A 130,287-nucleotide genomic window follows, 5' to 3' on the forward strand; every position below is an offset into this window, starting at 1 on the left:
TCTGGGCTGGTGCTCCTGCCTCACACCGAACTCGTCTTCACGCTGTTGAAACCAAAGCGTTCAGAATCATTGGAATCTCCCACGATGAAGCTAACTCCAAGGGCCTTTCACTCACTCACCGCAGGCAGGTTGGTGGTCTTTCTGTCTTCTACCGACTCCTCTCTGGCCTTGCGCCCCCAGCTTTCTCTGGGCTCTGTCCCCCAAATATTCCTACAGGTCACACAAGATCTGCCTGCAACCCTCTTATGGTTAAACTGCCAAAATCAAGACTCTCTGCTGACCTTCACTCCTCTTTTCTCCCACCCCTGGAACAAACTCCCTCACTCTCTTCAATCCCACTCCACCCTCCAGGTCTTTAACACAGCTGTTCACCACCATCTCGTATCTTCCCCCATTCAAAACGTTGATCTTTTCTACCCCCGCTAATTTCACCCCAAATCCACTTTTTTGAAATGCCAACTTCTGTCCTGGAAGTCCTTGTGTTTTATACTTCTCCGCCCCCCCCCCTTCCCCCAAGCCCTCTCCCTCCCACACATCTCCCTGCTCTCAAATGTTGTTTGTGTGCTGCCCCTTCTCTCCCCATCTTGTCTTCCACTCCCTCTTTTTATATATGTTGTTTGCCTGGTTGATTTGTTTGTGAAATAAATGTTAGCTCTTTCACGAGCCTCGATTCAATATACAAAAAAAACAAAAAAAAATCCTTGAGTTACACAGCCAAAGCCCAGAATTGAAGATTGCTCTTCACCGACACTCCCCATCTAACTTCAGAGGTTGAGCAAATCTGCAAGGTAGAACAGGAGAAACTCCCCAAACCCAGATATGCAAAGCTGAGACAGACATAACCAAGAAGACTCGAAGCTGTAATCGCTGTTAAAGGCGCTTCTACGAAATATTGACTCAGGGGGCTGAATATATATGTAAATTAGATATTTCTGCATTTCATTTTCAATAAACTTGTAAAAATTCGAAAACATGTTTTCACTTCGTCATTATAGGTTATTTTGTTTATATCGGTCACAAAAAAAAAATCTCAATTCAATCCATTTTAAATTGATGCTGTGACAACAAAATGTGAAAAAGTCAAAGGGTGTGAATACTTTCTAAAGGCACAGTGTGGATTCCTAGCTTAATGCCCCTCACCTTCTGTACTATATTTAGTGACTGAAAAAGGCATAGCCAAACGCAGATGCATTCAATATATTCCGAATAAATGTTGTTTGTCACCCTCTGCAGAATCACCAACTGAATTTCCCCAGAACGTTTGCAATCCCAATAGGGAGCAAAGACTTGATCCTTAAGTTGCTGCACCCGTGTGCCATGCAGCGTCCCACCATTGCTGAAGTATTGTGTCATTCCTGGATCAGCAATGACTTGACATCTCAAAACGCCGATGAAAGACCAAGCACTTCTGCAAGCACCCCCAACACCGAAGGTCAGGATGAGGCAGAGACCGTGGAAGATGCAGATCAGTCGCAACAGCAGAATCCCACCCCATAAACAGGATTTCAAAATCACACCCAGCATATCAAACACCAAGAAAAACTTCGAGTGAAACCAAAAATGTACAGATGTGTGTTATAATGTGTTCAAATAAATTTTACATTTGGAGGTGACAAAAAAGTTCACGTGTGTTGTCGAGTTACTTACTTCAAAGCTCAGGTGTGTTGTCTTCAAGTTGCCCACTTCAAAGTTTGATACAGGGCAGACTCTTGATTGTAATGCCAAAAACTTTAGTTCATACCAAACCATATTACATATTCTTGAGAGTGATCTGAGAGCCACCTATTTACTAGGTACATAATCATGCCAGTCCATAAAAGCTCACCCTGCCGAAACCAATTTCCCTTTGCTCTCCCTCCTCCCATACCTCCTTCGTTTCCTCTCCCTCGCCCATCATGCTTCCTTTTCTGTTTTCATTTTCTCAATTTAGCTCTCCCTCACCCCACTCCAGTCCAGTGTTACCCCTAAGTCTACTGTCAGAGCTTCTTGAAAAGCTTGTCAAGTTTCATTGCAGTTAGGAACCTATTGGTGTGAATGTCATTAGCTGATGGTGCAAGGCATTTTCCTCTGAGGGGGTTCTTCATGGTGGAAGCACCCGGGTCTTCATCTAAGAATGTATAAGTAATGGTGAGTCCAATTAGCGAGTCAGGCAAAACAATGAATTCTTATTGCTCCACATCACAAATAGCTCATTCTGTTTGGAATGAAAGATGAATATTTCGATGGTTCTTGTCCAAACCACATCACACTGGTCACAGGAAGTAAAACAATAGCCCATGATAGTGTATATATATATATAGTAATACGTATAGATAGTAATCTCTAGTTACTGTGGTGTATTATGGAAGTTCAATCAGTCGAGGAAAAAAAAAAAACATGGTTGGGATGAGATGCCCTCATGAAGTTGGCTGACTTCGTCATTCAGGGTTAACTAACTAGACCACCACAGTTGTTGGTTTGGGTGCTGTAGTTATACATTACTAGGGCATGCCCGTACTATATGTATATCTAAAATTATATCCCCCCCCTCTATTTACATGAAATGGTTTGGTCCAAAGCGAACGGCTTGCGAGTACGGTGACAATCCCCCCCCTCTATTTACATGCAATGGTTTGGTCCAAAGCGAACGGCTTGCGAGTGGTGACAATCCCCCCCCCTCTATTTACATGCAATGGTTTGGTCCAAAGCGAACGGCTTCCGGAGTTTGGTAAAGAAATCGCCATCGCGTGCACAAACGCGCAGGAAAGCGAATGAATCGCAAATTCGGTTTTATTAGTTTTAAAACATAGTTTAACGCCAACATAGTTTGCAAACGTGAAATAAATGAATACGCTCTCAAATGTGCCATCCGAGGCAGAGTGTGTCCTCCACGTTCGGCACACGCGATCGTTCGCTGCTCTCTGATTGGTTGAATCGTTTTTTGGACATAGCTCGGTAAGTAATTGTCCGATTAATATGAAACCTTGAAAAGGCACATCCTCGGGTCCCCAGCAATATACCTGGCAAGTTTCAAGTATATCGGACCGGTAGTTGTCGAGAAACAGCGGTCACAGACAAACAAACAAACGTACAGACGTACAGAGATTACTGGAATTATAGATAGATGAAAACCTACAAAAACTCTTAGCTCTTATACGAGCCTCGACTTAGAATACAACAAAGGTCCTAAAACCCAGCAGAAGAGCTTCATACATAATGGAATAAAGGACAGACAAATATGATGCAGGGATACCACCTGTAGGAGAGAGGAGTACTCCATGAGCTATAGACAAAGACCTTCAGACTGAGTAGCTCTGATTTTCCATGGAAAGACTTGGATCGACAGAGCATGCTCAGTCTGCAGCTCGCCTTGGACGTCAGCTTTGCTACATGGATGGCCCAAGAGAGGTCATGGCAGACGGTAAGGACTAGACATTCAACAGACTGAACCTCTTACAGTGGTTGATCATGGAAATAGTTAGGTGGGTTAGTTTAACTATCCTTCAGGAACGACGAGGTGAGGGAGATTTTCTGGGATTGAAGGACTTTCATTTATCTGACCAATGTCTAATGAATTCCACATCAGCAGATAGCAGCACAGCTGTTGTCAGCCTATCAGTGGGTTGGGACACTGCAATTTGACATGGAAGCCTTCCCTACCAGATATCCTGCATGAAGGGCACACTTCCCTCATGACTGCCTGACATTTTATAGCATCACAAGCAGTGTATTCTCAGTGGTCCAATTGCTCTTCTGCATCTCCAAGCATACATTGCAGTGTCCCCCTCTGTTCCAGAAGATCTGATCGCCATTTGTGTGAACTGGCTGCGTATTTTTTTAGGATATGAACGGCCTTTTCCAATGTAGTTATTTCCCCTCTCGGATGAGCATTTTATCTGCTTTCATAGTCTTTGGACAAATGAGTGGAAGCCAAGTCGAAACTAGAAAGCATCTGAAAATGCAAAGCCCATCCGTGTCCTTTTGTATTCAGACGTCTTCTTCATCTTCCGTATGCTCAAAATAACGAAAACAGTTTTTAAAACTAGAACGGCACTCGGTAGAGAGCATAGCTCTGCCAGGTGAACAGTTTACGTTTTGCATCTCAATGATCGGCCAGATCTGTATTCGGACCTGAACCAAAATCTAATGGGCTTGTTGTTGTAACTTACCGAACTCATTCACCAAGTTTTGGCAGAAGTCATGTACAACTTTTTGAAATATCATGCTATATATCGTTTTTGGCCCTTTCACGCAATGCTCAAGAATCACTTATAAATTAAAAAAATATCGGATCCATGTCTGTATTCAGATCTTCACAAAAATCGAATCGATTTGTAGTTGTCGCGCACCAAACTCTTCGACCAAGTTTCGTCCGAATCAAACAAACAAACAGACAGAGGTGAAAACATAACCTCCATCCACCTTCGGTGGCGAGACCAGAAATGCAGAAATAGACCAGAAAATCACAATGCAGAATCACATTTAATCAAAATCATCCGTCCACAACTTTTTGAGATATCCTGCTTCATATCGATTTTGGCCAGACTTCTGGGCTGAATTGAGTTGAGTGGAGTCCACTGCCTTTTCTCGCACTGCTTAATTTTCCATAGCTGGAAAACTGTAACCCAGGCTATTTGGCCTAGACCCTGGTGTTGGGCTAGCGGCTAGGGTGCCAGCTTAGGATCCTAGGATTCTGGGTTCGAATCCCGGTCGATCGCTGAATTAGCTAGGGGCTAGGGTGCCAGCTTAGGATCCTAGGATTCTGGGTTCGAATCCCGGTCGATCGCTGAATTAACGCCAGGGGGGTTGACTCAGCCTGTCATCCTTCCGAGGTCGGCTAATTGAGTACCAGTTCACTGGTAATTCCCTGTTTGTCGTTAAAGGCGGCAAAAAGGGTTGGCGTCAGGAAGGGCATCCGGCCGTAAAACATTGCTTCAAAAAGGGGACCAAAAAACAACAACAACCACGGTTCCCGAAAAAGGCCAACCCCTGCTTTGCGGGGAAAAATGGCCTCTAAAGGTGGTTATTTTTTTATATCGATTTTGGCCCTATCTCCCAATGGTGAAGAATCACTTTAAAAAATCTACTAGCTGGATCTGGATCTTCACCAAAATCGAATAGATTCTTCCTTGTCATACACACAACCGGTCCACCAAGTTTTGTCCAAATCCATCCACAACTTTTTGAGATATCCTGCTTATGTTGGTTTTAGCCCTCTTAGTACAGCGGATAAGCTATCATATTTTAACAAATTGTGCATTTTTTGAGAAAAGCATGAAATTTCTAGCATAGTTAGTATATACCATAAGGTTTATTTTCAGATGTGGAGGGGTCAGATCTGACCTCTGAGGACCATGAGGTCAAATCCAAAATGGCCACCGGTCCACGTGTTCAAACGCACTTATAGGTGTCATTTCCAACTAAATTGGGGATGCCCATTCATTTGGGGATACTTTTGAGATCGCCAGAACTCAAGGAAATGCATTTAGGTCAAGGTCAAATTACGTTAAATATCTATTTTTATGATACTGCAGTTGGAACTGCTATTGGAAAAAGTTCATTTGAACTTTTAAAACTTGATTTTTTCAGGTACAGGGAGGGATAGGTACAGAACACCCAAAGACCAGAAATGATGAAAAAAAAAGTGTTTACACTGCAAGGAATGATGCAATAACCTCTGAAAAAATAACTGTAGTTAACCAAGTATGTCCACCAAAGCTTACATTAAATCAAGTGCAATGATGAAAATTGGTAATGATCGAAAGCTAACAGTCTCCAGAACAGAAGCACAGTGCAGTGCACCTGAATGCAGCCACAGTCGATCAATTCATGGCACGGTTTTGATGCTTCAGGAAGAGTGGTCCAAAGAGGCTGCCATCCAGTTGTCTCCTTTGTCCAGCCCCAGTCAGGTGGGTCTGGCATCTCTGGATCCATGACCAATGCCTGGTTACAACAGTTGGCCTGGTAGCAAGTGCACTTGATGTGCTGCTTGAGTGTTGCCTGGGTTGGAGGAATGTTCTCTAGAGTTCGACACTTCTGTGTGAAGAGCTGTTTCCTGGCATCATTCACTTCTGTGCTCTCACTGGTTATATCGTACATCAGCACCACAAATCGCTCTAGCAGTAATATTGAGCCTTCACTGACCTCACTTGGCATGCCTAGGAGTTCATTGAAAGCATCATTCACCTCTGGGCATCCCCAATTTAGTTGGAAATGACACCTACAATGTTTTTCTACACTATTTGGTTCCAAAATTAAGCGCGTTTGAACATTAGACTCGGTGGACTGGCGGCCATTTTGGATTTGACCTCACGGTTCTCAGAGGTCAAATCTGACTTCCCTCCACATCTGAAAATAAACCTTATGGTATGCACTATGTTAAAAATTTCCTGCTTTTCTCATAAAATGCACAATTTTTGTGTTTATCTGCTGCACTTTATCTCTCAATGGTGAAGAATCGCTTAAAAATGAAATAATTCTCATATCCGAATCCATATTAAGATCTTCACCAAAATCGAATCGATTAGTCCTTGTCAGACACACAATTCAGACCTTCTGAAAAATGAAGGAGATTGAATGAAAACTATGAAGGTTATAAAACTTTTTTTGGGGGTTTTGTCTCCACCCAACACCCTGTAATATACTCCGTATACATCTACACTCCGTATATGTAATATGTAGACACCGTGTGTCTTTGTATATTCCTCTTAAAAAAGGAATTGTGTGACATGCTATCTGCAATCTGCATTAAAAACAAGGTAATTATGATTATTTCTAAATTAATATTAAATTATTATTTTTAAATCCCAAATTTAATTATTTTTAAATCCCAAATTGCATCATCATTGAGCATTCTTCAAACGTGATAACCATGATGCCCTGAAACATGAGGATTTTGATACTCCGGTACGAGTTGAGACAAATGGTTGTGTGCGAGTCTGGTTGAACTGTATTATTAGAGTGTAAGTGTGAAGTTCCATTCAAAAGTTAAGGCCATCATTCTGATTCGCTCGAAACTCACAAAGTTTCCACTGATATGTTCCTTGAAAGCAAAATCGAAATTATTCTTGAAGTTTCTCGACACATACAACCCTTAGTTTTGGGTGTACCAGTACAGCAGTGCAGGTGCGATGATGCAACACCAGCTTTAGTGCTCTGAAGATGTGCTAATACAATTTTCTCATGCATGCATTAATTCAAGTGATCATGTTTGCATGTTGTATGTTCTCACATGAATTGTGTACAAACAATTCTCAGATAATCTGAATTCCAAACTGCTCACAAGGACCTATTCGAATGAAAGAATGATCTTCCCTTCCTGGACGGTTCGTGACAGGCATGCATTTGACAGACAGCCAAGCCATCAATCTGATCATCGCCTAAAGTAACAGTGAAGGAGCTGTGGCTCCCACGTCGATCGAAAGAATGGACGCGACAAAAAGCTTGAATTCATCTGAGCTGCTTTATTAGAATCAAACACTCAGGCACTCTGGGAAAAACGTTTTACGGTCGGCAATATATATCTATTCCGCCAGGGGGTTTGCCCAGGCCTGGCGCCAGGGGGCGTGGCCCCGCGGGCCGGCTGCGGCCTGGCAAGCCGAGGGCGAGCCTGCCCGGGCGTCCCGACCGAGGCCTGGCAAGTCGAGCGCGGGCCTGCCCGGGCGTCCTGGACGAGCCCGGCCTGGTGATCGCTCCGCGTCCTTGATAGGTGCAAGGCGATTGTGTAACCCCAGCGGCAGCCGCTACACACGTCCCCCCAGAATCGACTTGCACCGACAGGGTCAACTTGAGGGGGGTCCTGATGACCCGGCCGAAGCGACCCCTGGTGGGTCGTGGGAGGGGGTCCGGTGAGGTGGTGGGCGGTCGAGTGGGGGGCACCGTGGACGGGGGGCGGCCTCGCCGCGGCGGGAGGGCCACCCGTGGTGGGTGGTCGACGTCCACGTGCGCCGGCTTGAGGCGGTCCACTGCAATCCGGTCCGACCTGCCGCCGATGTCGATGACGAACGACTTGTCGTCCCGTCGCAGCACCCGGAAGGGCCCGTCGTACGGCGGCTGGAGTGGCCGCCGATGTGCGTCGTGACGCACAAAAACATACTCCGCGGTGCGGAGTGCTGGGGGGACGTAGGACTGGGGGTCACCGTGGTGGGATGTCGGCACGGGGGCAAACCGTCGGGCGGCCTCCTGGAGGTCCGAGCGCTGGCGAGCTGCGGACCAGGGGCTGGTAGCGTCGGGCACGAATTCGCCCGGGACGCGTAGCACCTGGCCATAGACCAGCTCGGCGGTGGATGCCTGGAGGTCCTCCTTGGGGGCCGTGCGAAGGCCCAAAAGGACCCACGGCAGCCGGTCGGCCCAACCGCCGTCTTGAAGGCCGGCCATGAGCGCGGCCTTCATGGAGCGGTGGAATCGCTCGCACAACCCGTTTGCTTGGGGGTGGTAGGCCGTAGTACGGTGGAGCTTGACCCCCAGGTTGCGGGCGACCGCGCCCCACAGCTCGGAGGTGAACTGTGGTCCGCGGTCTGACGAGATGTCCGCCGGTGCGCCGAAGCGGGCGACCCAGGTGGCGATGAAGGCCTGCGCCACGTCGGCGGTGGTGGTGGAGACGAGGGGAACGGCCTCCGGCCACCTGGTGGTCCTGTCCACCATGGTGAGCAGGTGTGTGAACCCTCGTGATGGGGGAAGGGGGCCCACCAGATCCACGTTGACGTGGTCGAAACGTCGTTCGGGCACGGTGAAAGGTGCCAGCGGGGCCTGGGTGTGTCGGTGGACCTTGGCCCGTTGGCAGGCGGTGCAGGCGCTGGTCCAATCGCGGACGTCCCGACGAAGGCCGTGCCAGACGAAACGCGCCGACACCAGCTTCTGGGAAGCTTTCCGGCCCGGGTGGGAAAGGCCGTGGAGGGAGGCGAAGATGCGGCGTTGCCAGGTGACGGGCACGATGGGGCGAGGCCGGCCTTGGGAGACGTCGCAGAGCAGGACAGTGTCCGCGCAGGGGATGTCGGCCAGGCGGAGGCCCGTGTCCGCCGCCCGGAGGGCTTGCACCGTGGTGTCGGTGGTTTGGTCCGCCGCCATGAGCGCAAAATCCACGCCCAGGTGGACCGCGTTCGCGCTGGCCCGGGAAAGACAGTCGGCCACGGCGTTGTTTTTGCCGGCGACGTGCCGGATGTCCGTGGTAAACTCCGACACGGCGGAGAGGTGGCGCTGTTGGCGGGCCGACCATGGCTCCGTGACCTTGGCCATGGCGTAAACCAACGGCTTGTGGTCGACGAACGCCGTGAAAGGTCGGCCCTCCAGGAGGTGGCGGAAATGGCGGACGGCCAGGTGTAGACCGAGGAGCTCCCGGTCAAACGTACTGTATTTGAGCTCGTTCGGCCGGAGCTGCCGGCTGAAAAAAGCGAGTGGCTGCCAAACCCCGTTCACCCATTGCTCATGTACGGCGCCCACCGCGTAGTCGGAGGCATCCGTGGTGAGGGCGATGGGAGCGTTGAGCACCGGGTGAGCGAGCAGTGTTGCGTCGGCGAGGGCCCGCTTTGAGCTTTGGAAGGCCGCATCCATTGCTGCGGACCAGGCGATGTCGTGCTTGGCCGGCTTGCCCCGGAGGGCTTCGTAGAGGGGCCGCATGAGTTGAGCAGCGCGGGGCACGAAGCGGTGATAAAAATTCACCATTCCCAGGAATTCCTGCAGGGCCTTTATGGTGCGGGGACGCGGGAAAGTGGTGATGGCCTCGACCTTGGTTGGCAGCGGCACAGCCCCGTTCTTGGTGATGTGGTGGCCCAAAAAATCAACGGCCGTCGTGCCGAAGTGGCATTTGGCCGGGTTGACGATGAGGCCGTGCTCGCTGAGGCGCCCGAACAGTGTTCGGAGGTGGAGGAGGTGCTCGGCCCGGGACGTGCTGGCGACGAGGATGTCGTCCAGGTAAACGAAAAGGAACGGCAGGTCACGCAGCACGCCGTCCATCAAGCGCTGGAACGCCTGAGCCGCGTTCTTGAGACCAAACGGCATCCGCAAGAACTCGAATAAGCCGAACGGCGTGATGACTGCCGTTTTAGGGACGTCGGCCGCCCTGACAGGTACCTGGTGATATCCCCGTATGAGATCAATTTTTGAAAAAATGACCCGTCCCGCCAGACGGGCGGAGAAGTCTTGGATATGCGGGATCGGGTACCTGTCGGGTGTTGTAGCGTCATTAAGACGGCGGTAGTCGCCACACGGGCGCCATCCACCCCCCGGCTTTGGCACGATGTGCAGTGGCGAGGCCCACGCGCTATCGGAGCGCCGCACGATGCCGAGGTGCTCCAACGCGTCGAATTCGGCCTTCGCAACGGCAAGCTTGGCTGGGTCGAGGCGGCGGGCCCTGGCGTAGACCGGCGGGCCCGTGGTTGGTATGTGGTGCTCGATCCCATGCCGTACTGCGACGGCCGAAAACGTCGGCCGCGTGAGGGCCGGGAACTCCGCGAGCAGGCGAGCAAACTCGTTCGCCGCCGGGACGGTGCATGCCAGCTCGGTCGGCGCGGAGCTGCTCAATGTGCATACCAGGGAGCTGAAGGTTTCAGCGTTGATTAAACGACGCCGTTGGACGTCCACCAGCAGTCCGTGTGCGCAGAGGAAGTCGGCGCCGAGCAGAGCCATGGGCACGTTGGCGGTTACAAACGTCCAAGCGAAGCGTTGGCCGCCGAAGCAGAGGGTGACGTTGCGCGGGCCGAAGGTGCGGATAGTCGATCCGTTGGCCGCAACCAAGGAGGGGCCGCAAACCGCGGATTGCCTGTCCTGGTCAGAGGCGGGCATGACGCTCACTTGGGCGCCGGTGTCGCACAGGAAGCGCCGTCCGGACGCTTTATCCGTGATGAACAGTAAGTTGCCCGTGTGACTGTGGCCGGCGTTCATGGCAGGTAATGAACGCCGGCCTGGCCGTTTCCCGACCCGCCGAAGGTGCACGGGGGTCGGCATGTCCGGGCCTTCTGTCCGAACCTGGCATGATAGGAACACCACGCTTGGTCGGGTGGAGGCTTCGGACGTCGTGCTGAACGTGGTCGGCTCGGTATAGCGGCCGCCAATTGCGTCGGCAGTTCGGCCGTCGAACGCGCCGGGTGCTCGGGCGCCATGGATGGTGCATCAGGCGGCGGCGGGTCCCATGTCGCCGCTGCGATGCGCTGTCCCGCGGCGGAGATTTTGTCGGCTTCTCTGGCAAGGGCCCGGGGATCTGTGATCGTCGTGCTTGCCAGGGCGAGGCGTACCGGGTTAGGCAGCTGACGGAGGAACAGCTCCCGGAACAGGAATGCCGGAGAGTGCTCGCCGAGCAGCGAAAGCATGTAGTCCATTCGCTCGGAAGGGCGCGTGTCGCCGAGCTCCGGCAAATCGAGCAGGCGCCGTGCGCGTTCCGCCGCTGGGAGGGCGAAAGCATCGAGGAGAAGCTTCTTAATCGCGCCGTATTTGTCCGCGGCTGGCGGTCTCTCGAGGAGGCTCAGGGCGCGGGCTGCGGTGGCTGAACCGAGCGCAGCGACCACGTGGTGGAAGCGGGTGTCGTCCGCCGTGATGCCTCGCAGGGCGAACAGGGACTCCGCTTGTGCGAACCAAACCGCCGCGTGAGCCTCCCAGAAGGTAGGCAGTTTAAGGGCGACTGCCATGTCCATGTCGATAGGTCACCAATGAAGGAGCTGTGGCTCCCACGTCGATCGAAAGAATGGACGCGACAAAAAGCTTGAATTCATCTGAGCTGCTTTATTAGAATCAAACACTCAGGCACTCTGGGAAAAACGTTTTACGGTCGGCAATATATATCTATTCCGCCAGGGGGTTTGCCCAGGCCTGGCGCCAGGGGGCGTGGCCCCGCGGGCCGGCTGCGGCCTGGCAAGCCGAGGGCGAGCCTGCCCGGGCGTCCCGACCGAGGCCTGGCAAGTCGAGCGCGGGCCTGCCCGGGCGTCCTGGACGAGCCCGGCCTGGTGATCGCTCCGCGTCCTTGATAGGTGCAAGGCGATTGTGTAACCCCAGCGGCAGCCGCTACAACAGCATCTTTAATGCGCAAGAGACGGGGTTTTGCAATCACTTCTGTGTGTGTGTGTCTGTCCGGGCTGTAACCTTTTTACCATTTGTTTTGTCATCAAATTTTCACCAAAGCTTTATTATGATAATATTGAGAAGGCAAATGAATAATTTAGTCAAAAGGTCAAGGTTGCGTAAAATTGCCAATTTTCACCCGAATGACCTGAAATGTCAAGAATTTGCATATTGGGTCACATAATTGGCTCACCAATCAAAAGCTAGTAGATGATTATTTTTTTTAGATCTAATGCTCCTGTCAAGGCTGCATAAAATCATCAATTTTCACTTTGTATTATTATCTCCACCACCAAAGGTGGATGGAGGTTGTTTTCACCCCTGTCTGTCTGTTTGTTTGTTTGTGAACAAGATATCTCAAAAGGTTGTGGACGAATTTGGACGAAATTTGGCAGAGATGTGGCGTATGTGACAAGGACGAAATGATTAGATTTTGGTGAAGATCCAGATTCGGATCTGGATACTAGAATTTTAAAAGTGATTCTTTACCATTGGAAGATAGGGCTAAAACCAACATATAGCAGGATATCTCAAAAGGTTTGTGGATGGATTTGGACAAAACTTGGTGGAGAGGTTGAGTTAAGGGAAAATGTATCTGCCAAGTTTCTTGAATCTGACATTCACACGCCGTGTCATGGACACCTGAAGAAAAATTAATTTCTGGAGAAAATTATCTGCGGACAAATTGCAAATTAGTTCTTACAGCGAAGGCGCCTGCTCTGAGCACATTTTGCAACACGGAAAGCTGCCAGCAAGTCTCAAGTTCAAAAGTTAATGAAAACATTTAGCCAGCAATGCATAGTCCTGATTATGAATCCACCCAACAGAGGCGGCAAGTCTGACCGACCAACATCAGGGAGGCCACCAGAGAATATTGCTGCCATTGCTGACAGTCGCTTGCAATCGTAAGAAATATTTTCAACACCGCTGTCAAGAGTTCAACATCAGCAAAGAAAGCTCTTGAGGAGAAATCAGTGCGTACGAATCATCAAGAACTTTGCTCGACCTGTGGCTCTCTGCATTGAGTGCAATGGTGCCCATTTAGAGCATATTAAACATCGACGTAACCAGTAATTCAATTGTAAAATTGTCAAATTTCTTTGTGGACAAGTGGAATTTTCAGTGCTACCTTAAATATCAGTGAGTTGTATGACCTGAAAATCTTGTTTTCTGGATAATATTAATTGGATAATATTAAAGTTATCCCAGGGCCCACTTTTTTGGAGTCATCCTGTAAATACTTATATATTCCCTGATCTAAGACCATTTTTATCAGTCTGTGGATCAAACTTATCTTAATACCTTATTCATTGATCGAAGGCTCAAAGAGGAGCTTGTACGTACATAAAAGCACATTCAGGACGCAGACATTAATATACATCAGTGCACTTTCAAGTGAATTACAAAGACATTCATAGACAATGGACAGACAAATATGGCATGTAGGATTTGAACCTGGACTCCCCACATCACAAGTCAAAAGGTGACACAGGAGCACAACCACGCAAATGCCATTTCTCTCCAAACTTTCAAAGTAGTGTCCTCCTCAAACGGCTGATTCCACACCAGATTCCTGCCATTTAACTGACTCCCCCATTAGCTCCTGAAGTCTATGCAATGTGGCCATTTTGAATCGGAACCCGTGATGGGAGGCTTGCCATGGCTTTCCTGCCGAGCGATTGAAGGAAAACACTCGATCTATCTGGTCAGGTTGACAAACCCAATGCACCAAAAACAATAGACATCGTACACTGCATTAGCAACGTCACCAGATTAAAACAACCGATCTGCAGCCTCCTGTTTTCTGCCAAAAGAAATAGCGCACATGATCAAACAATAAAATCAGTACCTTTTAAAAATAATAATAACCCCCTCCCACCCCCCCAAAAAAAAACTATTGTAAAGAAACAAAACAGAACGTGCATTGGAACACTGAAAAATCAAAATGAATTTATTTCAACAGAAAAAATGGTTTCCCTAATCCACAGCAACTACCCATGCCTGCGTGTGGTTATTACTTCTCTATCACATTATAAACAGCACATTTTCCATTCCCAAGATTCCCCCAGAACTACTCCCCTCAAAAGCTATATTCAAGTCAAATTTACAATCTTCAAAGGAAGCCAAAGAGGAATTCAAAACGACACAAGATAACGCACTAACTTGGCACCCACACCATCGTCAGATTGTGGATGTGCCATCTGCTTTAAAAGCAGTGGATATTTATTGAAAGCATTTACTCTCGGTGCCTAACAAGGAGCATAAAGCTATTTTACCAATTATCATGGTCAGAGGACAACAACAACAATGACAAGAATGAGGATGAATTTGTTTTCAAACAACAGCTTTCGAGCAACTCCAAATTAAACTTCATGCCCAAATCAAATGAAACAGATTGGCTGTGACAGATTTGGCTTCAAGTACAAGTTTGTGTTTAAATGCGGAATCCATGTTGCACCAGCACTTAACTGGCCCTGGCTCAACTGGCCTTAACTGGTACGCCCTTTCGATCAGCCGTGAAGCAAAATGATCCACAAATATGGCTCCCTCTTAGAAAACGGCAACTAAAACTGCTTTATTCTGCAACATTCATGGCAGCAGGCACAGCAGACCAAAATACAGATCCATTCTGCAAGTGCACATCAATCTAAGAAAATAAAATGGTCAGCAAAGAATCTCGACGGGCATTACAGTCGAAGGCTCCCATCCCAGCACACCCCACCATTTTATACAGGTGATGCAAATGCACGTCTCAAGAAACAGTTTGCACTCACCATGCGGGCCTCTAACATATTTCTAACATGCTTTCTGACCCCTAATGGGCTTCAGAGCATTGCAAGCGAATACAAAGGCAACGGAGAAAATATGAAGCGTTCACTGCCAAATGTCGAGGATAACGGCCACTCTGGAAACAAAATCAGAACAGCAAGTGCAGAATCAATTCACTGCCAAATGAGGTACTCTTCCCCATGACCACCAAAAGAAGAAAGAGAAAGAAAGATTGGGAAGAGATAAAAAGTTGGTTAGCAAGAGGACAAGGACTAGAAGCTGCTACTTGTTAGAACGGCGGGCTGGCTCAGAGGCAGTAGGAGGTGGTGGCGGCCCTCTGCGATCGAGGTCCTCGACATATGACACGACCATCTTGCGACGCTCTTCAGGAACGCAATCAAGCACGAGATAGCGCTTATCATTCTGCAAGATCTTTTCGATGTCACGCAGGTGTTGATCTGACTCTCGCAACAGTTTGTTTGATCTAGAAGGTGGCAGGGAAGAGGACATTGTCAAAACATCACTTTGCTCATCAGATATATTTGTGCTCGACAGAAAGAGTGCCTATGGAAAGACTACCCACTTTCAATTTTTTAACCTTTTGTTGCCTTATAGCCTGGAATTAAATTACACTAGGGCATGCCCGTACTATATATATGCCCGTACTATATATCTATCTAAAATTATATCCCCCCCCCTCTATTTACATGAAATGGTTTGGTCCATTCGCAACGCCAAAGCGAACGGCGAACGGCTTGCGAGTACAGTGACAATCCCCCCCCTCTATTTACATGAAATGGTTTCGTCCATTCGCAACGACCACAGAACCCCCCCCTCTATTTACATGGAATGGTTTGGTCCATTCGCAACGCCGGCACACGCGATCGTTCGCTGCTCTCTGATTGGTTGAATCGTTTTTTGGACATAGCTCGGTAAGTAATTGTCCGATTAATATGAAACCTTGAAAAGGCACATCCTCGGGTCCCCAGCAATATACCTGGCAAGTTAAAAGTATATCGGACCCGTGGTTGTCGAGAAACAGCGGTCACAGACAAACAAACGTACAGACAGACAGACAGAGATTACTGGAATTATAGATAGATTATATCAGACGTTTTCCACCTTTATTTACATATCGTAACCCACAACTTCCAAGTGACAAACAAATTCTACAAACTTCAGAAAATTAATACAAAATACAAAACTAGAATATCTTGGTTGGATAAGTGTCCACCCCCCTGAGTTAATACTTGGTGAAAGTACCTTTGCAGCAATTACAGCTGTGAGTCTGTTGGGATAGGTCTCTACCAACTTTGCACACCTTGACTGGGCAATATTGTACACTGCTCCTTTCCTATGCCATCTCCAGGCACTGCATAACGTCATTGCCGAGCACAGAAGGGGGCCCGGCAATGACACTCGCTGAAAGGGAGTACAGACTCTCCTCGAGTTACGACGTAGGCGACTTACGATGACTCGTACTTATGACCGTCGCAAAAATCTCAGTTGCTTCTTGTGCCTCGCACTGACAACTGATCAAAGGACTGATTTGTGTGTTTATATGTGTTTATGTTATAGGGTGCTTTATCACTTCTTATTTCAGTGCCACATTATTTGTGTACCTCATTATGTACCTGTATTTTTGTAAGCTTTTTTTTGTACAGTAAAACACATTGTAATGTCATAGTCTTTTATTTCAACCCTTTTATTTATTTTACTTATTGTACAGTGTATGGATTGGATTGGATTATGGGATTTAGGCTGTATGACTTTTAGCAAATGATGCTATGGTGGAATATGGACTTGGAAATATGTAATAAGTAATATATAATAAGTCCATGAGGGGTGATTCGACTTACGACTACTTCGACTTACGACCTGCTTGTCGGAACGCAACCCCATCGTAACTCGAGGAGAGTCTGTACTCAGTTTTCACTCCGGTTTCTTGTTGTACACCGCACCTTTCCTATGCCATCTCCAGGCGCTGCATAACGTCATTGCCAGGCACCGAAGGGGGCTCGGCAATGACGCATGCCTAAAGTGAGTACTCAGTTTTCACTCAGGTTGTTTGTTTGTTTTCTTTCTTTCTTGTTTGTCCGGGAGATATCTCAGCCATCCTTTGAGCTAGGAAGCTGAAATTTCGGCACAATAGTGAGCAAGTACTTTGTCAAAAACGGTGTTTTTCGTATTTTGATTAATCAATTAATTGATGAGTTATTTAATTATTAGCGATTAATTAAGTACTGATACATTTCCTTTCTCTTCTGGCCATTATCTCAGGCTCCTTTTGAGTTAGGAAGCTGATATTTGAGCATGCCAATGACCAAGTGATTTTGGCTGCAAAGGCTATTTTCGATTTATTGATTAATTAATTAATCAATTAATTATTTAATTATTCAATGAACGACTTAATTTTTTTTTTTTAAGTTACAGATTCGGATGAAATGGTGGTGGTTCATGTATTCTATTAGCCACTTGATTAACATTTTATTTTTTATGATTATTTATTTATTTTCATTATTAAGCATTTATTTATTTTCTTTCTCATCTGGGCAATATATCAGGCACATTTTGAGCAAGGAAGCTAATATTTGGACATGACAATGACCAAGTGATTTAGCTGTGAAGTGTATTTTTGATTTATTGATTAATTATTTAATCAATTAATTATTTAATTATTCAATGAACGACTTAATTAATTTTTTTTTTTAAAGTTACAGATTCGGATGAAATGGTGGTGGTTCATGTATTATATTAGCCACTTGATTAACATTTTATTTTTTATGATTATTATTTATTTATTTTCATTATTAATCATTTATTTATTTTCTTTCTCATCTGGGCAATATATCAGGCACATTTTGAGCTAGGAAGCTAATATTTGGACATGACAGTGACCAAGTGATGTGGCTATAAAGGCTATTTTTGATTTATTGATTAATCATTTAATCGATTAATTATTTATTGATTAATGAATTTATTATTCTTTTTTTTAAATTAATGACTTATTTAATTAAATTTCTAAAAGATACATCTTCGGATGAAGCACGAGTGGTTTAGTTATTGCTATTAGCCAATTGATTGAGAAAATATTTTATGATAATCTCATTGATTTTAATTATGCAATTAATCAATCAATTATTGTACACCTCTCCCTCCCAATACAGTCTCTATGAGATGTACGGCGGTATCGCTGGGTGCCAAAGGCGCCCCCCGGCAATGCCTGTGCTGGAGGATATTTATTTCTTTGGCATGGGGGCAGTGTACTTTGAATGTATCTGTACTTGTTTGCCCATTCTTCTGCACAAAACTGTTCAAGCTCAGTCAAGTTGCGTGGGGAGCGTTGATGGATAACAATCTTCAACTCATGCCACAGATTTTTAATTGGATTTAGGTCGGGGCTCTGACTGGGCCACTCAACGACCTTTATCTTTTTGTTCCTTAGCCACTTCAGTGTAGCTTTGGTTGTGTACTTCGGGTCATTCGTTGTCATGCAGAAAGGTGAACTTCTGTCCCAATTTCAGCTTTCTTGCAGAAGGCAGCAGGTTTTCCTCTATTTTGCAGGATTTTTCTGTATTTTGCTCCATCCATTTTCCCTTCTATCCTGACAAGTGCCCCAGTCCCTGCTGATGCGAAACATCCCCATAACATGATGCTGCCTCCGAGATATGGTTGCAGGTGCACGGAAGGACAGACAGAAGAAGCCCAATCCATAAGCCACCGTTTCAGACCAAGTCCAACGGGGGCTAAATAATCAGAATCACTACAAATTTAACACAGGTGGAGGCCAATTAACTTGGTGTGCGATTTTGAAGGCGATTGGTTACACCTGAGCAATATACTGTTGCGGTTTTTAGAACCTTCACTTTATCAAATTTAGTATTAAAATCCCTCATAACTCCCCGTGTACATTTCCCCTTAATTGGCTGTTAATTGTTTGCACCTTAGTTAGTCCATCGCATCACGTAGCAAATAATAGGCTTCGCTCAATAGTTATCTCATTATTATATGTCAGTATAAGGCTCTGTTTTTCCACTAGTTCATTGTGTTGCACCAAATCAAATAAGGTAGAATCCCCTTTCAATTGCCCCAAAACGACATTGCCAACCGCATTACCAACTGCATTCGCCGCCATGCCATGTGCTCTAACTCGGGGAAGAAGCGTGTGGCCCCACCTCGTCATCAGGAGGAGGAGTGAGCCAGCCCCCGATCAACCAACCAAGCATGAGGGGTTTGGCCTGAGAGGGCGGAGGAAAGAAACTTCGAGGAGGTTCAGGAAGATTCGAGGGTGTGGCCTATAAAACCCGTTGCATGAGCCCCCACCGCCAGAGATGATTGCGGGAGTCAGAGGAGCGAGGGAGCACGAAGGCAGTTTCTGCAAGGAAGGCGCTTGAGTTGGTGAAGATAGACGTGCAACCTGCGGGAGTACGAGTGAGGGAGACGCTGTTTCCAACCAGCCTTGCCACGTCAAGCTCTGACGCGCTGCTGCGAACATCCCCGGCGGTGTGGACTCGAGGGTGGAGAGTCGGCGGCTGCGCGCTCCTGGCCCGGCCGTTCTCCTGCATCCAGCTGAACCTTCCTCTCCTTCCAGCCATTCGTTCCTGCCTTCATTCCCCATTCGTGTAAGTCTGCCTGTCATCTGTCCTCTGTGTTGTCTGGGGTATAAGTTAAGCCTGTGTTGATAAGCTAGAAATTGCTCTGTGTCCTTCTGCTCCTTCCATTTTCCTGTATATTACTTTTATTTCTTCTCTTCTTGATTTTGGTTTGTGTAAATAATTAATAAATATCTGTTCTTCCTACCTTCATCTTTTTCTTCCTGCTCGTCCGATCGTCTTTGTGATTTCCTCCATTGAGTACCTGTGGCACGATTTGGCCAACGCTTTATGAATCGGGTTTAGTCTTTGTTAATGGCTCGAACTTCGGACTGCTAACCCGCTCAGCAGATAACATCTAGAACCGTGGTTCGAGCAGAAGTTATTCCCTCGTTCCCGGCTGGCGGTAGTAATTAGGTACGTAGCGAACCCCTAGGCCTAACAAACCCTACCTACCGTCGGTCCGGGAAGGACGTTGTAGCTTCAGGATCGGAGACGGCCAGTGCAAATAGAAGGGGGATTAACCCCCCCTTGCTAAGGGGGAGCGCTGTCCCCGTTTCCGTAACAATACAATTGCTATTATAAGGGGGGTGGACACTTATCCAACCAAGACATTGTTGTGGTTTTAGGAAACTGCCCAGAGGCAATGCCAACCACCATACAGGTCCCTTCAGTGTTGTTATTTCAGTTTAAGATTAGAATAGTTCCTTCCCCTTGTGTAGTGGGATGCCGGAGTGTCAATAAATGTATTGGTGACGGGTATGAAAGGGTTTTCCCACTTTTATCTCCATTTCATAGGGGCTGGGGGGGGGGGGGGGGGGATGAAATGAGATCTCGCCCGCCACAAAGCCTTTAAGGCCCCTCGAGGTGGGGCCTACACGAAGGAAAATACAGATACAAGTTAATAAAAATTTTTATGCTAAATTAAAAAGGCAATGTAGGGATGACAAACGACAGTCTAAAAAAGGTCGTAAACAAGATAGGGATGATGTTGGTTTAGAGAGTAGCTAATAGTATTGCCATCACATAACAATCCCGACATCACTGCCTCATTTACACGTCATCAATTATTGCTTCAAGCTTCTACAAACACTCCACTGGTTACAACAGGACTTGATTACTCTTGTAGTGTAGGCACATACTGAGACTGCACAAATTAGCAGCCCGAGTACAATGTTATAATATCAGTACATGATCATCAGCTTCTTACAAACTGCATGGACATCTCTAATAACAACATTCTATAATTATCTGCATTCGTGATTGGTTACTCTAAGTTGATAAAAAATAATAGGAAAGATAACTGAAGCTGCAAGAAGTGCATCTATATATATAAAGCAGTAAAGTATGTTTGTTTGTTTGTCCTCTTATAACTCGAGAACTACTCATCGCAGAGAAAAACCAAAGGCATATTCGGAATCAGTACGTCTCAGAGCAACTACAGCACACCTTAACTTTAAAAAAACTTCGGGTTTTAAAATTAGCGTATTAGCGCAGAAGCGCTAGTAGAAGAGGGAGGGAATCGAAGGGAGGGAGCGCAGCGCTCCCTCTAGCGCTTCGCAGCGCCAGCGCTTCTGTTAGCGTAATGGTGCACAGGCGGTTCTCACTCTTGTGCATGCACAAATGCGCTGTTCCGATGCTTCATGTTCCTGCAAAGACTTTGGCGCATGCGCAAATGACGACACATGGGCCACTGTATGTTCGTTTAATACGTACGCGCTTTGATGGGCGGGGCGTATGGCGTTCATGAAATGGTCGAATGCGGAAGTGCTTGAAGCCGTTGCGAGCGACTCGCACGATCTCTTGTCATGGTCCACAAGATTATCACAGAGACGTGCAGCTTCCAGCATTACGAGATATGATCGAGACCTAACTTTTGAGAACAGTCCCAGCCTTCTCGGCCCCGTGGTTGGTTCAGACGACCCCGAGAAAGGACGTGTTGGATTTTATCGCGAGCCGATTCGAGCGCCGACGTGCCGGCGAACAAAACCAGTCATATCTTTTTAACGCGTGGTTCGATTTTTACAAAATAAACTTTTTCTTGAAGGGCTGAACCATGCGCTCACAACGATACCGAGTTAGACCCTGGGAGAGCCGTTTTGCGCCGGCAAAGGCGCCTTGTTCTCCGTGATGACCATGTCGTGCTGCATAGATTACCATAAATTATAATATATTACCGGCGGCTCGTTCCGTGACGTCACGGCTCACTTAATTGCAATTATCTCTGGGATTCCTTGGCCAAATCGTGCCAACTTTTATATATACTAGGGCATGCCCGTACTATATCTATATCTAAAATTATATCCCCCCCCCTCTATTTACATGAAATGGTTTGGTCCAAAGCGAACGGCTTGCGAGTACGGTGACAATCCCCCCCCTCTATTTACATGAAATGGTTTGGTCCAAAGCGAACGGCTTCCGGAGTTTGGTAAAGAAATCGCCATAGCGTGCACAAACGCGCAGGAAAGCGAAAGAATCGCAAATTAGTTTTAAAACATAGTTTAACGCCAACATAGTTTGCCAACGTGAAATAAATGAATACGCTCTCAAATGTGCAGTCCGAGGCAGAGTCTGTTCGGCACGTTCGGCACACGTGATAGCTCGCTGCTCTCTGATTGGTTGAATCGTTTTTTGGACATAGCTCGGTAACTACTTGTCCGATTAATATGAAACCTTGAAAAGGCACATCCTCGGGTCCCCAGCAATATACCTGGCAAGTTTAAAGTATATCGGACCCGTGGTTGTCGAGAAACAGCGGTCACAGACATACAGACATACATACATACATACATACATACATACATACATACACACAGAGATTACTGGAATTATAGATAGATAAAGCAGTAAAGTATGTTTGTTTGTCCTCTTATAACTCGAAAACTACTCATTGCAGAGAAAAACCAAAGGCATATTCGGAATCAGTACGTCTCAGAGCAACTACAGCACACCTTAAATTTTAAAAAACTTCGGGTTTTAAAATTAGCGTATGAGCGCAAGCAGAAGAGGGAGGGAATCGAAGGGAGGGAGCGCAGCGCTCCCTCTAGCGCTTCGCAGCGCCAGCGCTTCTGTTAGCGTAATTAGCGTATTTCGGAACGTTATTTTTCAACTTCATTATTCGGAATCAGTACGTCCCAGAGAAACTTCATAATGTTAATTTTTCAACTTCATCCGATTGACATGGGACCAACGGCATGTGACAGAGAGTGAAACATACATGCTACATTTATTTGACGACAATGAGTTCCGACTTCCGGGTTCGTGCCGCCAACCCTGTTAGGCGCCTCTTGCGGCACACAGGAATTACCAGTGAACTGGTACTCAATTGCCGACCTCGGTAGGATGACAGGCTGAGTCAACCCCCCTGGGTGTTAAGGGGAGGAGGAGGGGAGGGGAAGAGGAGGGGAGGGGGAAGAGGAGGGGAGGGAATGGGGGGGGAGGGGGGAGGGGGAGAGGGGGAGGGGGAAGGGGGGGGAAGGGAGGGGGGGAGGGGAAGGGTGGGAGGGGGAAGGGGAGGGGAAGGGGGGAGGGGGGAGGGGGAAGGGGGGAGGGGGGAGGGGGAGGGGGAAGGGGGTGGGGGGAGGGGAAAGGGGGGGAGGGGGGGAGGGGGAGGTGAAGGGGGAGGGGAAGGGGGAGGGGGGAGGGGAAGGGGGAGGGGGGAGGGGAAGGGGGGAGGGGGGAGGGGCCCTTCTTCCCCCGGGCAGCCCCCACACCCTCCCCTCTTCCCCTCCCCTCCCACCTCCCCCCCCCCCCCCTCCCCCTCCCCCCCCCCCCCCCCTTCCCCCTCGTTCCTCTCCCCTGATCTTCCCCCTCCCAACTCCTCCTCCCCCGCCCAGCAATGCCGGGTACTTCTGCTTGTGAAATTATATAGGAGCTTCTGTTACGGATTCGTCACTTCCGTTGTTGTGGTTTTCATCCACTGTAAACATTTTTGATTCCATGTACGATTAATTATTGTTGTCGTTTAAGGGAGATAGAGGTTACTATTTTCAAAAGGTAAAAAAGTCAATGTTTTAAATGAAACCGGAACCGGACGACGAAGAAGAGGAAGAGTAGAAACATAAGGCGGCGCGAGTGAGTCGGGGAAGAAGCCGAGCGGCGTTGAGGTTTTGAGCCAACGCTAGCGAACGGAGGTCTCTAATAATAATAATAATTCATTTATTTTGTATAGCGCTTTTCCAGAAGCCCAAAGGCGCTTTGACAGAGTGGAAAACATAATGCATAACAATACATGAAAACAACAATTGCAAAAAGACAAGAATCAAGAAAACAAACAGCAGCGATATACGGCATATATATAAGACAAGAATCAAAAAGACAAGACAAGAATCAATAGGGAAATATTTAAAGCAAAAGGAGGGAGAAGGAGCAGAGATAGTCAGGGGTTAAATGCTGTGGGTTGAATGTTGAATGCAGCGTTGAACAGGTGGGTCTTTAGTGATGTTTTGAATGTGGTGAGTGAGGAGGAGTCTCTGATGGTGTGAGGTAGTGAGTTCCAGAGGGTGGGAGCAGCGATGGAGAAGGCCCTGTCCCCCCAGGATCTGAATTTGGTCCGGATGGAGGGGGTCAGGAGGTTGGTACCAGCAGAGCGGAGGTTGCGGGTGGGAGTGTGTCTGGAGAGGAGGTCAGCCAGGTAGGATGGGGCCAGGTTATGGAGGGCTTTGTATGTCAAGAGGAGGATTTTGTACTGGATTCTCTGGGGGATGGGGAGCCAGTGAAGCTTGTAAAGGACGGGGGTGATGTGGTCACGGGTCCGGGAATGAGTGAGTAGACGGGCAGCGGAGTTCTGAATGTATTGGAGTTTATTGGTGATTTTTGAGGGTGAACCATAGAGGAGGCTATTGCAGTAGTCCAGACGGGAGGTGATGAAGGCGTGGATGAGGGTTTCTGCAGCCGTGGAGGAGAGGGATGAGCGGAGACGGGCAATGTTTTTCAGGTGAAAGAAGGCTGACTTTGTGATCTGTTTAGTGTATTTGTCGAAGGAAAGGGTTTGGTCAAAGATGACGCCAAGATTCCGGATGTGAGGGGAGGTGGATACTGGGATACCGTCGATGTTGAGGGCAAAGTTATGGGTGGATTTTGTGAGCGTTTTTGGGCCAATGATGATTATTTCAGATTTATCACAGTTAAGCTTGAGGAAGTTGATTTGAAGCCAGGATTTTATTTCAGTGATGCAGTTTGTCAGGATAGAGTGGGTGTCGGTGGAGACGGACTTGGTGGAGATGAAAAGCTGGATGTCATCGGCGAAGCAGTGGAATTGGAGACCATGACGGCGGATTAAGTGACCGAGCGGGGACAGGTAAAGGATGAAGAGGAGGGGGCCAAGAACTGAACCTTGGGGGACACCTTGGGGGAGGGGAGCAGTGGGGGATTTGCAGTTATTGATGGAGATGAACTGGCATCTGTCAGAGAGGTATGATTTAATCCAAGAGAGGGCAGTGCCGGTGACGTTAAAGGTGGATTCAAGTCGGGTGAGGAGGATAGTGTGATCGATGGTGTCAAAGGCAGCGCTGAGGTCGAGGAGGACGAGAATGTTGAGGTTGCCAGCGTCAGAGGAGAGGAGAAGGTCGTTGGTGATTTTGAGGAGAGCAGTTTCAGTACTGTGGTTGGAGCGGAATCCGGATTGGAATGTTTCATACAAGTTATTGGCAGAGAGATGATGTTTGAGTTGAGTGGCTACAGCGCGTTCCAAAACTTTTGACAGAAAGGGTAGGTTGGAGATGGGTCTGAAGTTGTTTAGGGTGTCAGGGTTTAGACCAGGTTTTTTTAGAATGGGGGTAACAGCAGCAATTTTGAGGGAAGGTGGGACGATGCCTGTAGACAGGGAGGAGTTTATTGTTGTAATGATAAGTGGAGAGAGAGCAGGGAGGGAGGCTTTGACAAAGCTGGAGGGGATGGGGTCAAGAGTGCAGGTGGCAGTTTTCATTCCTATGAGGAGTTCAGAGAGGTCAGTAGGAGAGATTGGGGAGAACCGAGACAGGGGATGGCAGGACAAGGGGGGGCAGGTGGTTGGAGGGGGAGCGGGTGCGGCGGTGGTCAAGCTGTTGTAGATGTTGTCAATTTTGCGTTGGAAGAAAGAGAGGAAGGAGATGCAGTTGTCTACTGTGAATGACTGGGTGGTGGTGTTCAGGGGGCGGAGGAGTTTGTTTATTGTCGAGAAGAGTGCTTTTGGGTTTCCGGAGCCAGAGTGGATAATTTGAGAGTAGTAGGCAGAGCGGGCGCGGGAGAGGGCATCTTTGTAGTGTTGTATGTGGTCCTTGTAGGCTTGGGAGTGAACTGTGAGACCCGTTTTATTGCGGAGTCTTTCAAGTTGGCGAGCACGAGTTTTCATCAGGTGGAGTTCAGGGGTAAACCAGGGAGCAGAATGGGTGAAAGAAACTGTTTTGGTTTTTACAGGCGCAAGCTGGTCAAGGCAGGAGGAGAGAGTGTGGTTGTAGTAGTCAGTGAGGTCGGAAGGGGTGTGGAGGTCAATGAAGGGAGAAGTGGACATTTTTTCAGAGAGGGTGGATGAGAATGAGGTAGGTGAAAGAGCGTTTAGCTTACGGAAGTTGATTGTGCGATAATGCCTTGGTGTTGGGGCGGGGATGTTGATGGTCAGAGTGATGGCTAAGTGGTCAGAGAGGGTGAGGTCGGAGCCATAGAGATGGTGCAAATTTAATCCAGTGGAGCAGACAAGGTCCAAAATGTGACCACGGATATGGGTAGGAAAGTCGACATGTTGAGTGAGGTTAAAGCAGGTGAGTAAATCAGTGAAGTCAGTGGTTATTGTGGAGTCAGTGGAGTCCATGTGGATATTGAAATCACCAAGGAGGAGGATTGAGGGGGAGAGGGAACATAGCTGGGTCAGAAAGTAGGAGAAGTCAGACAGGAATGATGGGTGTGGTTTGGGAGGGCGGTAGACGACAGCCATGACTGACTGCGTGTGACCAGAGAGTTTTAAAGCCAGGTGTTCAAATGATGGAGCAGATGAGATGGAGATGAGGTTGGTCTTGATGTCTTGACGGTGGATAACGGCAATTCCACCACCTCGGCCCTCCGAGCGTGGTTTATTGACGTAGGAATATCCATTGGGTGTGGTGAGGTTGAGTGTGTAGTAGTCCAGAGGTTGTTGCCAGGTTTCGGTGAGACAGAGAAAGTCCAGTTTGTTATCCAGGATGTATTCGTTCAGGATGAGGCATTTATTGTTGAGGGACCGGGTGTTGAACAGGGTGAGCTTGATGTTGTTTTGAACAGCAGGGATGAATTCAGGTGATTTAGCCAGGGTTCGTAGGCAAGAGGTGCGATCGTGTGGGTTGCTGTGACCAGGTGCGCTGGGACGAAGAGTGAGAGTGCGCTGAGCCGACCAGAGGACGGGGATGGAGTGACCTGATTGCAAATAAACAAACTTGCGACCGGAGCCACGGTGAATGTACCTGGGTCGTCGGAGGAGTCCATTTGATTTGATGGCAGAGATGCATGATGGGGTGGAGCGGGTATTGAGCAGAAGAAGCCTTGCGGCGGAGTACTTCAGAGCCATGCCAGGCAGGAGCGAAGGGACGAGTACGAGGCCAAGGTCGAGGAGGCAAAGCGGCAAACGCAGCGGCAAACGCAGCGGCAAACGCAGCGGCAAACGACTGCAGCCGCTAATCAAGACCACAGCGGCAAACAAGGCCACAAGGCCACCGGCAAACAAGGCCACGGCCACAATCAACGGGAGCGGGCCTTTCGAATTCCGTATTCCGTACCATCAAAAGCAGATTCCGTTATCCAGCCGGAGAACACGCGGCACGTGCGGGTGTGAAAAGGCAGGACAGGTGTGAGATGTCAGGTCAGAAAGGTAGAAGCAGACCCTGTACATCCATCCAGTCGGAGAAGCGGCGAATATGCAACGCCAGCGTCCTCTCGCAACCGAACCCGGAAGAACTTTATTTCTTCTAAAATCAAGAACTCTAGAAGAACTCTAGCGACCTTTTGGGTTTCCCGGGAAAGCGATTCCTGTGACAGAGTTGTTATCGCTGTGACAGATCAACCTGCGTGTCAGGATTTGCGATTGATTCCGAAGAGAATCATCCTCGGGCCGTTACGCCTCGAGAAGGGGCCGTCGGCCATTTTGAGTCGCGCGCTTTGCGCATCGCGCAAGGTCTTTACTTCGCTTCAGCCGTTTTCACCGCATTCAGACGCTTATCTGGTGTGTGTGTGTGCAACAAGGAATTTGAAGGTAAATCTGCGGTTCGCCGGTTTGGAGCCGTGAAACGTCCATACCCGAGGGTGTGATTTCCCAGTCGCCTGGAGGGCGCCTTTGGATTTCCCAGTCGCCTTGAGGGCGCCTTTGCGCAGCTTTGGTTGCGTGACTGTGACTGTCATCCGAACGGGATTCTGGTCTCGATTAGACATCGTTCTGACGATCGCTGGAGCGGATCGACTTTGGCTTGAAGCCGGGATCGACTTTAGCTTGAAACCGGAATCAACTTTGGTTTGAAGCCGGGAAAGAGACATTGGGAATGTTCTTGTTTCACTCACTTGGAGCACAGAGAGTTCTATATTACGAAACTGATGGTACCATCATAGGATATATATTGATTGTACTTTTGATTACTATTATTGTTGTACTGTTATTCTTGTGTGATCTTAATACAATATTTGTTTGTTGGTAACAATTGGTGTGGCTTCACCATTGATCTTTGACAGACAGAATAACACATTTTTCTGCCGTGACTCCTCTCGGGGCTCGGAGGTACACCGTGACCAGGGGGTTGGGGAGGAGCACGTAACACTTCTTATCCTTATGCAGAAATGAAATATAGGAGCTTCTAATACTTTCAGCTCGGCCTAACACGAGACAATAGTCTGGAGGCAGTGATGTAGGGATGTAGGGATTGTTATGTGATGGCAATACTGTTAGCTACTCTCCAAACCAACATCATCCCTATCTTGTTTAGGACCTTTTTTCGACTGTAGTTTGTCATCCCTACATTGCCTCTTTAATTAAGCATAATTTTTTTTATTAACTCGTTTCTTTAATTTTTTACAATGTGGAATAACACAATGGTATGGCACTCAGAGGATACCCAATCTTGGAGCAAAAGTGCCAAGATATCTTAGTCAGCAATGTCAAACACTGCGCATGTGTTCCTATATTGTCTTACGTAACCCTGACTGTATCTTGCAGCTCTGTCTTATTGCTCGTTTCTGAAAGAGTAATGTTTTCATCCAGCCTCAGGCCACACAATGACCTGCACTTAGAAATGCCCAAAATAACTGGTGTGGTTTGAAGGTTTCCCTCTAACCAATAGGGTGGGGACAGAGGGGAGGGGCGGAGCCTCTCAAAATATATTTACACGGCCAGACGTGAAAGCGACACCCTCGTGGTGTTTTTACTGTTTTGCTTACTTGAAGTGTCAATATAACTTATACACTCGAAATGCAAATGTCCTCGATAAATTACTACGAGAGTACGAAAAGATACTCCAACTTTTGTTTTGTATCAGTGGGTGGGGCCGACATTTTTTATCTGCGTCATCCCGACGTTAGTATGTAGAATCCACAGAGCCAGTGAACTCTGATAATAGTTTTGTAAAATTAACTTCAATGAAGAACTTTATCAAGACAAGATATAAGTATTTATCTGCAGTATCCAAATCCTGGTTCTGAGACATCAGAAGACCACGGTAATACTTGAGTAGATTCTCACCTCGGTAATACTAACAAAAATAGTCACTATAAATCATCAGAAAGATGTTAGTCCAACACACTGTACACGTGACACGCTTTCTTATCTGCGCATGCGCATAGCAAGGTGCAAGGTTGATAGAGTAAGTGTGAGGAAGGGGTGGCCGTGTCAAACTCCGATGGTTGGTTGAGTACGAGAGAGAACACGCTCTCAGAGTATGTGTAAATATTTAACTGAAGAAACAAATGATAACAATGGATGCTGCACCAAGTAAAATCCCAGTCATTGCCATTGAGAGAGGCCCAGCTCAGAAATACACCGTCTGAATAATTATTATAATATTGGAGAAGATGATGTTCTACTGATTTACAAATGTTGTATTACAAACTTTATAGACTTGCTCACCAGTTGCGTACTGAGGGTGTCTGGCATAATTTTTTTAATAACATAATTGTTCCCCCTCCACCCCCTGCTTCCACGTTCCTCTCCAAAATCCCCAACCCCAGTAGCCATAGGTAATACGAATAGGGCATAGACATAAGGAAACTAGGATCTTTATGTTTAAATATCAATTAATTGACCATTGACCACTCCAGGCGATGCAGTGTGCCAAATTAAAAATGAAAGGAACACTAAGTGTCAGTTCAAATATTTATTAAACTCGAGGGCTCGTTGGTCCATTGGACCAAATTTTAATTGGGGACTTTTGGATCTTCGGGGACTTTTGGGTCTTTGGGGACTTTTGGGTGTTCGGGGACTTTTGCGTCCTCAAGGATTTGGTCATCTGGGTGTAAAGTGTTAAAGGGTCTTCCAAGGTCTAAGAGGTCTCAGCAGTCCAAAGGGTTAAAAGGTTCATTTGAATAGTACGTAATTAATCAATAGACGTGGAAAGGTATATATAACTACAACAAACACACACAAAAAAATACACATTAAAAAAACACACAAAAAAAAAAACACAAAAAAACACACAAAAACAAAAAAACCACACACACACCATCCATTTATAGTAGGGTTCAATTTGCGTGGATTCCTTTTTCAGGCTGTTTTATACGACGGCATCATTGATGCGCCACCGTAGTGAATCTGACGCCGAGAAATCGTGACTCGAGATGGTTTATTGATCACGTGGTTTGCTTTTGCCTTGACCTGCAACTGGAGGGTTCGTGATCACGTGTCTCGTGTGCGTCCTGTAGCACTGGTACCTTGCTATCATTTTATTTTCATAAATGTAACTGAAAAACAAGACATTTCCCGAGGCATGACATTTCTGCTGATATTATTTGATTCCACATTATCACGCATAACGCCGACAGAGGCAAATGTGTTTAGCGGCTCCGCCCCCATTAAGCTGATTTAGCCACGCCTATCCCGGTCCTATTATTAACGCACAGGTTGTAAACCTGGTGCGTTATAGCGTTTGCCTGGGAATTTCGGGCGCTCAAAAGTGAAGCTAGTTTCTGTCACCCATTTCTGTCGCTCATTTCTGTCGCTCAGATGTGTAAACATGACGTCATCAAATCTATATTTATAGGATAGGTTATAGGAGATATATATGTTATAGGATAGGAATATAGGACCCAAATGACCCAGAGGACCCAAATGACCCAGAGGACCCAAATGACCCAGAGGACCCAAATGACCCAGAGGACCCAAATGACCCAGAGGACCCAAATGACCCAAATGACCCAGAGGACCCAAATGACCCAGAGGACCCAAATGACCCAGAGGACCCAAATGACCCAGAGGACCCAAATGACCCAGAGGACCCAAATGACCCAAATGACCCAGAGGACCCAGAGGACCCAAATGACCCAGAGGACCCAAATGACCCAAATGACCCAGAGGACCCAAATGACCCAGAGGACCCAAATGACCCAGAGGACCCAAATGACCCAGAGGACCCAGAGGACCCAAATGACCCAGAGGACCCAAATGACCCAGAGGACCCAAATGACCCAGAGGACCCAAATGACCCAGAGGACCCAAATGACCCAAATGACCCAGAGGACCCAAATGACCCAGAGGACCCAAATGACCCAGAGGACCCAAATGACCCAGAGGACCCAAATGACCCAGAGGACCCAAATGACACAGAGGACCCAAATGACCCAGAGGACCCAAATGACCCAGAGGACCCAAATGACCCAGAGGACCCAAATGACCCAGAGGACCCAAATGACCCAGAGGACCCAAATGACCCAGAGGACCCAAATGACCCAGAGGACCCAAATGACCCAGAGGACCCAGAGGACCCAGAGGACCCAGAGGACCCAGAGGACCCAAATGACCCAGAGGACCCAAATGACCCAGAGGACCCAAATGACCCAGAGGACCCAAATGACCCAGAGGACCCAAATGACCCAGAGGACCCAAATGACCCAGAGGACCCAAATGACCCAGAGGACCCAAATGACCCAGAGGACCCAAATGACCCAGAGGACCCAAATGACCCAGAGGACCCAAATGACCCAGAGGACCCAAATGACCCAGAGGACCCAAATGACCCAGAGGACCCAAATGACCCAAATGACCCAGAGGACCCAAATGACCCAGATGACCCAAATGACCCAGAGGACCCAAATGACCCAGAGGACCCAAATGACCCAGAGGACCCAAATGACCCAAATGACCCAGAGGACCCAAATGACCCAGAGGACCCAAATGACCCAGAGGACCCAAATGACCCAAATGACCCAGAGGACCCAAATGACCCAGAGGACCCAAATGACCCAGAGGACCCAAATGACCCAGAGGACCCAGAGGACCCAAATGACCCAGAGGACCCAAATGACCCAGAGGACCCAAATGACCCAGAGGACCCAAATGACCCAGAGGACCCAAATGACCCAAATGACCCAGAGGACCCAGAGGACCCAAATGACCCAGAGGACCCAAATGACCCAGAGGACCCAAATGACCCAGAGGACCCAAATGACCCAGAGGACCCAAATGACCCAGAGGACCCAAATGACCCAGAGGACCCAAATGACCCAGAGGACCCAAATGACCCAGAGGACCCAAATGACCCAGAGGACCCAAATGACCCAGAGGACCCAAATGACCCAGAGGACCCAAATGACCCAGAGGACCCAGAGGACCCAGAGGACCCAGAGGACCCAGAGGACCCAAATGACCCAGAGGACCCAAATGACCCAGAGGACCCAAATGACCCAGAGGACCCAAATGACCCAGAGGACCCAAATGACCCAGAGGACCCAAATGACCCAGAGGACCCAAATGACCCAGAGGACCCAAATGACCCAGAGGACCCAAATGACCCAGAGGACCCAAATGACCCAGAGGACCCAAATGACCCAGAGGACCCAAATGACCCAGAGGACCCAAATGACCCAGAGGACCCAAATGACCCAGAGGACCCAGAGGACCCAAATGACCCAGAGGACCCAAATGACCCAGAGGACCCAAATGACCCAGAGGACCCAAATGACCCAGAGGACCCAAATGACCCAGAGGACCCAAATGACCCAGAGGACCCAAATGACCCAGAGGACCCAAATGACCCAGAGGACCCAAATGACCCAGAGGACCCAAATGACCCAGAGGACCCAAATGACCCAGAGGACCCAAATGACCCAGAGGACCCAAATGACCCAGAGGACCCAGAGGACCCAGAGGACCCAAATGACCCAGAGGACCCAAATGACCCAGAGGACCCAAATGACCCAGAGGACCCAAATGACCCAGAGGACCCAAATGACCCAGAGGACCCAAATGACCCAGAGGACCCAGAGGACCCAAATGACCCAGAGGACCCAAATGACCCAGAGGACCCAAATGACCCAGAGGACCCAAATGACCCAGAGGACCCAAATGACCCAGAGGACCCAAATGACCCAGAGGACCCAAATGACCCAGAGGACCCAAATGACCCAGAGGACCCAAATGACCCAGAGGACCCAAATGACCCAGAGGACCCAAATGACCCAAATGACCCAGAGGACCCAAATGACCCAGAGGACCCAAATGACCCAGAGGACCCAGAGGACCCAGAGGACCCAAATGACCCAGAGGACCCAAATGACCCAGAGGACCCAAATGACCCAGAGGACCCAAATGACCCAGAGGACCCAAATGACCCAAATGACCCAGAGGACCCAAATGACCCAGAGGACCCAAATGACCCAGAGGACCCAAATGACCCAGAGGACCCAAATGACCCAGAGGACCCAAATGACCCAGAGGACCCAAATGACCCAGAGGACCCAAATGACCCAGAGGACCCAAATGACCCAGAGGACCCAAATGACCCAGAGGACCCAAATGACCCAGAGGACCCAAATGACCCAGAGGACCCAAATGACCCAGAGGACCCAGAGGACCCAGAGGACCCAAATGACCCAGAGGACCCAGAGGACCCAGAGGACCCAGAGGACCCAGAGGACCCAGAGGACCCAGAGGACCCAAATGACCCAGAGGACCCAAATGACCCAGAGGACCCAAATGACCCAGAGGACCCAAATGACCCAGAGGACCCAAATGACCCAGAGGACCCAAATGACCCAGAGGACCCAAATGACCCAGAGGACCCAAATGACCCAGAGGACCCAAATGACCCAGAGGACCCAAATGACCCAGAGGACCCAAATGACCCAGAGGACCCAAATGACCCAGATGACCCAGAGGACCCAGAGGACCCAGAGGACCCAAATGACCCAGAGGACCCAGAGGACCCAGAGGACCCAAATGACCCAGAGGACCCAAATGACCCAGAGGACCCAAATGACCCAGAGGACCCAAATGACCCAAATGACCCAAATGACCCAGAGGACCCAAATGACCCAGAGGACCCAAATGACCCAGAGGACCCAAATGACCCAGAGGACCCAAATGACCCAGAGGACCCAAATGACCCAAATGACCCAAATGACCCAGAGGACCCAAATGACCCAGAGGACCCAAATGACCCAGAGGACCCAAATGACCCAGAGGACCCAAATGACCCAGAGGACCCAAATGACCCAGAGGACCCAAATGACCCAGAGGACCCAAATGACCCAGAGGACCCAAATTCTATGTATGTTTCTATGATGATGTATGTTTTGGTGAAAGTACATAATGTGAATACTAGTAGCAATTTTACAAAAACCATGGCATAATTTCAAATCTTGACCCGAGATGATAATTATGCTACATCATAATTTCCATGTGCCAACCTGGGCGGAATCCAAGTGGATTCACTTGACTTGTTTCACAAAGGAATGTAGTTTTACGTACTTTTCGTGGCATCCAATCAAGCTATTAGAATTACAATACCAAAGGATGTTGCAGGAAGTAAAACTCTATCGAATGGTAGCAGAATCATTGCCATTGATAGAGACAGCTCGGGAATATGCCGTCTGAAGAAGACTATGATTATTATGAACAAGAAGATGAATTCCCAGGTTTGACGGATCTCCTTTTTTCACTTTATTTTGCTTTTACCTTGGTCTGGAGAACTGAAAAGTGATCCCTACCTCAACAATCAGCTGAACAGAGCAGGTAGGCTCTCATGTGTAGCCAAAGCGAGTTTTTAAAGAAGATACTTTAGTTTTGTATGTAGCAGATGGGACCGACATTTTTTCCCGTGCCATCCCTACATAGAGAGTACAAGCGTACTCTCCGATTTGACATGAGACAGAAAGGAGGAATCTATTGACATTTCTCTTGAATTGAGGTAGGTTGGGATAGAGCGGAATGCAGGATGCAGGTAAACTATTCCAGGGTGATGCCGTGCGGGGGGAAAAAGCTATAAGAATATCTCATCGTCTTACTCCTTGGGACAGATACAGTGTATGGATGGGAGGAAACTGCCAAGCGTGTCGAGCGACTGAAAGTATGTCCAGGTGGAACAACCTGTGATAGACCCTCAGAGCACATTCCATGGTAAAATCTGTAGAAATGGTTCAAGGAATCAACAAAGCGGCGGACTGAGAGAGGTTCCAGGGATGATGACAACTCCTGTCCCAACAGAAAGGCAGCACGTCACTGGATTCTGTCAATAAGAGACAGGTGACAGGCTGGATCACCAGACGAAATACAGGAATGATACTCCATGACAGGACATATTGCGAGTGGCCTTGTATAGATGGAGCATAGCAGCTTGAGAAAGGTATCGCCGAGCACGAAATAAGCAGTCAAGGTGCTGGGAGGCTCTTTTAGCTATACTAGAGATGTACTTTTCCTAGCTGAGGTTTGAGCTGATATCCAGTCCAAGCAGACAGATAAACAGGGGGTTCCTGCAAAGGTGAAGAATCCATAGACAGGGTCGGAAAACAAGGTGATCTTGAACTACAGAGACAAGAAGTGGGTCTTTTTTTGGTTGAAAGTAACAAGCCAGTCTTTTCCCCAGTTGATCACTTCCGTTAGGTCCTGATTGAGAGTGGTACTAGCATGGTCATGGGTAGGAGGAGCATAAATGTTTAATTTGAGAAAGAATACAATCCAGCAGATCATTAATATATAACAAGCATTCTGAGTATTGCGCTGCAATACATGTCCCGTACCAAAGTTCAAAGTGCCATAACTTTGTCAAAAATGATCGAATATGCAAATTTATGCACGGTTGATGCTGGTTTTCAAACTTGATTTTCAAACTTCAAAGGTATGCTGAGACACATGTGTCACGCCTCGCCTCGTTAAGCCCGCAAGGTCGCTCCGTGGAGCGGTCTGCACGTATTGCACTGTGAATTATATAATTACCAACTCACGGTCTGAGGTACTAGCGATTCAAGAGATATCCATTTTAAAAATATTTTCGTTTAACGATATCTGCCAAACCACGTGCCCTATCGCAAATTCCAAAAGGACATTTTAGTAGACCGACATGCTGAACAGATCTGTGAAGTTTCCCCTCGATTGGATCAAAAATGAGGGAGGAGCTCGGTTTTAAAGGTTCATGCTCAAAAACGTCATAACTCTGAAACCATGTGACACATGACGTCATGCTCGCTGACGTTTTTGTTCGTCATGGGTATGCGATTCTGCCTGCAAAGTTTGGCCTCGATCTGTTCAGGCGTTGCAGAGAAAAAGGGGTTTTCGTGTTTTCACGAAAAACAATATGGAGGCCGAACCACGTGACCTGTGACGTCATAATTACCATTAAAATATTCTGCAGACCGAGTCTCCCCTACGGTGAAAAATTTGATCTCAATCAGTCCTATTATTGCAGAGAAAATCTTTTTTAAAGGAAATTAAAACTTAAAATGGCACTGAGTTAAGGATCATCAGAATTATCAGAATTCCCAAAGTTCAAAGTGCCATAACTTTGTCAAAAATGATCGAAACGTCGTGAAGTTCGAACTTGATCTGTAACGTATCATGAGGAAACCATGTGCCAAGTTTGAAATCATTAGCATTAAGCGTTTAGAAAAAAAGTCCGGAAAACTGTTCTTTGCGTGACGGACAGACTGACGGAGGGACGGCGTGCAAACCTATAGTCCCCTCTGGTGTACACCGGTAGGGGACTAACAAGAACAATATTGGACCCAACAGAGGGATAAAGAGGGATAGGAGGGTCCGAGCTAAAGAGGGTCCGAGAAGGGATAAAGAGGCCCATACCAACACGGATCCACTCCGTAACTTCCTCGGCAGCTTCAGATGGGTTGCGGCAAAGGATTGAGTTCCAGTGAACATCGGCAAAAAAAGAATGCAAGACATCCCAGTCAGCCTTGCTATATTGGAAGACAGTTCGATGGACAGGATGAACAACAGTTGATGGTGAAGAATAACAAACTTGAACTTCGATGTTGACATGATCAGAATTTCCTGGAGGGGAGAGAATTTTTCAGTACAATCCCCAGGATGTGAACACAAAAACAGATCAAGAAGATATCTGTTATCAGTAACTCGATCAGGAGTTTGCGTCAGAGCTGAGATGATGATCTGAGTAAGGTCATGTGACACAGCAAAGTTAAATGCAGTGACCCAGGAGCATCTGTGCTGTGAGAGTGAACTAACCATTCTTTGTGATGAACATTAAGTCTCCAAAGACCATAATATCAGCAGTTGGGTGTCGAGACAGAGCCATATCAATACTATCAGTGATAGCATCGAAAATAGCACAATTGGGTGATGATGGAGAGCGATACAATCTCAAGAACCTAGTGGAATGTGGAATGCAAAAGTGCTAAGCGGGAGCACAAACGCTTGTGTCCTATCGTCAAGGCAGACCTCGCGGCCAAGTGGTAGAGAGGCCTTTGCATAAATACACAGACCAGACCGTGTGAAGGTGGAAAAACAGGCATATGGAGGATATAGCCAGGCTTGATTCAGATAACAGATAACACCTCAGCATGGAGACGAGTTTCACAAAGAGCAGCAGATCCGGAAAATTCAGTTTCTAGAAAGATTGGATGGCAGAGAAATTGCCACAAACTCCTCAGATATTAGCGTAGCGGGTACTTAGCGGCGTCGACCTCGTTACCCTTGGTGGCGGGACTCGAAATGCAGGTTGAGACCGAGTTCCATTAGGATTAGATTGAATAGTCATAGTGTTCCAATACATAGAGGAAGAAAGAGGAGGGAAAAAAAAGAGATCATGAGTTCACCAATCTACATGTCATGTACAAGGCCACAATGAGAGACATCAAGAGCCAAAATTAACCCCAAGCCGTAGCAGAGGCACCCTGATGGCCTCGGGAAAGCAGCCGGAAGTAGATGCAAGGGCCACCATCCATGCATGTCCATGGCAGTGCAGCTACCCCGGCATTTTACACCCACTGACAGATCAGCCTCTCAATGCATGACCCTCGAGTTCGGGATCCTGTACTATTGGGCGGCCATGACATGTAGCATGTTTTTAACCTGTGCAATAGGGTGGTCCAAAAATTTGAAGATTGGATTTTCATTTCTCCACAAGCCTGCCCATATTCCTATTGAAGAAAGTAGTTCGTGGTGAAAATTTGAGCTCGATTGGACAATATTTAGAGGTTACTCAAAATGATGACAAATTTTAATGAATAATAAGATACAGAATTTTTAGCATCATACATCAATTCATAGATAATTATCTATTTTCAATTACTCAAATTATTTATTATTGTTGGCTTGCACTTGTCTTCAATGGTATGACCAAGAGATTGTGCAAAAGCACTGGCCACAAACATAGCACGCCGATCTGAGAGATTTACTCTGTCCAGAGTTGCCACTATTGCTGGAGTGATCACCTTGATGGGAGCCTTTTTCACCTGTTTGGCAGAAGATGGACTTTGGAGTTTGAATTCATTGTCCCTTCAATCGGAGCTTTCAATCTCAGACTCATCATCATCATCATCATCAACCAGAGCCAATGTTGATGGAACAGATTGCATTGCTGTCCGAGTCTCAGCAGCATGTTTCTTCTTTCTTTTATCTTCATTCTCAAGCCTGATACACTTTATGTTCTCCTTCACTGCCAGAGTGTTGTCCACAGATCCCATATGTGAACTTGAGGGATCCTCACGCTGCATGATAAGGAATGCTTTGTCTTCTTCATTCGTCATTTTCTCAAGCGCATCATTTGGTGAGATATCGAAGAGGGATTGAAGATCATCTTTGAACATCTGCTCCTTCACTCTATAGTTTTCGAATGTCTTGGTTCTATTTTTCTTTAGCAGTTTGTAGGCATCATACAACTTCAAAAGTTGGCGCTCACAGGAATCTACTCTCTGCACTGGAATTCGTGCTTTCTCCCAGTATGCACACACAGCTTGTACACGAAGTTTGGCACTTTCACAAACTGTATGGTGTTCTTGCATGTGATGGTACACCATTTTCTGCAATGTGTGTCCTTTGGTTGGTAGTCCCCGACATATTATTTCCTTTTCAGACTTGCCCAGCAACCAAACTGTGGAAGAGCTGCGAGTTTCTGCCATCTGAAAAAAACAGGATAAATTAAAAATGTTATATTTTTTGAGCAACCTCTAAATAAGTTCCAACTGACCTCATATTTGGTTCATACGATCTTTATAAACATAGGAACAAGGGCAGCCTTGTGGAGCATGGATTTTTAATAGCATTAAATATTACATATATCTGTGGACCACCCTACTGTGCAACTCAAATGGTTAATTGTAAATGATGAGCCTGTGGGCCCACTGTACAATGTGCGCGCTAATTTGCATATCATGCCAAAAACTGGTTTGAATCGCACGCCAAATCTCAAGTGTGAACCCCCTCTCCCTCTCCCCATCTTCCCCGTTCCTGAATATTCCCAAAAGATACACGATAAGGACACCACACTTAGCTTTTATCAAACACATTTTTAGTTACACTTTATTTTGGTTTCATTGTAATTTTCACGTTAATTTCCACTGCATTAAGACATTGTACACGCCATTCATTGTCATCCGAAAACCTCACCACTCGCCACAGCCTTTGCTCCAACCACACACGACTTGTTCACATCATCCTCACCGCATCCACCGAGCATTTGCTGCAGGAATAACAGAAAGGGGATCGCTGGAAGCTGCGGCCAGTGCTTTAGTTCGCCAGACTTTATCATATATCAGAATAGACAGGCGTTACTTGGTCATTAGTGTCCTGGGGACATCTAATTGCTCAGTCTGTCTTTATAAAACAATTATGCGCTCCTAGCATTCATCCCACACCAAGGACAAGTCGCTAACCCTCCCACCCATGATAACTGCAGAGGTCCATTCTGTGGATAAAGATGCCGCACGCACTGTAATCATCAATCTGTGAGAGGCGGTGAGATGCTGTAATCGCCGATGTGAGAGGTGAGGAAAGCGTGCGATTAATGCCGCACCACCTTGATGGACCATTGTTTGCTGACATGGATAGACGCGATAACAATAGACATGAATGACAATGCTGGGAAAAACGGACACACCTAATTAGTCAGTTCTGTAACAAATAGACGAGTTAAGCGAAGAGCGGGCATACCCAATTGGTCAGTGCCCCGGCTAATCGACGAATGAATATGGCTGACAAAGCTACAGCCACACAACTTCTATTTATTACAGTAGATAGATAGATGTGGAAGTTGGTTGCACAAGCGAGGAAAAAAGGAGGAAAGGATGAAAGGATGAGTGGAGGTGGGCAGTGATTCTAGATTTTGTGAATTTCACCAGAAGGGGGGTTGCTGGTGTTAAGAATCCTGGTGAGGGGAGGACGGTAGGGGAGGGACAGAGCATGGAAAGGGCAGAGGATAAAAGACCATGTGTTTGTTGTTGTTTAAGCCAATTTCAAATCTCAGGGAAGAGCCAATTGACAAGGGAGGACAGGCCAGCACAACCACAATGGTGAAGTGGGTAACAAAGACAGACGAGGAACGGCAAATTGGGAGAAGGGGCAAAAGGACAAGCAGCAAAACAAGTTGGGAAAGGAGGAAAAAGAAGACAACAGAGAGAGACAAGTAGACAAAAGACATGTGGTTGCTTTATTATGGATGCCATTGCTATGAAGAGGTTTTCTGGGCAAAGGCATCCGTCCCTCTCCTTACCACAACCGCAGGCAGCACCATATTAACAAAACTGATACCAGTGTATCTCATTCCCCAGAGGGATTTCAGTATTATTCTTAAACTTCACCTTACTAGGAGCTTCAACCCATGCACAACAAAATAAAACATACAAGCAAGCCAAGTAAGGAGTTCACATCAAGGCACACTTGTCAACAAACGAGTCAAGAGGGACCTTCTGACCTATAAGTGATGAATTTTGTTTCCTTCAGCAGATTGCGGAATTCAGACTTGGCTGTAATGAACTTCTCCCGGATGTAATCGTTAAACTCCCGTTCCTTTTTCTGTTGGATTCGTGGGGGGAGCAAGGTGAGGTGAGAGATGGTGAAGGTGAAATATTTAAAATATGTTGAAAAACACATTCAAAACAAGCTCAACACAAAGTCTATAAAACAACAACAACTAGAACGGCACTCTGTGGAGAGCATACCTCCACCTGGTTGGCCATATCACTCAATAGTGAGGAATCACTTAAATTATACGAGCTGGATCCGGATCTTCACCAAAATCGAATCCAATCTTCCTCGTCAGACACCCAACCGGTCCACCAGGTTTTATCCAAATCCGTCCACAACTTTTGAGATATCCTGCTATGTATCGCTTTTGGCCCTATCTCCCAATGGTGAAGAATCACTTTTAAAATTCTACTAACCAGATCCGAATCCGGATCTTCACCAAAATCTAATCATTATCTGTGTGCCAAGTTTGAACAACATCGGTAAATGCATGTCTGAGAAATGGTTGAGGTCATGTTCAACATTGGGTTTTTATAGTATACAAGTTATCACTTATATACTATAAAATGTTGATGATAATATGTTGCTATAAGCACCATCGAGACCTGACTAGATAGCCGACTATAAGCAACATCGAGTATATAAGCTCTCGCTGGAAACCCTGAATAATTTCCAAATTCCTGCCCTGACTTCTCGAGTCGGGGTGGTGACCCGGCCAGGATTGTAGCTCAGTAACTACTGCTGGAGCAGCAACACTTTCTGCAAAGGGTATGGTACATCATGATGATGAATATATAATATGTATGGCTCATATTGCATGTGAAAAATGGCAAGCAATTTCCCCCCCCCCCCCCCCCCCCCCCCTTCTATTTCAAAAAGATGATTTCAAAGCACTCACTCTATCTGCCTTGGACCTTGCATGTTCTTTTTCCTTTTTCTTCAGGGTCAGCACAAATTCAATGAAGAGGGTTTCTCGGTCTTTCATTTTCTCCACAGTTTTAAATCGCAAGTCCTTCCCGTGCTTTGCAGCAAACTCGCTGAATGTTGACCTGCAACGTGCAATTTCGTTATTTTGGGAATCAAAACGTCCGATTCATTCAACCAATAAACAGAGGACACACAAAATTAATTCTGCAGTCAAAGGGGACACCTAAGCACAGAGATAAATTTGTTTTCAAGGCCATGTGATACTAATTTTAACTTATAACCTAAGCATTGCCATTTAAAACACGGAGCTGATACTCTAAATATTTTTTAGAGTAGCCTTTTGGGTGGAATGAGGAATAAATCTGTGTTATATGAAAGCTAAATTTTGAACGGTTTTTGAAATATCATGTACTCAAGCCGAGTTAGCAAGACGATTGCCCTGGCAGCATAATTCAGCCAATGAACGCCGTGATCTAATCAGTTTGAGACAATGTCATGAGGAATAATATATCTGCAATATGAAAGCTAAATGTTCTACGTTTGTTGAAATATCGCGTACACAAAAGTATATGAACAGATGATCGGTCGACCGGACGGATGAGCTCATGTTAATGTCCCACATCTCCGACCTTGTCGGGGGAGAAGGGTGGAGTTGGGGTGGGGGAAGGAAGCGTCAGACAACAAAATTACACTGAAGCAATAATTATGTGCCATACAAACTTCCTTCCAAGAAAACCATTAGCGAAAAAATTAATTCCCTTGTCAAAAGTCAGCGGTTTTGCACGATGGCCATTGAGGAGAAAAAAAAAACTCTTTTTGTCACAATTGGCAGAGTACGAACACAGGTCGTGTGAATAAAACCGGTGAATGCTGCACCAGAGGATGGAAACACTCAGTGAGAATGCAAGCCATATTAGTTTTGAACAGTTTTGACAAGCCATATTATTAGGGTGATGGCCGACTGTGGGGGTAGGGGAGGAATGGGGGGGGGGGGGGAGGGGTGGGAGGGGGTAATGTGGTCATGGGTATTGTTAGCTAGGGTGACGGTTGAAGGGGGATTGTGGGGGGAAGTGGAGTGGGGTGGGGGGTTGGAGTGGGGGGAAGTGGAGTGTGGGGGAAGGGTGTGGGGTTCATGCTTGATGGGGGATTGTGAGGGGATGGTGGAAGGGATGGTGGAGGGGAGAGGAAAGAGGGGGGGGGGTGTAGGTTGGTTGTGGGTATTGTTAGCCTGGGTGATGTTTGAGGGTTTTTTTCTGGAAAATTGAGATGCCTCAAAAACCAAGGACACCCAAGTTGAACAGAAATCAACAAGAGCAGTATTACCAAAGGAAATCAGCAAGAAATCCAAGTCAAAGTAGTTGTGTCAGCAGAAAATATCGGATGGCAGAAAAATGTGTTGCACACTTGGAACAAGATCACCCGTAGGGCGGGTACTCTGCCAGTGATGCTAATGGTGCGTTATCACTGACAACCCCGCTCCAGCCAATCGGAGCCAGTGATAATGGTGACTGAGTCAACCAATGAGCGTTCAGAACACTAATGACGTCATGACTGATGAACCAATCGGTATCGCTGTTACTTAGACATGCTTATAAATGCACTAGTTCTCACCTCTTCCGGTCTCTTTGCTGTGAATCGCATTCTCTATTATTTGAATAATAAATCTAATTTATTATTCAAATTCTTATATTTGAACAATTTATTATTCAAATATAATAATTTGAATAACACGAGATATTTCTGTATTTCATTTATAATTATTTTGTGAAGAATTCTAAAAAATATTTACACTGACATTTTGGGGAATTATGTGTCGATCAGTGAAAAAATAAATCCCACTTTAATCCATTTTAAATTCAGGCTGTAACACAACAAAATGTGAAAAAGTCGAGGGGTCTGAATACTTTCTGAAGGCACTGGAGACAAAATTTCCTGCATTTAAAGATCTGTCTTTTAGAATTGAGTTTTTAAATAAAGAGCCCGAAATTGCAAACTACAGACTTGGCATTTAATATGGAATATATATTTTTTCTTGACTTGGGTTTACTTTCTTAACTCAGTATATCAATCTGGTGAGTTTCTTTTACACTTTGGTGATTTATTTGTTGAAGGAACCATGTGACTGATTGTCTGTCGCAGCAAGAAGTCAACAACAGGATTATATCACAGGTGGCATGGCAAAATGTACTGACAGGTGCATGATTGGCTTCACAGTCGGGTATACAAGGGTTGTTGTGTTCTGTATTAGTGGAAAACAACTGCTGCACATCTCCAAAAGTTATTGCCGCTTCCTCTGGAGATGGTCCGTCAACTCGACAATGCTGTTTGTCATGGAGTGGTGGCTTTACGAAATTACGGCATGAAACAGCGTGCTATTGCTCGGCAGTATGGCATCACTCAAGGTCAGGTGTCAAAGATCCTGAAACGAAATGCTCAGAGGGTTGTCCCTACTCCAATACCGAGGCCAGGACGTCCCCACAGATCCACAAGGAGGGATGATCGCCAGCTGCACCGGTTAGTCCGCAATGGCCGTACCAAGTCAGCTAATCGGCTTAGGGCTGAGTGGCAGCAACTGACAAATGTGCCTGTATCCAGAAGGCTAGTCAACCAACGACTGGTTCAAGCAGGCTATCGTGCCAGGCTTCCCCTGAGAAAGCCACGCCTGACCAGACAACACCGCCAGCGCCGATTGCAGTGGGCCAGAGAGCACCGTCAATGGCAGCCAGGACACTGGAATCACGTGATCTTAAGTGACGAGTCAAGATTTCTGGTCTATCGTAAAGATGGCCACGTCCGAGTGCGCAGACAAGTGCATGAAGCCGACAACAAAGATTGTATAGTGCCAAGAGTCCAAGCTGGAGGTGGTGGGGTGACCATTTGGGCTGCTTTTCATGCAGGGAGCAAAACTGACCTGGTTGTTCTGAATGGAAACCTGAACCAGTTCAAGTACAGGGCCATTCTGGAAGAAACATTGCTTCCATTTGCTAGTGCAGCCTTTCGAGGAAACTTTGTCTTCCAAGATGGCAATGCATGGCCTCATCGTGCTCACATGATCCAACACTTTCTTGCTGACCGTGGTGTAGAGAATATGGAGTGGCCTGCCATGTCCCAGGATATGAATCCGATAGAGAACTTGTGGGCAGATTTAACGCGTCAAATCGACCACTTGGACCAGCAGCCGACCTCTGTGCATGAATTGCAGCAGGCTATTGTCACTGCATGGCAAGCGATTCCTGTCCAAACCTTGGCAAATCTCGTGAACAGCATGCCTCAACGTGTACGTGCTCTCCTGAATGCTCGTGAGGGTTACACGAAGTACTGAACTGTAATTTTACTGTCCGTAATCCCAGTCGTAATTTAACTTTTGTTTTTGTTAAAAAAAAATTTGGCTAACGTGCAAAATAAAGAGATACTTCTGGAAAACGTACAGAAGTTTAACACAGTACTGTCCATGAATTGAGTTCGATATCAGTTTACATCACTTTTCAAGGATCAATTTATTTGTTTTGAAATGTCAAATGTCGTTATTGTGTCTTTTAAAGGTCACATTAACAAAATCTAGAACAAGTACACATACATTCAAAGTACACCGCCCCCATGCCAAATCATTAAATATCCTATAGCGCGGCATTGCCGGGGCGCCTCCGGCGCCCGGCAATACCGCAGCGCAGCTCATTGAGGTGGCATTGGGAGGGAGAGGTGTACACTAATTGATTGATTAATTGTATAATTAAAATCAATAAAAGATTCTCACAAAAAAATTTTCATAATCAATTGGCTAATAGCATAACTAAACCACTTGTGCTTCATCCAAAGATGTATCTTTTAGAAATTTAATTAAATAAGTCATTTATAAAAAATTAAATAATTAATTGATTACTCAATAAATAATTAATCGATTAATCAATAAATAATTAATAGATGAAATGATTAATCAATAAATCAAAAATATCCTTGATAGCCACATCACTTGGTCACTCATGTCCAAATATTAGCTTCCCAGCTCAAAAGGTGCCTGAGATATTGGCCAAATCAGAAAGAAAATAAATAAATGATTAATAATGAAAATAAATAAATAATAATCATAAAAAAATTAAATTATTAATCAATTTGGTCAGAGAACACATAAACTACCACTATTTCATCAGAATCTGTAACTTTAAAAAAAAAAATTTTTTTGTCATTAATCGAATAATTAAATAATTAATCGATTAATTGATTAATTAATAAATCAAAAATATCCTTTGCAGCCAAATCACCTGGTCATTGGCATGTCCAAATATCAGCTTCCTAACTCAAAAGGTGCCTGAGTTAATGGTCAAAAGAGAAAGGAAATTTGATTAATTAAATAAGTACTTAATTAATCGCTAATAATTAAATAACTCCTCAATTTATTGATTAATCAAAAAAAAAATATCGTTTTTGACAAAGCACTTGCTCACTATTGTGCCAAAATTTCAGCTTCCTAGCTCAAAGGATGGCTGAGATATCGCCTGGACAAACAAACAAGAAAACAAGAAACCAGAGTGAAAACTGAGTACTCTCTTTCAGCGTGTGTCACTGCCGAGCCCCCTTTGGTGCCCGGCAATGACGATTTGCAATGCCTGGAGATGGCATAGGAAAGGAGCGGTGTACAATAATTTCAACATAATTCCAATGAACTTTTGGTTCTAAGACATCTTGAAAAGCAAGTTCACCCCCACAAAAAAAATATTCCATATTAAATGCCAAGTCTGTCGTACTAGGAAGTGACACAAAAAGTGAAAAAGAAAATTCCTGGCAAAAAGAGACACGTACTTTCGCATGCTATGCAGGACGTGCCAAATATATGATATAGAACATGTTTCTTTGGTTATCAGGAAGGTGCAAAATAAATTGTGGTGTTAAGCTCTGCCAAACAATCTCTGAAATGTTTTTTTGCCCTTTCTTTTATTGTGTTGTAATAAGTATTAAAACAAGACCGAAAGTCTAACAGTGGTGGATCCGGGCTTATTACCTTCGCAAAAGCGGAAGGTTATGTTTTGATCGCTGTGTATTTATTTGTATGTCTGTGTGTGTGTATGTTAATCGCATAACTCAAAAAGTATTCAACCGAATTGCATGAAATTTGGTGGGATGATTGGTTATTATACGGGACACATTTGATTAGATTTTGGGAAACAGATTTGCTCAAATTCTGACTATTTTTAACTCGATCGTATTTCACTCAAAGTTATGAGCGACTGAAGAAGAAGATGTCCATCCAGGACGTCATCACTATAACGCGATCTCCCGCGATCATTTCAACCTCAAAAAAAATTATAATTGCAGATTTGACAATAGATGAGGCATATTAACAAACGAATGAAACAGATTTGCTCAAATTCTGACTATTTTTAACTCGATCGTATTTCACTCAAAGTTATGAGCGACTGAAGAAGAAGATGTCCATCCAGGACGTCATCACTATAACGCAATCTCCCGCGATCATTTCAACCTCAAAAAAAATTATAATTGCAGATTTGTCAAGAGATGAGGCATATTAACAAACGAATGAAACAGATTTGCTCAAATTCTGACTATTTTTAACTCGATCGTATTTCACTCAAAGTTATGAGCGACTGAAGAAGAGGATGTCCATCCAAGACGTCATCACTATAACGCGATCTCCCGCAATCATTTCAACCTCAAATGAAATTCAAATTGCAGATTTGTCAATCGGGGAGGCATATTAACAGACGAATGAAACAGATTTGCTCAAATTCTGATTTTTAAAAATCGATCGCATTTCACATAAAGTTTGAGGTACTAAAGAAGAAGAAGATTCGTTTAGCTTCTCAGATAAAATAAATAATTCTGTCTGCAATTTCAGGTTAATTACCTTCGCAAAAGCGGAAGGTTATGTTTTGATCGCTGTGTATTTATTACCTTCGCAAAAGCGGAAGGTTATGTTTTGATCGCTGTGTATTTATTACCTTCGCAAAAGCGGAAGGTTATGTTTTGATCGCTGTGTATTTATTTGTATGTCTGTGTGTGTGTATGTTAATCGCATAACTCAAAAAGTATTCAACCGAATTGCATGAAATTTGGTGGGATGATTGGTTATTATACGGGACACATTTGATTAGATTTTGGGAAACAGATTTGCTCAAATTCTGACTATTTTTAACTCGATCGTATTTCACTCAAAGTTATGAGCGACTGAAGAAGAAGATGTCCATCCAGGACGTCATCACTATAACGCGATCTCCCGCGATCATTTCAACCTCAAAAAAAATTATAATTGCAGATTTGACAATAGATGAGGCATATTAACAAACGAATGAAAGATTTGCTCAAATTCTGACTATTTTTAACTCGATCGTATTTCACTCAAAGTTATGCGCGACTGAAGAAGAAGATGTCCATCCAGGACGTCATCACTATAACGCAATCTCCCGCGATCATTTCAACCTCAAAAAAAATTATAATTGCAGATTTGTCAAGAGATGAGGCATATTAACAAACGAATGAAACAGATTTGCTCAAATTCTGACTATTTTTAACTCGATCGTATTTCACTCAAAGTTATGAGCGACTGAAGAAGAGGATGTCCATCCAAGACGTCATCACTATAACGCGATCTCCCGCAATCATTTCAACCTCAAATGAAATTCAAATTGCAGATTTGTCAATCGGGGAGGCATATTAACAGACGAATGAAACAGATTTGCTCAAATTCTGATTTTTAAAAATCGATCGCATTTCACATAAAGTTTGAGGTACTAAAGAAGAAGAAGATTCGTTTAGCTTCTCAGATAAAATAAATAATTCTGTCTGCAATTTCAGGTTAATTACCTTCGCAAAAGCGGAAGGTTATGTTTTGATCGCTGTGTATTTATTACCTTCGCAAAAGCGGAAGGTTATGTTTTGATCGCTGTGTATTTATTTGTATGTCTGTGTGTGTGTGTGTATGTTATTCGCATAACTCAAAAAGTATTCAACCGATTCGCATGAAATTTGGTGGGATGATAGGTTATTATCCGGGAACCATTTGATTAGATTTTGGAATCGATCGGGTCAAAGGTCAAGGTCAAGGTCATGAAAAGGTCAAAATCGTCTTTTTACCATAGCGCGGTCAATTTGTGTCCAATTTGTATGAAACTAATGCCAAAATGTTCAGAATTCAATGCCCAATCTTGTGATATGCGACATGACACTCTGACGTCATAACCCTTGTTACCTTCGCAAAAGCGGAAGGTTATGTTTTGATCGCTGTGTATTTATTTGTATGTCTGTGTGTGTGTATGTTAATCGCATAACTCAAAAAGTATTCAACCGAATTGCATGAAATTTGGTGGGATGATTGGTTATTATACGGGACACATTTGATTAGATTTTGGGAAACAGATTTGCTCAAATTCTGACTATTTTTAACTCGATCGTATTTCACTCAAAGTTATGAGCGACTGAAGAAGAAGATGTCCATCCAGGACGTCATCACTATAACGCGATCTCCCGCAATCATTTCAACCTCAAATGAAATTCAAATTGCAGATTTGTCAATCGGGGAGGCATATTAACAGACGAATGAAACAGATTTGCTCAAATTCTGACTATTTTTAACTCGATCGTATTTCACTCAAAGTTATGAGCGACTGAAGAAGAGGATGTCCATCCAAGACGTCATCACTATAACGCGATCTCCCGCAATCATTTCAACCTCAAATGAAATTCAAATTGCAGATTTGTCAATCGGGGAGGCATATTAACAGACGAATGAAACAGATTTGCTCAAATTCTGATTTTTAAAAATCGATCGCATTTCACATAAAGTTTCACATCGCATACACTCCCATGCCAAGTACAGAACAGTAGCTGCGGCGAAGGTATGCACTCTACCGAGTGCCCGGATTCTAGTTTGTATGTCTGTGTGTGTGTGTGTGTGTATGTTATTCGCATAACTCAAAAAGTATTCAACCGAATTGCATGAAATTTGGTGGGATGATTGGTTATTATACGGGACACATTTGATTAGATTTTGGGAGCAATCGGGTCAAAGGTCAAGGTCAAGGTCACGAAAAGGTCAAAATCGTATTTTTGTTGTTCTGTTCCCTACACTCCCATGCCAAGTACAGAACAGTAGCTGCGGCGAAGGTATGCGCTCTACCGAGTGCCCGTTCTAGTTTCATACTGTTACGGATTCGTAACTTCCGTTTTTGTGGTTTTTACCCACTTGACATATTTCTGATATTATGTACTATTATTATTCTCAAAAGGTGTATTATTCATGAACAGTTATCTAAAGTTAAAAAGGCTAACTTTAAATGATACCGGAAACCGAACCGGAAGACGACGGCAGAGAAGAGGAAGAGGCGTGGCGAGCAAAGTCGGAGAAGACGCGTGACGTCGAGGCTCCGTAGCGAGCGTGGTCTACCAAAAGTCGCGAGGGAAGTTTGAGTTCCTTGAAAGGACATCCGGCGATAGGAATTATCACTGGAAATGAGAAATCTGCGTCGCCAGGTTTGGGCGCTGAGATTTCGACGAATCCTCACCCAGTCGCATCGACTCAAGTAAGAGCCGTCGGCCATTTTGAACCTCGCGCTTCGAACACCTACAAAGGTTTTGCTTCGCGTCAGCTTTACCCCAACATCCTACCGTCTGTCGGGGATGTGTGTGTGCGACCGCTTCGTCTCCAGTTACGTTGCGGTTTGCTGAGTGAGCGGTGAAGGTGCTCCTCTGGAGGGCGCCTTTGTTCAGTTTCGGCAGGGCGATTGCCATTGCCATCTGTACGCGATTCGGGTCTCGACTGGAGAGCGAGATTCGGGATTCGACTGGATATTGTTTTAGCGACCGCTGGAGCGAATCACCTTCGCCTTGGAAAAGGTTATAGAGACATTGAGGAGTGTCCTGTTCACTCGCTGGGAGCGCAGTGAGTTATCTGACTTTAGTGATGGTACCATCCTAAGCGATAAGGTATAGAGTGCACTCTTAATTGCCATTTGTTGTGCCGTTATTCTTGTGTATGATTTTTAATACATTATCTGTTCATTTATAATCATTGGTGTGGTCTCACTATTGATTTCTAACACAGAATAACATATTTTTCTGCCGGGGCTCCTCTCGGGGTTCGGAGGTTTACCAAGACCAGGAGATCGTAGAGGAACCCGTAACAGAAATTGGGGGCTCGTCCAATTGACTCGTGGGCTCAAAATTGGGTCTTCGTCTGGGTTTCGGAGGTTTACCAAGACCACGAGATCGTAGAGGAACCCGTAACAGAAATTGGGGCTCGTCCAATTGACTCGTGGGCTCAAAATTGGGTCTTCGTCTGGGATATAATTCTCTAAAAACATCCATTTGGGATTGACCCAGATTGAAATTGGGGGTTTGTACTGTGGAAAATTTGGGACTCGGCTTTGCTGATTAAATTCCCTAAATCTCGGACAGTGGATTAAATTCCTTAAATTTCGTCCAGGAAAGAATTCCCTAGCATTCCCAAATTTTCCAATTATGGAATATTTTCCAACATTCCCAAATTTTTCAAAAAAAAAAATGTTTTTTTTTGAAATTTCTTGTGTGAAGGTTAACAGGTGCTAACGGATAGTCACCGTGGAGTTTGACGCAGATAAGTTTGCAGTGAACCCTAGTGAGGCACAGTTCCGAGCGTTATTAAAATCGGAGCTCTTGGTATTGGCTAGAGTCCCTGTATAAAGAGAATTGCGCCATGCGCTGACCCGAGATTTCTGGTCACGTGATTTCGTGGCGCCATTTTGTGTCTAACTTCACCGTGCGTGAACGTCAGCTTGGTACGGGAATGTTGTTTATTGCCAAACAAAATGACTGGTTGTTCTGCTTTTGGTTGTTCAAACCAATCTGGGAAATATAAGATGTATAGATTTCCAAGTGATAAAGTCAGAAGACAAATTTGGGAAGCGAAAGTCAGACGAAAGAGCTGGAAAGCGACCGACTCCTCGAGACTCTGCCAGGTAAGCCCACGCCGCTTGATGATCGATGTTCAAAAGCAATTCTATCTGCTCGGTTTTTTTTTGGTTGTCTGTCCGTTGAAAACCCTTTTAAAGGGAAGTCTGTAGTCATATTCAAGTCTTCACTTGTCGGAGTAGTGATGAGTTTCACTTGTGAGGAGTGAATGGAGTAGTGATGAGTCTCACTTGTGAGGAATGAACGGAGCAGTGATGAGTCACTTGTGAGGAGTGAACGGAGGAGTGATGAGTCACTTGTGAGGAGTGAACGAAGTAGTGATGGTGTCTCACTTGTGAGGAGTGAACGTAGTGGGATGAAGTGTTGGTCTGGTCAGAGTGTTGTATTACGGGCAGAGTTTTCTTACGGTCTGAATGTATGAATCATGTTCTGTACTGAATGTATGAACCAAGTTTTGTACTGAATGTTTACTGTGTTGGCCTCATCGTGTTCCTGGTGAAATTAAACAAGTTATGGTGAATACGACGTCGTATCTGTGCTTTTCCATATCTGTTCGACTAGACGAACCGTGCACACTGCAGGTATTTTTAAAAGTTTTTTCTCTGTTTAATTACGGCTTGGCTCAGTCGAAAATTAAGTGTTAATTAAGTCGCCAGCTATTAAAAAAAAAAAAAAAAAAAAAAAAAAAACTAAATTAAAAACTAATTCATTAACTACTTAACTAAGTCGCCAGCTATGAAACATATTAATCGATCAGGCAATATCCATCAGAGTTCTGGGCAAGGGTGTAGTAATAAATGAACGTTTCAATCTTACTAGATGCCGATGACGTTTTCCTTATGTCAGAGACAGAAGCTGACTTGCAGCTTGTTAAATCATTACAATGGAAATTGAATATAAATGTCGATAAAACTAAAGTTGTACACTATAGAAATATGGCAATACCACGTACAGAATTTGTTTTAAGTGTGTTAGACTATATGTCGGCTGGAAGTCCTACACCGGAATTGCTCTCGGCACCCTTTAAAAAATATTGGATATGCCCACACTCCTTTCTAAAAGTTATTAAAATTCAGAGAACGACAGCATTGGTTTGTCTTACTTATAATGTTAGCTCTTATATGCAGTGTTGGCTTGTAATATGCATTGCCATACCACTTTTAATATCACCACACAGCTCTTTTTCATGGCAATAGCTGAGTTTTTGACAAAACAAATAGCACCTGTATGTAATAATAAGACTAAATATGTGCAGGAAAATTTTTTTTAGCAGGTTTAGAATATATCACCCCATATCGCGAATGTACATGTATATCTAATCCGACACACTTAGACACAAAATGGCGTCCAAATTTGAGTTGACACAACTCTCTATATACAGGGACTCTAGTATTGGCCAGACATCTTAGCTTGGAGGTCCGAGCGAGTATGAGGAAAGCAGAGATTGGTGATAGAATCTCTGGTGGAACTAGGAACATGGAAACAGGGAGCCTTGGACTGGTTACCAGAAGAACAAGACAATGTGGAGCTCCAAAAAATGGAGATGCAATTGCAGAGCCAGGAAAGGTTAAAACACAGGAAAGAGAACTCCAGGAAAGGTTAGAAGAGAAAAAAGCAGAGGAAAGGAGAGCTGCAAGAGAACTCGAGGAAAGGTTAGAAGAGAAAAAAACAGAGGAGAGAAAAGCCGAAAGGGAGTTAAGGGAACGGGACTCGGCGCTTCAGCAGGAAATTAAACTCAAGGAGCTGGATTTAATGAAAGAACGGGGAGAGGTACCATCCATGCTGACTGGTTCGACACCTAGTCAGAAAACCTGGGATGTTGGCAGACATGTTAGGCTGGTTCCACTCTTCAATGAAAAGGAGGTAGCCAAGTTTTTTTCACACTTTGAGAAAGTGGCTCAAATGCTAAAATGGCCTGAGGAGTCCTGGACCATGTTAGTGCAAAGTGTTCTGGTGGGTAAAGCTCAAGATATTTATTCGGCTTTACCGAATGACCAATGTGCAGATTATGGGATAGTGAAGAAAGCCATTCTCAAAGCCTATGAATTGGTCCCTGAAGCTTACCGGCAAAAATTCCGGAATGCCAGGAAGAGGGAAAGCGAGACCCATGTGGAGTTTGCCAGAATGAAAGAAACCATGTTTGATCGGTGGTGTGATTCAAAAGGGGTTGGGAAGACTTCGAACTATTGCGACAATTGATCCTGGTGGAGGAATTCCAACAGTGTGTCCACGAGGACATTAAAGTACATCTGGAGGAAAGGAAAGTACCAAAGTTGCATGAGGCAGCAACCATGGCAGATGACTATGCCTTAACACACAGGATGAGGAGGTTCCATAAACCTAACTTCCCGCCTGAAGTTCGCACGGAGGTTATGATACATCTGGTGCGGAGAACGAAGCTTCAGGGGGGCGGCCTCGAGATGACTATGAGGACCACTCTGATACTACGACTTCTAGAAATCAGGAGACAACAGTTCCAAGGCAGACTTATCCTCTGGGGGGCTCGAGACAAACCACCAGTTTCTCCTCTGGGCCTACTTGCGCTTTTTGCAATAAACCTGGACACTTGATGTCCCGATGTTTTGTAATGGAAAGGCAAAATCAGGAGCGGAGTCAGACTAGTGCAACTCCGAATGCATGGCAAATGTGAGAAATCGCCCTCAAAAGGGTTACCAACCATTTATTTCAGAGGGGTTTGTGTCATTGGATGGAGACTCGACTAACCAGAAACCGGTTAGGGTCTTGAGGGACACAGAAGCACATCAATCTTTGATGCTGGAAGGCATTTTGCCATTGTCAGAGAAGACGGCAACTGGTGTTAGTGTTCGTTTACAGGGGGTTGGGGGCTGTGTTAAAGCTCCACTTCATGTCATCCATTTCGAGTCTGATTTGGTGTCAGGACCGTTCACCGTAGGTTTACAAGCCACTCTTCCTGTAGAGGGAGTATCTTTTGTTATCGGGAATGATTTGGCCGGTGGTCAAGTTTCTGGTAACCCGATGTTTGTTGAAAAGCCTCGAAGGAAGCGCCCTGAAGAGAAGAGGAAGTACCCTGAAACTAAGTGTCAGCGCACGCAAGTCAGGGATGGAGGCAATATTGGCAAGCTCTTTGTAGGTGGACTGAACTTCAAAACAAAGGAAGATGTTCTGGAGTCTGTCTTCAGCAAATATGGACCGCTTTTGGAAGTGCTGCTGATAAAAGACAGGGAGACACAAAAGTCAAGAGGGTTTGGCTTTGTCACGTTTGAAAACTCAAAGGACGCCAGAGATGCAGAAAAGGATCTGAATAGCACGGAGTTGGAGGGTCGGACCATAACAGTCGGGAAGGCATTTCATAGGTGTCGAGGGGGCTACAGAGGAGGACAACGGAGTAGTAGTTTTGGTGGTGGCCACAATCGATATTATTATGGAGGCTCCCAGAGTTACGGCAGCTCCCGAAGGAAGGATTATCAGGGTAGGGGCCGAGAAGGAGAACGCTATTCACGTGACAGTGACAAGCGGTCCAACCATGATTATTACGAAAGTTAGAAAGAGTTGCAGCACTGAATGCTGCGGAGCTGCCGAGCCAAAATTCCTACACGGATTAACCGTGAACGCCACGTTCCTAAAGGCGTCCATGTAGTGAATACTTCCAGGCCTCACCACCCAACCACCATGGAACCTGGCTTTCAGCTCGGCCTCCTGGGAAAAGTGCTATAGATTTGCTGGCCTTTGGGTTTTGATCACAACCCCTTAACCTTCATTCAAAAGAAACGAAAAGTAAAATCAGAGGGTGATGAGATGGAGTTTGGCTTTGCAGGAGTCCAACTGGGAAATTGAACATGTAAAGGGCAGGGACGCTGTCCTTGCGGATGCTTTGTCCAGAGTGAATCAACTTTGGAAATCTCTGTGGGTTGTGCGAAATTTTGTTGCTTTATTTTTGAGATATTGATAATTGTTGCTCATGGGAATTGGTGACTTGGGTTGTGAGTTTATTTTTGTTTGTTTAATGAGTTTGCATGCAAAGAAAGTTTTCGCTGTGTTCAAACTTTCTTTCTTGAGGGGGGGAAGTGTTACAGATTCATAATTTCCGTTGTTGTGGTTTTCACCCACTTGACATATTTCTGATATTATGTACTATTATTATTCTCAAAAGGTTTATTATTCATGAACAGTTATCTAAAGTTAAAAAGGCTAACTTTAAATGATACCGGAAACCGAACCGGAAGACGACGGCAGAGAAGAGGAAGAGGCGTGGCGAGCAAAGTCGGAGAAGACGCGTGACGTCGAAGCTCCGTAGCGAGCGTGGTCTACCAAAAGTCGCGAGGGAAGTGTGAGTTCCTTGAAAGGACATCCGGCGATAGGAATTATCGCTGGAAGTGAGAAATCTGCGTCGCCAGGTTTGGGCGCTGAGATTTCGACGAATCCTCGCCTAGTCGCATCGACTCAAGTAAGAGCCGTCGGCCATTTTGAACTTCGCGCTTTGGACACCTACAAAGGTTTTGCTTCGCGTCAGCTTTACCCCAACATCCTACCGTCTTTCGGGGATGTGTGTGTGCAACCGCTTCGTCTCCAGTTACGTTGCGGTTTGCTGAGTGAGCGGTGAAGGTGCTCCTCTGGAGGGCGCCTTTGTAGAGTTTCGGCAGGGCGATTGCCATTGCCATCTGTACGCGATTCGGGTCTCGACTGGAGAGCGAGATTCGGGATTCGACTGGATATTGTTTTAGCGACCGCTGGAGCGAATCACCTTCGCCTTGGAAAAGGTTATAGAGACATTGAGGAGTGTCCTGTTCACTCGCTGGGAGCGCAGTGAGTTATCCGACTTTAGTGATGGTACCATCCTAAGCGATAAGGTATAGAGTGCACTCTTAATTGCCATTTGTTGTACCGTTATTCTTGAGTGCGATTTTTAATACATTATCTGTTCATTTATAAATCATTGGTGTGGTCTCACTATTGATTTCTACCACAGAATAACATATTTTTCTGCAGGGGCTCCTCTCGGGGTTCGGAGGTTTACCGAGACCAGGAGATCGTAGAGGAACCCGTAACAATACTTTAGTTGAAGAGGATAGTATGACCCGGGTGGAGATTCCATTTTTCATATACATATACAACAACAACAACAACAACAACATGCATTTTAAGGCCATTTTCCCTGCTAGAGCAGGGGTTAGCCTTGCAGTCCCCATGACAATCTTCTCCATTTTGCCCTATTTTCTGCATCTCTCCTTGTTAACCCCCTTGCCCGTATTTCTTCTTCCACCATCTTTAGCCAAGTCTTTCTCGGTCTTCCCCGTCCTCTACTTCCTTCTACATTCATTTCCATCACTCTTCTCAACCAGTCACTTTCATCCTTCCCCAACACATGACCAAACCATCTCAACCTGTTCCTCTTCACAGCATCAATCACAGGCTCTATTCCCATCATTTTTCGCAATTCATCATTTGTCTTCCTCTCTCTCAACGATACTCCGCACATCCACCGAACCATTCGCATCTCCACCCTTTCCAGCCTTCGTTGCTGCTCTACGTTCATTACCCATGTCTCGCTCCCATAAATCATAACACTTCTCACACATGCAGCATACACCTTTCCCTTCAGCTTCAACGACACTCCCCTCCTCGTCAGCACGCCACTCAGTTCCCGAAACTTCTTCCATGCACATCTCACTCCAGCAACCGTTGCCGAGTCTGATCCACCTTCTCCATTCAGCATGTCTCCGAGGTAGCAAAATGTTTTCACACCTTCCAGCTTCGCGCCGTCTCCAAGATCCAACTCAACATTTCCTCCATCTGCAGGTCCCTTTGTGCACACCTTACATTTGAATGTAGCTGCCACACTGGTTAATGACCCTCTCAGACCACTGCATTTTTGATGAACCCACTCAGCGCACATTGTACATTGAATGAAGTTCACTCCGTCACCCTTCCTGCACACAGCACATGGCCACTTCCCAGTTCTTTCCACCTCACCACATGCTTTACCACTTGCCATCACCTTCGTCTTTCCGATATTCACCTTCAGACCTTTTGTCTCCATACATTTCTTCCACTTGTTCATATTTTCCTTCAGTCCATCCATACTTTCCGCAATCAACACCAGATCATCTGCAAACAACAACTCCCACGGTAAACCCTCCTTTACGTTCTGAGCCAACACCTCTATCACAGCGACAAATAGTAGTGGACTAAGTACCGACCCCTGATGCACTCCCACCTTCACCTCAAACTCACCACTGTTCCCGTCCTTCGTCCTTACAGCTGTGCGCGCTCTTTTGTACATTGCCATCACTACTCTGATCAACCATTCCTCCACTCCTAACTTCCTCAATGCCCATGTCAATACTTCGCGTGGAACCCTACCGAATGCTTTCTCCAGATCAACAAACCCAAGAAACAACTTCTTCCTCTTCTCCATGTACTTCTCCAGCAACTGCCTCACAATAAAAAGTGCGTCTGTCGTTCCTCTTCCTGGCATAAATCCAAACTGCATTTCGTCGATCTTCACCTTATTCCTTGTCCTCCTCTCCAACACCCTTTCCAATACCTTCATTCCATGCTCAAATAATTTTATCGCTCAGTACGAGCCACACTCCAGAGGGTCACCTTTCCCCTTGTATAGGGGGACGAGGGTACTCAGTTCCCAATCCACTGGAATGCGGCCTTCTTTCACCACCAGATTACAGATCTCTGTCATTCTCTTCACACCCCAACTTCCTGCTGCCTTCAACATATCTCCCACAACTCCCGTCGGCCATCCCGCTTTTCCACTCTTCATTGCTTTTATCGCTTCCTAAACTTCCTTCTCAGTTATCTTCTCTGCCGGTCCTAAAACTGGGTTACTCTCTATGTTGCCATCCCTTTCATTCTCTGTATTCAACAGCATTTCCATATATCTTTTCCATCTTCCTTTAATTCCATCTGGGTCCACAACGATTTGTCCCACTTCATCCTTCAAGCAACTCACCCCCATCACATCAAACCTCTCTTTCGCTGTCTGCTTTGCAATCCTGAATACCGCTCTCTGACCCTCTTCCGAATCCAAGCGTTCTCCAAACATTTTCCTGCATTCCTCCTGCGCCTTTGCTACCTCTTTCTTTGCAGCCTTCTTGGCTGCCTTATAACTTTCATGCTCTGCTGTTTCTGCTCCCGTACCCTTCGCCTTCTGCCACTCCTTGAACTTCTTCCTCTTCTCGTGAATCCTCTTTCCAACTTCATCATCCCACCACCATGTTTCCGAGTGCCTCAGTGGTCCTTTTGTCCATTCACATACCTCACCAACGGCTCCCAACATACTATCTTTCATTGACATCCAACCACTTTCAAGTTCAACCACATCATCCTCTACCCGACTCAGCCTCTCTTTTAATGCCTCCCTTAAAAGATATATACATACATACAAGATATATAAGATATATACATATAGATATAGCATATTACATATAGCATACACATATTGCATACAACCTACCCTATTACATATAGAGAACTATAAAAGGTGTATTTAAATTATTTGAGCCCATTTAAAGTTTTTTTAGTCCTTTAAAAAAATATTTTAACGCAACATTTTATTGGGAGCTATTAACCCTCCAAGTTTCACTCTCGATCTGCTCCTGAGTTTACATGATCTCACTATAAACAACGTTGTGGGTTAATCAGCCTGCAGCATGTGCAGTTCCTCTCCTTATCTGGAATTCACTCTGGTTGGCAAAGATGCGCAGACAGAGTGGGTCTTCTACTTTATTTTTTATGGGTACATGGACAACTGCAAATGTCAAAACTGCAAATGCCAACACGTGAAGTTGGTTATCCCTGCACGGAGAGTAGAATCTCCCAGGAACCCCCCCACCCCCCCCCCCCCCCACCCCACCCCCCATAGATTAGCCATCACACCAAAGATTTGTATTTCCGTCAGCGAAGCGACGGGTCTTCTATTCTAGGATAAATTAAAACGTCAGTCAGTGGAGTCAGCCGTCGTACCCCGTAATGACATCATCGACATAATGATGTAGCGTGACATAGAGACACAAAAGTGCCGCTACTTTAATATGTAGAAGATGATATATTTTAACCTCCAGTAACTTTGCAGTCACTACGAAGGGATTAGTGTTACAAATAGATTTACCATAATATTAACGTTACATTATCATTATTACGAAAATGACATTACTATCAAAAAGCCAAGGCTAATTCCTCACTTCCACGGTTATAGTACCGTACACCGCTTATCATTGATTCTTGAACCATACACTGCTTCAATCCATTAACTTTGCCTTCGTGACATTGGGATTAAAGTGTTATGGTCATATTTACTACATTATTATTACGAAAACTATACTACTGAAACAATACCACTGTATTCAGAAACCTGGGCTTGATTTGTCCGAAGCGGCCTGAAGGTGAGGCATGAAGGTATGAAGCCGAAGGCCGAAACGTACTGTGTTGTTGGAAGGTCCGTTACGTCTATGCTTTTCGTATTTTATGATAATTTTAACAATCGGTTTGTTTGTGTTTCACACTGAATGACAAACGCAAATGTAGAGCATGGCGATTTTGATATATGACAGGTTCGAGGATATGCTCGACCTGAACGGTATATAAATCAAAATGGCGGAGTGCGGAGTCAGCCATTGTATCCCGTAATGACATCAGCCGTAATCACATCACCCTGTTATGTGACTAGATCCTCAGCTCTGATTGGTATAAGTTTGAGGAGACATGGAGACATACATACAAGACCTGGGGATATGTTCACCAGACATGGGCTGTTCACCACCATCTCTTATCTTCCCCCATCCAAAACCTTGATCTTTTCTACACCCGCAAATTTCATGCCAAATCCACTTTTTTGAAATACCAACTTCTTTCCTGGAAGTCCTTGATGCCCTTGTGTTTATACTTCTCCCACCGCCCCACCGCCCCCTCCCCCCTTCCCACACCGCCTCCCCCCAAGCCCTCTCCCTCCCACACATTCCCAATGTCCCTGCTCTCAAATGTTGTGTTTATGTGCTTCCCCTTCTCTCCCCATCTTGTCTACCGCTCCCCTTTTTATATACTTTGTTTGTTTGTCTGTTTGATTTGTTTGTGTGATAAATGTTAGCTCTTTCACGAGACTCGATTCTGTATACAAAAAAAAAAAATAAAAAAAAAAAAAATTGATATTGATACAATTGATAGGCCAACAGGAATCAGATATAACTAAGAGCTCGTGTTGCTGGTGAAAGTTTGTGTGGGTTTTCAACCCGGTTTGAGTGGCACATTGAATCAAGGTGAGAGTGTACCTGCACGTCAGTTTGCTATCTTCCAAAAGTTTCTTGAAGTCATCTTTTATCTGTTGAAGTTATTTCGTTTTTCTTTGCGTTCTTCTTCTGCACGAATCTTTACAAAATCTTCAAATGCCTGCAGATAAGAAAAGGAGCATATTTGATTGTTCATGGATTATGCAAGTGCTTCTATTGTGCTTTCTCATCATCAGAATGAACAAATGCTTCTATTAGAATAGAAGGAAAGCAATAAAACTGCACTGTACCTGTTTCGTTCCTTTGGTGTAAGAAGAAGGTATCGAGGATCAAACACAACTTTATGCAGCTCTTTTTCCCATGTTGAAAATGCAGACACCTACAAACAAAGTTTTTTAAAAATGACACCATAGGAATGAAACCAAGAAAAAATCATCACGGCATAAAACAAAATCTGGATTTTACAGACAACGAGCAAGAGAAGAGAGTGGGGTAGAGCGAGAGAAAGAGAGAGAAAGAGAGAGAAAGAGTAAGAGAGAGAAAGAGTAAGAGAAAGAGTAAGAGAGAGAAAGAGTAAGAGAGAGAAAGAGAAAGAGAGAGAAAGAGAAAGAGAGAGAAAGAGAAAGAGAGAGAAAGAGAAAGAGAGAGAAAGAAAGAGAAAGAGATAGAAAGAGAAAGAGAGAGAAAGAGAAAGAGAGAGAGAGAGAAAGAGAGAGAAAGAGAGAGAAAGAGAGAGAAAGAGAGAGAAAGAGAGAGAAAGAGAGAGAAAGAAGAGAGAGAGAAAGAGAGAGAAAGAGAGAGAAAGAGAGAGAAAGAGAGAGAGAGAGAAGGAGAGAGAAGGAGAGAGAAGGAGAGAGAGAGAGAAGGAGAGAAGGAGAGAGAAGGAGAGAGAAGGAGAGAGAAAGAGAGAGAATGAGAGAGAAGGAGAGAGAAAGAGAGAGAAGAGAGAGAGAAGAGAGAGAAAGAGAGAGAAAGAGAGAGAGAGAGAGAGAGAAAGAGAGAGAAAGGGAGAGAAGAGAGAGAGACAGAGAGAGAGAGGAGAGAGAGGGAGAGAGGGGAGAGAGAGGGAGAGAGGAGGGAGAGAGAGCGAGAGCGAGGGAGAGCGAGAGAGCGAGAGAGAGAGCGAGAGAGAGAGAGAGAGAGAGAGAGCGAGAGAGAGAGAGAGCGAGAGAGAGAGAGAGCGAGAGAGAGAGAGAGCGAGAGAGAGAGGACGAGAGAGAGAGAGAGAGAGAGAGAGCAGAGAGATGGCGACAGCGAGATGGCATCGAGATGGCTCCAGCGAGATGGCGACAGCGAGATGGCGAGAGAGAGAGGGCGAGAGAGAGAGGGCGAGAGAGAGAGATGGCGAGAGAGAGATGGCGAGAGAGAGATGGCGAGAGCGAGATGGCGAGAGAGAGATGGCGAGAGAGAGATGGCGAGAGAGAGAGATGGCGCGAGAGAGAGATGGCGAGAGAGAGATGGCGAGAGAGAGATGGCGAGAGAGAGATGGCGAGAGAGAGATGGCGAGAGAGAGATGGCGAGAGAGATGAGAGATGGCGAGAGAGGCGAGAGAGAGATGGCGAGAGAGAGATGGCGAGAGAGAGAGATGGCGAGAGAGAGATGGCGAGAGAGATATGGCGGAGAGAGATATGGCGAGAGAGAGATATGGCGAGAGAGAGATAGCGAGATAGAGATAGCGAGAGAGAGAGATAGCGAGAGAGAGAGATAGCGAGAGAGAGAGATAGCGAGAGAGAGAGAGAGAGAGAGACGGCGAGGAGAGACGGCGAGAGAGAGACGGCGAGAGAGAGACGGCGAGAGAGAGACGGCGAGAGAGAGACGGCGAGAGAGAGACGGCGAGAGAGAGACGGCGAGAGAGAGACGCGAGAGACGGCGAGGAGAGACGGCGAGGGAGAGACGGCGAGGAGAGAAGGCGAGAGAGAGAAGGCCGAGAGAGAGATGGCGAGAGAGAGATGGCGAGAGAGAGATGGCGAGAGAGAGATGGCGAGAGAGAGATGGCAGAGAGAGAGATGGCGAGAGAGAGATGGCGAGAGAGAGATGGCGAGAGAGAGATGGCGAGAGAGAGATGGCGAGAGAGAGATGGCGAGAGAGAGATGGCGAGAGAGAGATGGCGAGAGAGAGATGGCGAGAGAGAGATGGCGAGAGAGATGGCGAGAGAGAGATGGCGAGAGAGAGATGGCGAGAGAGAGATGGCGAGAGAGAGATGGCGAGACGAGAGATGGCGAGAGAGAGATGGCGAGAGAGAGATGGCGAGAGAGAGATGGCGAGAGAGATGGCGAGAGAGAGATGGCGAGAGAGAGAGATGGCGAGAAAGAGAGAGGGAGAGAGAGAGATGGCGAGAGAGCAGATGGCGAGAGAGAGATGGCGAGAGAGAGATGGCGAGAGAGAGATGGCGAGAGAGAGATGCGAGAGAGAGATGGCGAGAGAGAGATGGCGAGAGAGAGATGGCGAGAGAGATGGCGAGAGAGAGGAGAGAGAGATGGCGAGAGAGAGATGGCGAGAGATGGCGAGAGAGAGATGGCGAGAGAGAGATGGCGAGAGAGAGATGGCGAGAGAGAGATGGCGAGAGAGAGATGGCGAGAGAGAGATGGCGAGAGAGAGATGGCGAGAGAGAGATGGCGAGAGAGAGATGGCGAGAGAGAGATGGGCGAGGTAGAGAGAGTGGGGCGAGGTAGAGAGAGGGGGGCGAGGTAGAGAGAGGGGCGAGGGAGAGAGAGGGCGAGAGGGAAAGAAAGAGAGGGGCAAGAGAGAGAAAGATAGGGGGAGAGAGGAGGTGCAAGAGTGGGGAGGTGGGGAGGGGGGTGGAGAAGGGGAAAAGAAGGGAAGAGGAGGGAGGGATGAGAGGGGAAGAGAGGGGAAGAGAGGGGAAGAGGGGAAGAGGGGAAGAGAGGGGAAGAGAGGGGAAGAGAGGGGAAGAGAGGGGAAGAGAGGGGAAGAGAAGGGAAGAGAAGGGAAGAGAGAAGGAAGGAAGAGAAGGGAAAAGAAGAGAAGAGAAGGGAAGAGAGTAGAAGATGGGAAGAGGAGGGAAGAGAAGGGAAGAGGAGGGAAGAGAAGGGAAGAGGATGGAAGAGAAGGGAAGAGGGTGGAAGAGAAGGGAAGAGGTGATAAAAGGGGAGAAGGGGAGGGGAGTGGCAGGGAGGAGAGTGGTAGGGACGGAGGGGGAAGTAGAGGGTGAGGAAGAGACAGCAGGGAGGGGGAGGCAGAGAGAGGGAATGGGACATTTTACATTTCGTTCCACTTCTGCGACGTTGTTTGTTACCAGAGTTTGTTCCATAGGATTAGATTGCCTCTGCTAGACTGAACAGTTTACGTTTTGTATCCCACTGATAGGTTGGATCTACATCCGGGCCTTAATGAAAATATCATTTTCCACCAGGCTTTGTCCACCAACCCAACTCATCCGCCAAGCTTTGTCTTAATCCTGGTAAACATCGTTTCTTTATAACGTCTATCATAATTAGATTTTTTTATTTTTTATTTTTTTTGAATACAGAATCACGGCTCATGAAAGAGCTAACATTTATCACACAAACAAATCAAACAGACAAACAAAGTATATAAAAAGGGGAGCGGTAGACAAGATGGGGAGAGAAGGGGAAGCACACAAACACAACATTTGAGAGTAGGGACATCGGGAGATGTGTGGGAGGGAGAGGGCTTGGGGGGAAGAGGCGTGGGAAAGGGGGGGGGGGGGGAGTAAGTATAAAACAAGGACACCAAGGACTTCCAGGAAAGAAGTTGGTATTTCAAAAAAGTGGGTTTTGGGGTGAAATTAGCGGGGGTAGAAAGATCAAGGTTTTGGATGGGGGAAGATAAGAGATGGTGGTGAACAGCTGTTTTAAAGACCTGGAAGGAGGAGTGGGATTGAAGAGTGTGAGGGAGTTTGTTCCAGAGGCAGGAGAAAAGAGGAATGAAGGAGTGAAGGTGAGCAGAGTCTTGATTTTGGCAGTTTAACCATAAGAGGGTTGCAGGCAGATCTTGTGTGACCTGCAGGAATATTTTGGGGACAGAGCCCAGAGAGAACTGGGGGAGCAAGGCCGGAGAGGAGTCGGTGGAAGACGGAAAGACCACCAACCTGCCTGCCAGTAAGTGAAAGGCCCTCGGAGATAGCTTCATCGAGGGAGATTCCAATGATTCTGAACGCTTTGGTTTCAACAGCGTGAAGACGAGCTAGGTGTGAGGCAGGAGCACCAGCCCAGAGGGGAAAGCAGTATTCCATCAAGCTGCGGATGAGAGCTTTGTATGTGGTGAGAAGCTCAGGTGTGCCAAGGAAGGACTTCGCATGACAGAGGATGCCCAGTCAGTGACGCTTTGGAGGCCAGCTTGGAAATGTGGTTTTCCCAGGAAAGATAAAAAGAGAGAAAGAGAAAGAGAAAGAGAAAGTGAAAGAGAAAGAGAAAGATAAAGCGAAAGAGAAAGCGAAAGAGAAAGAAAAAGAGATAGAGACAGACAGAGACAGCGAGAGAGAGACGGCGAGAGAGAGACGGCGAGAGAGAGACGGCGAGAGAGAGAGACGGCGAGAGAGAGAGACGGCGAGAGAGAGAGACGGCGAGAGAGAGAGACGGCGAGAGAGAGAGACGGCGAGAGAGAGAGACGGCGAGAGAGAGAGACGGCGAGAGAGAGAGACGGCGAGAGAGAGACGGCGAGAGAGAGACGGCGAGAGAGAGACGGCGAGAGAGAGACGGCGAGAGAGAGACGGCGAGAGAGAGATGGCGAGAGAGAGATGGCGAGAGAGAGAGAACGAGAAAGAGAAAGAGAAAGAGACCGAGACAGAGAAAGAGAGATGGCGAGGTAGAGAGAAAGAGAAAGAGAAAGAGAAAGAGATGGCGAGATAGAGAAAAAGAGAAAGAGAAAGAGAAATGGCGAGAGAGAGAGAGAAAGAGAAACAGAGACAGAGAAACAGACAGAGACTGAGACAGAGAGAGGGAGGGGAACGGGAGAAAGAGGGAGAGATAGAGGAGGTGGGAGAGACAGAGGGGCGTGAGAGACAGAGAGACAGAGGGGGCGTGAGAGACAGAGGGGGCGTGAGAGACAGAGGGGGCGTGAGAGACAGAGGGGGCGTGAGAGACAGAGGGGGCGTGAGAGCCAGAGGGGGCGTGAGAGCCAGAGGGGGCGTGAGAGCCAGAGGGGGCGTGAGAGCCAGAGGGGGCGTGAGAGCCAGAGGGGGCGTGAGAGCCAGAGGGGGCAGGAGAGACGGAGGGGGCGGGAGAGACGGAGGGGGTGGGAGAGACGGAGGGGGTGGGAGAGACGGAGGGGGTGGGAGAGACGGGGGGGGGTGGGAGAGACGGAGGGGGTGGGAGAGACGGAGGGGGTGTGAGAGACGGAGGGGGTGTGAGAAACGGAGGGGGTGTGAGAGACGGAGGGGGTGTGAGAGACGGAGGGGGTGTGAGAGACGGAGGGGGTGTGAGAGACAGAGGGGCGTGAGAGACAGAGGGGCGTGAGAGACAGAGGGGGCGTGAGAGACAGAGGGGGCGTGAGAGAGAGACGGGGTGTGAGAGACGGAGGGGATGTGAGAGACGGAGGGGGTGTGAGAGACGGAGGGGGTGTGAGAGACGGAGGGGGTGTGAGAGACGGAGGGGGTGTGAGAGACGGAGGGGGTGTGAGAGACGGAGGGGGTGTGAGAGACGGAGGGGGTGTGAGAGACGGAGGGGGTGTGAGAGACGGAGGGGGTGTGAGAGACGGAGGGGGTGTGAGAGACGGAGGGGGTGTGAGAGACGGAGGGGGTGTGAGAGACGGAGGGGGTGGGAGAGACGGAGGGGTGGGAGAGACGGAGGGGGTGGGAGAGACGGAGGGGGTGGGAGAGACGGAGGGGGTGGGAGAGACGAAGAGGGTGGGAGAGAGGGAGAGGGCGGGAAAGACAGTGGGAAATGGGGAATTTATCGAGGGGAGAGAGAAAGTGAAGGGAAGAGAGAAAAAAAGAAAGAGGGGAAGAGAAGAAGAGAGAAATTAATCCATCCTCATCCATCTTACCCCACGATGAAGCAACATATCGCGAAACTGATTTGCACGAGCCTCCAGAGGCAGGGCAGCTCTCTCCCTTGCTGCAACCATCTCTGTCTCACTCGCCTCTTTATCTGCTTCAGACTCAGTGTCGTCCTTCCTGCACCATACACAAAGCATCAAGGACGAAAATTAAAATCTGATCAAAGGTGCCGTGAACTTGCCCATTTTTTTCCTGAAACTCATGTTGTCCACTGCCAGTGACAGGAAAAGCATTGTTAACGAGAACGGCACTTGGTGGAGCACATACCTGCCAGATTGAACAGATTAAGCTTTGTATCCCACTGATAGGCCATAGGCCGCATTCTGCATCCGGACCTGAACCAAAATCGAATCAGTTTCTTCTTGTGACATACCCAACTCATCCACCAAGATGTATCACAATCCTTCCACAACATTTTGACATATTAGACTATATATGATTTTGGCCCCATCTTTCAATTGCGAAGAATCACTTAAAAAGAAAAACAATTCTCGTATCCAGATCCAGATCTTCGCCAAAATCGAAGCAATTGGTTCTCAACACACCCAACCTGTTCAACCAAGTTTTGTCCGAAATCATCCATAACTTTTTGAGATATCATACTATATATCATTTTTGGTGCTCTCAATGGTGAACAATCGCATTAAAAAAATTGGCAGTTGTAGGATCCAGACATTCACCAAAATGTAATAAATTTTCCTCATCATACAGCCAATCTGTCCACCAAATTTCATCCGAAACTGTCCACAACAACAACAACAACACAACAGGCATTTTAAGGCCATTTTCCCTGCTAGAGCGGGGGTTAGCCTTGCGGTCCCCATGACAATCTTCTCCATTTTGCCCTATTTTCTGCATCTCTCCTTGTTAACCCCCTTGCCCTTGGATGTTCATATAGCAGGCAATTAACATCTGCTATTCCAGGTATACAGAGATTGGAGGGATTGGGGAGGTAGGAAAATGGTTACTAAAAGCTCCTGAGTACACGATAAACCGTCATTCATTTCATTTCGTCACAAATAAACAACACAAAACAGACTTTGTAAAACAAGGTGAGGATTTTGGGTCGGTATGATCAATGAATGACATGAGACTGCAATCAGAGAGCAAATTCAGACAGAGAATAGGCACAGGCCGTATCAGCATGTATCAACTTATCGTTTCAGCGTACCTTTAAGGGAGTGTTTAACATCGCCGGATGGCTTGGCAGGATGGTCTAAACGAGAGGTATACGGACTCGACTGAGCTCATGGCATACATGGTGATACGTCAATGTGTGTGCCAACTCTCGGATAAACATGATACTGGGTGTTCCGCATGCCAGCACTGGCCATTAAAGATCCCACGGTCTACTTCAAAAAGCAGTAGTTGAGTTACCACCGACACCCTGGGTAAATTACAAGTCCCTACCATCACTGACAATGGCAAACAACCCAGCATGTTGCCTGTGCCAAGAAACTGCTTCAGTGGCACAGACTCTCTGTAAAGGATATGGTACGACGATGACGACATTGACAGATGGATTACACTCAATAGACCTCTGAGGCAAAAGAGCAAAAACATCTCTAAATGTTATATTTCGTAGAACAACAGATTTTGGTGTCAGTGTATTTAAAACTTTTCGTTAAGTAAAAAAGATGTTTTCTCGGACTCATCTTTCAATAAACAATACAAAAATTACTCATGTATTTCCACAATATACATATACACATATATATATATATATATATACACACACATACATACACACACACATGGTACAATGATCATATCCATTGTGTGTATGGTGGAAATGTCACACAAATAATTGACAATTTCAAAATGTCACATTTGAAACGGCAGGGTGGGTGGAGAAGAAAAAGCTCAAAATACCACGAGCGCACATATGGTCACTCAAACGGAAATCCAGTCATTTTACAAAGGGATTATTCAGTTGAAAGTTAAACAACGAAAGCGAATCAAATGGTTTTCAAACTTGCATCAAAAAATATGCTCAATGGTCAAGTTATTTTCTTGCTTGGCCTTGGCCATTTTTGAGATGCTCTATGCATGAGATGCTCTAATCTTGATCAAAATACGTACTTTGCTTCGTCACTGGCACTTTGGTGCTTTTATTTAATCTTTTGATCCTGCAACGACCAAATAAGAACACAACTCGGAAGACAACCCAAACAAACGTTTTGGCATCATTTAATGATCAGTTTAAGTGCTTTCGTTTTAACGTCGTTGGCAAATAGGGGACATTATTATCAGTTTACGTAGATCCGTTTTACGTTGTCATAGTCAGGGCCCTTAGGGATATTTTGGGGCCGTTTGGTTCAAATTCTTCCAAAAGCACCAAATTTGGCCCAGATTTGCCCATGCCATACTCTTTCGATTTTGGACGGGCGCCAAGACGGGCGGCGCCCCCCCCCCCCCGGGGGCCCCATATTGGCGAAATACTAAATGGCCGCCACCCGGATTAGAGGAAAATCAGTTAAATAATCAAAAGGGTTGGAAATTTGGAATCATGTATGATACCACTTTTCAGGGGTTTTCGAGGTCGAGGAATCCAATTATGATGTTATTTTGATGATTCGAGGTCAAGGTCAACCCTCAAGGTCATCTTAAAGGTCATTTTTGAGTCAAACATGTCGGTTTTTGAGTTTTTTGTCAAGATTTACGCGAGGTTCACCATTTTATGTTTCTGGGTTGGGTAATCGAACTCTGACCTTATTTTTGACAATTAGAGGAAATATTTACATGTCTATTTCCTAATTTTCAGGCATATGCAGTTCATCAGTCTAATTACAAAGGTACGGATTTTGATGTTTTATGAACTGTATGCCATATCCTTGTTTAATTTTTGTACGATCATGATCCGGGTTCATGTATACATGATTGTATACATGTCAAATATGACGTCATAGGTCATGTGACCTGGCGGCCATATTGGATTTTATGAAAACCTTAAAAATGGATCCCTGCCTTCATTTTTCGATCGATTCATTTTGAACTTTGACCACTTATAGTACGCCATGTGATTGGATGCATATCCTAATTATGACGTCATAGGTCAGGTGACATGGCGGGATGGACCGGTATGGTCCCCGGATCATACCGCCCTTGGCGCCCGTCAAAAATCGAAAGAGTATGGCATGGGCAACATCTGCGCCAAATTTTATTCCTTTGGAAGAATTTGAACCAAAATATCCCTAAGGGCCCTGACTATCAACAAAAATGTTTATTATCACTTATAATTGCTCCATCACAAAGTTGTGTTTTTGTGCACAGTACAGTCCCATAGGGGACACGAGTGGAGTCCCTGCAAACCACGTGATCAGGAACCTTCGCGAATCGCGATTTCTCGGCGGCAGATTCGCTCCCGTCCCACCATGTGACCAACGAAATAATGAGGAAACCTCAACACCTGATCAGGTTGTTTTCTTTTGTCTCCAATATGTACAAAAGTCAATCACTTGCTACCAGATGATGAGGCGGTCACTTCTCCCTCTTCATCTTCAAAACTCAACCACTCTCCTCTCCACCGACCTCGACTCACTCAAGCAACATCTCCCCCATGTAAATGTGAGCAAATACACCCTATGTAAATATTTGTATACCTATGAAACTATTGGTTCACGAGTTATCAATTGACCACTATATTCGTCATGTGTGTGCGTCTGTCTGTGTGCGTCTGTGTGTGTGTGTGTCTGTCCGCAGCATAACTACCCGATGATATCATCCGATCTTGATGAAACTTGGGTGGGAGGTTGATATCATGATCTAGTTGCGTCCTGCCAAGAGTGGGCGTATTGCGCCCATTGTGGGCGGAGCCACGCCCGAAAAAGATGTCTTTTTAGGCGATAATCGAGTTCAAGCTACATCTTCTCCGAGGGGTTTGGTGGAATCTGACAGGGGTTTCGACATTTCGTTAGGCCAATGTCATGTGTCTAGCCCCACGGAGCTCGATTTTTCATTTTCGCCCCAAGGTCAAGGTCACAAGGTCACGAAATTTAGAAAAGTCTATTTTTGATGGTTTTATTACATTGTTCGCTTCCTGATGGGGTGAAATGTCGTACATTATCTTATATTATCACGTACATAATAACGCCAGGGGATTCCGTTTCCGGTCCGGTCGTGAGAGGACGCTGGCGTCACTTGCTCGCCGCTTCTCTGACTGGACCATTGTCCGTATCTTGCTTTCCTGGTGGTCGTGGCGGATTTTTGGCCATTGAGTCTGCCCTCTGCACGGTCCCGGCTCTGCTCTGCTGCTCCTGGCTTCACCTGCTCGGCTCCTTCGCTGTTTCCTCGGGCTCACTCTCGTGGGTTGTGCCCATTGTTTGCAGCGGCGGTGGTGGCGGTTTGCCGCCGTGATCTTGATTAGCGGCGGCGGTCGTTTGCCGCTGCATTTGCCGCTTTGCCTCCTCAACCTTGGCCTCGTGCTCGTCTCTTCGCTCCTGTCTGCCCTCTGCATGGTCCCGGCTCTGCTCCTGGCTTCACCTGCTCGGCTCCTTCGCCGTTTCCTCGGGCCCACTCCCGTGGGTTGTGACGATTGTTTCGCCTCCTCACCCTTGGCCTCGTGCTCGTCCCTTCACTCCTGCTGGCATGGCTCTGCGGTACTCCGCCGCAAGGCTTCTCCTGCTTAAAACCCGCTCCACCCCATCATGCATCTCTGCAATCAAATCGAATGGACTCCTGCGTCGACCCAGGTACATTCACCGTGGCTCCGGTCGTAAGTTTGTTTATTTACAATCAGGTCACTCCATCCCCATCCTCTGGTCGGCTCAGCGCACTCCCACTCATCGTCCCAACACACCTGGTCACAACAACGCACAAAATCGCACCTCCTGTCTGCGAACCCTGGCCAAATCACCTGGATTCATACTCGCCGTACAAAACAACATCAAGCTCACCCTGTTCAATACCCGGTCCCTCAACAACAAATGCCTCATCCTGAACGACTACATCCTGGAAAATAAACTGGACTTTCTCTGTCTCACTGAGACCTGGCAACAACCACTGGACTACTACACGCTCAACCTCACCACACCCAATGGATATTCTTACATCAATAAACCACGCTCGGAGGGCCGAGGTGGTGGAATTGCCGTTATTCACCGACAAGACATCAAGACCAACCTCATCTCCATCTCATCTGCTCCATCATTTGAACACCTGGCTTTTAAACTCTCTGGTCACACACAGTCAGTCATGGCTGTTGTCTACCGCCCTCCCAAACCACACCCATCATTCCTGTCTGACTTCTCCTACTTTCTGACCCAGCTATGTTCCCTCTCCCCCTCAATCCTCCTCCTTGGTGATTTCAATATCCACATGGACTCCACTGACTCCACGCTAACCACTGACTTCACTGATTTACTCACCTGCTTTAACCTCACTCAACATGTCAACTTTCCTACCCATAACCGTGGTCACATTTTGGACCTTGTCTGCTCTACTGGACTAATTTTGCACCATCTCTCTGGCTCCGACCTCACTCTTTGACCACCTAGCCATCACTCTGACCATCAACATCCCCACCCCAGCACCAAGGCATTATCGCACTATCAACTTCCGTAAGCTAAACGCTCTTTCACCTACCTCATTCTCATCGACCCTCTCTGAAAAAATGTCCACTTCTCCCTTCATTGACCTCCACACCCCTTCTGACCTCACTGACTACTACAACCACACTCTCTCCTCCTGCCTTGACCAACTTGCGCCTATAAAAACCAAAACAGTTTCTTTCACCCATTCTGCTCCCTGGTTTACCCCTGAACTCCGCCTGATGAAAACTCGTGCTCGCCAACTTGAAAGACTCCGCAATAAAACAGGTCTCACAGTTCACTCCCAGGCCTACAAGGACCACATACAACACTATAAAGATGCCCTCTCCCGTGCCCGCTCCGCCTACTACTCTCAAATTATCCACTCTGGCTCCGGAAACCCAAAAGCACTCTTCTCTACAATAAACAAACTCCTCAGCCCCCTGAACACCACCACCCAGTCATTCACAATAGACAACTGCATCTCCTTCCTTTCATTCTTCCAACGCAAAATTGAAAACATCTACAACAGCTTGACCACCGCCGCACCCGCTCCCCCTCAAACCACCTGCCCCCCCTTATCCTGCCATCCCCTGTCTCAATTCTCCCCAGTCTCCCCTACTGACCTCTCTGAACTCCTCATCGGAATGAAAACTGCCACCTGCACTCTTGACCCCATCCCCTCCAGCTTTGTCAAGGCCTCCCTTCCTGCTCTCTCTCCACTTATCATTGCAACAATAAACTCCTCCCTGTCTACAGGCATCGTCCCACCATCCCTCAAAATTGCTGCTGTTACCCCCATTCTGAAAAAACCTGGACTAAACCCTGACACCCTAAATAACTTCAGACCCATCTCCAACCTACCCTTTCTGTCAAAGGTTTTGGAACGCGCTGTAGCTACTCAACTCAAACATCACCTCTCTGCCAATAACCTGTATGAAACATTCCAATCCGGATTCCGCTCCAACCACAGTACTGAAACTGCTCTCCTCAAAATCACCAACGACCTTCTCCTCTCCTCTGACGCTGGCAACCTCAGCATTCTCATCCTCCTCGACCTCAGCGCCGCCTTTGACACCATCGATCACACCATCCTCCTCACCCGACTTGAAAACACCTTTAACATTACCGGCACTGCCCTCTCTTGGATTAAATCATACCTCTCTGACAGACGTCAGTTCATCTCCATCAATAACTGCAAATCCCCCACTGCTCCCCTCCCCCAAGGTGTCCCCCAAGGTTCAGTTCTTGGCCCCCTCCTCTTCATCCTTTACCTGTCCCCCCTCGGTCACTTAATCCGCCGTCATGGTCTCCAATTCCACTGCTTCGCCGATGACATCCAGCTTTTCATCTCCACCAAGTCCATCTCCACCGCCACCCACTCTATCCTGACAAACTGCATCACTGAAATAAAATCCTGGCTTCAAATCAACTTCCTCAAACTTAACTGTGATAAATCTGAAATAATCATCATTGGCCCAAAAACGCTCACCAAGTCCACCCATAACTTTGCCCTCAACATCGACGGTTTCCCAGTATCCACCTCCCCTCACATCCGGAATCTTGGCATCATCTTTGACCAAACCCTCTCCTTCGACAAATACACTAAACAGATCACAAAGACAGCCTTCTTTCACCTGAAAAACATCGCCGTCTCCGTCCATCCCTCTCCTCCGTGGCTGCAGAAACCCTCATCCACGCCTTCATCACTTCCCGTCTGGACTACTGCAATAGCCTCCTTTATGGTTCACCCTCAACAATCACCAATAAACTCCAATACATTCCGAACTCCGCTGCCCGTCTACTCACCCATTCCCGGACCCGTGACCACACCACCCCCATCCTTTACAAGCTTCACTGGCTCCCCATCTCCCAGAGAATCCAGTACAAAATCCTCCTCTTGACCTACAAAGCCCTCCATAACCTGGCCCCATCCTACCTGGCTGACCTCCTCTCCAGACACACTCCCACCCACAACCTCCGCTCTGCTGGTACCAACCTCCTGACCCCCCCCCCCCCCCATCCGGACCAAATTTAGATCCTGGGGGGACAGGGCCTTCTCCATCGCTGCTCCCACCCTCTGGAACTCGCTACCTCACACCATCAGAGACTCCTCTTCACTCACCACATTCAAAACATCACTCAAGACCCACCTGTTCAACACTGCATTCAACATTTAACCCACAGCATCTAACCCCTGACTATCTCCTCTCCTTCTCCCTCCTTTGTGCTTTGAATATTTCGCTATTGATTCTTTTTTTTTGCAATTGTTTTTATGTTTTGCTATGCATTATGTTTTGCGCTCTGTCAAAGCGTCTTTGGGCTTCCTGAAAAGCGCTATCTATCTATAATTCCACTAATCTCTGTGTGGGTGTGTGTGTGTATGCGACCGCTGTTTCTCGACAACTACCGGTCCGATATACTTGAAACTTGCCAAGTATATTGCTGGGGACCCGAGGATGTGCCTTTTCAAGGTTTGAAATTAATCGGACAAGTAGTTACCGAGCTATGGCGATTTAGCCGTTCGCCGTTCGCTTTGGCGTTGCGAATGGACCAAACCATTTCATGTAAATAGAGGGGGGGGTTCTGTGGTCGTTGCGAATGGACCAAACCATTTCATGTAAATAGAGGGGGGGGATTGTCACCGTACTCGCAAGCCGTTCGCCGTTCGCTTTGGCGTTGCGAATGGACCAAACCATTTCATGGACCAAACCATTTCATGTAAATAGAGGGGGGGGGATTGTCACCGTACTCGCACCCACGTACCCACGTACGGGCATTGCACCCACGTACGGGCATGCCCTAGTATAAAATAAATGCATTATTATTATTATTATTGACTCAGCCTGTCATCCTTCTGAGGTCGGCAAATTGAGTACCAGCTTGCTGGGATGAATGATCCCGGTGTGTACCCCGGTTTAGAATAGGTACACTGTATCCCTGCGCATCGTAAGAGGCGACTAAGGGTTAGCGTCAGGAAGGGCATCCGGCCATAAAAACATTGCCTCAAACAGGGAACCATGATTGTCATGTGGCCCGCAAGGCTAACCCCCGCTCTAGCGGGGAAAATGGCCTTAAAACGATCATTCATACATAATGAAATACAAGTTTTCCAACAAATTTCAGAATCCTCGACCTTTGACCTTTGAAGGTCACAAAGGTCAAAGTTTCGAAGTTGTCGGAATCTAACCGAATTTTCGGTATTGTGTAGCTAACTAACCTCATAACTGATTATACATTATTTTCTATCTCATTTCAAGGTCAGTAACCTTCGTTTTGACATTTCTGGGCCTGGCCTGTTTCGATTATAGTCCGTCCTTTGTCATTGAATACCGCTCACTCGTGAACCATCGTTGTCTTCTCCTGACTTGTAAGTACCTATCATGTAACTTATTTTATTGTTTTATGTCATATACAGTCACGTAAAAAAGTAAGTACTGTACACCTCATGTAAAGTTTTGACTTTTTCAACATATTTCAACATACAGCTATTTGATCTTCATTTCAACAATATTGAGAGATAAAGGTGATATAATATAACAAAGATCATGAAATATTTACATTTTGTAGTACATTGTATAATTTAAATATAATTCCAGCAATCTCTGTATGTTTGTTTGTATGTCTGTGACCGCTGTTTCTCGACAACCACGGGTCCGATATACTTTAAACTTGCCAGGTATATTGCTGGGGACCCGAGGATGTGCCTTTTCAAGGTTTGAAATTAATCGGACAAGTACTTACCGAGCTATGTCCAAAAAACGATTCAACCAATCAGAGAGCAGCGAGTTATCGCGTGTGCCGAACGTGGCGACTTGAGAGCGTATTCATTTATTTCACGTTGGCAAACTATGTTGCCGCTATGTTGGCGTTAAACTATGTTTTAAAACTAATTAAAACCATTTCATGTAAATAGAGGGGGGGGATTGTCACTGTACTCGCAAGCCGTTCGCCGTTCGCTTTGGCGTTGCGAATGGACCAAAACATTTCATGGACCAAACCATTTCATGTAAAGCGTTCGCCGTTCGCTTTGGCGTTGCGAATGGACCAAACCATTTCATGGACCAAACCATTTCATGTAAATAGAGGGGGGGGGGGGTTGTCACCGTACTCGCACCCACGTACCCACGTACCCACGTACGGGCATTGCACCCACGTACGGGCATGCCCTAGTAATTTAAATAAGCATAAATGCAAATTTCACATGTGGAAAAAGTAAGTACACCCCTACATTTATCACTACTTCAAATACGTAAAATTAGAATCAGGTGCACCAGCTCAGGTGCAAATGATTAGAACATCGTTAGAGAGGATATTGGAGGAACCTGTCTGATTTAAACCTCAGACATTTAGTTTGGTTTGCTCTTTGCTGTTGAAGTGTGCGGCATCACCATCCCGAGATCAAAACAGCTCTCTGGGGCCTTCAGAAAGAAGGTTATATATGCCTACGAGTCTGGGAAGGGATTTAAAAAGATCTCCAAACAATTTGAAATCAATCATTCGACTGTCCGGAAGATCATCTACAAGTGGAGAAGATTCCAAACAACTGCCAACTTGTTCAGGCCAGGCCGCCCCAGCAAGTTCAGCCTGAGAGCAGACCGCAAGATGCTGAAAGAAGTCTCTAAGAACCCCAGAATGTCATCACGGACCTACAGGTAGCTCTTGCCACTGCTGATGTCAAAGTGCACAAGTCTACCATTAGAAAGAGGCGGCACAAGTTTGATCTACATGGGAGGTGTGCCAGGAGGAAACCTTTGCTGTCCAGAAAGGACATCAGGGCAAGACTAAAGTTTGCCAATGAACACTGAGGCAAAGACCAGCACTTCTGGAACAATGTGCTATGGACAGATGAGTCAAAGGTAGAGCTATTTGGCCACAATACCAGAAGACATGTTTGGCGAAAACCAAAGACAGCATTTGACCCCAAGAACCTGATCCCAACTGGAAAGCATGGTGGTGGCAATATTATCGTTTGGGGCAGCTTTGCTGCATCAGGGCCTGCGCAGCTCTCCATCATAGAATCCACTATGAATTCTTCATTGTACCAGAGGGTGCTTGAGGATATAAATGTGAGGCCATCTGTCGGAAGGTTGAAGCTCAACCGTAGGTGGACTTTGCAACATGACAATGACCCTAAACATACCAGTAAATCCACCAAGGAATGGCTGAAAAGAAGAAATGGAGGGTTCTGGAACGGCCAAGTCAAAGCCCGGATCTAAATCCCATCGAGATGTTGTGGGGGGGATTTGAAACGAGCTGTGCAACAATTTTTTGTTGAATAAATTATTGTAAAGTCAATTTTTCATTGTTTATTGTTCAATTAGATCACCTTTATCCATAGATACTGTTTAAATGAAGATCAAATATTGATATGTCCACATATGTCAAAAAGATTTGAAAAACATTTCATGGGGTGTACTTACTTTTTCCACATGCGAAATTTGCATTTATGTTTATTTAAATTATACAATGGACTACAAAATGTAAATGTTTCATGATATTTGTTATATTATATCACCTTTATCTATCAATATTGTTGAAACTAGGGCATTGCCCGTACGTGGGTGCCCGTTCCGTGGCCAAAAAAAAAAAAAAACGCTACCCGTACGTTCTACCCCGCCCGTACGCCCGTAAACAAAAAAAGCAACGCTCTTCGCTTCCGCCCTTCGCTCTGACTGAATTGGGAGAAATAATGCGCATAAGAAATCGAATTACGTACCGTAATGGCGGTCAGCTCGTAACGCGCTCAGCTCCGCTCGTCTCACATCGGCCACGCCTACGCAACAGAGCGTTCTGTGATTGGCTGCCGGAAGATAAGTCGTCACTGTCCGGAAGTTCGCAAATCGCAGTTAGGATGAATCGTTTTAATTTAATCGCAGTTTGAATTCGTTTTAAAACATAGTTTAACGGCAACATAGTTTTCCAACGTGAAATAAATGAATACGCTGTCAAATGTGCCGTCCGAGGCAGAGTCTGATCGCCACGTTCGGCACACGTGATAGCTCGCTGCTCTCTGATTGGTTGAAGCGTTTTTTGGACATATCTCGGTAAGTAATTGTCCGATTAATATGAAACCTTGAAAAGGCACATCCTCGGGTCCCCAGCAATATACCTGGCAAGTTTCAAGTATATCGGACCCGTGGTTGTCGAGAAACAGCGGTCACAGACACACAGACACACAGACAGACACACAGAGATTACTGGCATTATAGATAGATGAAGATCAAATAGCTATATGTTGAAATATGTTGAAAAAGTCAAAACTTTACATGGGGTGTACTTACTTTTTCACGTGAAAATACATACATACATACATACATACATACATACATACATACATACATACATACATACATGTATGTATGTATGTATGTATGTATGTATGTATGTATGTATGTATGTATGTATGTATTTTCACGTGAAAAAGTAAGTACACCCCATGTAAAGTTTTGACTTTTTCAACATATTTCAACAATATTGATAGATAAAGGTGATATAATATAACAAATATCATGAAACATTTACATTTTGTAGTCCATTGTATAATTTAAATAAACATAAATGCAAATTTCGCATGTGGAAAAAGTAAGTACACCCCATGAAATGTTTTTAAAATCTTTTTGACATATGTGGACATATCAATATTTGATCTTATATATATATATATATACTGTTACGGACGCGGCTTGGATGTTACTTACCGAGCGGTGGTATTGCCGCGACCTAACAGTTGCCCCGATTCTTCCCCAACTCACCCGATTCAACACTCGACGTTGACCAGTCGCGCTACGCTAGATCAATTGACGAAAGGACACACGGCTGGGATTAATATGACACGACACCAAGGGTTACGGTTCTCAAAGGCCTCCGGAGAGGTTCTATTAGGGCGGAAGGTTAGATTACAGGGACCAGAGAGACGGCACAGTAAGGTGGGCACTTAAACACGGTCTTATAATAGCCCCGACAGACGACAGATAAACAGGACAAGGCTGACTCACACGGGGTTTGATGGCAAGGATAGGCGGGTTGGTCGATCGCTCCAGGTGCACCTGGGCTCAGGGCAGAATCGACTCGGTTCGGTCCGGAGATGCGGGGAGGTCGCTCAGCGCTCGGGGTCGCGTCTGGTCTGCTCAAGCTGGGGGCGCATCTGACTCTCACTTCCGGTGAGTCGTCGCGTATATCCGGCGGGGGGTCACGCCCTCGCTCGTTAGCTCCGCCCCATATGGCATCGGCCCATGGCTTCTCATTGGGTGCGGGAGGGGGGTTACCGGGCTCCGCCTACTGACGAGGGACTGACGGCCAGCCCCTTCGTGGTAACCCCGTAACCTGGAGCACATGGGCCATGGCGGCTAACCGAGCCGGAGGGAGGACGCCCACTCCCCGCGCTGCCCCCCTCTGCTGTTGTAGTTGTTGTTGTTGGAGCTTGAGATGATGGGAAGAGATGCGGGGAGGTATGGGGAGGTCCTAAACTCACTACTGGTGCCATATAATCACATTCTGGTGCAACGAAGAGTCAAGATTAATGGAAACAAGTCCTTAACTGACATAGACTAAGAATAACTAGCAAGATGTCCTATAGTTGTCTACGTGTGATGCGGTGGACCTGGGCACGACATTTAATGGGGGGATGAAGGGGAAGATCGGCTCTACTGGGTGTTGTTTACAGACAATGGGACTAGGGAATGGGGTAAGGGAGAGTTGGGGAGTATTGGGGAAATAGGGGCATATTTACAAGCGGATATGGAGGCCAAATTCCATACCCGCAACATTGCACCCTTCTCTACCCTCGGGGCGTCCCGACCCGATAAATTTTTACCTATTTTAGTGTGGCACTCCGATGTAGTTCCCTCTACCATTAACTCTACCCTGAGTGCGACAGTTTTACAGATATTCACAAATGAGTAAATATGTCCCCCTGCGACGTTGCACCCTTCTCCTCACAGAAACACACCCACAGGATAACCGAATCCGGAAAGAATTCGCAAACTAAACATACAGCCGGTAGGGAGCATTATTTACAAGACTACGCTGATATTTACACTACGATCCAGGACCTGTTTTTGGAGGAACACATGCAGATGTTATGCATAGAGAGAGCACGCATGCTAGCATCGATACACCAACCCACGAGTGCTCTGTGGCCTACGGCCTTTAATAATGTGCAGAGCACCCCTTCCCAGCACCAAAAGCACCACCCCATCATGTACTGTCAGCACCATCCGGTGCACCACCATTGTTTGTTAAAATAAAAACGACAACCCCTAACCCTGCAGGTGTCTCTTGCTCTTCCTGTGGTGCACTTGGCCTTCTTTCCGCTTTCAAAAATAAAGAAAGGCGCCAACCGCGTCCATTTCTATATTGTGGCCTTCAGGGGGCCAACTGTTAGTGGTTCACCTTGTATGGCATAGGTGCCACGTTGACCCATAGGTCCATCCATGGGTGGTGCTTGGCCGCAAGAACTGCGGTCCATGGTGGGTGGCCACAAACATTGCGGTCCATATGGTGTATCGATCCCAGCAGCAAGCAGCGAAAGTGCAGGCCCACAACTGCGTCGCCAGCACCTCTCTCTCCTCTCTCTCTACCCCAAAGCCAGATCCTCGGAGGTGGGAGACAAAGAAAAAGACAAGTGAGTAAGGTGGTAAGGGCGCAAAAGTGCACGCAACACAAGGTAATGCACACTAGGGGCACATGGGAACCAGGTGAGACAGGTACGTTCCTACCGTATGCTCCCCCCCCCCCCCCCCCACCAGGTAACCTACATGGCCCCTCCCTTACCCCTTACTGCATCCACAAACACAACACTACTCATAACCATCTACTTTACAAATCAACAAACATCCCTACTGTCTTCCCCGTTCCTCCCATATACCAAATTCGTCTTCTCTCCCTCCTAACCAATCAAATTTGCCATTTTCAAACTCAACATCATAATTTGCCATTACCAATTCATCATCAGTCCCTCCTAGGGAGGGAGAGATGGAATCACCCCAATGTCTCATCCACGTCGTGATGCGTCTCACCAATCCACACAGCAATCTCATTTCCTGCAACAAAACAAAGAAAACACAGGTGTGGAGTCATCATCATCACCACAGGTAAGTGGCTGCGTATGGTGCGACAGGTTCATCAATCCTAACTATCTCCTAAATGACTTTAACAACTTTACACTACCCGGGGTCTTTCTCCGGCCAAACCATTGGCCCTCTTACACTATGGGTTCTAAAAACCAATTCCCATTGGCCAAACTGTGGTGCTTTCCAATTTGGGGTCTCACTCCCCCGATTCAACACTCGGTGCCCTCGCACAATTTCTGGGCCGCGACGTGTAGCTCTCCCAGCAGGTCTACCCACCTGCACACCTCCACCACTGCAGTTGCCTCCGAGCTTACCTGCTCCTTACCCTAACCTAACTACCTGGGGAAGGCCCTCTGGCACTCTCCCCACTCGGTGCCTTCTCTGGCACTGGGCTACCCGGGTCCGTCCTCCGGATCCTCGGGCCCCATCCACAACTCTACCGGCTCCCAGAGCCCACCTGCGGCCTCACCTGGCCGACATCCTCACAGTGGTGGAGTGCCCAACCAACTACACACACTAACAGGCTACACGCCCAGCCATTTCCACAACACTAATGCACCCATCCACAATACCATTCTGCAACCGCACCACAAATGCCAATATCCAACCACAATTTACCTGTACCCTCTACCTAACACTTACACTACCCGCCCCGGGTATCCGTGATGGGGGTCCACTCTTCCCCCATTCACACCTTCGCACCATGCACACCACTCCGTACCACTTACTCCAACTCTCTCCACACACCTGTACCTGCACACCTGTGCTCTCACACCTGGTGCCACCTGCACCCTTCTCTCCCCAAGCGCATTCGCGCTGATCCACCACACTCATTACTCATACACTGCTCCACACTGCTCCACTTCTCACACAGCATCATCTCATCTAACTCCTCCCCTCTGAAACTTGCGCTTCCCAGTCGTCCCTTTAAACTATTGCGCTCCCTCGTCATTATCATCCACACTGATCTACCTGCGTCCCCACTACAGGTATCAGTCACTAACTAACCTTAACGTTACCTAATGTCATCTTCGCTAGATCCCTACACACCATATCCTAACCCACCCGGGCTAGTTTTCACTGCCATACACCCCATAAGCTATAGCTCCTTTGCCCCCCATCATGGGAAGGATGGTGGATTTGCCATCCCACCCCATCGGGGGGTCTCTCACTACCAATTTTGCACATCAAATTTCAACAAATCAAAAATTTGCCAATCACTGCCCATCATCTGCCAATCATTACTGCCAATCCTTTGCCAATCATCAAATTTTGTTTTTCTCTAATTTTGGGTCCAAAACACTAACCTCATCACACAGTCTACTCACTACTGCCTCTCGGTGCGCCAATTCCTGTCCAAAGCCCGGCTTCGTAAAGCCAAGCAATGGATGCTGGTTGTTTTGTGCCAGCGGCTGGATACGTCCCGCATTCGGGGCAGGGACGGGGGCTTACCCAGGCCGAGATCCCACACACCATCTCGGCGTGGAGCCATCCAATGTCCCGATCTCGACCTGCCGGACTGCCTCAACAAAAAGTGGTCGCCATGACGACCCTTTCTATCGGGCTGCCCGCTCCGCCTAGTGGAGCACGGACGCGGCCGTTCAAAGCGAGGCCCAGCACGCACCGAGGGCCCGATTCGGCTATAAGTCGTTCTAAACTCTACCCCGTCTAACGTCGATGCTTCACCTGGACGCTTACACCCCGCAGCCCGTTCCTTGCTCACACATCCAGCCGTCTCCATGCTCCTCGTACCTTTCCTTACACACCTCGGTACACTCCTTCCACTTACGGCCTTGGTCACACACCTGACCACCGAGCATCTTGGCACACATTCTTCGCTCGCACACCTCACCAACACACCTCTTCGCACCCCCTCCTCGGTCACCTCCTCTGTGACAATCACAGGTGTGCTCTCACTCGCACACCCAACCACGTGCCTTACTACCAATTCCAGCGTGCATTCCCACTCACGCTCTACCATTCCAGGTGTGCATCCTTCCATTCCAGGTGTACATCCTCGCTCACCTGTCACAACCAACTCACGCTCCTTGTCACTCTCACTACGCTCACCTCCATTCTTGACAGCGCACTCACCCTTACTCTTGACAGCGCACTCTTTCCTCATGCACCCGTCTGTTACACACCTTTCTCGCACACCCTCTCCCGTTACACCCTCTGTAACACTCACCACAGGTGTACACTCTTCCTTACTTTTGACAGCGCACGCTTTCCCCATGCACCTGTCCGTTACACACCTTTCTCGCGCACACTCTCCCGTTACAACCTCTGTAACACTCACCACAGGTGTGCATTCTCCCTTTACACCCTCCGTAACACTCCTCACTACGCGCTTCCATGGGCTCCCTCGCACACGCGCTTCGACCAACTCACTCTTGACGGCACACTCACTCCTCGGCGTGCACTTTTTCCTCACACACCCCAGAGTCGGACTTTCTCGCACACCTCCTTTTTCGCACACCAGACCTGTCGCACACTTCACCAACGGCCTCTCACGAACACCCGGGTCCATCTCGACCCCCAAGCTTCTTAAATCCCCGGGCGCATCATACGCACGACCATATTGGTCACCACTTACACCGGGTCCTCTTCCTCTTCGCTTCTCCTCCATCACCTGCGAATTCCTCATCCGGTTAATGAGCACATCATTACGATCCGAACACAGACTTTGGACCAATTCTTTTATCTCCTCTTTTATCTCTTTCTTATCCCCTCTCCGTCGCTTCTTAATTTCGCTCACCCCTTCTTCCACTTCTTCTAATTTCTGCTTCACCTCTTTTATTCCCCGGTACGTCTCCTCAAGCTCGTCCTCCAAGGCTACCTTGACCGTTTCCAGGTGCGTCCTCACCTGCCGGTCCTTCGTCTCCATTACCTCTATCACCTCGTTGTCAGTCCCTCACGTACCATCTGACATTCCCTCTTCGTCGCTATCAAGTCATCTTTTAGTTCTTTCTGTGTCGCCTTTAACCCTCCTATTACCGCTGTGTTCTTCTTTACCTGGTCCGTTAGTTCTTTTTGTCCCTCCGTCAGCTGTTCCACCTCCTGCGTCAGGTCCTCTATGCCCCCTTGTAACTTTACAGTCCCCTTTCTCACCTCCTTCTCCATGTGCTCCTTACAGTGCCTCACCTCCTCGCGCACTCCTCCGACCTCCTCACTCACTCCTCTTCTGATCTCCTCTCCCATTACTTGCATCTCCTGCCCAGATGCCACCCTCATCCGCTCCATTTCCTCCCTGTGAGCATCCAGTTTGGTTTCTACCCCCATTCTGACCCCCTCTATCTGCTGCCCCATTTGTTTAACTTCCCTTTCCGCTTGGTCCCTCATGTCCCTCAATTTGCCTTCCATTCTGTTTTCTAACCCCTCCAACCCATTTTTCACTCCCTCTATCTGATTCTCCTGGGCAGCCATTCTATTTTCTACCCCCGTTAACCCCTCCTGTATTTCCCCTAATCTATTGTCTAATCCCTCTATTCTACTCCCTAACCCCCCGATCTGGGCCCCCATGTCCCTCAATTTCTCGCTATTGGACCCCATCCTTTGTTCTAACCGTTGGCTATTGGCCCCCATGTCCTCCCTCATTGCCCCCATATCCTCCCTCAATTTCTCGCTATTGGACCCCATTTGGCCCTCCAATCGCTCACTATTAGCCCTCATTTGCTCACTATTCTGGGCCATAAGGGCCTTCATTTGTAGAAAAAAAAGGTTCAAATCCACCAGGGGCGCTGCCTCGGTTGCGGGCGTGGGCGCCGTGGCCAGCGAGGCGCCATTTTGCGCACCCGCCATGTCGGGCGTAACGACGCTAACTTGTGCGTCCGCTACCCTCGCTGCTTCGCTCTCCTCACGTCCCTCCATTTGGTCCTGGACTGACCCTGTCTCACTCTCCACTACCGGACCCCAGCCGACTTGGTCTGCCATAGCGCGACTTTCAAGATTCGGGTTTTTATTTCCGTATAACAAAATCAAATTTCGCCGAAATAATTTCGTCGAGCGCAGTAAACGCGCTCCGGATCAATTTATACCTCCCAAAATTTGGGCCTAACAAATTTAGTCCCAGGTCCGAATCCGACACTCCTGACACCAATTGTTACGGACGCGGCTTGGATGTTACTTACCGAGCGGTGGTATTGCCGCGACCTAACAGTTGCCCCGATTCTTCCCCAACTCACCCGATTCAACACTCGACGTTGACCAGTCGCGCTACGCTAGATCAATTGACGAAAGGACACACGGCTGGGATTAATATGACACGACACCAAGGGTTACGGTTCTCAAAGGCCTCCGGAGAGGTTCTATTAGGGCGGAAGGTTAGATTACAGGGACCAGAGAGACGGCACAGTAAGGTGGGCACTTAAACACGGTCTTATAATAGCCCCGACAGACGACAGATAAACAGGACAAGGCTGACTCACACGGGGTTTGATGGCAAGGATAGGCGGGTTGGTCGATCGCTCCAGGTGCACCTGGGCTCAGGGCAGAATCGACTCGGTTCGGTCCGGAGATGCGGGGAGGTCGCTCAGCGCTCGGGGTCGCGTCTGGTCTGCTCAAGCTGGGGGCGCATCTGACTCTCACTTCCGGTGAGTCGTCGCGTATATCCGGCGGGGGGTCACGCCCTCGCTCGTTAGCTCCGCCCCATATGGCATCGGCCCATGGCTTCTCATTGGGTGCGGGAGGGGGGTTACCGGGCTCCGCCTACTGACGAGGGACTGACGGCCAGCCCCTTCGTGGTAACCCCGTAACCTGGAGCACATGGGCCATGGCGGCTAACCGAGCCGGAGGGAGGACGCCCACTCCCCGCGCTGCCCCCCTCTGCTGTTGTAGTTGTTGTTGTTGGAGCTTGAGATGATGGGAAGAGATGCGGGGAGGTATGGGGAGGTCCTAAACTCACTACTGGTGCCATATAATCACATTCTGGTGCAACGAAGAGTCAAGATTAATGGAAACAAGTCCTTAACTGACATAGACTAAGAATAACTAGCAAGATGTCCTATAGTTGTCTACGTGTGATGCGGTGGACCTGGGCACGACATTTAATGGGGGGATGAAGGGGAAGATCGGCTCTACTGGGTGTTGTTTACAGACAATGGGACTAGGGAATGGGGTAAGGGAGAGTTGGGGAGTATTGGGGAAATAGGGGCATATTTACAAGCGGATATGGAGGCCAAATTCCATACCCGCAACAATACATATATATATATATATATATATATACATATATATATATATATATATATATACATACATACATTATATATATATATATATATATATACATACATACATTATATATATATATATATATATATATACATACATACATTATATATATATATATATATATATATATACATACATACATTATATATATATATATATATATATATACATACATACATTATATATATATATATATATATATATACATACATACATTATATATATATATATATATATATATATATATATATATATATATATATATATATATATATATATATATATATATATATATATATATATATATATATATATATATATATATATATATAATACAGTCGGACACCACTATATTATACAGTACCTTTTCAGGACTGGAAGGACACCTTGCGACATCGGGTTCAAATCTCGAGCCAATGACAAACTTTCACCCTGGTGTTTTGTATGCATGCAGGGCGAGGCATCTAAGCTCGACACTAAGCTGGAGGATCCGTCTGTCAGCACTGGAGTGTTGGTGGACGTTGAAGATCCCCTGGTGTATTTTGCGAAGAGTAAGCAAGGTATCACCAACACCCTGAATAAATCAAATCCCTCCCTGCCAGTCAGGCCTGGTCAGCAGGTTCCAGAAAGACTTTGCCCAGAACCATTCCACCCTCACACCCGACCGCCTCCACAAGATGGGAATAATTAGGGCCGTTGAGAAGAAGTTAAATTGCTTTCTTCCCCCGAAATGGCAGTTGTTCAAAATATATTAGTGGCTTGCATCGCAAGCCTTTTGATAGAAGTAAAGCTCCAAAATTCCTGCACAGTTATATTCTCTGTGAATCGTTTTCCCAGTCTTTATATTCTACTCAACGCGGCATTGTCATACACCTGACCTCACACATATACACCTCTCACATTGCCAAGCTTTTCCAGTACCCACTTATGGTACTTTCGAATTTCACACTAAAAGTCATTAAAAATAAAAATATTTAAAACCTTGTCATGTTTTTGGACAACTTCCGACAGCTGGAAAAAAAACCAACAAAAGAAAATGAGTGTTGGGTATTCAGACTTCTATTATTTATTCCACAAAGACATCTGGTTCACCAAAGGCAATATTAGCAGTAAAAGGTCATACTCCATTCAGAGATAGTGTAAAAACTCATGCTGGGGTGCAGGGTGTTGGCTCATTAGCGAGCATTAGTAGATGCATCCAGTGTTTGCAGCATATCTTGTGCCTGGTAACCAAGAGTTCCCCAGCTGGTGTCCACGTTTGCCCTATTACACCCTGCGAAGGTAGGTCTGGCACTAGTCTGCCAACAGCCAAGATTGATCAATCATTTTGCTACTGCGTATTGATGGCACAATGAAAATTATGAGAGGACAAGCTTTCTGGCAGGCCCGTTTCAGAGGACTATACACTGTATTTGACATCCAGGCCAAAGATGTCATTTTGGTTCAGATGCAAGAGCGAGATGTGGATGAATGTACGTTTGCTTGCACCCCAGCTGCAATACATTGTCGATACAGATTGGTCTGTTTAACTAGATGGTATTTATTGAATACTTACCCCTGCGCAGTCAATTTAGTGCGAGCCAATTCTTCTGTTTTTGAACGTTTGCTTTTTTTTGATCCAATATGGCTGCCAGACCACGTGAGCGATTACGTCATCAATTTATATCCTCCAATATAATTGTGTACATCACGCTCAATAAATTTCAAACTGATCAGACTAAGCATTGCCCTTGTGAAATTATGATGTCATAATTACGACACCAATGACATCATCGATGACAACACCTATTCCCCATGTGGAGTTCTTTATGATGAGCCACGTTTCAATTTTTCCATGGAGGGTTATGGAGAGATAGAGGTGCAACGTTTTTCAGGTTTTCCAAGATGGCGCCTGTACCACGTAACCTATTACATCATAATTATCATCAAAATATTCAGCAGGAATGTAACATTGAATACAGGAATGCAGGCAGGAATGGTACAATGAATGTAACGTGTCCATCAGACAAAGTTGACGAGAAAAAAAATTCATACTGATTAGATGAAGCGTTATACTTGTCGAATTATGACATCATAATGAAGGAACCAACGACATCACCACTAACACATCTTATTTCCCATGGGGAGTACTTGACAATGAGCTAGGTCTCAATTTTTTCCATTGGCGGTTTGGGAGATATAGAGGGGTTATGTTTTTCCAAGATGGCATCCGTACCACGTGACCTATGATGTCATACAACAACAACAACAACAACAACAGCAACATGCATTTTAAGGCCATTATCCCTGCTAGAGTGGGGGTTAGCCTTGCGGTTCCCATGACAATCTTCTCCATTTTGCCCTATTTTCTGCATCTCCCCTTGTAAACCCCCTTGCCCGCATTTCTTCTTCCACCATCTTTAGCCAAGTCTTTCTCGGTCTTCCCCGTCCGCCCTCTACTTCCTTCTACATTCATTTCCATCACTCTTCTCAACCAGTCACTTTCATCCTTCCTCAACACATGACCAAACCATCTCAACCTGTTCCTCTTCACAGCATCAATCACAGGCTCTATTCCCATCATCTTTCACAATTCATCATTTGTCTTCCTCTCTCTCAACGATACTCCGCACATCCACCGAACCATTCGCATTTCCACCCTTTCCAGCCTTCGTTGCTGCTCTACATTCATGACCCATGTCTCGCTCCCATAAATCATAACACTTCTCACATATGCAGCATACACCTTTCCCTTCAGCTTCAACGACACTCCCCTCCTCGTCAGCACGCCACTCAGTTCCCGAAACTTCTTCCATGCACATCTCACTCTAGCAACCGTTGCCGAGTCTGATCCACCTTCTCCATTCAGCATGTCTCCAAGGTAGCAAAATGTTTGCACACCTTCCAGCTTCACGCCGTCTCCTAGATCCAGCTCAACATTTCCTCCATCTGCAGCTCCCTCTGTGCACACCTTACTTTTGAATGTAGCTGCCACACTGGTTAATGACCCTCTCAGGCCACTACATTTTTGATGAACCCACTCAGCGCACATTGTACATTGAATGGAATTCACTCCGACACCCTTCCTGCACACAGCACAGGGCCACTTCCCAGTTCTTTCCACCTCACCACATGCTTTACCACTTGCCATCACCTTCGTCTTTCCTATATTCACCTTCAGACCTTTTGTCTCCATACATTCCTTCCACCTGTTCATCTTTTCCTTCAGTCCAACCATACTTTCCGCAATCAACACCAGATCATCTGCATACAACAACTCCCACGGTAAACCCTCCTTTACGTTCTGAGCCAGCACCTCCATCACAGCTACAAATAGTAGTGGACCTAGTACCGACCCCTGATGCACTCCCACCTTCACCACAAACTCACCACTGTTCCCGCCCTTTGTCCTTAAAGCTGTGCGTGCTCTTGTGTACATTGCCATCACTACTCTGATCAACCATTCCTCCACTCCTAACTTCCTCAATGCCCATGTCAATACTTCGTGTGGAACCCTATCGAATGCTTTCTCCAGATCAACAAACCCAAGAAACAACTTCTTCCTCTTCTCCATGTACTTCTCCTGCAACTGCCTCACAATAAAGAGCGCGTCTGTCATTCCTCTTCCTGGCATAAATCCAAACTGCATTTCGTCGATCTTCACCTTCTTCCTTATCCTCCTCTCCAACACCTTCATTCCATGCTCCAATAACTTTATCACTCGGTACGAGCCACACTCCAGAGGGTCACCTTTCCCCTTGCATAGAGGGACGAGGGTACTCAGTTCCCAATCCACTGGAATGCGGCCTTCTTTCACCACCAGATTACAGATCTCTGTCATTCTCTTCACACCCCAACTTCCTGCTGCCTTCATCATATCTCCCACAACTCCTGTCGGCCCTCCCGCTTTTCTACTCTTCATTGCTTTTATAGCTTCCTCAACTTCCTTCTCAGTTATCTTCTCTGCCGGTCATAAAACTGGGTTACTCTCTATGTTGCCATCCCATTCATTCTCTATATTCAACAGCATTTCCATATATGTGACATATGTGACCTATGATGTCATAATAAGGAGAGATGCAGAAACAAGGAGAGATGCAGAAAATAGGGCAAAATGGTGAAGATCGTCATGGGGACCGCAAGGCTAACCCCCGCTCTAGCAGGGAAAATGGCCTTAAAATGCATGTTGTTGTTGTTGTTGTTGTTGTTGTTGATGATGTCGTAATTATGAATAAAATAATTATATAGGCGGAGGCTCATTCTATAGGCGGAGGCACTCTTATGGTAAAATTTAGTGTCAATCGGACCAACGGTTGCCGAGAAAATGAATTTTAACAAGCGTTACGCCTCGGTCCCCCGTCGGTGAAGTGATGTGAGTTGACAAAGTGGAATACGCAAGGTGGCCATCTTGGATTTTGACGTGGCAACCCAATTTTCAATAGCGTTCTCCCTTATGCGTAGATACACCCACACACCGGATTAGAAGTTAGTAGTTAGTTTATTTTTCAAGATATTTTGCTCACAAGGTTCAGACATATATATATGGTGGCGGCCATCTTGGATTTTGACGTGGCGACCCAATTTTCAATAGCGTTCTTCCTTATGCCTAGATACACCCACACACCAGATTAGAAGTTGGTACTTCTCTTATTTTTTAAGATATTGCACCCACAAGGTTCAGACATACATGGCGGTGGCCATCTTGGATTTTGACGTGGCGACCCAATTTTCAATAGCGTTCTTCCTTATGCGTGGGTACACCCACACACCAGATTAGAAGTTGGTACTCCGCTTATTTTTCAAGATATTCCGCTCACAAGGTTCAGACATACATGGCGCCAGACATACATGGCGGCGGCCATCTTGGATTTTGACGTGGGTTGCACCCACACACCAAATTCGAATGTGGTCCTTCGCTTACGCATGCACGGACACAGGGAGGGAGGGGAAAACCATAGTCCCCCTTTCGCTCCGAGGTGCGACAAAAATGCAGACACGTACGCACCCGAATGCCTAACCCTGCTTTTTGCTTCATGAGCGCAGGGTAATAATCAGTCAGAACCACTAATAAGAGCAAATCAGAGATGGGGCCAACCTACATCATTCAGTGAGATAAGGGGCCGACCTGCTTCATTACCCTGTGCTCGTGTAGCAAAAAGCGGGGTTAAGCAATCGGTTACGTACGTACGTGTGCTGTATGTGTGCCGTGTGCCTTACGTGTGCCATGTGCACTGTCTGCATTTTAAAAATTCATTTTCTCGACAACCGTCGATTTCGATTTGATTGACATGAAATTTTACCTCAGGAGCACCTGTGGATTTTTTTGCTGATAATTATGACGTCATAGGCCACATTGTATGGACGTCATCTTGGAAAAACGTTACACCACTATATCTCCCAAACCGCTTAATGGAAAAAAATTGAAACATGGCTCATTGTCAAGTACTGTCAAGTAGTGTCATGGGGAACAAGATATGTTGATGGTGATGTCATAGGTTCCTCCATTATGACGTCATAATTCGACAAGTACAACGCTTGATCTGATCAGTATGGAAAAAAAAAATTCTCTGCAACTGTTCGTGTAATGACCACAAAATTTTCAGAATATGAGCGGCTCCTCCTGTAGAATTGTTCTAATGATAATTATGACATCATTGGTCACGTGGTACAGGCGCCATCTTGGAAAAAAATCGAAAGAAGTTGCACCTCTATATCTCCGAAACCACTCCATGGAAAAAATTGAAATACAGCTCAATGTCAAGCACTCCCCTTGGGGGAATAAGATATGTTAATGATGATGTCATCAGTACCGTAATAATGACGTCATAATTCGGCAAGTACAACGCTTGATTCGATCAGTATAAAAAAAATTCTCAACAATTCTTGGACCGATTGGCAAAATTTTCACCATAGGTGCGTCTCCTCCTGTAGAATATTTTAATGATAATCATGATGTCATAGTTCAGCGGTAAAGGTGCCATATTGCAAAAACCGAAAAACTTTGCCCCTCCATATCTCCGACCCCGCTCCATGGAAAAAAAATTGAAACATGGCTCATTGTCAAGTACTCCCCATTACATGGGGAATAAGATATGTTCATGATGACGACATTGGCGCCTTCATTATGACGTCATAAATTGACAGGGACGACGCTTCGTCAGATCATTTTGAAATTTATTGACCGTGATCGACGCAACAATTATATCAGAGAATATAAATTTATATCACGGGGTCTGGCAGCCATATTGGATCAAAGGAACAAAAAATACCTTCAAAAACAAAAGATTTCACTCACACCAAGTTGACTGCACAGGGTAAGTATTCTTTGACTACGATCTAGTTTAGTCAGATAAGGTGCCGACCTGCTTCGTTCAGTCAGAGATGGGGCCGACCGGCTTCGTTCAGTAAGAGATGGTGCCGACCGGCTTCGTTCAGTCAGATGGGGCCAACCTGCTTCCTTCAGTCATATGGGGCTGACCTGCTTTGTTCAGTCAGATGGGGCCGACCTGTTTCGTTCAGTCATATGGGGCCGACCTGCTTCGATCAGTCAGATGGGGCCGACCTGCTTCGTTCAGTCAGATGGGGCCGACCTGCTTCGTTCAGTCAGATGGGGCCGACCTGCTTCGTTCAGTCAGATGGGGCCGACCTGCTTCGTTCAGTCAGATGGGGCCGACCTGCTTCGTTCAGTCAGATGGGGCCGACCTGCTTCGTTCAGTCAGATGGGGCCGACCTGCTTCGTTCAGTCAGATGGGGCCGACCTGCTTCGTTCAGTCAGATGGGGCCAAACTGCTTCGTTCAGTCAGATGGGGCCGACCTGCTTCGTTCAGTCAGATGGGGCCGACCTGTTTCATTCAGTCAGATGGGGCTGACCTGCTTCATTCAGTCAGATGGGGCCGACCTGCTTCATTCAGTCAGATGGAGCCGACCTGCTTTATTCAGTCCGATGGGGCCGACCTGCTTCATTCGGTTAGATGGGGCGAACCTGCTTCATTCAGTCAGATGGAGCCGACATGCTTCATTGTCAGATGGGGCCGACCCATTTCATTCAATCAGATAAGGGGCCAACCTGCTTCATTCAGTCAGAAATGTGGCCGACCTTCTTCGTTCAGTCAGATAAGGGGTCCACCTACTTTATTCAGTCAGATAAGGGGCCAACCTGCTTCATTCAGTCAGAGACGGGGCCAACATGCTTCATTCAGTCAGAGATGGGGCCGACCTGCTTCATTCAGTCAGAGACGGGGCCAACCTGCTTCATTCAGTCAGAGATGGGGCCGACCTGCTTCATTCAGTCAGAGATGGGGCCGACCTGCTTTATTCGGTCAGAGATGGAGCCGACCTGTTTCATTCAGTGAGATAAGGGACCAACCTGCTTCATTCAGTCAGATAAGGGGCCAACCTGCTTCATTCAGTCAGAAATGGGGCCGACCTCCTTCGTTCAGTTGGACAAGGGGCCGACCTTCTTCGTTCAGTCAGATAAGGGTTCGATCTGCTGCATTCAGTTAGACAAGGGGCCGACCTGCTTCATTCAGTCAGATAAGGGGCCAACCTGCTTCATTCAGTCAGATAAGGGGCCAACCTGCTTCATTCAGTCAGATAAAAGGCAGACCTGCTTCATTCAGTCAGATAAGAGGCCGACCTGCTACATTCAGTCAGATAAGAGGCCGACCTGCTTCATTCAGGTTAGACAAAGTGCTGACCTGCTTCATTCAGTCAGATGAAGGGTCAACCTGCTTCATTCAGTCAGATAAGGGGAACACCTGCTTCTTTCAGTCAGTTAAGTCAGATAAGGCACCAACCTGCTTTATTCTGTCAGAGATGGGGCCAACCTGCTTCATTCAGCCAGAGATTAGGATGACTTGCTACATTCAGATTGGGACAATTGGTTTCATTCAGACAAAAATGGGGGGCTATTTACCTCAATCAGCCAATCATAGATCAGGGCAATTAGCATTATCAGATGAGCGGTATAGAGTGCCATATGATCAGATTTGAAACCACAACAAGCTAAATAAACTCCCAAAAAATAAGTAAACATGGAATGATCAGTAATGTATCAAAATGCCAAGGCCTGATCGAGTTGGCAATGAGTCCACCATTACCATGTCCTGGCAGATTCAAAGCAAAACCAATCACACTCAGACCACTTTGTGCCTCAATGCCAAAACATGCTGGCACAGGCAGAGCACATATTACATAGAAGGCAAGCATTTCCTGCCCAAGTACAGCACTCAGCACGCCTCGACACGTGCACCGCCACAACCATTTCATTCGATCCTATCCGGCTGAAGATTCAACCAGGATAGTATAATCAATATTAAGAAATGGTGCATCGGGCGAATTAGCAAACGCAGCGTGCAGCAATTGCAAAACACAGTAGCAGCAATGCATCGCAAATAAAAAATAAAAAATATGCGAGACTAAAAATCCCTTTTTAAAGAAAGCTTCCGCAAAGCCATGCGTTGCCAGAGCCCTCTCAATATCCAGCTCCTGGCCTTCGTGTGCTTGCACAAAGCCAAATCGGACGACTAGGTTTAGATCAAAATATCCAAATATAGGACCGCAAGCGCACTACGCAACAGCTGTTGCACAACCGAGGCACACACGGCCACCTTGCGACCAAAGCGCCAATCGTCGCACCGTGCGGTTCCATCCAGGCAGAAAAAAGCGGCACGTTACTTGCACCACTAATCCACGTCACGTTTGTGCTTCCCTTCCCCTCCCTCCTCCGAACAGCACTGCTCGAAAACGCAGATGCGATCTTTCATTCCTTCACCCCCCCCCCCCCCCCCCCAAAACGCGAAGATAGTTATGAGTGCATGGCCATGGGCAGCATAGGAGAATGTGTGGTAGTCACGAGGACAAGATTTTGCCCGACCTATTACTCATGTAATAACGAGGTGCAGCACTCAACATACTCGGCCATTATGGCCGATTCCATTGAAACTATACAAGGCCTACGAAGTTACTTGTATACAAGAAAACTGCTGCCTTCTTCATCATTTTACATGGCTGACCACACCTCGCTCACAATTCTTGTCACCTGCCTCTGCAGGAACGGTCTCGGAACCGGTCCCTGCTGGCGCCGGTAAGAAAAGCCGACTTGACGATGACAATGTTTGATGGAAGGGTAAATGTCATTGCCCGTTTACATTTACAATATAGTATACAGTGCGTGTTTGACCCACTTACAACTGTCCAGTCCAGGTACATCCTCTCCATTGTAGTAAGGTAAGGTGAGCATCATCACCACTCTCTCATCCAAATCACCAAGCGCTACCAACTTCTCAGGTCAAACAGCTCGTCAAAATAGAACGACCATAATCTTCTGGCCTCCTGTGCCTCAAGATCACAACCAGTGTTCAGAAATGCTTCACAATGCACAACTGAATCGTACAAGTTACGCTGCCATTAATTCTGGCAAAAGATGGGCGATTACTTTTCAAACACGCTTCGATTTGAGGGTACACGTGCCCAAATAGAAAAGGAAACTGTGCAAGCAGATGATAATAGCCTAGGGAAATAAAAAATAAACAAACTAGAGACAAACGGTGCAATACCTAACCCGAATAGTGAGTGCACCCTCTTATATTGCAATGGTCGCTTAAAAGCAGCGGTAACCGCAGTCTGAGGTTGTTGACGGAGGTACAGACAGCATCACTACGACCTCTCCATTGCGTGCCGCCATAATCACTCGTGGACCCGTCTCAGACGTAATGGAGCTGTTGCTCTCGCCTTACCAGGGCATCCATAGTGTTCCTGTGGCATCCAACGCATCTACAAACAGCTCACTGGGACATTCCGAATTATTGATGACCTTCGTTGAGATGGAGCCGTGGCATCGCTGTGTAAATGTTTCTTCTGTCGCTCCTTGAAGAAGCCATTGGCCCAAACATAGCCTTTGATAGAACATGGGTACCTGAGGTGTGCGTGCAGCAAACATCACACGATGTCATGCATGTACAATTGCATCATGTGTCATCAGTTGATGGATTCAGATTTGTCTGGTGCGGCAGATCTACCAAAAGTGATTGCTGGCGGGCTGTTAAGATCAAGCATGTTTTGAGTTGTCATGTGCACAGTTTCCTCGTATTGGGGTTGAGGGCGACGCTCAGTGCACCTTGTATTACACCGCCAATAAAATTCAGTTTGAAACAAATAAATAAATCCACTGCCTAGTCCAAATAATGCAATACTTATCCAAATCAAAACTCATTTTCGAAGTTAGAGATGGTAAATAATAACGTTGTACTGTTGCCATAATCATGTACATACAAGCCTTTGCTAACGACCACCTGCACAGAGCGATTACCTGCTCATAACGACCACTTTGGGTTAGTACATTAAGTTTTTAGTCCATGAAAATGTGTACACTGACAGCAGACATTTTGATGAACCCTGACCCCTCTCAACCCCACAGTTCACACTGACCTATGGTCACTTGCGAAGCAGTGACGTTGTCAATCACATGTCGTCTGCAGCATTGAATGACCAAGCACTGCTTTGAATAGTAGTTAAATATTAGTTAAAACAATTCAGTGTTAGATCAACATTCCAGTTGGAAGCCGACATTGTATCGATGTTGGTGAATTGGAAAACACCAGCGCAAGGTTGTGCTGTTTCCTCGGTGAGGCTCGATTAAACCCACAGCTGTGATTGAGGAACAGCAAGTTTCATTTATTCCCACGTAACACCGTTAGTACCACCATATATAACACCACCAGGCTATAATGTAATCACTGAAGTCGAAGTACCTCAAAAGACATCCGGGAAGCACAATTAATGGCACGGAGAAGGATAAGACTTTTACTGGGACAGATCCCATGAAAGAAATCAAGATGCTCGACACCCTGGATTGGCAAAGGCTGTCTGGGATGACGTGGAGCAATCTACAATGTAGAAGCGCTTCTCCCAGTGTTCAGAAATGTCGATAATAAGAGAATGTGGAAATGTGCATTTTCATTAATGGCATTTCTATGCCATTAACCTTACCATGGATCTTTCGTATCATACAATCTATCTCTACATCAAAGGAAGGTGCAAAGCGCCCCTCCCTTTATATAAGGGATCATTTCTCTGTATGCAGCTTCAACATGGGGACTGAAAATACGGCTTCTACTGGATGAAATTGGCTGCAAATTTCAGAAGTAAATGCTTTGTACGTCGAGATAATATGTTTCAAATTTCAGCAACGTCCATTTATGCATTCTTGAGTTTTATTTAGAAAACCCTCTAAATCACGTTGCTGTCCGTCCGTCCAAAATGTGTTGGTGCTCATATCTCAAGGACTATACATTGAAACGAGCTGAAACTTCGAATATACATCGGCCAATAGGTCCAGTTAATGGCTTTCGAAACAAATTCCACCTAAGTGCTATAGTTTTTGCTTTAAAATTAAATATATATACGGTATATATATATATATATATATTATAGATATATATTGTTGCGCAACTGTGATTAACACCACAGTTACGGATGGCCGATTTGCGAGACTTTAACTCCCGAGGCGAACACTCAATGGCGGACTCAAGTTCAACACAAACGCGCGGAATGGCGGGACACAGCGAAGGCACCGCAGCCTTACCTATTAAAATCAAACACCCAGGAAAACTGCGTTCAGATATATATACAGAAAATAATATAAGGATTTATTAAATCAAAGCAAAGACAGTGAAAAAGCCGCGCCGGTAAATCTAATACCTCTAAATCGGGACGTCCCCACACGACTGACAGCAAACACGATACGAGGGAGGTTAATACGAAAATAACAAGTCACGTCGTGTACAGTGTACGCGGAGCCCGGGCTTATCTGTCTCCGTCGTCTTCTTGTGACACGGCCGCGCTCAGCCGCCACCAGGTCCTTCGCTCCAAGCTCCACGAGGCCCCGCTGCAAGCACCACGCGTCCGACGCGTGGCCAGCAGCTTCACACGAGGACGATCTCCACCAGGCCCGTGCACCAATGGTTCACGTAGGGCTCGACTTGCTTTTGGGAGTGCTGGCAGCCAAGTGCCAACTGCCAACTGCAACGAACTGCGCCGAACTCCCTGTGCTCCGTGTGTCGCCGTCTATCGCCGTGTCCAACTCTTGTGCCAACTCTCTCTTGCCGTGTGTGTCCAACTGGTCTGTTCAGTGCCAACAACTCAACTCGACTGCACTGCCCGCGTCTGCTCAGAGAGACTCAACTCAACTGCGTGTGTAACCAGAGCGACTGCCACGAACTCAACTGCTCGTCTGTCTCCGTATCTGCCTCAAAAAGCCACGAAATGGCGTCCGACCGTCGCCTATATTGGTGGCCGATGACGTCACATTGGCGCACTCCTCAGCCAATCATAGCCGCCCAACTCGCCCAGGTCACGCCCTCTGCGGCATGCGACTCCTAACATCTCTGGTCCGCGACCCCGCGGTCGTTGTGTAACACGTGCCAGGCGAGGTTGGTAGGCCTTTGAGGTGCGAACGGCGGCGGCCAACCGTGGCGGTGTTTTTGGCCTGGTTTCCTGTCTATTTATTACGAAGTCCATGTCAGGGAAAGGGAATTATTTAATGTTGCGCTAAGGACCTAACTAATGTTTGCGTGGTTTGCAGTGCCATAATGGACAAAGGTTTGACTACCAGGTGAGACTCACAGGGGCGTTACCTTTAATCCCTCACTATTTAACACTCGGACCTCCAGGTAGATCCACAATCATACATCTTACCCCGACAAACGCCTAAACATCGAGAACTTATTACATGTAGAGTCCCTGTCACGACAGCCGAATACCTACCTATTCAGATCTACCTAGCTCTAGATATTGCTCTACCAAATTCATAACAATATTATAGATATATATTATATATATATATATAGATATATATTATATATATATATATATATATATATATATATATATATATATACATATACATATATATATATATACTGTATATATACATAAATAAATATATATAAACACACACATATATATATATATATGTGTGTGTGTGTATGTATATATATATATATACACACTTTATCTGACATGCTGGCCCAATGGCCTAATGGCCCAATGGATAAAGCATCAGACTCCTAAGCTGGGGATTGTGGGTTGGAATCCCATCTGGGTTGAATATTTTTTCCCCTTACGTTTTCAAGTCTTTTATATCGTCTTGAATCATGAACAAATGAACATCTTGTACAATGAGGAAATTACTTTTTATTCATATTTAAAACGTAAATATTCTTAAACCTGAATTTCAACGTCATTATGAATATTGTACCACATCAAATTGCTTATTGTATGGAAATCAAGGGAGGAGGCACAAAGCGCCCCTTCCTTTTTTTGAGACGGTTCTCTGTATGCAACTTTAACATGGGGACTGAAAATTCGTTTCTCGGCTTCTGCTGGTATATTGTATATATAAATATGTATACGTACACAGTTTATACCCCTTTAAAAATTTTTTATTTATTTCTTCTAATTTATTGGCTCAATGAGCTAATGGATAAAGCATCAGACTCCCAAGCTGGTGATTGTGGGTTCAAATCCAGTCTGGGTTGAATATTTTTTTCCCCTTACTTTTTCCAAGTCTTTTATATCATCTTCAATAAAGTCTTGTACGATGAACAAATGCATTTTGTTCGTATTTAAAATGAATCTTGTGAAAATTTGATTCATACAGCTACATGAAGAAGTAAATGTATTTTATTTGCCAGATGTAGGTAGGGCGTCCCTTTATATTAACTTTTCTAGAGCATTACTTGGTTCCTCCTCAGAACACAAGGGTAGTCCAGCATGCACACGAGATTTTTTGAATGCCCCTATATTTTGTATTGTTTGGCATTTTCTACAAGCTATGGAATGTCCCTTCTTTTCTATACTTTGCCACATGGCACATACCCTTATATAAAAGGGCCTTTTCTATGCCCCTGGCATTTTACCCAAGAATACAGGTAGCGGACAAAAAAATGGAAACAGCTGGGTAAATGAGGGATAAATAACGGCTTACACACAGGTGTGGCCCATGTGTTAATTAGGCAAATAACATTCCAGCATGCTTAGGGTCATATATAGCAATGTGACGCAGGCCTCGTTGCCTATTATAATTGTGGCTAGAATGTCTGCAAGAGAACCTCCAATGCCCCCATTCACAGAGCAAGTGTAGTCGCCCAATGGTTTGATGAGCATGACACTGATGTTACTTATGTTACGTATGTTACTTATGTTACTGATGTTATGTCATGGCCTTCTTAAACACCAGATCTAAACCCAATCGAGCATTTATGGGATGTTCTGGAACGACGCCCGAGATCGTTTTCCACTTCCATCAAACAGGTGTGTGCTGATTGACTTTCTCATGGAAGAATGGTGCCGCATCCTTCTTGCAGAATTCCAGACGCTGGTGGACTCAATACTATGGCACGTACAAGCCGCAGGTGGTGGCCCAACACTCTATTAAGTGACTTTACATTGGTGTGTTCATATTTATTTTTGGCCACTACCTGTACATAATAGGTTCATACTGTCTGTCTATCTCACCCAGAAACATAGAAATGCTCCTTGGAGAAAAAAAAAATCTTAAACAAAAAAAAGTTGCTTCAAATTCAACCGAACCGAAGGGAAAATTATCATTTTTGCAATGACACAGAAATTGAACCCAAGTGGTGTTACAGGTAACAGACTGCTGCCTCGATCACTTCTGTAAAAAAAAAACATTTTCTTTGCTCTTAAGAAATAAACAACCATTTTTTTTTTTTAGCTCTTTCAACCAGTGCAAGAATAAACTTCAGGCTTCCTTTTTTCTTCTTCTTTTTATATCGTGGTAGTTTAACCACGGGCTTTTACTTGTACAAAATACTGTATAATATAACATCATACAATATAATAAAAGTCGAGCAATTATATAAGAATAGTGATCAAATCTTGGATGCTCTGGTCTCCAATACTGGTCCCAAGATTAGTCTTTATAAACTTGTTTGACCATTCAAGTATTATGCAAGAAGTAAAAACAATGTTTGTGGAAAAGGAGTAAAAAAAATTAGATTTTTTTTTTCTCTTTCTTTTGGAAAACGAAAGCCACCACAAATTCAGGAAAGCTCGTCACAAAACCGCAAAATCTCTCAAAACCAAAAAAAGGTTTCTCAGCCACCGTGGGGGGCTTTTGCCATGCCAAAAACCAAGCTGGCCGTCCCTGGCACCACTCAAGGCGGGTGAACTGATGCAAGGCAGTCCGACTACGTTCAGGTTAGATTTTTGTGCCAAAGAGAGGTGGTGGTCACGAAATTCAATAATAATTCTCAGTTTGAGGCAAAAAGCATCACTGGATGCTTAGCAAAGGCCCAGGTATGCATTGTGTTGTGTGGTTAATGGTGGCGATTTACAGATCAAAGTCCAACGGTTACACAAAACAAATGGGAATCAAAAACAAAAATCAAAATAGGACAGACGCATACACACACATATAGGTACACACCATCGTGATCTTGCACATAATAGCGAATTAGGTCACTTAAGTCTTTCGCTGAGAAATGTCACGCAGAAAATGTGTCCGACAGCACAGGAAGCAATTTGAAAATCAAATATATTTGGGATGTCTCAAATGACAACGCTTTGATCAAAAATCCCTCGATCAATCCATCAAGGAAAGGCAGCATATCCGTGCATTACACAGGAGCGAAAAGCAGAGGCATGAGGAAAATGCACTTCCACCGCTAATCGGTCGATATAACATGGAAATGATGCATGGTGGTTAAGAGCAAAAGAGAAGGCACTTCTCTCGATCTCACCTTCGGCAATATCATCATCAATGGCTCCTTTCACCTGTGCCAGACACCACTGCGCATCGTTCCCACACAGTCCTGCGTGCGGCAGCATACACCGGGGCAAAGAGCACAAGGACATGCCAATGAGAAAGGCATGGAGTGGTACCTCCTCTCACAGCACCAACAGCCCCTCAAAGAGTGTGGGGGTTGGAGGTGGGGGAGGGGTGGGAGATTAGGTGAGGTAGGATGGTGGGGTGAAAGGGTGGGGAGGGATTGTTGAGCGAGGGAAGACTGGAGAGGGGTGTGTTGGCAAGTGTGTGAGGGGTGGGGAGGGATGGGTTTAGCGAGAGAGGTAGAGGTGGGGTTGGGAGGGGAGGGTTGAGCAAGTGAGGTAGAGTTGGGGTGAGGAAGGGAGGATTTAGCGAGTGAGGTAGAGGTGGGGTGGGGAGGGGAAGTTTTAGCAAGTGAGGTGGAGGTGGGGAGGGGAGGGGAGGGTTTAGCTAGCGAAGTAGGGCTGGGGAGGATTTAATGAGCGAAGTAGGGATGGGGAGGATTTAATGAGCGAAGTAGGGGTGGGGAGAGTTTAGCAAGCGAGGTAGGGGTGCGGAGGGGGGGGGGGTGGAGGATTTGGTGAGTGAGGGAGAAGTAGTTGGTGAGAGAGGGAGGGGTGGGAAGTGAGGGTGTGTGAGGAGGTGGCGTGGGGGGGGGGGTTAGCAAGGGAGCAGTGTGGGGGTTTAAAGAACGAGTGGTGTGGAGGTTTAGGCGAGCGAGCGGTGTGGGGGTTTAGTGAGCGAGCGGTGTGGGGGTTTAGCGAGCGAGCGGTGTGGGGGTTTACCGAGCGAGCGGTGTGGGGGTTTAGCGAGTGAGTGGTGTGGGGTTTAGGAAACAAGTGGTGTGGGGTTTAGTGAGCGAGCGGTGTGGGGGTTTAGCGAGCGAGGGGTGTGAGGGTTTAGCGAGTGAGTGCTGTGGGGTTTAGGAAACAAGTGGTGTGGGGTTTAGTGAGCGAGCGGTGTGGGGGTTTAGCGAGCGAGCGGTGTGGGGGTTTAGCGAGCGAGTGGTGTGGGGGTTTAGCGACCAAGTGGTGTGGGGGTTCAGCAAGCAAGTGGTGTGGTGGTTTAGCGAGCAAGCGGTATGGTGTGGGGGTTAGCGAGCAAGCGGTGTGGCTGGGGGGATGGGGGGGGGGGGGTAAGCAGGCGATTGAGTGGTGTGGGGTGGGGGTTTAGTGAGCGATTGAACGGTGTGACATGGGGTGGGGAGGGAGGGTGAAGCGAGTGATGTCGTGGTGCAGGGGGTTAAGCAAATGATTGAGAGCTGCGAGGGGTTAAGCGGGCGATGGAGTGGTGCGGGGGATTAAGTGAGCGATGGAGCAGTATGGGGGGTTAAGCAAGTGATTGAGCAGTGTGCGGAGGAGGTGTTAAGCGAGCGGTTGAGCGGTGCTGGGGGGGGGGGGGGGGGGTAGTTAAGCAAGTGATGAAGCGGTGTGGGAGGGGGGATTAAGCGAACGATCAAGCAATGTAGGGGGGCAAAGCAAGCTAAGGTCCGTGACGAAAGCCAGTGTCCATGAGGAAAGCCGGAGCATTGTTGAGGAATGTGAGAGGGCTAGTGAGGCATGTGGGAGGGTTGGTGAAGCATGTGGGAGGGTTGGTGAGACATGTGGGAGGGTTGGTGAGACATGTGGGAGGGTTGGTGAGACATGTGGGAGGGTTGGTGAGGCATGTGGGAGGGTTAGTGATGCATGTGGGAGTGTCGCTGAGGAAAATGGGAGAGTTCGTAAGGAAAGTTGGAGGGTTTGTATGGAGAGTGGGATGGTTGGGAAGAGAGTGGGAGGGTCTGTGAGGAAAGTGGGAGGGTCCATGAGGAAGGTGAGATAGTTAGTGAGGAAGGTGAAATTGTCCGTGAGGAAGGTGGGAGGGTCCGTGAGGAAAGTGGGAGGGTCCGTGAGGAAAGTGGGAGGGTCCGTGAGGAAAGTGGGAGGGTCCGTGAGGAAAGTGGGAGGGTCCGTGAGGAACGTGGGAGGGTCCGTGAGGAAAGTGGGAGGGTCTGTGAAGAAAGTGGAGGGTCGGTGAAGAAAGTGGAATGGCCGACGAGGAAAGTGGGAGACGGTAAAGAAAGTGAGGGGTCAGTGAGGAAAGTGGGAGGGTCGGTGAGGAAAGTGGGAGGGTTGGTGAGGAAAGTGGGAGGATCGGTGAGGAAAGTGGGAGGGTTGATGAGGAAAGTGGGAGGGTCAGTGAGGAAAATGGGAGGATCGGTGAGGAAAGTGGGAGGATCGGTGAGGAAAGTGGGAGGATCTGTGAGGAAAGTGGGAGGATCGGTGAGGAAAGTGGGAGGGTCGGTGAGGAAAGTGGGAGGGTCCGTGAGGAAAGTGTGAGGTTGTGAGGAAAGTGGGAGGGTCGGTGAGGAATGTGGGAGGGTCAGTGAGGACCATGGGATGGTCCGTGAGGGAAGTGGGAGGCTTGGTGAGGAATGCGGGAGGGTCGGTGAAGAAAGTGGGAAGGTGGTGAGGACAGTGGGAGGATCAGCAAATAAAGTGGGGGTGAGGAAAGTGGGAGGGTCAGTGAGGAAAGTGGGAGGGGTGGTGAGGAAAGTGAGAGGATCGGTGAGGAATGTGGGAGGGTCAGTGAGGACCACGGGATGGTCCGTGAGGGAAGTGGGAGGGTTGGTGAGAAAGGTGGGAGGGTCAATGAGGAAGGTGGGATGGTCCGTGAGGAAGGTGGGATGGTCCGTGAGGAAGGTGGGATGGTCCGTGAGGAAGGCGGGAGGGTCCGTGGGGAAGGCGGGAGGGTCCGTGAGGAAGGCGGGAGGGTCCGTGAGGAAGGTGGGAGGGTCGGTGAGGAAAGTGGGAGGGTTGGTAAGGCATGTGGGAGGGTTAGTGAGGCATGTGGGAGGGTTCGTAAGGAAAGTTGGAGGGTTTGTATGGAGAGTGGGATGGTTGGTAAGAAAGGGGGAGGGTTTGTGAGGAAGGTGGGAGGGTCAGTGAGGAAGGTGGGATGGTCAGTGAGGAAGGTGGGATGGTCAGTGAGGAAGGTGGGATGGTCAGTGAGGAAGGTGGGAGGTCCGTGAGGAAGGTGGGGGTCCGTGAGGAAGGTGGGGGGTCCGTGAGGAAGGTGGGAGGGTCGGTGAGGAAGATGGGAGGGTCGGTGAGGAAGATGGGAGGGTCGGTGAGGTGAGTGGGAGGGTCTATGAGGAAAGTGGAAGGGGTGGTGAAGAAAGTGGAGGGTCGGTGAAGAAAGTGGGATGGCCGGCGAGGAAAGTGGGAGGTCGGTGAGGAAAGTGGGAGGGTCTGTGAGGAAAGTGGGAGGGTCTGTGAGGAATGTGGGAGCGTCTGTGAGGAAAGTGGGAGGGTCGGTGAGGAAAGTGGAAGGGGCGGTGAAGAAAGTGGGAGGGGTGGTGAGGAAAGTGAGAGGGTCGGTAAATAAAGTGGGGGTGGTGTGGAAAGTGGGAGGGTCGGTAAAGAAAGTTGGGGGGACAGTGAGAAAAGTGGGAGGAGTGATGAGGAAAGTGGGAGGTGCGGTGAGGAAAGTGGGAGGTGCGGTGAGGAAAGTGGGAGGTGCGGTGAGGAAAGTGGGAGGTACGGTGAGAAAAGTGGGAGGTGTGGTGAGAAAAGTGGGAGGTGTGGTGAGAAAAGTGGGAGGTGTGGTGAGAAAAGTGGCAGGGTCGGTGAGGAAAGTGGGAGGATCGGTGAGGAAAGTGGGAGGATCGGTGAGGAAAGTGGGAGGATCGGTGAGGAAAGTGGGTGGGTCGGTGAGGGAAGTGGGTGGGTCGGTGAGGGAAGTGGGAGGGTCGGTGAGGGAAGTGGGAGGGTCGGTGAGGGAAGTGGGAGGGTCGGTGAGGGAAGTGGGAGGGTCGGTGAGGGAAGTGGGAGGGTGGTGAGGAAAGTGGGAGGGTGGTGAGGAAAGTGGGTGGGTGATGAGGAAAGTGGTAGGGTCGGTGAGGAAAGTGAGGGGGTCGGTGAGGAGGGTGGGAGGGTCGGTGAGGAGAAGTGGGAGGGTCGGTGAGGAAAGTGGGAGGGTCGGTCAGGAAAGTGGGAGGGTCGGTCAGGTAAGTGGGAGGGTCGGTCAGGAAAGTGGGAGGGTGGTGAGGAAAGTGGGAGGGTGGTGAGGAAAGTGGGTGGGTGATGAGGAAAGTGGTAGGGTCGGTGAGGAAAGTGAGGGGGTCGGTGAGGAGGGTGGGAGGGTCGGTGAGGAGAAGTGGGAGGGTCGGTGAGGAAAGTGGGGGTGAGGAAAGTGGGAGGATCTGTGAGGAAAGAGGGAGGAGTGGTGAGGAAAGTGGGAGGGTCGGTAAAGAAAGCGAGGGGGTCGGTGAGGAGGGTGGGAGGGTCGGTGAGGAGAAGTGGGAGGGTCGGTGAGGAAAGTGGGGGTGAGGAAAGTGGGAGGATCTGTGAGGAAAGAGGGAGGAGTGGTGAAGAAAGAGGGAGGAGTGGTGAGGAAAGTGGGGGTGAGGAAAGCGGGAGGGTCGGTGAGGAAAGTGGGAGGGGTGGTGGGGAAAGTGGGGAGGGGGTCGGTGCGGAATGCGGGAGGGTCGGTAAAGTGGGAGGGATAGGGATGGTGAGGAGGGAAGGGGCTAACCATCAAAAGTTAAAGTACTCGCAGAGTCGAGGTGAGATGACACTGGAGCAAAGTACAAGTCGAGTGCTGAAGCTGCAATGAAGGAACCTTTGTCATGTAAATAGATATTTATGGTGAAGATAAAAGAACCTACACTCCTACAGCTGCAGCAAAAACGCACTGCAGGGGCAAAGGCGGGAGGAGCAGCCAGGTGATTACAGCCCATCCTTGTCCGACCTCACCCATTCATACCGATCCCAGCATTAATGAGGACACTTCCCACACAACCCGAACCCAAACAAACAAGCACGAACCCATTAAACCCCAACCTCCGCCCCAGCTATTTACCGGGGCCTAAGACTAAGAGTGTCGCCGCCACCACGCCCGTCCCGTCCGTCGAAAGCGAAGAGCAACAACTCATGGTGAACCGGACCGGCTTCAGGAGTGGAGGGACCGACTGCATTTTGGGAAGGGGGGAGGGATGTGGGATGCCAGGGAAGGCCGCAGAGAAGGAGAAATGAAAAATATATATCGAATTAGAAAAGGGAGGAATTTTGAACAGCAGAGGATGCCCCCCGCCCCCCTCTACCCCGGGTGTGGTCCCGCACCTGTACGTGCTGCCAACACCCGCTGGGCGACCCGAAAGCCCCTTCTCTAACACAATGGAGGGATGTCCAAAAGGACACCAAGTCAACTACTACTACAACTACGACTACTTTACCCTACAACGAGTACTCCCCTAACGTAGCGATGCAATCTCATGATTAAATGAATAATCCAACACCAACCTGGTTATGCATGAAAAGGTTCAATCATTTGCTTCCTCAACTTAACGCCCGACGAGTCCGAGAGGGAGGCTCGGCCCGGCCCGGCCCGGCTTGTTAACGAATAATGGCGTTCACGTGTCCAGTCCGACTACGGGGCCCAAGTGCCCATTCTGAGAGAGCGCGACGTACGAGCTAAGGGCGACCGGTGCGCGGAGCCGTGTTGGACGGGTTAGGGTTGGTTATCGAGCTCCTCGACCCACCATGCTTGTCCCTGCACACGCCGGCTTTCCCTGCCCGACTGGGCCTCATCCCCCTCGGCTCGTAAAGTTTAGCCGGACGCGTCGTCGCCCTGCGGACTCCCTCCAAGAACGGGCCCCGCAGTTAGCCCGGCCAAGCGGTTTAAAGTCCCGACTCGCCTCGCTATCCGTGCGTGCAGCTCGTCACACAAGCCAAGATGCGGGCCTTACCCGCCATGGCGCCGCGCCGCCGAGCAGCCCGCCCACCTCCTTCTCCCCCGCCTCCACCTCCTTCTCCTCCCTCCTCCTCCGGTTACAGCACAACTGCACTGCTCCCTCACGCACGACCTGTGTCAACCTCAACTCAACTTTCCCTCCATTTCCTCAAAGTCCCTTCTTTACATTCGTCCCTGTGTTTCCCGATATAATTACGGTGTCACCATTTACCTGTACATTTAACCTTTACCTTTACTCCCAAGTGTGCCCTCTCCTCCGTTTTCCCTTCATAGCACGACATCTTTATTTATCTCTTCCTATCTTTTGCTTTAACTGTCTCTCTCTTTTCCACTACCTTCACCAAACCCTGCAATCCTTCCCCCACCTTCAGCTCCCGTTCTTCCTTTACCCCAACACGCACAACTCTTCGATTTGTTGTTCGAGACAAGAACACCTCACACCCTCCCCTGACACCGCTAATTTCTGAGGTATCGTGCCCTGCAACGAAGTTCGTGTTCGATCAAAAAGCATGAGATGTTCACTTTTATGATTTCTGTTCAACAACGTTCAAATTCAAGAGTCAAGACCGATGACCGAAGTCGCTCGGTTCAAGACGAGAGGAAACCACGCCCAGCGAGCAGTCGTAACCCCACCCCAAAATTGTAGCTCCGCCTCACTCAGGGCGTGGCCTGTGGTTTAATATATACAATCATTCTGCCAGCTAGGCCAGACGGCCGATGCCAACCTTCACAAACTTCATTCTGGTCGTAAGATAGATCTTGATTTTTTAATATATATATATATATATATATACGTATGGCGACAAGTAGGTGGTATAAAATCGTCTTTTTAATGCGATTAATCCTGGCGTACTCAACATGGTGCACTGCATAGCAAGAGTCGTAAAATATATGCATTACAAATAAATTAGTAAACGATTGACAAATCGACACAGCACATGGACTTGAACCCGCGATTCGAAAATCATGAGCCAGATGCTCAGTTGGGAACACTAAAGCGGCACGCCTGAAGCTTCTTCTTCATTTGAATGCAGCTCAACGCTGCGGTGGAGCGCCATTGGCTGAGGGCGCGGATGTGCCGCTGATGCAATGTCCTCTGCTGGTTAAGGCAGGAATCTATAATTTGGCCATGATGCCGGCGATACCTCACGTGCATCGAATTTCACCTCCCTGCGCCTTGTATTTATTATTATTTTAAAAAACGCTTCTGTACACCGCCCTTGAGGCTCAGTTAGGAAGCCACCGTCTACACTCCCAATAGAAGAGACATTATTACTCTTTTATGGAAAATGTTTTTCGAGTTTGTTCTATCCTCAAAAAATAGATTGTAGTGAACAAACATTCAAGGTAAAAGATTAGCCTTTAAAACCTACATTATGAAGGGCACCGTTATCTGTACAAACACACAAACTGCCATTGTGTTTTATATGGGAGAGGTAGATGACCCTCGACATATTGAGGGATTCTTGACACGGTTTATGTCGTCATGATGAAGGTGTACTTGTCGGGACGTCAGATAACCCGATTAACTCTGCTTTTGCACCTGCAGCTCCTGGACCTTTACACCTGAGAAGGTTCTTTCAACCCTCAATTTCGATTTTGCAACTTGACTGGAGGGCATCGGCACACGTGTCCAAAAACTGCTATGGTGCACATCTTCTCTCTGCCCTTTTCACCTTGTCATTTGCACTAGGTCATCTTTCATCTGCTTGGAAATCCACAAACATCACTGCATTACACAAAAAGGTGCAAAAACGGATCCCCTCAACTACAGACCGATCAGCTTACTTCCAATAATCAGCAAGGCCATGGATGGAATCCATCATCTCAGTTGATATGAAATCCTTCCTTTTTCTCGAACAACCTCATCTCGGATCACCAATTTGGATTCACACGAGGTCATTCCGCCTTGAACATGATGCTTCTACTCACCCAACAATGCATGGAGACCCTCATTGTCTGATATGAGATGAGGGCCGTCTCTCTGGACATATTGTGCTTTTGATAAAGGCTGGCTTCCTGCTTTACTCTCCAAACTCTGTTTATGGAATCCAAGGCTAACTCCACACATGGCTTACTGACTTCCTCAACTTCAGTAGCCAACGTGTGACTCTCAACGGAATCCTTTCATGTCCTCTCCCTGTCAAGGCTGGAGTACCCCAAGGTTGTGTTCTGGGACCAGTCCTATTGCTGATCTTCATCAATGATCTCTCTGACTCTGGAAAATGCTCTATATTTTTGCTGATGATTCCACCCTTTGCCGTGACATCCCTCACCCAGCAGATAAGCAGATTGCAGCTTCTTTCCTCTCTTCAGACCTTGACAAAATCACAAGCTGGTCCAACACTTGGAATATGTCTTTCAATCCTGACAAACGTCACACTCTCACGATCTATCTCCAAAAGGACCATCTGACAAACCCTGCGATGTACTTTCTTAACAACACTCTCGTGTACGTTCAGCCATTCAAACTCATGGGTCTCACCATCAGCCATGATCTTTTTTGGGCAAACCACATTTTAAGGTTGGCCTCCAAAGCCAGCTGCCGACTGGGCATCCTCCATCGTACAAAGTCCTTCCTTGGCTAACCTGAACTCCTATCCACCGACAAGACCTTAATCCGCAGCTTGATGTAGTACTGCCCTCCCCTCTGGTGTGGCTCCCCTGCTTACATCTTGCTTGGCTTGATGCCGTGGAAACCAAGGCCTACAAGATTATTGGAATCTCCCTCGTTGAAGCTGAGCCGATGGGACTTTGTCAGGTCGGTGGTCTCTATGCCTTCTACTGCCACCCTTCTGGTCTTGCACCCTCTGCTCCTTCCATGCCATGCCCCCATGGTTCCTGCAGGGCTCATGTGGTCCACCATCAACCCCCTTCTGGTGAAACTCCCAAAATCCATGATTACTGCTCAAATCCACTCATCCATGCCCCTTTTTTCTGGGACATCTGGGAGCCTGGTCGGATTTGAGAAAATGACGTCACAATATCAAGCTTTTGCGTTCATGAGGCGACCAAAAATTTGGGGTAGGGGGAACTAAAATGCTTATAACGCCACAACCATACATGATATAACTGCAAACTACCATTCAAAATTTTTGTTTTTATTCACTCTACATGTGACAATATGTAATTATCTGATTATTATGCAAATTTGCTGTCCAGAGGTCAAAAGGTCATGGAAATCTGGGGTTGCTTAAAATCTGACCCACCGGAAGAAAAATGTGAGTTACAGGCTGCCTGTACTACTTGAGAATGTTTGCTGGCTGTCAGAGGTTGCCAAGACATATCCCTATCACATGATATGCATTGTATAAGAATTAACCCTTTTGTAACGTAAACATCAACTTTGATAAATGGTGCTATTTCAGACATGTCAGAAATTCCAGTTTTTCCATCGTCTAAGTGTACATTATTCATACCATACAGGTTGGTGAAAATGCAGTGAAACCTTCAAATATTGGGACACATTTATCACACTTGCGACTCATTTGGAAAACCTCATCAGAAGTGACAGGGAAGGAAATTGGGATTTACATCTTCAGACTGTGCAAGCATTGCTTCCAATTTTCATGGCTTTTGACTCAACCAACTACATCAGGTGGGGTTCCCTCTATCTTGAGGACATGCGCAAACTCCCACAAACAGCACCTGAGATCCACATAGCATTCCAAGAGGGCACTTTTGCCGTAAAGAGGACACCTGGGACTTTTAGAGCAACTGGAGCAGACATGGCGCTGGAGCAAACGATAAATAGGTCCAAGAAAGGCACCTCGGGGATAATAGGCAGCACAAAGAAGAAGAAATACGTTGCAATGTGGGACATAATCTACCATGAGATGCTGGCAATTAGTAATCTTTTCAGAGAACTAAGTGGAGTTACAACCCAGTACCAGCAAGATGTAAACAACTCCTTCAGCAAATATGAGACTGAAACCGGGGAAAGAAACGTCCAAGCAATTCTAACTGTTATTGAAAACAAGGAGAATCCTTTCAGGAAAGATGCCACACAGCAAATACTTCACAATATAATGACACCGGAAGTAATGACTGACGAAATCTGGAATCAGCTGCTTCAGGTAAAAGCAATTGGGACCGCAGCCTATGAGAAACTACGTAAAGAACGGTTTGTTGAACGACTGTTCAGGCCGTCGGCTCAAATATTTCGGACCATTCACAGAACAAATCTGAAAACTTTCAAGAGTATCCGCGCACTCCCAAAAGGACAAGAGGCTTCAGGAAAGTCACAAACACAGAGGGAAGATAAACATAGGCAGCGTGTCATTGAAATTGCCCGTGCCCGAGGGAGATCCATGACAGACCTTCTAGAATATGACTTGACGTCATCTTCTTCGCTTTTTGACAGCCAGGGTCTTATGTCAAAGAGCACCAAAAGTGACCTGATGAATGAGATTGCAAAGAAATATTCAATTGATGTTCTGGATGATCAAAAGACATGCAGGTTGGGTATATAGCGGATGTCATGGCTAATGTAAGGAAGATGACTGCCAAAGAATTTACTAACTTCGGTGAATTTAGTGGAGGCATTGTAGACTACATACAGAGATCTGCAAAGGGAGCTGATCGAATAGATTATATCTTTGATTCATACTTTGACATTTCAATCAAAAACTCGGAAAGAAAGCGACGAGAAACCATCTCTCCGATTGAACTGAATGCAATCAGTGAAGATACACCTTTACCAGTTCAGATGGTGCGGTTCTGGCCAGCCAACAGGAACAAGCATAATCTTGAGATTTTACTGCACCAGACAGCCATAAAGCATGCGCGAGAGACCCCTTCAAGCCTGAAGGTATTTGTGAGTGGCTTTTCAAGTGAATCTGTCGAAGTCCCATGTCTTTCCTGTTGTGATGGCTATTGCAGGGACATTCCAGAACTCTGCATTGATATAGAGGAAGCAGATACACGAATTATACCCCACGCCCTACATGCTGTGGAGCACGGAATACAACGACGAGTGGTGTTATCCCCAGACACTGATGTATTTGTGCTGTTGCTCTTTTACTGGGATGTACTGCATGAAAAGGGCCTTTATGAACTGTGGTTGAAAGTTGGCAGTGGAAACTCTACCAAATATATTCCAATACATTCTCTTGCGTCAGATAAAGGGCCTGACCTATGCAAAGTCCTTCCCACTGTGCATACGCTCACTGGGTGTGATTACACCAGCAAGGTTGGCACAAAGCAAGCGGCCCTTAAAGCAAACCCAGTAGACAACCTTCAAGGATTTGGTTGTAGCCAAAATGGACCTTCTGACGATGAAGTTGAGAGAGCAGAATCATATCTAGTGAAAGTCCTAAAGAATGGAACTACCTGCACAACAATGGATGAACTCAGGGATCATAATTATCACCACAGCAAAACCCCACTCGAGAAGTTGCCACCTACAAGCCATGCCATAAAGGCCCATATTCTAAGGGCATATTATGCTACATATGTGATGACATCAATTCTCTCTGCAAATACGACTGAGTTGAATCCTCTCCTATACGGATTTGAAGAGGAAGATGAACTTCTCCATCCAGATAAGGCCATCAGACCCATTCCCGAGGAATATGCTGTGCACTGTACTTGCTTGAAATGTGCGACAGAGAGATGTGCATGTCGAAAGAGTGACCTGCATTGTTGCAAGTTCTGCAAGTGCCAAGGTATGGGAGACGAGAATGTTTGCTGTAAAAATACAGCTGGTTGTATCTAAAACCGAACAGAACTCATATGTGACACTTATAGCTGCGTGGAAATGTACTCCTGGCATCTACATGTACTCCTTCTCCCATTATCAAATTGGCATGATTTGGAATAGTGACTACAGTCAGCAGTATACCTTCATTTGGATATAAAAACCTAGACTATTACTAAAACTGAGCAAATTCAGCAGTTTCTTTTTGCTGAATGGACTAAGGATGTTCCGAACCCCCCCCCCCCCCTCCCTCTACAGGTGGTTGTTTTAGGACTTAGTGGGTTAACGACATGGGAATATTGTAAGAAATTAGTAAATTAAGTGATATTTAGGCTTAAAGAAATAAGTAGTTGGTGATAGATCATATTCATACTGATGAAAATGTTCGATTACTTTATTTTGTGGCATGTGTCTTCCGCTGCAAAGGAAAAAAAGCTTTTCTGAAATAGCACCATTTATCAAAGTTTATGTTTACGTTACAAAAGGGTTAATTCTTATACAATGCATATCATGTGATAGAGATATGTATTGGCAACCTCTGACAGCCAGCAAACATTCTCAAGTAGTACAGGCAGCCTGTAACTCACATTTTTCTTCTGGTGGGTCAGATTTTTTTTTTTTTTTTTTTTTTTTTTTTTTGTATACAAGATCGAGGCTCGTGAAAGAGCAAACATTAATCACACAAAAAGACAAACCGACACACAAAACACAAAAAACAAGGGGAGCGGCACACAAGATGGGGAGAGAGGGGGCAGGACACAAAAGAGAGGGGGAAGAAGGGGAAGGACACAAACACAACATTTGAGAGCAGGGACATCGGGAGGACTTGGGGGGAGGTGGGAGAGGATTAAAACATATGAACACTGCAAGGACTCTGGGGTGAATTACCGGGGGTAGAAAAGATCAAGGTTTTCGATGGGGGAAGATAAGAGATGGTGGTGAACAGCTGTTTTAAAGACCTGGAGGGAGGAGTGGGATTGAAGGGAGTGGGGGAGTTTGTTCCAGAGGCGGGAGAAAAGGGGAATGAAAGAGTGAAGGTGAGCAGAGAGCCTAGACTTTGGCAGTTTAACCATAAGAGGGTTGCAGGCAGATCTTGTGCGACCTGAAGGAATATTGGGGGGACAGAGCACAGAGAGAGCTGGGGGAGCAAGGCCGGAGAGGAGTCGGTAGAAGACAGAAAGACCACCAACCTGTCTGCGGTGAGTGAGTGAAAGGCCCTCGGCGTTGACTACATCGCAGGAGATTCCAATGATTCTGAAAGCTTTGGCCTCAACAGCGTGAAGCCGAGCAAGGTGTGAGGCAGGAGCACCAGCCCAGAGGGGGGAACAGTATTCCATTGAGCTGCGGATGAAAGCCTTGTATGTGGTGAGGAGCTCAGGTGTGCCAAGGAAGGACTTCGCACGACGGAGGATGCCCAGTCGGCGACTGGCTTTGGAGGCCAGCTTGGAAATGTGGTTTTCCCAAGAAAGATCATGGCAGATAGTGAGACCCAAAAGCTTGAGCGACAGAACTTCTTGGAGAGGATTGTTGAGAAAGTAGATGGGAGGGTTGTCCAGTCGGTCCTTTCGGAGAGACATTGTAAGAGTGTGAGATTTGTCAGGATTGAAAGACATGTTCCACTTGTTTGACCAGTCTGTGATTTTGTCCAGGTCTGCAGAGAGTGAGGAGGCTGCAGACTGCCGATCTGAGGGATGAGGAATGGAGCGACAGAGAGTAGAGTCGTCAGCAAAGAGATAGAGAGGATTTTCAAGAGAGTCAGAGAGATCATTGATGAAGACCAGAAAAAGCACAGGGCCCAGAACACTACCTTGGGGAACTCCAGCCTGAACAGGAAGAGGAGATGAGAGAAACCCATTCAGGGCCACACGTTGACTACGACCAGAGAGGAAGTCTGCCAGCCATGCGTGGAGATTTCCATGGATACCAAAAGAGGAGAGTTTGGAGAGCAGAGCAGGGTGCCAGACCGTATCGAAGGCACGTGAAATGTCAAGGGAGACAGCTCTAATTTCCTGTTTGGCGTTGAGGACCTCCATCCATTGTTGAGAAAGCAGAAGCAGCATGTCCAGAGTAGAGTGACCAGGTCTGAAACCAAATTGATGATCAGAGATCAAGCCATTGGAGAAGAGGAAAGATTTAATAACTGAAGCAATGATGGATTCCATGACTTTGCAGATAATTGGGAGAAGGCTGATTGGTCTGTAGTTGCTGGGATCTGTTTTTGCACCTTTTTTGTGCAAAGCGGTGATGTTGGCTGATTTCCAAGCAGATGGCAGATGACCTTGAGCAAAAGAGAGGGTGAAGAGAACAGAAAGAGGGAGTGAAAGAGCAGAAGAACATGATTTTAGGACCCGTGGGCTGATGCCGTCAGGACCAGTTGCAGAATCAGAGTCGAGGGTTGACAGAAACTTTTCCACCTTGTCAGGAGGAAAGGACACAGAGTCCAGGAGCAGCTGGGTACGACTGGGTACGGTGGGTACAGAGAGGGATGGGTTTGGGACACAAGATTTAGAGGCAAACACAGAGTTGAGGCATTCAGCTTTTTCACGTGCGGAGTCAGCCGTTAAGCCGTTTGAGGTGAGGGAGGGGATGGAGGGGGAACAAACACCAGAAACAGATTTGACCAGATGCCACCAGGATTTGGAAGAGGGAGACAGATAAGAGAGTTCGGTCTTGAGAATGGTGAGATATTGTTTCCTGGCTCTCCTGAGGGTGGACACACACTTGTTTCGGGCTTTGTGAAAGGAAATGAGATTTCCTTCCGTTGGATTTGCTTTCCAGGAGACGAAAGCAAGTTGTTTCAGGGCAACAGCCTCACCACAAGATTCCGTGTACCATGGACGGGAGGAAGGGTATGACAACTGAAGACGAGATGGTATAAATCTGTGCATAAGAGAGAGCAATTTACTTTGAAAGAATTCCCAGGATGAGTTGATGTCAGAGGCGGTAGAGATGGGAGACCAGTCCAGATGATTGATGGCTGCTTGAAGACCGTGCCAGTTGGCCTGAGTGAAATGCCAGACTCGTCGACGCTGAGGAGGCTCTCTGAGAATGGTCAGAGAGATGTCCACTTTGACAAGCACATGATCAGATGAGCCGATTGGAGCAGAAGAAGAGCAGCAGACATTTTCAGGGAAGTTTGTCATAACCAAATCCAGAAGAGAAGATGCTCCGTTGACTGAGATCCGGGTCGGGAAATTGACAGATTGTGTCAGTCCCAGTGAGTCGCAGAAGTCCTTTGCTGAAGAGCCATGGCTGGTGAGAGAGGTACCCACACCCAGCCAACTGGCATGGTGACAATTGAAATCACCACATATGAGGAAGAGAGAGTTGGGATGGGTAGATAGAAGTTGGTCCATATTATCAGACAGTGAGATGTAGATGGAGTCATCGCTGATTGGTGGACGGTACAACACACATATGAACAAAAGGTGGGAGCGAAGGGGAAGCCGTAGCCAAAGGTATTCCTGGGGGTGAGGTGGAGAGAGGGCAGTGGAGGGCGAGTGAGGAAGAGAGTTTTTTATAAAGATAGCAACCCCACCTCCAGGACGAGGCTCAGGTCTATCATACCGGAGGAGGGAGTAAACTGGGAGAGATACCAAGGCATCAGAGACATCATGAAGGAGGAAAGTTTCTGTTAAGCAGATCACATCTGGTTTGTCAGAAGCAACCTGTATGGAGAGGTCAGTCAAGTTTGAGCGAAGGCCCCGGATGTTTGAGATCCATACCGTTAATGAAGAGGAAGGGGGAGCATCGGGTCCAGAACAGGGGGGGGGGAGGGGTAGGGTAAGATGTGGAAGAGGAGGAAGAGGTAGGGAGAGCTGTTGAAGGTGTGTCAGAGATTTCAGAATAGCTTGGAGAAAGGGAAGAATGGGGCAGACAAAAGGTTTGATGGAGATTGGGTGAGGCACAGTGAGGTGTTATTTGAGGAGGGGGAAGAGCAAGGCAGGAGGTTTGGGGAGATGAAGGTGAAAGTTGGAAGGAGGAAGAAGCAGGGAGGATGCTTTGAGGAGGAGGGGTGAGAGGGGAGTCTAGGAGGGGAGGAGCGAGGGAGAGTCTCGGAGGGGGAGGGTGTGGGGGGAGTTTAGGAGGGAGGGGAGGGAAGGGGCAAGGGGGGAGATTTGAAAGGGATGGGTGATGGGGAGGATTTGGAGGGGAGGGGTGAGATTGGATTTTGAAAAGTGTACGATTCATGGGAAACGAACATTTTTTGCAAAATGAGTTTGAGACCTTCGAGTCAAAAATACGTTTGAGGACACTGGAGGAGGGATGGAGTTCTGGATAGTTTATGGAATGTAGAAAGGAGGAACTGTAAGAGATGGTATTATATATATTTTTTGGAATGAATAGATTTGGTGAGCAAGACGAAAGCATCCTTTTGTAGGAAAAGAAGAAAAGGGTGTTATAATATATGAGAGAAAATAGTTGTTCAGGGGAGAGATTATACATTTCTAACCGCGTGATCGCGAACGAAGAACGAACGAACAAAAAGAACAACAAATAAACGAATAAGACCTGGGAAGGAAATTTTTTTTTTTTTTTTTTTTTTTTTTTTTGTGAGTACAGATATTATACAAGGAGGTACGGGGTGAACGACTGGTACGAAACAGAGAACGAAAATAATTTCAGCGCATTCGACGAATCGCAGAGAGAAAAACAAACCACAAGGTCTGAGACGGTACGGTAGTCTAAGCCTACGAGTACTAGGCCGCAGAATACTCGATACCATTAACCGACGATTGTGTATACATGAACGAAAAATTAGCACCGAAAATTTTCCAAAAGATACGCTATAGGTACATACACCGAAAGATAGATACAGTCTCGACAAAAACACAATTGAGAAATATCACTTAGCTTCGAAAGCGTGAGCGCATGGAGCAGCTTCGAAAAGACGTGACCTCGCCGTGATCTCGCGAGATCTCAACGAGATTTTAAGCAACCCCCGATTTCCATGACCTTTTGACCTCTGGACAGCAAATTTGCATAATAATCAGATAATTACATATTGTCACATGTCTCCATCCATCTGGTAACAGATACAAATCTGTAACAGATACAAATCCACGATGTTACCAAAACAAATATTTTGAATGGTAGTTTGCAGTTATATCATGTATGGTTGTGGCGTTATAAGCATTTTAGTTTCCCCTACCCCAAATTTTTGGTTGCCTCATGAACGCAAAAGCTTGATATTGTGACGTCATTTTCTCAAATCCGACCAGGCTCCCAGATGTCCGCCCTCACTTTTTTGATGTCCCACATGGTCTACTTCAATAATATGAAGAGAAACTTAGGGCACATAAAAGTCACACAGAAACCACCCCAGCCCATGGAATATACAGCAAATTGTCCATTTCATGAAGATTAAAATTGACAATCTTGATCAAAGCTCGGGTCAACAGGAAGAAAAGTGACGATTTTTCAGATGAAAAATGATGATTTTGTAAGGTTGACCTTGAGTTGACCTTTGACCTTTTGACCTCAAAAATAGTTAGTTTCCCTATTTAGTGACTCAATGTGCAAATGCTGTTCAATATTCAAGTCAATCGGATGAAAATTGAGGATTTTAAAAACTTGGCCTATGTTGACCTTTTGGCCTATGTTGACCTCAAAAATAGTTGGTGGTTGAATTCAGTGACCATATATGTAAATCCTCTTAGAATTTCAAGTCAATCAAATGAAAATTGGTGACTTTAGAAATTAGGCTTATGTTGACCTTTTGGCCTATGTTCACCTAAAATATAATTTGGGGTTGAATTCAGTGACCAGATATGCAAGTCATCTTCACATTTCAAGTAAATCGGATGAAAATTGAGGATTTTAGAAATTTGGTCTATGTTGACATTTTGGCCTATGTTGACCTCAAATATACTTGGTGGTTGAATTCAGTGACCAGATATGCAAGTCCTCTTCAAATTTCAAGTCAATCGGATGAAAATTGAGAATTTTAGAAATTTGGCAAAGTTGGTGACCTTTGGCCTATGTTGACCTTTTGACCCCAAAGACAATAGACTTCTCAACTGGGACGACCTATACACCTTGGTGAAGTTTCGTGACGATCGGTTTCAAATTGTGACCTGTAGGCCGGTGACAAACAAACAGACAAACAGACAGAACCACAAACGCAACCGACCAATATACTTGAAAAATCTTCGATTTTGCAAGTAATAACAAGCGTTGCGCCTAGGTCCCCCGTCGGGGAAGTGATGTGAGTTGACAAAGTGGAACACGCAGAAAACATGCTATGATATGATATTTCGCTCACAAGGGTCAGACATACATGGAGGCGGCCATCTTGGATTTTGACGTGGCGACCCAATTTTCAATAGCGTTCTTCCTTATGCGTAGATACACCCACACACCAAATTATAAGTTGGTACTTCGCTTATCTTTCAAGATATTCTTCTCACAAGATTCAGACATACATGGCGGCGGCCATCTTGGATTTTGACGTGGCGACCCAATTTTAAACAGCGTTCTTCCGTGTGCCTAGATACACCCACACACCAGATTAGAAGTTGGTACTTCGCTTATTTTTCGAGATATTTCTCTCACAAGGTTCAGACATATATATGGTGGCGGCCATCTTTGATTTTGACGTGGCGACCCAATTTTCAATAGTGTTCTTCCTTATGGCGAGATACACCCACACACCAAATTAGAAGTTGGTACTTCGCTTATTTTTCAAGATATTCATCTCACAAGGTTCGGACATACATGGCGGCGGCCATCTTGGATTTTGACATGGCGACCCAATTTTCAATAGCATTCTTCCTTATGCCTAGATACACCCACACACCAGATTAGAAGTTGGTACTTCGCTTATTTTTCAAGATATTTCGCTCACAAGGTTCAGACATATATATGGTGGCGGCCATCTTGGATTTTGACGTGGCAATCCAATTTTCAATAGCCTTCTTCCTTATGGCGAGATACACATACACACCAAATTAGAAGTTGGTACTTCGCTTATTTTTCAAGATATTCATCTCACAAGGTTCGGACATACATCGCGGTGGCCATCTTGGATTTTGACGTGGCGACCCAATAGATACACCCACACACCAGATTAGACGTTGGTACTTCGCTTATTATTCGAGATATTTCGCTCACAAGTTTCAGGAATATATATGGTGGCGGCCATCTTGGATTTTGACGTGGCGCCCCAATTTTCAATAGCGTTCGTCCTTATGCCGAGATACACCCACACACCAGATTAGAAGTTGGTACTTCGCTTATTTTTCAAGATATGCAGGTTACAAGGTTCAGACATACATGGCATCAGACATACATGGCGGCGGCCATCTTGGATTTTGACGTGGGTTGCACCCACACACCAAATTTGAATGCGGTCCTTCGCTTACGCACGCACGCATGCATGCCCGCACGCACACACGCACACACGCCCGCATGCACGCACACCCGCACGCACGCACGGACAGACGGACGGACAGACGGACGGACACACGGACGGAGGGGAAAGCCATAGTCCCCCTTTCGCTCCGCTGAGCGACGGGGGACAAAAAGGGACAAGAGGCAGAAACTTCGCTTATTCTATGCCATATTACGATCACTACGAATAAATACAACAAGATGCCAGCACACCTTCACGGGGAGGGGAGAGGGAACGAACATTGGGAACCTGTTATTAAAATGGCCACGATGTTACCAGATGCTTCTCCTCGCGACACCTTTTGTCTCGACCTCACCAACGAGCACCTGGCTGGCAAACGGCAGTCCCGTTTGATAACATAACGTAACATAACGTAACAATAACGTAACATAACGAGCAGCTAAAGGTGATCCCAGCACCAACACAAACAGGTAAAGGTGACGTTAATTAATTTACGTGACGTTAAGGTAACGTTAATTTGATAACGTAACATAACGAGCAGCTAAAGGTGATCCCAGCACCAACACGAACAGGTAAAGGTGATTCCCAGCAAGAACACGAGCAGGTAGTCCCAGCACGAACAAGGGCAGGCAAGCAGGCGCATGCAGAAAGAATCCAAGTCATGCACACGTGCACCGAGAGGAAGTCCGGCAGCCAGCAGAAAACAGGGAGAGTCCGACCAAGAGAGAGAATAACACGTGTAGAGGCCTGTGAGAGGGTCTGGCCGAGAGCGGATGCACACATGCTGAGTGAACCCTGCAGAGAGGGAGAGAGTAATCATGCAGGCACGTGCTGAGTAAACCCGGCAGAGAAGGAGAGAGTAATCATGCAGGCACGTGCCGAGTGAACCTGGCAGAAAGAGCGAGAAAACACGTGTGCAAGGACATTTGTCCAGCCCTTGCCGAGGGCCGGGGGGGTGGGGGGGTGGGGGGGGGGGGGGGGGGAGGGGCAGAAGTGTTTGAGGGTGTCCTGGCTCTCAATTGGTGGAGCCCGTCACTCTGCTCCCACTAGCTCTCTCGAAGAGACTCATGCCCAGATTGGTGCATATTCCAATGGTCTTTGGTCTGTCTTCTGTTCTTCAAGACTTTAAAAATTAATCTGTGGATACAATCTTTGTGCATTTTCATGGTAAATTATCCCTTATGAGTGGAGGGCCTATCTTTCCCTTCCCCAACGCATTACGACATACTAACCCGAAATAAGGGGAAGGGCTAAGATAATGATCTGCTATGAAATAACTACTCTAAGGGACCTGTATCGTGGTTGCCATTACTTTTTAGTGGTTTCCCAAAACCGCAACACTACCCCCTCTCCTCTCCAGACTCGTCCCGAGTCGTTCACACATGCGAAACGCAAGGTGAGTTGGGCCATTTACCATTACCTTTGAAACAAAAAAAACATAGTGTGGCTGATATTTATTCCCTAACTACTTACATTTGACTCTTAACCTTACCGCATGTGTGTGCGACAATTTAAACTAGATATGCCCCACCTAATGCGTTGGGGACTAACTAACAGACTCACACGACAACCTTACAACAACAAAAAAAACAGCCAAAATTGCCGGAATTTTTTAAACTACAACACATAACAGGTGGGCATACACAATCAATCAACTTATTTACAATTACCGACCCAAGACCTGTAAATAAAATTCTGCAAGAGGGCAACTTCTGTACATTCACCATGGACATGGTTCTTGTTTCATCTTCACAGTTGGAGGCCAACAATACTGAACCCGACAGGCCGTATGCCGTACACAGTCCATTTGAACCGGCCACTAACAAGAACACAAGTAAACAACGTAAAATGGCAGCGAGGCTGCAGCCTGGTGGATGGTATGCAGCAAGGTGGGTGATATGAAAGAAAAACAAAAACGAAAACACTGCACTCCTGGTCAGTCCATGTGCTGGTGCAGCATGGGGAAATCCATAAACATGTGTGTGTCCTGGGTGACATGCTAAGGCGGCAGCAGAAGGCAAGGAAAACAGGCAAAGGCATTGCAAAAAATGGCAAACTAGGCCGGCAGATGGTGGCCGGCCTCATGGTGGTCTCGCACTCGTCATGGGGCAGGAACGTGGGAGCAGCGGATCAGCCTGCCGGTTGTGGCCCTAACCTAATCCTAACTATGCCTGTCTAATCCCGCTAACTACCTCTACCCCCTCTTTCATATCTTTAACCTAACCCTACTCTATCTCAGCCCATCAACCATTCAAACTAAACTTTTCCACCCAGGTTCATTAATCCCCCCGAACTACACCTATCTCCTTGGAGAACACCAAAACACACATGGTGCCAAACAAATGAGGTGGCGAGGGACCACGAGGCTAGCCGGCGGGGCAGCCCGATGGGGGGCATGCTTACCCCCACGAAACAAATTGGAACACAACAAGTCCTCGCAAAAACCAATTAATCAACCCCGTTATCCCAAATACACACAATGGTACCAAGGGGGAGCATCCCTACTCCAACTTAACATTTCCAAACCTCATTTCTATTTTACCATTACACCCCTCTACAGTGGTTCTATGCAACCAATTTACCCGTCGTCCCACGCGTTGGTGCTCTTCCAAATCTGGGCCCGGCCCTCAATTTTTCACACTGTGCCATCGCACGGTATCCTGGCTGGGCAGTGTGGCTCTACTGGCAGGCTTACCCCCCTGCATACTCACGTATGGCGTCCCAGTGATGCTGTAGCCACCTCCGAGCTTACCTGCTCCTCAACCTAACAATGGGGGATGCCCTCTCTGGCTCTCACCCCTTAATGCCCACCATGGCACCTGGCACACCAGGCCCCTTCCCATGGGTACCTGTGCCCACTACACATTACACTAACTGGTCCCCTGGACGCCTACGGCCTCACCTGGCCGGTGAGCTCTCAGCGCCGGGGGCCCCCCCTACAAGAGGACACATTGAGGTGCCACACTCCCAGCCTCTCAACATCACCATTGCACCTTCTGTTAAGGATTCGTCCCTTCCGTTGTTGTGGTTTTCATCCACTGTAAACATTTTTGATTCCATGTACTATTATTGTTGTCGTTTAAGGGAGATCCCTCACTCTCTTCAATCCCACTCCACCCTCCAGGTCTTTAAAACAGTTGTTCACCACCATCTCCTATCTTCCCCCATCCAAAACCTTGATCTTTTCTACCCCTGCTAATTTCACCCCAAATCCTACACTTTTTTGAAATACCAACTTCTGTCCTGGAAGTCCTTGGTCTCCTTGTGTTTTATCCCCCTCCCCCTTCCCACGCCTCCTCCCCCCAGGTCCTCTCCCTCCCGCGCTTCTCCCTGCTCTCAGGTGTTGTGTTTGTGTGCTTCCCCTCCTCTCCCCTTCTTGTCTTCCGCTCCCTCCTTTTGTATGTTTTGTTTGTCTGGTTGATTTGTTTGTGAAATAAATGTTAGCTCTTTCACAAGTCTCGATTCAGTATACAAAAAAAAAATAAAAAAATAGAGGTTACTATTTTCAAAAGGTTAAAAAGTCAATGTTTCAAATGAAACCGGAACTGGACGACGCCGAAGAGGAGGAGAAGGCAGAGCAAGTGAGTCGGGGAAGAAGCCTAGCTGCTTCGAGGTCTGGAGCAAACGTTGACGAACGGAGGTCACTAGCGAACTTCGGGTTTCCCGGGAAAGGGATTCTTCCGACAGAGTTATTATCGCTGTGACAGATCAACCTGCGTGTCAGGTTTTGGCGGTTGATTCCGAGGAGAATCATCGTCGTGCCGTTACGCCTCGAGAATGGGCCGTCGGCCATTGTGACTCGCGTGCTTTTCGCATCGCGCAAGGTTTTTCGCTTCGCTTCAACCATTTTCACCGCATCCAGACGTTTATCTGGTGTGTGTGTGTGTGTGTGTGTGTGTGTGTGTGTGTGTGTGTGTGTGTGTGTGTGTGTGTGTGTGTGTGTAACGTGGATTTTGAAGGTAAATCTGCGGTTCGCTGGTTTGGAGCCGTGAAACGTCAATACCTGAGGGTGTGATTTCCCAGTCGCCTGGAGGGCGCCTTTGGATTTCCCCGTCGCCTTGAGGGCACCTTTGCGCAGCTTTGGCCGCGTGACGGTGACTGTCATCCGAACGGGATTCTGGTCTCGATTGGACATCGTTCTGACGATAACTGGAGCGGATCGACTTGGGCTTGATGCCGGGAAAGAGACAATGGGGAATGTTCTTCTTTTCACTCACTTGGAGCACAGTGAGTTATATTGTACGAACCTGATGGTACCATCATAGGAAATATATATTGGTTGTACAATTGATGACTATTGTTGTACTGTTATTCTTGTGTGATCTCACTACAATATTTGTTTGTTGGTAACAATTGGTGTGGTTTCACCATTGATCTTTGACACAGAATAACACATCTTTCTGCCGTGACTCCTCTCGGGGCTCGGAGGTACACCGTGACCAGGGGGTTTGGGGAGGAGCATGTAACAGAAATTTGGGGCTCGTCCGGGATTGGCCGTAACAGAAATTGGGGGTTCGTCCGGGATAGAATTCCCTAACATCCTTGTCTGGGATTAAATTCCCTAACATTCGTCCAGGATAGAATTCCCTATAATTCCCAAAATTCCCAAATTTGGAATTTTTCTAACATTCCCAAATCTTTCAAAAAAAAAAAATTGGAAATTTTTTGTGTGAAGGTTAACAGGTGTTAACTGATAGTCACCATGGTGTTTGATGCAGAAAAGTTTGCGGCGTCCCCTAATGAGGCACAGTTCCAAGCGTTAAAAAGATCGGAACTCTTGATATTGGCCAAATATTTTAACTTGGAGGTCCGAGCTCATATGAAGAAAGCAGAGATGCAGACATTGGTGGTAGAATCTCTGGTGGGACAAGGAAAATGGAAAGAGGTAGCCTTCGATTGGTTACCCGAGGAAGAAGAAAATGTGGAGCTCCGGAAAATGGAGATGCAACTGCAGACCTAGGAAAGGTTAAAAGCAGAGGAAAGGAAAGCAGAAAAGGAAAGAGCAGAACAGGAACGAGAACACAAGGAGAGAAGAGCCGAGGAAAGGAGAGCTGAAAGGGAACTCGAGGAAAGAAGAGCAGAACAGGAACGAGAACTCAAGGAGAGAAGAGCAGAGGAAAGGAGAGCTGAAAGGCAACTCGAGGAAAGAAGAGTAGAACAGGAACGAGAACTCGAGGAGAGAAGAGCAGAGGAAAGGAGAGCTGAAGAAGAAAGAAGAGCAGAGGAAAGAGCAGAGGAAAGGAGAGCCGAAAGGGAGTTAAAGGAATGTGACATGGAGTATCAGAAGGAACTTAAACTCAAGGAGCTGGAATTAATGGGAGAACGGAGAGAAGTAGTATCCATGCCGGCTAGTTCGACAACTAGTCAGAACACTTGGGATGTTGGTAGGCATGTGAGGCTGGTTCCACCCTTCAATGAAAAGGAGGTAGCCAAGTTTTTTTTACAGTTTGAGAAAGTGGCTCAAATGCTAAAATGGCCTGTGGGGTCCTGGACTATGTTAGTGCAAAGTGTTTTGGTGGGTAAAGCTCAAGATAGTGACTGGCCAAAAAATTTCAAGTTGGAGATAGATGTAAAATTACTGTGTGAGCTGTTAGAGCTCTTCAAGATGAAGAAAATGAGCCATAGGACCCTTCTAGCATGTCTGTAAGCAAAGTTATGGCCAAAAGCGTATCAGCAATTTTCCGCATCAGTGGCCATTATTATTTATCATAAGTAGGGGAATAATGTTGCTTCTGGGACAGCCCGTTTAACATGGGAAATCCCTATCTAATGTCGTTTACCCCTATTTGGGAGAACACCCCTATTAATCCAAAGGACTCTATGGGCCTTTTGGCCTTTTGAACCATGAGCCAATTAATCTACTTGGGCTAATACATAATGAATATATTATTATTATGTTTCACACATACACAAAAGTTTAACCCCAACTTTAGTTGGGGTTTAACTTATGTGTATGTGTGAGGGATAGGGGTTCACAGATCTCTAGTGTGAACCTGTGATCCTTTTGGACCATGAGTCAATTAATCTACTTGGGCTAATACATAATGAATATATTTTAATTGAGCTAGGGATGGGATTCACACATACACACAAGTCCCAACTGGAAAGTTGTGGGATCCTTCTGACCTTATGGACCTTTTAACCTTTTACTCTTAATATCATCTGGTGAATATAACCCACTCAAACATCGACCCTACAAATATTTGTTTATGCGTGGGAAATAATTTAATTCTCCTACAACTCTCCTCACCGTCTAATACATTAACAAAAAATATGTTTGAGTTTGGTTCTTTATTAAGATATTTTAACTGAGCTAAGATAAAATGGTAAACCTCCCTCAATGTTCTTGTTTGAGCGCCTCCAGTGCCACATACCATTTTTAAATTAAAGTATATATTTTCCTGACAACCATCAAAGTTTTCCGTCCACTCAAAAATATTTCCATCTTTTTTACCCAATTCACCGGTATTTAAATTAATTCTCTTATTTGTTTTGTGAACTTTTTTACCAGTTGCCTTTTCAATTATACCTATTTGATATTTTTCACATTCATTATGTTTTCCATTTATATACCAAGGTTGATTACACCTCCACTCTTTAGTCTGGTTGGTACTTGGTTCTATCATTTATATAATAGTAAAAAAGGAGGCGGTAGCCCTTAAAATCCCTAACCCCATTAACTTATCACTTATGTATATCTTATCACTTATATACTTATATATCCATAAGGGAGACTATCAATTCCATTTTCTAAAATAAACCTCTTATCATCAAAAGCCCCCAATGCTTTCTTATTCATCTCTTCTGAATATAATTGATGTTTATAACTTCTTATTCCATTAATCTTTCTAAACTCTTCTTTCTTTGTTGTTAAACAGTTATAATAATCCTTAAAGTTTATTGTTTCTTTTATGACATTTTTCTTTATGCCTTTTAACTTCTTATCAGTTTTTTCAACGTTATTCACAATATATTTATAAGCATAAGCCTTAGACCTCAATCCCACAAATTCACTCATGACATTTCCTCCTAATTCATCCTTAAACTTTCCAATCACCTTTTTATTTTTGGAGGAGAACAACTCACTCTCTGGGCTGTAATTACTAGTGTCATAGATATTAATGTCCTTTTTCATGTCTGAATAAACATCATCAGTATTAATTTGCAAAATAAAACTATCTGTATCCATATAAAGTAGATTAACATCATTTTGATATTTCTTCCTCAAGTTATTATAAAAGTAATCATACATTAATGACTTTGATAAATCAAGAATTGTTGTTCCAATATAAATAGGTTTGTTCATTTCAATACTCTCTTTAACCAAATGGATCGCACAAAAGTTCTCAGTAAAGACCTCAGCTCTAGTAAAACTCGGTCTATTAATTAATTTTGATGCTTGTTCCCAAGATGTTGATAGTCTGATATTTTGTCTTTTCCTCACATTCTCCATGGTCTTACCAAAGACCGCATTATTCATCAATTTATAAAAGTCTTTCTCAAAATCGGTTTTTGACTCTGTTCTTCTTTGTGTATTGAAATCAATGTACCCCCTTAACCAATGACTTTGATTGAACTTTAGAACCCTATGGATCTTCTCTACTCTTAGACCTTTTGATAAATATTGTCGCAAATTTCTTTGGTGTAGAACATAATTTTTCTTGTTATATAATGTAGTAAGTAATTTTTCTGTTGATTCACCTATATTAAATGATCGCTGATAATCACTTAACCACTCCTTCTTTGGACTTTCTTTCTCACAAGCAAATGGGAGATCTTTGTGTAGGTTATGGAGTTCCTCTGGATATTTTAAATCAATTTCAAAATAATAACCAACCTTTGAATCATCCAATTCTTTTTGTGTTGAGATACATACATCTTGTAAAACGTTTTTGTAGTCTTTTTCCTTTACCCATCTAAGTTTTCCATAAGGAAGAGCCTGAGACATTGCCCAGCCATACAGGTTGTTTGCGTCATAGTACATCAAGTAAGAACTCTCTTTCGTTGATTCATAATTTGGAAGATATTTGTTATTTGCTTTTGCGTATCTCTTTGAACAGACTTGTGAAATTCCTCCTCTCTTTGCCTTTTCAATCATCAAAAGCATATCAACATCGGTTATCAAATCCAAATCTTGTTTTGTCATTTTCAACATCGCACTCCAGGCCAATCCAGGTGCTGTGTAGTAGTGAGCAGGATCCAATCCATATCCAGTGCGACAAACAGATCTAAAGGCTTCAAATACATCGGCCAATAAAAGCACATCAGTTTTGAGATACAAATCGTGATACTCGCCAAGATTCTTGATGTTATATTTTTCCCAAACATTTTGTGCGTGTACATAATCTTTATCAGATATATTACTGTTGTTTAATTTGTTATAGAAATTTTCTTTTGAAGGAAGTTGTGTTTCATTGAATCTCTCAAATGAGTCCATATAGTCATAGGGGTAAATTCCCTTTTGTGTTAGAAAATCTTTATCTAAAAAATACTCTGAAAGACATGGAAACTCTTTTAGATTTTGAACCAAGTTAACCAATGGACTTGCCATGAATTTAAATGTATCAAGAAATCTGATATGAGTAATAGGAGATGTGTGAATTGTTTTTGTGAATGAAATGTATTTCTGATCCGTGTTTGGAATTGCTGAGATACTTCCAGAAGTCTTTGAGAGTTCCTTGATAAATAGATGTGTATCATAATGGGCGTTGTTATGAAGAAAGACAGGAATGAAAGAGGGGAGTTGATAATTAATATTACAACTTTGATGAGCCGGACCTCTATATTTACCAGTGAGATGACAATGATCTCTAACCTTTAGACCTTCACCAATTTTTTCCTCACAAATATGACAGGCAGCCTTTGGTTGTCTAAATTCTCTTTTTTCTTTACTCGTCAAGGACATTGGTTTATTGGTTTCTCTCATTATCTTGGTTAATCGAACACAGTCTTTTTCTAGTCGTTTCACAAACTCCTCTGGGGTATTTGAGCCTCTATACATCTCTAACTTGTTATATTTATCACCAACGGATGATTTGATATAATAACAAAAACCACAAGGAGTATGTTTTTGATATTTATTTGTGTATGATTCTTTTGGATCTTGAGAAGCAGTATCAATTTTTTCTAAAATACTTTCAAAA

General features: G+C 46.4%; 1 protein-coding gene across 1 annotated transcript; it reads right to left on the reverse strand.

Moving 5' to 3' along the window:
• Nucleotides 1-13,955: 13,955 nt before the first annotated feature.
• Nucleotides 13,956-111,822, reverse strand: LOC137423461 (uncharacterized). The gene is made up of 10 exons (XM_078773575.1): nucleotides 111,741-111,822; nucleotides 108,458-108,526; nucleotides 106,875-106,946; nucleotides 102,334-102,405; nucleotides 66,744-66,873; nucleotides 61,067-61,155; nucleotides 60,819-60,936; nucleotides 41,633-41,783; nucleotides 40,682-40,782; nucleotides 13,956-15,280 (listed from the first exon to the last, which is right to left on the reverse strand). The coding sequence occupies exons 1-7, from the start codon at nucleotides 111,820-111,822 to the stop codon at nucleotides 60,929-60,931; spliced, it is 522 nt and encodes a 173-aa protein (XP_078629701.1). The 3' UTR covers nucleotides 13,956-15,280; nucleotides 40,682-40,782; nucleotides 41,633-41,783; nucleotides 60,819-60,928.
• Between the last annotated feature and the right edge of the window lie 18,465 nt (nucleotides 111,823-130,287).

This window comes from Myxine glutinosa, chromosome 3 (genome assembly GCF_964187855.1).
Source record: "Myxine glutinosa chromosome 3, kmMyxGlut1.1, whole genome shotgun sequence".
Classification (NCBI taxonomy): domain Eukaryota; kingdom Metazoa; phylum Chordata; class Myxini; order Myxiniformes; family Myxinidae; genus Myxine; species Myxine glutinosa.

Excerpts from the sequence above, each read along its gene's own strand:
- LOC137423461 (XM_078773575.1), bottom strand. The coding sequence starts at position 111,822 with ATGTCTGCTCCAGTTGCTCTAAAAGTCCCAGGTGTCCTCTTTACGGCA. Across the intron at positions 102,406-106,874 it reads GAGTACTTTAACTTTTGATG|GACTGTGTGGGAACGATGCG; the intron begins GTTAGCCCCTTC and ends TGCCGCACGCAG. Across the intron at positions 61,156-66,743 it reads ATATGTTGCTTCATCGTGGG|GTGTCTGCATTTTCAACATG; the intron begins GTAAGATGGATG and ends CTTTGTTTGTAG.